Genomic DNA, 144,179 nt, shown 5'->3' on the forward strand with positions numbered 1-144,179 from the left:
CCATACTTTTTCAAGAGAATATATACAGACATGTCAAGGACCCTAGGGGTCTAAGGCCCCTGAGAAAATGGTGGGAAACACCCTTCCTGACAATTTTGTTGCTGGACAAATAGCAGCATTTATACAGTGTGTACAGAGAAGAGTTTAAAGGCTGGGGTTAAACTGTTGTGGAACAGGTTTAAATTCTAGAAACTGCCTTTCTGATCCATAACCTATCTGATCTTCCTGAAGAAAGTAAAAAGGTAGTTGCTATGATTCAAAGTCTAGATTAGAATAATAGGGAAATGCAAGTTAAATTCCTGGCTCCAGTACACATTGCCTGTGCAGACCATAACCTATAAATTCTGTCATAGTACTCCAGTTGTGACTGGTCTGGAGATAATAAGATTTTCTCTATCTGAAATATTGGTTTGTTTTGCTTTGCTTTGCTTCTGTAATACTTTTTCAATATGAAACATTTCACTGTTTATCAGTAGTGCTTAAAAAGAAGCTGTGACTCCTTCTCTAGGGTCTTCAAATGCTATTGTAATGATATTAAATAGTACTAAGTACTGCCTGATGACACAAAAATCTTCAGTTGAGACTTCTTAAAATTATAGTTTGAAAGCTGAAAGGACTCTGTTACTAAAGTGCAGTTAAGTTGTTACGCTGCAGAACATTAGGGCTATATTTACTTTTCATAGCAAGCATCTGAATAAAATTTCCTCTAATTAAAAAATGTATAAGATGCTGTAAAAATATTTTTATGAAAATTTTTTCTATATTATTATTAAAAGTTTTTATTTAGATACTCAGGTTTCTGCTCATACTGAACATAATATAGATGTGAAAAACCCCTCCAAAACATCCCAGTGTCACTGCTCTGTAAAAGCTATGTAACTTCTATGTGGATACCTTGTAACATCACTGCAAAACATACCTGGTTTACATAAGGGGACTGCAGCCTCAGTTCTGTAATGAATGGATGAGTTGCATATTAGTCATGAGGTTGAACTACCACATCTACGGGTACACACACATCTTCTGCCTCTATTCTGCAGCCTTGGGAGCTTCAAGTGCTCAGTATCACAACCAGAAAAAGCACCTCAGTGAAGGCTATTACTGTGTACCTGACCAAAATTATCACTTCTGCACAGTGACTTTGATTTTAATTATTTGTGGGATGCCAGCTTGTCATGTTTTATCGGTTGTATGTTTTAATGATTTATAGCCTCACTGTAGCTCAGGAGAGGAGAAGAAAAGCTCTGTGGACATGTATTATGAAAATAAAATTTTACTGTTACTATAACTGCTGGTTGTGATGGGTTGACCTTGGCTGGACTCCAGATGCCCACCAAACTCCCTAACACTCCCCTCCCCAGGAGGAGAGGAGAAGGGGAAAATAAGATGCAAAAAGCCAAAAAGAGGAAAGGTAAGGGCCATTTAATACAGCAAAAGCAAGACCATGTGCATTAGCAAAGGAAAACCAAAGATTTATTTTCTACTTCCCATCAGCAGGTGATGTCCAGTCCTTTTCTGGGAAGTAGGACTTCAGTACATGCAGCAGTTGCTCCAGAAGACGAACGTCATAAATAATGAATCCCTCCCGCCTCCTCCTTCCTCTTAGCTTTCATGTCTGAGGAGATATCATGTAGACTACTCCTTTGGTCTTCTGTCCTGGCTATGTCCTGTGCCAAGGTCTTTCCCATCCCTGGCCATCCCCAGGGTACTCTTGGTGCCAGCCCTGTCAGCAGCAGCCAAAGCACTGGTGTGTTATCAGCACCTTTCCAGCTACCAGTGCAGAGCACAGCACTGTGAGGGCTGCTGTGGGGAAAATGAACTCATCTCAACCAGACCAAATACCCTTGCACTTACACTGATTTGTCTGGGAGAAAAGAGCTCTTCAAAAGTGTTTTTGTTCTGTGTTTCCAGTCTTGATGGAAAAGTTGTGTGTTCAAGAAAAGAAGAGTATTCTTTGTCATTCCCAGATTGCTGTATTATTAACATCATTGAATGGAGTAATTGACAGATGTGTATAAGTGTTGCTAAAATGATTAAAAGCTGTGGAAATCATAACCTGCCAGTGTTCCCTGGGAAATAAAGACCTTTCCATCTGTTAGGGGTCTCTGTAAAGCAGTGTAATGAGTCACCTTTAAAATGACAGCTGTCACCCTTAGGATTTGAGCCTCAAAGGAAGTGCAAAAATATAATGAAATACATATAAACTGTCAATCAAAATACCCTTAATTTGTTATTATTTTGATCACCTCACTCTGGGCAGGGTGTGAGAACTTGTAATTTTTCTATGATCTCTAGTGTCTGGATTAGGTCCAAGTCAAGAGGAAGACAGTTATGTTTAGCAATGTTATAGTTTGATAAAGCACTATATCTCTGCATATGTCTTTGCACATTTTCTGTCACAGTCTTCACAATGAATAAAATTTTACAAGGATAGTAGCATGTGATAGCAGCACATTTGAAAATTACTTCTGAGTTTTGGAAACCCAATAAAATGGAAACTGAGTGATGGAACTGAAGGATGTGAGAGGATTGGTACGTTTTTAGTTCACTTACAAAGATGGCATACTCTACATGTACCACTACACCAAACCCCAATACCTTCCCTTTTTATATTTAAGTTGTTTGAGTAAATGTAAGTGGTTTGTCATTTCTTTACTTGTACCCTTTTTTCCTGTTTCTGATATGTTTTCTGAATTAAGGCAGGTGGAGTCCTAACATTTTCTGTGAAATAAAATGCAAATTCTGTTATGCTAATGGACCACTAAGAACTGAATTAGATTAAGCAGTGGTGGTAAATCAGCAATTATGCTCTTTTTTTTTTTTTTTTTTTTTTTTTTTTAATAGCAAGATTCCAGCAGAAATAAAATTCAGTGGTAGTCACCACTAGAGGAGAAAGCCTAGGGCTGTTGATGTGCATTACTGAATTTAGTATACATTTTACCACCACTCAGATTCAGTCTTTAAAACCAAGGATGCTGAGCAAAGTGCTTTGAGTCAGCTGGTAACACAGTATATTAATTACAGCTCATAATAACTTCCATTTTTACATAATTGTTGTATGGTTATACATGTTATGCCAAATAAAATCCTTAGTCTTGACTGGTGATTGTGATTAATATTTATGCTGCTGATAAAAATGAGCATGCTTTTAGCTTCACTGGTGCTGAAGATTTTCTGGATTATTTATAAAATGCAACAAAAAGAAATTCCCAAACTAAGCAAACAGGTGGTTCTTCAAATAGAGCTCTGATTTTTTATCTGTCTGCAAGAAAGCATTCTGTGCTAACAAACACAGGCATTGAACCAGGATTGGTCTTTCTCCAGACCACCCTTCAAGGCTTGGAAGTGTCAACTAGCATTTGCTAGTACGCCTTATAAACAGTCAGGATGAAGGAAATAAAGTGAATGAGGGGAGCTGGCATGCACTTACAAGAAGCTATGGGATTCAAGATTTGGCAGCTGCACCTGGTGGCTCCGTAGTTGTGTGTTGTCGTTGCCCATGGAAGTTTGAAATTTTTCCAGGCAGGAGGTGATATGAACATCACCTTAGACTACAGGAATTACTGGTTATCAGCAGAGCTGTCTCAGGTTTACATTCTTGATCCCACAGTAAGATTGGCAAATCTCCATGAAAGCTTTTTGAACAAGAGTGTTTGAATCAGACGTGCTCCAATTGTTTGTACTTCTCCTACTGTTGCCATAATATGATGGGCCCCTGACATTTCACCTCTGCTAAAGGGATAAGATGTAATAGGAGCTGGAAGTCTGCCTAAAGCATAGTATTCTTTTTCTTTCTCCGTCTTGATTTCTATTGCCAGCAACATTAACACTGCAGCTGCAATGGTTTTACAATTTAGGAATGCACAAAAGGTTATTAATAAGTGCAGAAGTAGAAATCTTTTAAAAAAGATGATTCATTTGGAAATTGAAGGACTGACTGTGCTTGCTATCATTGTACAGACTTTGCCTGGCTTTCTAAAATTTCCATTACCTTCTACTGTTTTAGTTCACTGGCACAGTGTCCCGTCTCTGAGGGTCTCTTCAGGCTTGAGACCTCCCCAGAGAGGGCATAGAGGTGGTAAAAAGTCTGGTTCTCTCGGAGGTGCCGACAAGAAAGCAGCTCGAGACGACCTTGTGTTGTTTTGGGGCTGTTTATTTATCTTATCTTAAAAAAGTTTCTGGCAGCCCGGCACAGGTCCGGTCTGCAGGTCGACCATAGCAAAAAAGTCCCCTGAGAGGGCTGAGCCAAGGTCTTTATACCCTAAACTATGTATACAATATTTACAAATTTTCCCCAATGTCATGTAACCTCTTTGCAATGTCCAGTTCTCTCCCATTCAATCTGTGGTTCCCAGGGTGCAACTTCAGCATGGATGACATGAAGAAGAAGGAGGAAGAAGTCCACCACACCCAGGGTCCTCCATCTTGGCCACATGGCCCTTAATATAAACAATCTAAAAAACTACTTATACTACATTCTAACAATCTAATTTACACTCTACTCATCATTATTTTCTGTGTCTCTTCTCTCAACGTGGGCAGATTTTCCCAAGGAGCCAAATCCAGCCCCTGCAGCTCCTGGGCAGCACTCAGGGGTCTCTGAGGGGTCTGCCAGGGGGGTTTTTGCACTCCCAAAGGAGCCAGGGAAAAACCCTGGACTCCCACAGCACAGATGTATAATGGTGGTGGATTTATACTCATTAGTAGTGTTACTCCATTATGTTGTAGAGGAAGAATTGTCTACAAGCAAGGCTCTATTTACTATTTTTCCTGTTTTTTTTTTTTTTTCTTTTTTTATGTGGGGGATGGCTCTGGAGAGTACTTTTCAAAATCTGTTACTTTTTAAAAAAGATGTATGTTGTTTTCCTGTGGAAAGATGGCTGTGTCTTTCTTTGACATATTCAAAAATATGTGCTAATAAAAATCGACCTTCTGTGCATATTGGATCCCTAAATGAGTCACCTAAACAGACTCTGCTAAGGTAACATTGAGCACTGAGTGGCAGTGTGGCAGTGAGCTGGTCTATACCAGGGAGCTTGGTTCACTTACACTGGCTGATGGAGGTGCAAAAATCTAATGGGAGCATAATTACCAGCCTCTGGAGTGTCTTCCAGAGGAAGACAGCACAAAAGCAACCTAGAGTCTAAACAGGACCCTTAATCTGGTGCTCTCCACTAGTACTACAACCCTGAAAGTGAGGCAAAGCCACGGTGCTTTTAAGAAGCTTATCTTGTGGTCAAAGATAAAGGCTTATTAACAGTTGCTAATCTCTGTTCTAAATCTCTTATAATACAATGGTACTATAATGTTGTTAAAATAGTTTCACATGCATTCTACTCTGCTGTAGTTACTATATTCACATGGTATTCTACAAATCCTTATTAAATGATATATGAGTACTTATATTACTTTTGTTCTCAATTTAAAAGGAGGCACAAGGGAATACAGAATCATTTATATAGCCAACATTTCTTCAAGCACAGAGACTCAAAGGGTAACCGGAGTAAATAGAATTTCTCATCTGGTCTAAGACAGTCCCTAAACATATATTAATATATGCATATACAATATACTAATAATACTATAATGAAATGCCACTACTTTGAACTGCATTATAGTTAGAGGATGTTAAATGTATTGTTCATCCAGAATACACATATCAGATTATTTTTTCCTCATAATTTCAGTACAAAAAGTCCAAAATAAATTGTTTTCACTAAAGATGGAATGGCTATATGGTTAGTTTTCAATAAAAGATTATTATTTAGAGCTGATTAGTTTATTGCAATACTCCTAGTAAGGTTCCCCATTGAACTCACAATAGTGAATGAAGAATTTGTTCATAAAAATATAAATATCTTAATTGGGAAATAAAAATATTGTTTTAATACAGTTCAGCAGCTTTATCAAATTTTAAACCAAACAATTTCAAAAAATAAATTGAGGTCTTATCTACATATATTATGATAAATATTTTTTATTATATGGTAAGAAGTGTGAAGACTAATAAGAAATCTACTCTAAATTCACTATATTAGATAAATTTTCAGTGTAAAGAATTTTAAGTTGACTTATAAAAAGGAGTGGTAACTAATAGGGTCACTTGTAGAAATTGTTAAAGCATGCAGCATCATAATGATGCCTGTTGTAAAAGGCTTAAAAAATATATGCACGAAACATTTTCCTATAGGCAGTAATAACAGAAATAGATGTCATCTCCTGATGGTTAGACATGTATAGTGGTTTGTTTTCAGTGCTGATTCCAGCCTAGTGATCCATTTTTTTCACTCTCAAACCAAACCATTGAAAATACTTCCGTGTGTGATTCCCTTAAAAAGATGGAAAATGTATAGGTATTACAAAATGTAGTCTCAAATTTGTTATGGAGTATTTATTGTTGTAGATGATTCTATACTTCTACAGCAATCAATTGATTACCAGACACAACTTCAGTGTTGCTTTTAATTTGGAAACATGGAGGATTACTGGCCAACTGTCCCCCTAATTCTCTAGTAGTAGTTCAGTAGGTGTACTATAACAAAATTTCCATAGAATTAGTGTTCAAAGTATTAAATAAAATGTGTTTACCGAAATGGAATTTTCATTATCCCTTTCCTCAGCAGGTCAACATCTGAATCTGCACAATGTTTCAAGCTAGTCCTATACTACTAACTCTTACCAAGAAGAATTTCAGAATATTTATAGACATTTGGAGTTTTGCCCAAATCAAAGGTATTATCTTTAATGTGAAGAACCTAAAGGGGCAAACCATGTCAGAACACCATTTTCACAAAGTAACAAAGGGCCCAACATTTGACTACTATGTATTTAGGAAAAAAAATCCTCTTAAAAAATTTAAAATTATTTGTCTCCCAGACAGAGAAAAATGTTTCCCCAAAATTCGAACTAAATATTTTTGTAAACGAGGCATTATCGGGAACCATCAACAATAAATAAACCAAGATGCTGTGCTCTTTTCCCTGAATCATAACATATGCATTATGGAATATACATCTCGGAAGATTCTTAGATGGCTCATTAATTCCCTGATCCATTTCTTCATGCACTACTGAAACTAAGGTGACCTTTCACAAATCAACCTATGCGTACAGCAGACAGTTGTCCTTTCTACTGGAGAAATTTCATTTTTAGGGAAACATTACTAACTGAAGAAATAAGATTTCAGCTGCTCTCATGTCTTAGACTCAATAAAGGATAAGGATAGGGTATTTATCCCATGAGTGAACACCCTGAAGCAGCAATACGTGGCTGGCTTAAAGGAGATCTAAGAATCTCTGTTTGATGGACTGGCCACTCTCCAAATGAGAAATCAATGACTTGTATTCTGGGTAAAGAAAAGCCAGGATGGTTTATGACTTGTTCTACATACACTGTGGGACAAGCCAAGCTCTGAAGCACACACAGTTGAAGACAGTAAAAGTAACATCCCTTATCCTGTGAAGTCATCAGCAGTATAAGGTACATTCTGTCAAGACTCTTCACAGACAGTGGCCTGCTAGATTTTGGCAATCAGCCTGTAGAAAGACAGATCATGTAGCAGGAAAAAGGGGAGATAACACTGTTGGGCTTCAGGGCTAAGATGGGTAGCTAACTAGATGCAGGCTGGTTTTGTTTCTGGCAAGGAGACTTGCAGAAAAAAATTGCAATGGGTGAAAGGTAATTCTGTCTGCAGGAATAGCACACACCTTTAAAACACTTGTAGTATTATGAAAAAACTGAATTTCGATTTAGCTGTAAAAAGCAATGCCTATATACTTAGTTACTTTAAAAAAAAAAAAAACCCAAACAAAAAAAAAAACAAAGTAAAAAATCTCCCCAGTGAAAAAAACAAAAAAAACCAAAAAAACCCAAACAAACAAACAAACAAAAACGAAAACCCCAAAGCCAAAACAACCAATCCTGAAAATCCTGGTTTGCAGGCTTTACACTATTTGGTATGTCATTGCTACAATCACAAAGGAGCAGACAGAGGGCCACACATTCTGAAAGACTGATCATAATTCTCAAATACATCAAAACCCAACCAAATAAAAGAGGCTAATGAAAGTGTTAAATTATAACAGCAAACTAAAAAAAAAAAAACAACCCAGACATAGGACTTAGTAATATTTTTCCCAGCAAATTGTTTACATGGTTTACAGCAACATGAATAAAATTACTCTTAAGAAAGACACAATAAAAAAAGTTAAAAGGCAAACCCCAATTTCTTGCAATCTTCAGGTTATCCTTCTCCAGTTGTATCCTCAAGCAATGTTTTGATCACTCCTGCTAGGCTGACAGTCTTTAAGAACTTACCACCCCACCCCATTTATAATGGCTCTGGTGAACTCACACCAGTGTCCTAAACCAAAATATCCTTTATTCAGCTCCATGTTTCTATGAGTAAATAACAGCCTGTAGGGATTCAGTGCATCAGCTGCTTAAAAGATAAACCTACCCAGCTTGATGAAAACTCTTCTTCACTTTCCTGTTGAGAGAAAACGGTTACACATTTCTAATAAATGAAGCAGGAACTGTCATTTTTTTGGCAAACTGATAACTAGCTGTAACAGCCGCATTGCCACAAGTTGCTTTTCCAAAGTAATTACCATCAGGCTCCCTGTGGTATGCAGTGTTTAACACATTTCTTCTGTGTTAATGAATGCAAAAGCAGGCAACGCCACTATTAGTAATCGCTTTTTATTCGTAGTCCTCATTTTCCAGATAGGTCACATTAAACACAGCCATTAAACAATAGCGGTTGAGAAAATCCATACAATGTATGCTGCTTTTGTTTGGTTTCTTGTGTCATTCACCAGTCATTGGTGCAACTTTGAGCCATATGGGGAGACAGGGGCTGATAAATGAGAATGCCAACCTGTATCATGCCAACCTGTATCACAATTGGGCCAGAGAAGTCAAAACCTTAATCAGATTTCATTCAATTACACTTCAAGTCAACAAATCTTGATAGCCAAAACTCCCATTTAAATTAATGCAATAATAACTGCTGCCTGATGTCAAAAGAAAGCAATTAAACAATAATGAGTGGCTGTATGTTATGCAAGGCTTCAGACTCCTCCTTGACCTCAGCAATTTCCCTTTCATTTGACAGCAAGCAACATGAAAGCTTGTTTGAATTGTGACTCTTGTTCCACTATGAACAAAGCTTGACTTCTAGGGGTAACTTAGATTGGGAAACCTCTATTCTTAAGTGGTAAATCACAGTTCAGGAGAATCTGTTTCCTCATAAATATGCCAATTAATTAAAAAAAAAAAAAAAAAAAAAGGGAAAAAGAAAGGTCTGATTTTGAGTTCTGATTTGATTGGCCAATTGTATAAGGAACTCCCAGTTGCTGGCTTTTTTAAATTAAAAAAAGATACAGAATGCCTTATTTGCTATTCACAGTGTACAGTACAAATTTATTAGTTGCTCTACTTGCCTCCCTTAATTCCAACTTTCCTTTTATAATCTTGCGACAGATATTTCCTTTCAACCTTATAAAGCATGAGTGTAAAAAATGAGAGAAATAACTCATAAACTTTATCTTTCATTGCTGCCTCTTTCTCCAGTGGTGATAGTAGAGATACCATGGAGAAAAAACACTTTAAATTCTTTTGTGTGCAGTACGTCCTTCACACACAATCACGTTAATTTTGATTGAACCAGCAAGCAAAACTCACATTGTATAAGCTCTGCTGGTTTATTAGTTCATTATGTATCCATTTTAAATTGTGAAATACATTTTTTAACCTGGGATAACCATATACTGGGAGGAGTCTGCCAGAACTCTACAAGGCAGTTGAAAGACAAATTAAATAAAAGCAAAATTTCCTAAACTCTTCTATAAAGCTGTGAGTCATGAATTCTGAATTACATCAGAGTGATAAATAAATAATCACTACTAAATACAGATAATGTGTTAAACAGCTAAAGCTAGTAAATCACTAGTGACAGAGAGCCTTAAGGTAAATTCCTCTTACATTGGCACAGCCCTTTCTCAGAATGTTGTGGTTTTATGTCTTCAGAAACATACAATGAATTGTACAATTGGTTACTCAGTGTTAAAATCATTTATAAAATACACAAATCTCCATCACTTTACATACTGGCTTAGATTTTGCTGAATAATGGATCTCACTGGCAGAGCTAAAGACTTGGTGCACAGACACTGAAGTGATGGGCACCACAGAAATACGTAGAAAAGACTGATCAAACAATAAGAATCCTCTCCACTATGGAATTTCAAGCTATCAAGCTATCAAGCAAAACCAATCTTGGGTCTCCTGGCCGAAAAAAAAAATAAAAAAAAATTATATAACACAGACAACACCACGTTTTAGATACATAAATTGTCCAAAACATGGAGAGTAGCTTGATAAGACATGTACAAGATCCTTCCTTTTGCATGAAATTGTAGATATTTTTTAATAGGTGCTAAAAGCACATTTTGAGAATTGGTGTCTCCCAGAGACAATTCATTGTAGGACTGACTAGCTAAAATAACCATTTAAATCCAATTCCAAAACCAATATAGGATGTTGGGTCAACTATTTTTCTTGAACTGATAAAAAACTATGGCTTGTGGTATTTCAAATTGCCAACCCCTTTTATAAATTTAAATTTAAGAAACCAAATATACAGTTTTTAAAAAATGTGCCATATTGGCATTTGCAGCAGAGTATCTGAAGTATATAAGGGACAAATTCTGAGCTAAACATTTTATTCTTCTGCTTCTTCTTGTACTATGGAAGTTCATTTGTTTTTTTCTAAGTTTCATCTGAAAGTAATTTCGAATTTTTCAAATGCAATAAAAACACTCTTAGGAAACAATAATAAAAAGTAGAAACTATATCAGAAGTTATTCTAAGTTATTCTGCAAATATTATTCAGATCAAGTGAAAACCTGACTAAAAGCACTCCCCAGAACAAGCAGTATTTATCTAGAACTGCAGTAAGCTATTGCACATTCTGAAGAATCAGATAAAATACTGCTCATGCCACACTGGCAGTGACATATTTTTCAGTTCTATAAATTTAATACCAAACTTTTAAAATGGTGGTTGAAGAATTCAATCAAATGTCCTACCTTGAACAGGCTGGCTGAATGTGTTGGGGGGGAAAAAAACCAAAACCCAAGGAGGTTCCAGATGTTGGTTTGAGTATAATTTTTGTTTTTAAACATGAGTTTGCAATAGAAGTTTCTACAAGGACTTGCACATAACCATGACTGATGGATGTATTTGTAGGCTGTTCAGTTAGCTCCATCAGCTCACTCAAACATATTTTGAACAGATTATGTACTGCAGTACTTCGTAGACCATACATTAAACAAGAGACTTTGCTCTGAGGCGCTGCTTCCCATATTCCATGGGGAAAAGGAAGCAGGAAAAAACAAAACTCATAGAGTTCGACAGCTACTGAGGCAACACTTGCCATTTACAATATAAGCCCAAATATTTTTGCAACACAACTATATATTAATTTAATAAAATACACAATATAGCTCTTATACACTCAACAATTTGGCTCATATGCACTGAATCTGCAATAAATCAATAAAAATATGTCATTTGATGTAAACACACTGAATCTTCTTACATTTGCACATTTAAATGACCATGTGATTTTTGTGGATGTCTGACATTTTCACTTTCCTGAGCTATTTTAGTGTCCACAAATGAATAAAAAAGTGTTAATAATGTTAATTTATTTTCTGTATTACCCTTAAGGTAACTCTTTTTTCCCCCCAAACTTTATTTAACTTCCTTTGCTTTTTTTTTTTTAACTCATCGCTAACTATTTATAGCTTTGTTGGACACTAAAATGCTAAATAGATATTAAAATCTTTTTTTTTTTTAAATTTTATCAAGTGAATTAGTTTATGTGTGTGCAGGACAAGATGGTCTATATCATTTTACATTTAACCTTAGTATGATATGTCGTGTTTCATTAATGATGAGGATATGCTTTCTTGAATAATGATCTGGAATGGTTCTTTTTTTTTTTTTTTTTTTTTTTTTTTTTTTTTTTTTTTTTTTCTTTTTTCATATTTGTGGCAGATAACTTTGTACATAAATGGTTACCACAAATGAATGTTAATGTTTGGCGTCACTTGGACTACTACAAGAACTCTTTATAGGACTTTCAGTAGAAGCCTGTGGTGGCTGCTGGAAATTCACCACAGATCAGCATTATTAAACCCTGTTTTTCTTGGGGTTTGTACGTAAACAGTAAAGTCAGCATCAGCTATTGAGGACAGTCTTAAAGTATCAGACGTATTTCCATTCCATCTTTCTCATACCTTCCTATCAGATTGTCAAAATGGCACTGTCTTTCCTTCTTTCATTTTGTTCTTGGTGTACTTGACTCTGTCCTAATGAAAGTTTGGTCAAAATGAAACCAGTGTTATCTGTCAAAAAGAAAGAGCAGTGAAAAGAACATACTTGTGGGCACTTCAGATGTTCACTAAAAGCCTTAAAGCAGCATTGGTCTTCCTTCATTCCTGTAATTCTGTTACAACCAGGAAATTTATTTATTTATTTACTTTCAATCAGCAGAAGAGGAAATGCAACTGCCAGCCTGTCCTTATTTTCCCCCTCACTTTCTGATGGCCACAGGGTCGCTTCCCCGACAGTCCTGCAAGAGCTTGTCTATTTCTCTCACGACCTCCTCGGCATCCACGGACTCCCTGCCTAGATCCCGGGCGGAGCGGTCTAACTGCTCCAGAACAGAGTCCATCTCGCTCGAGTCTCGGCTCACTCGGGAATGCACGTCTGCAAAGGCCCTAGCCATCGGATCTGATGCAATGAAGGAAGCGTCCTTTGACTGTTTACTGGGCGATAGATACTGACTGTCAGTTGACAAGTACTGGCTGCTTGGTTCAGCCAAGGCTCCTGATTTCACTTCACAACCATCCAGTGGTCCTTTTGTTGAGGTGCAAGGCTCGATGCATGTCTTGGTTGGGCTGCTCGATGCTGAGGGAACCTCCTGAAGCAGAGGACTCAGGGCACGTTTGGCTTTTAAGTAAGGTTTAACATTGGCAATGAGAATAGTGTGCTCTCTCTTGTCTTTCCCAAATGTACAAAAAGTCTTTTTCCCAGTGGGATTCACAGTTTCATATGTCTCAGTCTCAACGTTAGCTTCAACTGTGGGTACAAAGACATTTGTGCGATAATCTGCATTCTCAGCCTGACTGGCTGCAGGGAACTGTGGCATCCAACACCTGTCAGAATGACCAAGCACTCTGCATTCATCTGTGCAGTTAACACATTCTTCTTGTTCTGCAAAACAAAGGAGAAAAAGAAAAAACCTCTAATTATAAGTGGATTTATTTAGGCTAATGGATAGGCTATGATCATCACATGATGGGCTTACTTGACATCTGGTTTCTTAATTAAGGAGAAAAAGAAGAAGCTATAATTAAAATATTTCAGAAGGTTTGCATAAACCTGTTAGTTGAGACAATAGATTTATTTAACTCTGTTCTCCACATATTAAAGCATTCACACAGCCCAACGGAAGTATAAAGGGGTCATTAGAGACTCATTCTCAGTGGAATTGAGCTTCATCTGTAAACTAATCTGCTGCAGAAATCTTTTAGGCTTTGTTCTGTAAAACTCATACTAAAAAAGAGTGAACAGTACTTAGGGAACTCAAAAGGAATTATAAGGATTAATTTTTCAAATCAAATAACTGAGCAGTGACTGCCTTTCTGGAAATACAAACACTTCATAAAAATCAGCAAGCTGGTTTTTCTTTTTTTGTCACCTCTATTTCATTTGTAATTGTTATGTTGTGTGACAGTCACAAAATAAAAAGGTTTTCTTAAAAGCCTACTTTTCCTGCTGAGAACAGAGAACTAGACTCTTCCATCAGTATGCATTAAATATAAGCTTGTCAAAAAGTGCATATTGCAATTTTATTAGACATGAGTATGGATCATGTAATCAGTTTTCCCCTTTTTTGTTTTGGTGCAACTAAGTGAAAATGGATTTACTCAATGCATACAGTTTGGAAGAATGACAAATGGTGACACACTATTTGAACAGATGATGTTTTCAGATAGGATTTCTATATCCTTATTTCTTTCAAAGAATATAGTTAAATGAGATTCTTTTGCTACACTTTTAGAACGTAAGTTTTGGTACTTTCTGTTCTACGATTTGAAGAAAACTTTCTGTTTTGAAACCCTTGGCTTGTGTGTCATTTATATTAAATAGGTTACATTTGGGTCAATATTTACTATCTTATAATTGTACTTATAACTCTAACCAAAGTATCAGAAATTAGAAAAATAATAAAGAGGATAAATCCTTTTATCATCTCTAGGTTTCAGTTAACTATACATTGAACTTTAACCATTAATAATTTCTCTTTAAAAAATGGGCAGATGGGTTCAATACTCAATTTTTAAAATTAATTTAGTATTTAAAAATAAATGGAATTCCAGTCAGACGAAAAAACTTGTTAGAATACCTTTAAATATAAGGCTGAAACACACATACAGAGACATGAGAACAAGTCTCCAGAAAAGCAGAACAAACGTGTTGACCCAAAGAAAGGGAGAATTTAAGCAATCATCATCTTTCTAAATATGAAAATAAATTCCTAGTAATCTTATGTCACCACCTGATTAATGGACGATTGCACTGCAGAAACATGAGAAAAGAAACACCAAAGGTGTTCTATGGGAATCCAAGAATGTAAACAGTTTTTCACATTTCTGAAAAGATATGAATAACTAGGACTTAAATTAAACTAAAATTGTACTATGTCACAGTGATCTTAAACTGGGAAAATTTGCTCAGAACTGATACTTGCTAATGATACAATTGTGTGAAAAAGTGTCATTCTGTATATATGCTCCCTTCCTTGAAGACTATAAAATCTAAGTCTGGTGTAAACCCTGAAAAAATACCAAAAGCAAGACAGAATTAGGTACAGGGACAGCAAAACAAAGTGATTGTTGAGGAAAAGGATGTAACATAAAGGCTTTAAAAATAAAATTCATAGAGGTGAGTCAGCCTCAGCTGTGTACCTGGTAAAGTTATGGAACAAATCTTCCTGGAAGACGTATCAAAACATATGGAAAATGGGGAGGTGATTAGACACAGATAAGAAGATTTCATTGAGGACAGATTGTGTTGAATAATCCGATGGTTTTCTACAATGGAGTGAATGCATCAGTGGACAAGGCAAAGTCTTTTGTAAGGCCTTTGCTATGGTCAAATATTGATAAGGCCACAATATTCTTGGTGCTAAATTGGAGATTGATGGATTTGATGATGTACAGTCAAATCAATAAGGTAGTGACTGGATGGTCACATGCACACAGTAGTGGTTAATGGCTCAATGTCCAAGTGGAAACCATAGTGAGAGATGTCACTCCAGAATCCACACTGGGACCAACATTACTTATTATCTGCATAAATGAGACAGACAATGGAACTAACTGTGTGTACCTTAGGATCACAACAAGCTGAGTCATGCATCTGTTTTGCTAGAGGGAAGGAATGCCATCCAGGGGAACTGTGACAGGCTTGAGAGGTGGGGGCCATGTGAGCATCATGAAGTTCAGCAAGTCCAAGTGCAAGGTCCTGCACCTGGGTTGGAGAACTCAAGTATGAATACAGAATGGGGCATGGACAGATTGAGAGCAGAGAAAGATTGGGGTACTGGTGGAGGAAGGTTGGACATGATCCAGCATTGTGTGACCACACTCCAGACAGCCAATTGTGTATTGGGCTGTATAAACTGAAAGAAAGAAGATTTATATTGTACATGAGGAAGAAGCTCTTGGATATGAGAGTAGTGAGACACTGGAACAGATTTCCCAGAGAAATTGTGGATGTCCCATCACTGGAAGGTTTTGAAGTCAGGTTGGACAGGACCTTGAGCAACCTGATCTAGTGATGGACGAGAGATATTTCTAAGTCCTTTCTGACCCAAACTATTCAATGATTCTATGATCTCCAAGAAAATCCACACAGTGGTTTCAGTATTCAATAAAAACTAAAATTATCATGATGAAAAGCAGGAGTAAAATAATACCAGCCTTAGGACTGTAACAAAGTGGCAGAACTGAAAAGATTCTAAGGAAGTTTAAGTTTGTTGTGTTTGACGATACTTCACTTGAGTGAGATGGCATTGGTATGCATAACCGCAGAGACAACATGTGTGTGCCAATTGCTTAATGAAATGGGAGCTGTACAAATGAAGAACATAGCTATACACCTCATTCTACCCATTAGTTCACCTCCACTAAAGTTCTCCATATCTAGTTTTCCAGAGCTTCTACAGCATCAAACAGCTGCTGCTTTAAAACATCCAAGGGAAACTGCTACTCCCTCTCTCTTTATCTCTCTCTCTCATTCCCTCTTGAAAAAAAAAAAAAAAAATCCCCAAACAACCAAACCACCTCCTCCTCCAAAAAAAACCCCACCCAGAAACATAAAACTCCATGAAACAAACCAAATCAATACATTTTTAAAAACACCCTCTTCTTTCTGATCCTTCAGAGTAGATTTGTGGCAAGCTCAGCCTCTAACTATAGAGGTGGACTTATAGAAATAGGAGAAATAGATGCTTTCTTCAAGATTTTCCCTAAAAATATCTCAAGTTATTTTTCTCTTATATGGAATTCATGGCAGTTCTGAATAAAAGCTTTCTGGTACTTTTAAAATATTACCTAAACAAATAATCGGCTTTCCAACTAACTCTTTTATAGGCTTAACTATCTTTTGTATGGATATTTGTAAACAATTTTGTTGCTTTATAACAAAAGACAAAAATAAAACCCTGATGCATGTTAGCTACCATAAAATGCTCAGAATTGCACAATCAATGGACCAGTACTTTTCTCTGCTGCTCTCTTTTCAATTACTCTATCAAAGTAAGATCCCTCTTCCCAAACATCACAGTCTATTTCATTATACCACAAAAATGCCATCTGTAGAAGGAAAACACTTTCTGTCTTTCAGGTTTTAACTATATTATCTTAAAAAACATTATATATATAATTCCCTGCTATGTACATTGACAACACACACACACACACATACATACATACATATATATATATATATATATATATATATAAGAAATATAGAAATAGAAAATTCTATTTTGACACTGACTCCTTTTCTAAAACTTGACCGAACTATTTCTTTAAAAAAAATAAATATTCCCTGAACCAAGGTTGAAACAAACAAGGCTCAGATGAAAAGTAAAGATCAGAGAAGTTCTCAGTCACTGGAAATAAGTACTGTAAACTTTTTCAGTACTGCGCCAAAAACTATGTTTTGAGATTTTCAACACTCATTAGGTTAATTTATTACAACCAAGTTATGTTTGAAGATTTATATTTTTAGCTTTCACACATGTGCATACACATACACTGCTAAGAGGAGGGGCCTTACACAGTGTTTAGATTATTCGTTACTGCCAACAAAAATACAAAGTTTACTGGAAATCTGTAAGTAAAAGAGACATATCATATAGCACATATATGTTATGAATATATTTCATGCTCTATCTTCTTTCCTCTTCTCATTTCTTGTATTTGTTAAACCCATTTTTATACTTCCATTCCTATTCACTGTATTGACTAATTTTCCATTTCTGCTCCCTGGACACGGCAGCAGTGACTGAACTAAATATGAAGCCAAAAAACAACAAAAAACCCCACGGAATTACCTTGAATTGAAACCCACCTGCATTGCATGGGCTTTGTTGCACTAGCCCTGAGAATCACTTTCTTTTCATTTCACTCTTTTATGTCACATCATAGGGAATGGATTTTGAGTATTGATTATCATACATTATAAGATGCTTGTCTCACCATTGGCCTGTAATTTTGACTGCTACTGCTAGCACACGGTGAAGAAAATCAAACAGGGATTTTTGTACTAGTAGCAGAAAGTGAACTATCACCACCAAGGGCCAAATTAGTACATATGAAAAAGTAGAATCAATTTAAAGGTAAATATATAAATATCTATATGTAAAATAGGTTGTATGCTGTGCTGTACAGCAAGATGTGCTGGCAGAGTGATATGCACCATCGGTCTTTATCTCTGTACTTGTCTCCCTCCTGTTGAAAATAAACCCTTAACAGTGCATGTGTGTACAATAAACAGAAGCAGTCTAGAGGTTTTCCTAATTCTCTGGAGCTTTAAGGGTAAACAGTCAGAAGTGCTTTATGCACTTAGGGGAGAACATACACTAAAATAGAACTGCTAAATTATCAGTCGCAGAAAGAAAAGGAAACAAGAAATCTGTAAACAACAGTCGCCTAGATAGGAAATGTATTCTGGATGGAAATTTAAAGATGGAGTAGGATGAAAGTTAATTGGCAACATATAAAATGTAATGCAAGGTATGTATTTTGGAGCAGCAGAAGACATATCTTACATATTTTATCCTATTATCAGAGGAGTTATATTTAACATCTGCCTTCCACAGCAAGCTAAAAGAAAAAGATTTTTTTATTATTATATCTACAATTTCCTACACTTTCTTTATAAATATTGTGAACAGTATTAATTATGAGTACTGATTTTACTCTAAATATATTGCACAATGAAGTTAATTAATTAATGCTTTAGATAGCTGGCTCTTTCAATGGCTAAAATGGATATCTTATTTTTACTCGCTAATTATATGAAATTTGCATAATGATAACAAAGAAGAAGCTCAATAATTTTCTTTTTTTTTAACAGTGACTTGGAGGAAAAATCAAGTCAATAAATGCAATGTTTTCTGTAATTTTACTGGTTCCTAATTATTTAAATTATACATACATACAAAAAAGCAGAAAAACAAATGGAAGGTAAACATCAGCCTGCAAAAATTTCCAAGAAATATTTATGTACTCTACTTATAGGATACACTTATATTCTGTATTGAAGTACTCCATACAATTTAATACTAAATGTCCAGATTCCCACATATGGGAAATCAGACTATAAATACATCTACAAACACATATAAACATAAGCTTTTATATATACATATTTGTGTAAATAAATGAATTTATGCATATTTACACAGGCCTGGATATATAAATAGGCATAGACTTAGACCTACAGTTAGATCTAAGCCATCCTATTTCTCATAAAACCTGTAAATTATTTTGTCAAATTTTATCTAGATTTAAACAAAGCAGACAGAGTTCAGATCATTATAATTTATAAGATTTGAATGGATAGTCATTCAAGCACATTCTTTCTTAAGAACTTTTTACTCACAAAATATTTAAAAATGTAGCTTTTTATTACCATTTGTTCATTGATAAAGACTAAATAAGAATATGACTAGGTAAGTACATGAATAAAACTAAATATATTTAAATACCAGTAACTTTTGTTATTTTTAATTGTCCTAGGAAAGTCTATCTTTCAGTTATCCTTTTTACTCTTTCAACTGAGGAAGTCTAGTTTTTACTATTGCATGAACACCTTTAGCTAACTATTTTTCAAATTCCATTCTATAATTGTGGAAGATACAATAAGATTTAATTGTCAGGGATGCCTCGTAGGTTGATTCCATTGACTGGAATGACTATCAGCTAACAGGTCCAAATAAAAAATAAATCAGAGTATCCATTTCAAAGCATACGCTGCCTTCTTTTGGAAAGCAGGCAGTTTCACAATATCTTCACTCTTGAAATGCTCTATTCTCCATTGCATTACAGAGAATAGTAAATCACATCTTTGATGACCCTTTTTCACATTACAAAGATCTGTCTATGAATGCATACATGGAGTTCACACTGACATGAAGGAGTTTGAGTCCATTCACCCTTGATGTTGTGAATTCGTGTTCATTACTGAAAATATTTATATGAAACAAAGTGTAAAATTCTCTGCAGTTTGTATTTCTCTGGGCTAAGCACAAACTCAGTATTCTTTACTCTGAGGGTGGTGAGGCACTGGAACAGGCTGTCCCATTCCTAGAAGTGTCCAAGGCCAGGCTGGATGGGGCTTTGAGCAGCCTGTTTAATGGCAGGTGTCCCTGCCCATGACAGGATGATTGGAATTAGATGATCTTTAAGATCCCTCCCAATTCAAATCATTCTATGATTTTATTTAAAAAACCTCCGCCAACACCAGTACTTGTTTTAGACTAATGAAATAATATTATGCTTCATATTTTAATACCTTAAATAGATATGAAAGATCTGTATTTTCTGTACATATGTGTAAGCAGATGGACAATAAATGCCACATAGTATCTAACAGAAAATGTAATTAACTCTGCTTTTCAGAACTTCAGTAATTCCTAAAATATGACCATAAAACCTCACAGAACTTGCATGAAATGGTGAGTCACCTTTTTTCCTTTTTTTTTTTTTTTTTTTTTTTTTTACTTTGAGACAGGCATTTGGCTTTACTAAAGAACTGGAAAAGCTATAAGTAGATATTTATTACAGGAAACGAATAATGTGTGCTTTGGCATGTCCTAAACACCGGGTCTATATGACATTTCTATTGAGAACAATCAGCTAAAGCACTACCTCTGTGGTTGGATTTCAGTTTAATTACAATTGATTTTGACATAAATGAGCAGAGATAAACAAATACTTCTATACTTCTCTTGCTGTCTCCTATCTGAGTATTTATATTGCCTTGTCTGTTTAAAGGCTCCTTTCAGTCAGGCAAAGCAATTATATAGCTCAGATTAGCAAAATGCCTGGCAGTAAAATGAGAGTGGACTGCCACATTTTTAAACCTCTTTGATCTCATGTTTTTCTCCTGTTATTATAAATACAGGTTTTTGAGGTCTGTAATCCTTACACAGTTTCCCACAGGTGGTGTTGGGTTTTTGTTTAGTTGGTTTTGTTTGCTTGTTTTGTGGACACGGGATAAAGACAATATATATTTTCTATTGTTATGACATAAAATACTTCAAAAGCCATAAAAACATGATGGCCTGTGGATTTAATTCTAGTTCACATTTGTCCCAGACAATAAATATTGGAGGAATATTTCAGGATTACAGGCAACACTATGGAAAATTAAAACATTTCTTATAGAAGCATGCTCTAATCAAATGCTTATAATTTAATGTCAATCACATATTTTTATTTAAAAACAATATAAGAGAAAGAAAATATTTGTGTTACCTGAAAATTTTCCATCCTCACAGCGGGCTGGTCCACAGATCCCAACAATGGGTCTTTGGCCTCTGCTTTGCTGTTCTGGAGGCAAATCAGACCTGTGAGTCACAGACAGGGATAGGCTCTGCTTCCAAAATTCACAACAATGTCAAAACTTCTGCAGCAGAAAAACAGCTTCTACCTGTGGCCCAGACACAGCTCACAGACCTTGAATTTTTTCACTACTTTTTTCAGTGGTTCAAACACACAATTTTATAGTTGGCAGTGAACCGAAAATGTCTAACTAGCAAAAAGTATGTCTTGTTTCTTCCTAAAAGAGGAGGAATAAGAAAATGGATACCCAGTCTTGATTTCCAGTCTTTGCCTATAAGTTGACTGGCCCTGGCTCTAATTTGCAGTGTAAAGACCATACAACAGCCATGAAATAGAAATTTTGGTCTCTTCCCCATTCCACATAAGAAAGTCTCCTAGAAAAGGGCTGCAGGTAGCAAATATACAAGGGTTAGCTGTGCCAGCCCTGGACTTAACTGAGAGGGTACAGGGAAACTTCAGCAATATGTCAAACTGGTAGTTTTAAACTGTAAGTCTTTGTTGTAGAACCCCAAGCTGTTTCCTGAGAAAGAAGGAAAACTAAACTGCAGTGCTTAAGAGAAGAGAACAGCCTCATGAATCTTTTAGAAAGCACATTTTTAATATAGCACATTATCACTCTTGATCAAGGCAGTGACAAAGATACTACAGTGGGATTGTTTAAGCACCAGCATCTACAAAAGCAATGACTCTTAAATCTGAAACCTAACTGAATTTGTCTAATCATTTGCACAATTTGCATGATATTCACATTCTTTCTACTAACTTTATTGTGAGCTAGTCTTAATTATAGTATCAATGATTTCCATATTTAATTTGCAGCATTTAGTAAGTGCTGCATATTGTAGTGTGGCAATGCTTATAATCTAGTCATTAACAAGGACAATTGTGAGCTCGCCTATACAAATATTAACAGATTGTATAGTTAGAGACAAAAGGTAATAAGTGATTATGACAAACAAAAGCAATGAATGGGAAGAAAAGACAACATTAATGAAAATATAATCATGCTGTTAACATTTCCTAAAAATACCAATATAAAAGCTTCATAATTTAAAGGAGCTATCTCCATCTGTCAGACCATCAAGCCATCAGAGATGAGCTATATGTTACACCACTGAACCTTCCTTACCAGCTGCCAATTATCTCAGTGTACAAATCTTTAATTAGAAGGTACCAAGCTTTTCTCTTTGCAAGCTTGCCTCAAATTTGGATATGACAACTTGTTTACAAGTCAGATATTGACTGAGGAGGGTGTCACTAAAGAGAGAGACACGACAGGTTTCTGAAGAAATCTCTGTGTCCTTTGGATGTCTGTTTATATCCTAATTGTAGGTAGACTCTATTGAATGGAAGTCTGTCAGCCTCTGTGTAGGAGCCTGGCTTTGTCCAAAACTAAATCAATGCAGCAGCGCTCTTCAAATGCTACCTGCTTTCCTTTTCAGTGTCTCATAAAAATAATTACAAAGGCTGCGTGGATGCTGAACCATTCAAAACCAGGCCACTTTGGTAAAAGACAGTATTTTCCTCCATATTCCTGCCAGTATGACTGGATTCACATTCAAAATCTCCTCTAACAGCCATAATGAGACCAAGTTGGTTTTATACTGATAGATGGAAAACCCTACTGGGTATCATCTTCTGCTTCAAAGAGTTGATGTCGTAAGCAGACGGTTTCACACAAGGTTTACAATGCATCTGGCAGAATAGGAGGAAGAACACTTCTCATGATGCTGCTCTCCAGTTTGTCTAGACATCTTAAGGAGCTCTCACTTGGACATACAGATGCAGAAATACCTTCTTATAAAAGAAAGTAATTTTTAAGAATTTCACATAGTCTTCCCCATGCAAAGTAACATACTCATCATCACATGATTAGAAGATCCCTTCTACTATTATCCCTTCTACAATTATTAGGAGATTGGTGGTGTGTTGTTACCACCTTTGAAAGAGATCTGCAGAATGGGATTACCCTTGAGTCACTTTATGAAGAGACCACATTCTCTTGGCAATTTAAGTTTCATAACGCTATCCTACTTAACTTTCTGCCTGGATAGTGTCCCAATTAGATCAATCAGAAAGGCAAATTAAGGATGTCTTTTTCAAATCTGACTCTCTAAATATAACCAGTTTGGCAAAGAGAATTATACATGTAAACAGATTCAATACTGCATTTTCAGATTCTCCATGAACAGTGGATTTATTTCTAAAAGACACTTACTGAAGATGCCTTCAGAATATTCAAATTTTCCTTTTCCCAGATACTTCATCAAGAACTATAAATTACAGTTCACTTATTTATATTTCAAGGATTGGGGAGATTATAGATATTAACACCACTAATACAGAAAAATCTCTCCTACTAGTTACTTTCATGTGCAGCAGTTCAGCTAAGACTCACCTTTTTACTTGTCATATTTTCATTTGTTATAACTTTAATTTCTGAACTGATATCAGAATAAAATATAGTTTTTAAAAAAATTGGGGAACTATTCCCAGAGGTGTTGTCATTATGCATTCTTTGTTTTTAATAATATCTTCACTTTTTAAGCCTGGTATTTATTGGAAGCTGTTTTTCTGGTGTCTAGCAACCTCTAATCTAAGCCATGTTCTTATAGAAGATGTATTTTAGTCTTGGAGATAGACTTAAAAGCTAATTACAAATATCATTGCCAAGTATGATGCAGTCAGGGTAATTTCTGTTAGCTGTGCCCTCAGCTTACTTATCTGAACACCCTACAGAGGAAATCAGCAGTGAGGCATTAGATAAGTTAAACACTGTTCTGGTAAAGCAAGTAAAAGATGCAGCTGCTAAATTTAAAGCTGCAGAAGGATTCAGAATAAACCAGTTAAATCAATCTATTGACATCCTTTAAGAAAATCTTTATTCTCTAGAGATGATGGAGATATTACACCCCTAGAAATGGGGAAGAAATGTTATAAAACGCAGTAAAACCTATTCTAGATATGGATCATTGTCAATTTTCTCACAGTATTTAAAGCAATCTTTTAATTTACTGGAATTTATCACTATAATATTTACTTGATTTAGGGTTTCATGTATGCTTTACATTATGAGTTGATTTTAATGGGTTTCCGTCCTCCTAGGCTTATTGTTGAATTAGAAAAACAAAAGGCAAGAGACCTCTACAGTTATTATTAGCTTGAATTCTGAGTATCACAGATAATTGAAAGCAGAGAAATCTGAGCCCCAATATCTACTGCATGGCTCTTCAAAAACAGCCTCTGGGTTTCCTAATAAAAATGTAGCTTTGCTTTGTTTTTCTTTAAGAAGAAGAATTGCTTTAATTCCCAAGGAGACAAAAATAAAGCACCATATCTGAAAGCAAGGCTCAGCCTGACCTTGAACAAATTCTGTAAGGAATTAAGTTAAGAAAAATATGTCTTATGGGAAAAAGAATCCAACTTTTTTTTGGTGTTTTGTGTCCACCTGCTACACAGGTGCCTGTGCTCAGGCATGGTATGTGTACCATTTCTCAGGTACCTAAGAAATAGTCTAGTAGAGCTCTAAACTTATTTGTAAGCTCTCAAGTGACTCTCTGCAGTTCCAGCTGAAGATGGATACAAGGCAGCTAATTTGCTACCACCAAGGGAAAATGTTATAACATAAAAACATTCCCTCCCTTAGCTTCAAAACTGTTGAGTGCCTAGGGAGCCTGACTATTTGTAGAGCTGATACTATGCATATGCTTCCTCTGTAACTGTTACATGCATACATCTGGCATCTGTCTCCGTGTTAAACAGACTTAATTGTCCCCAGTATTACTATGTAGAAACATAGATGGGTTATGTGAAAGAAATAAATGAAAGGATTGATGTGATTTTTTTGTGGGTTTTTTTGTTTTTTGGGTTTTTTTTGGTTTTTTGGTTTTTTTTTGCATTATTAGCAAGATGCACAATGAACTCTGTACTATGGCTATAATAAAAATATTTTAGCTGTGCCTTCTGTGTAACTTTAGGTAGAGATTATGTTCTTGTCTTAGCATAACATTTGCACTTTGTACAGTCTTTTAATCAAATGGGGTTGTTTCAGATGGAAGTCTTCTTTTTCTATTTATTCTTCTTTTATTTTTTCTTTTCTTGGTTGTTTATGACCCCTCTTTTATCCACATCAGAATTCAGAGCTTTTAATCATTTGCTAGACATAGCTGGACTGATTCTGAAGATATGTAATTTGTTTTTTTTCTTTTAGGTGTTATTAGGGGGACTCTACTCCATGCTAGTACATTATTCAGATCACTGTTGCCAGCAGAGTCAAGACTCAGGCAAAGCACTTGATTTCAGATTCCAATATATTTTTAAAAGATCAAAGAGCATGGAAAATCTTGTTCTTTGGTTAGATAGACCATGCAGAACAGTAATACTCTGAAAGATGGAGGTAACTGCATAGAACTAATACTAAATTGAAGGCTTTTTGAAGTTACTTTAACCTTTGTGTCAATGTTCATCTTAAAATCCCCCAGCAAAGTAAAAAAAAAAAAAAACAAAAAAAAAACCAAAAAAAAAAAAAAGAAAACCAAAAACCACACTAAAAGGAATTCTTCCTGTAAAATAAGAGGGGAAAAAACAGAAAAAGTTTCTTGTTTGACATCTGAAATTAGTCATGATAGCAAAGATGAAATATCCTTAAGGTTCTTCTTCTTCTTTGAGCAAGATTATAAAGCATAGACTTTCCTAATGCAACTGTACCTGCCCAAGTCTGTTTAGGACTCAAAGTAAAGCTGTTCCTACAGCTGAGATCTTCTGAAAAGCCTGACTTCCTCCTACCACGTGCATTACATCCTAGGGAGTAGGAAGACAGGTCATAGATTTTTCACCCCTCCTGTTAGAGTTTTATTATCAAGCAACAGGGGAAGCAAACCTGAGAGCGCCTCCATTTAAATTCCTGTTTATAGGAGAATTGTTGTCAGTTAAGGGTCTGAATAAAATCTCACAGGATGTATATTCAGATGCTAAATATCAGTTTCATCAGTGACATAGCAGCAGCTATAAAACAGAATAATTTCATTCAACAGAGAAAGTAACATAATCTAATTTTTGACAATTCAAATTAGGCAAGAATTCTATTTTCATCTCTGGAGATAATGAAGGGGGATGGATCAGAGAGCCATTTAGAATAGTATTGAAAGGCTCCAGACCTAGAACACTTAGATAGGTCTACCTAGTCACATGCATGGAGTTGATGTCCTGAAGTTGTCTATGTCTTTGTTAGGGATATTGATCAACTGGTCAGCCTTTGCCTGAGCTAAGATTCCAGCACTCAGAAAACTGTCTTCTTTTAGTCTAAGAGCCCAATATTTCCTAAACTAACGTAGGTGGGATTGAGGTGTGGAACTCAGCAACTAGTCCCCTTTTCCACAATGTGCTCGTAATGCACATTGTCCTACCATTGGTAAAAAACATAGTCCCTTTCCAAACTAACAGCTAAATTATACCATGCATATAGAACTTCTGGGAAATCCACAGAATATTTGTCAGATCAAGTTTCATGGTATTTTTCCACTGAGCTATTTGGAGGAAAAAAGCAAACAAATTTCCTTTTTCCCAATACTGTGCTAGCATGCTTATAACATAGTACTACCTTTTTTTTTTTTTTTTTGTACAGAATTAAGACTTGTGACAAATCCTACACTTTGAATGCCTTAAGGAACACATTGGTATCTGATGTTCTTCATTGAGTAAAATTGTAGCTGACCCTCTTGCAGCTGCAGCCCTGACTCCAAGTTGATATCAGAAGCATAGCAGGGAATGACTTTGCTGATGCATAGATTCTTCCACAATTACAAAAACAACATATTTGAAATGGTGTGAAATGGCATTTTATTTTATCTTTATTCCAGAAATTTAGCAAGAGAAATCCAGATCAGATGATCAATTCTACTTTGTCTCCAGAGCCAGCCAGCACGTTGCCAGTTTAACCAGAACATCATCCTGTCCCCCAAAGGAATCTGAGGGCAAAGCCAAATCTTCTGTCCAGGCTTGCCTTGCTTTTTGCAGCCCAGGCTCTGCTGGCTCATAGATCTAGCTGAATCCTAAATGTAGCAGAGTACTGGGCACCTTGCAAACCTATTGACATAGAGCAGCATATTTGAAATTCCCACCAGTGGCTCATTCACTCTCAGAAATCCGATCTCAAAATTTTTGTTTTAAAGGCTGAATAGGATTGAGCTCTTTCATTTGCTGAATCTGTTTCTGTGTAACCATCACAGTTGCTTTCAAAATCAGCCCAAGTTTTTCTTCTTTAAATAAATTCTCAGTTAAAAATTGTCACGTGCTCTTTGATTCAATGTAAAGTTGGTATCTCTCAGAGAGTCAGACTATGATGACAAACAACTGTCAACAACTTTGTTCATAAAACACCAGTCACAGTCCTTTGAAAAGCTGATACACTTACTTAGCAGTTATTTTTTCTTTAAACATAATCAAGTGGAAAACCAATGATGGTTATCTTGTAAGTGGATCTGCATTATCAAATGGTCTCACAAAATTTTACCACAGCTAAATTTAGCCTATTGGCCTTCTTGATACACAATTAAATTCAATTCCAGCTTGATGTTACAGACTGTCTTCAACGAGTTTATTTGCAGTTCATTGCACCTGCAAGATGTTTCTCAGGGCCTTTACTGGACAGAGAAGTAAGGTTAATATTCACCAGATACATTAGGATAGAATCTGCCAGAGTAGATATTTTCAGGTTTAGGCAATTTTTTTTAGCCTAAACACTCTAAATATAAAGGTCTTACATAAGTCTCATTTTCAAGACGAAAAAACAAAAGAGAAGAAATAATATATTAAATTTAAATGTTTATGTAAACCATCTTCCCTAAAGTTTCCTATGACTAATTCATTAGAAATTAATTTGTTTGAAATCTTTCTTTGAAAAAAACATATCTAAAGTAAATATATTTATTTTGCTTACTGTGAAAATCTGTTTTATAAAACAATCAGCAAATGTTGTTCTAGAATGTAATTGCCTATTAAATTTCAAAGAGGAAATCAAAGAGGGGTAAAAATACAGGATAAAACATTTCACACAGAGAGGGATGCTTATATTTCAGTCACCTTTTATTTTCTGACTTTGGAGAGGAAAATACAACATTTTCTATAAGCTTTCAGTGTCCCAGTTAGCCTGCTGTAACTATGATGACAACATGCATCTTTGATGACATGGATGAATATATCTAAAATTTAAGGCTACCTTCTAGCAAAACTGCATTCCAGTACAGAAGGTCAATGACAACCTACCTTTTAAGGCCAAGAGTTTGAGAGCAGCAAAGCACCATTTTATTTTTAGGATTTTTCTCTCTGCTTTGCAATCTGATTTCTGCAGGGACATGCATCTATTTACCACACAAAATCCTGTTGTTCATCTTTTGCATATAACATATTCTTTATTCATTTACTAGAAGCAGAGAAACAGAAGTGGCTTTTTTGTCAGCAGTCTCCAAAGACACAGTCAATGCAGACCTAGCTAATCCCCTCCTACTTATTATTCAGTAATCAGTGTCTGCCAATAGGATTTGGGAATCCCAAAAGGGAATGTTTAAAGGGAAGGGTTAAATTCAGCTTGTGTAATGCCATTCTCTGTTCATGGGATAATTCATCATATTCAAGGAATCTGTTCCATGGAGGGACCTAAGGCTAATTTAAATAAATTAAACTAGATGGACAGCTATCTGAATGAATGAGATTTCTGCCATGATCTGAAGCAACTTTATTAATGGTGAGAAGCTATGTTGGTTGAGGCAGTTCTTTTAATCTGCTCCAAAGGACCTGATATTCCTTGCAGAAAGTTGCATTTGGGAGGTCTAGAGTTAAGCTCCCTGAGAAGCAAGGATATTAAGAGAAACCTGCTGGGGTACTTGATTTAACATTAAAGTGAATTTATCAGCTACTCCCAACTTTTTGAGAGACTAATTGAATTATCAAAGGCTGCAATGGGGAATGTAAAGCCTTCTGAGAACAGATTTGTAATATAGATAAAATCCTTAACTCATGCCATGTGATTACCTTAAAATGTAGAAACAGCCTCGGTGCTAAAACACACCTGAAATTAAGATTCCTTTTGCCTGCCTAAAGCCTCTCTCTACCCACCAAAAGTATGGGAAAAATCGAGCATTTGGAGACGGAAACAACACAAAATTATTTTAAAAAATCTATTCTGTGTCCCTGTTCAGTGTTCTCAGTTGTGCTAGATGGTCATTAGCGTAAGTTCTGTCAAATTTCTTGCTCAACTGTTTACAGCATAAATTTTAATCTTTCAGTTTTTAAAGGCCTTCAGAAAGAATGTACAACTTCCCACACTTTCAGTGAGACCACACATGACTAAAATCAAAGATGAATGCATAATCTGCATGAATTTGAGCATATAGTGACAGAAAAACTGCTATTAGCCTAGACGATAACTTCATCTGCAAGAGCTCAACTTTGCCTAAAATTTTGCAGGATAATTATCTGAAATTTTATTTTTATTTTTTTCATTATGCCACTTCTACATACATATTGGTTTGGAATTGTGGAGCAGATCCTGGCAAAATAGATTTGTGGATTGGGAGTGTGTGAGTTTGAAAAAGCTAAGGATTAAAGGCAATTTATTGTATCCCACTGACATTTTGCAAGAGATCACTTTCATGTATATAAACAGTAATGTTCATAAGGATGTTGTTGGATTTATATCATAAAGACAAAGCTTTTAATAAAGTACCTGATCATATGCTTATTGAGAAATATATGACAAGTATTTAATTACCCTAGTAACAATTATAAAAATGCCTATAAAAGTAGAAAAAAAAAAGTAATTTTAAAATTGAAAGTATGACTAAAGCTTTCAAGACTTGCATGACAGAACAAAAGATATAATACTAATTTTGCACCTGTTAACCTCCTATGCTTCAATCAAGTGCAGTTACAACAACCTGGAGGAAATCACAGCATGAAGAGGTGAAAAGAGGTGATTGTAAGAAGTGTGAATACATAATAAATTCATTTCAGAGTTCAAGGACATCTGTTAAAATGCTTTCTCTTACCAAGCAGCTTTACAGATATTTGAGAAAAAACAGGTAAAGATTCACAAATAGAGGATAATTTAATAAGATGTCATAATGCATCAGAAATAATGCTTACTGTAATCTTATTCAATGATAAAAGTGTATCCTGTCCCATAAATGCAACTGGTGATAATTGTGAGTAATTAGTAATTATACCAAGAATCAACAGCTCATCTCTTACGGACAAAGCAAAGCAGTCTCAACACATGCTTGCATCATCCCTTTTATGGTTTTTTTTATTTATCTCCCTTTTTATTTATCTCCCTTTTGTGGAGACCCTTTTATTTATGGAGACCTCCTAGAGTAGTGCAGAATCCATCATTCAGTAAAGTGGATCTGGGGGCAGATCAGGAGAAGCTGAGGTGATATTAGCATCCCTAATTTTTATTTCTGAATAGACATTTTCTGTTTTTATGAGAAGGGAAAGAGAGGGACATCAGCCCCTGAATTCAATTCATGTATATTCTTTCAATATATGCAAGTCAAATGTCTTCCCAGCCTTCCAGGAGCCTCAGAAGTAAGTTTTATTGTCCCTGATTTTTGGAGAGTCATTTAACTGACAATTACGGATTTCACAGAGCATTTTGAGTTGGAAGGGATCCACAAGGATCTTTGAGGCCAATTCTTAAGGGAATGGCCTATACAGGCATTGAACCCAAAAAGCTTTACATTATTGCTCTGACCAACCGAGCAAATCTTAGTGGCCCACATCTTTTGACTTTCCCTCTGTCACCAAAGGGAAATTAAACTTGTTCAGAATTTTTAATATTATTTGCAAGATTGGGTGGGGCTTTGAGCAACCTGGCCTATTGCAAGGTTTCTCTGTCCATGGCAGGGGGGTTGAAAGTTGATGATCTTTAAGATCCAGCACAAACTATTCTATGATCCCCTGATCCTATGATATTTGTCCCACTAATATTCCTACTCATGACAGTTCTGTCCTCCTTGAGCTGCTCCAAGGGGCTGCTAGTGTCCCTGTGCTTGGCTCTGTTCACTAGGCCAATTTCTGCTCCACTGTCTATAAAGATAACATGGTTACAATAATACATAGTGCCATGAGCAGTGGAACTAATTAAAGCTTTTTTTTCTGAAAATTTTTGTATTGACTAACATGTCAATGGAAGGCACAGTCTGCTTGAAGCTTTCTAAGTTACTGAGGCTTTGTTAATGACTGTCTTCAGTCAAGAGTCTTCAGCATCTAATAATCTGTGACATCAGTTTTCCATTGATATTGAACACTTATATAGTCCATTACAACTGTCTAAATCCACAAAATTTATGGAAACTTACTTTTGAGTTCCTGTGTCCTTGGAGAGATACTGGTTTAGAATGGGTAATCAGGGAAATGTACAGACACAGAATTTAATTTCATGGATTTATTACTAAAAAATTCTGAAAATATATCTTTTTAAAAAAATCAGGTATTCTTTCCATAACTATTGCTGAAAGACTGATTTCCCTACACAGGATTTCTGGTTTTTCTTTAATATCTGGAACATAGGAGATCATTAATGATACTATAAACTACTTATCGGCCAAGTTTTCCAAAAATGGCTTTCTAAGCAAATCAATGTAAAATGTGTTTAAATGACTGCTCATGGAGAAGCAGATTATCCTGATTATCCTGAAGAAACTCACTCATCAGATTATCCTGGAACAATTCACAAAAATGTCCAGGTTGACTCTGACACTGAACTAACTCAGACACTTCCACTCGATGTGCACTACTACTCTGTGCTGTTTACAGGTACACACATTTACACCTTGCCAAGGAATGCCAGAGGGACCTAGCACCAGATTCTGATCCTTGCATGCCTCCAAGGAAGGTGTCCATGTGAGAGATAGGTGACCAACTTCCCACTCTAGCATATGGCATCCTACTTAGGAGAATCAACATCATGTGCATGCTAATGTAGATATTTAGAGTTGATCTAAATCCCTAATTAGGTGTATGAATATGGATCAAATTGTCACTTCAAATAACTAAATATAGATGTAGGTTATCATCTTTTGGCAGAAATACTTGAAAATACTTGGTTCCCTACCCTAAATACAATCTTCTGTAACAAGTCATTTTGCAAAGAATTTTGTCGGTGATTATGAGAAGAGCTGCAGAAATGGCATCCAATTGGTTTCTTTTTGTTTCTGTTAGGGAAAGTCCTATTTTGATTAATCATTCTTGCTACAAAAATGTGCTATGTTTTTCACAGCAGTTTTCAAGAAAGCTGTCTTGAAATTTCTTGGAAGACATGCTCCAGCTTGTTGTGCCCAGCTGTGTTACATCACTTAACAACACACACATGATTAATGAAAACCATATCATCCTACACAAGTCAAGAAAAAACTTATTTAATTCACCCAAAAATTCCCACTCCTTCCATAGGAAGAAAAAAGATCTCCTAGTGCTACTTTAAAAAATCGAGGAGATTAGCTTCTGTACTCACACTTGGAGCAAAGGACAAGAAGGAGGTTTCAAGAGATAATAGGACAAAACCACAAGAGCACAGCATATTTCTATCAGAGTAAAACATAAATATTAGGGGGAAGAAAAAAAAAAGCCTGAAGAAATACTTCTGCTAAGAAGCAATTCCATCCTCCTTCATTCCATGAACTATATTATAGACTTCTAGCCAACAATAAATATCACTTATTGGATACAATTTTAATTAAGTATGATCCAAGATGAGTTCACACAAGGAAGGCAGATTTATTAAAATTAATTTTCAGGACAACAATCTTTAAATCTAGTAAGTTTAAGCATGTAATTTTCTGCAGAGTAAGAAAAAAAATCTTTTAAAATGGCGAATTTGTCAATGGGTTTATATCAAGAATTCAAAGCACTAGCAATAATTTACAAGTATGTACAAAATATGTGATGGCAAGGATGCAGTAAAAGGAATGTGGGTATATACCTTCTTTGTCTAAAGGCAATATCCATTTAAAACCAAAATAAAATCAAAAAGGAATCTGTGGTCATAAAAATCTTATAGTCTGTTTCATAACACATTTTAAACTAAACTTTCAGTTTATTTAAATGGTGCTGGTTAAGCTCAGCTGTGTTAAGTATTGCTTTGTTTGATTGTTTTGGATTTGTTTCCCCAACTGATAATAAACAAAACTAGAAAATAAAATGTTATTTGTCTAATAATCTCTACACAAGACTGCATTTCAGCACATTTTAACTTGAAGACTGTTTTACCAACATTGGTTCTGTCATAAATACATAGCAAACTTGCACGGCTGTAATCGCTTCCATAACCTCAAGTAAAGAATTAATTCTTCTTGGTGGGAAGAAAAAATGTGGTGAATTTAAAAAGATGTCCAAAAGTGGACTCTGGCTAAGGTTTAACTGAAGTTGTTCCACACATTTAAAGTTTTAGCCAAAAAGATGTGAGCTGAAATGAACATAGCATGACTTTTTATCATGTGCACGCCTAGAGGATCTCCTTTTAGGAATAAATTTGGGCATCTGTGGTGATTAACAGGAGAAATGCCCTCTGAAAAGTATGCTTGCTTTAATTAAATATAAGATATTTCCAAATATGTAAAAGAAATATGTTATTAATAACTACTTTTATTCATTTATGTTTTATTCTTCAGTCTTTTGTTTCTCATCGTAGTCTGTTTTTTCTGTCCATGTTTCTCTTATTCTGTTCCTTCTACAAAATGTGTAATGTTCTATCAATGCTATTTATAGAGCTGGCATATGGTTTTCTGAAGTCACCACAATTTTATTTTTTCATTGAAGAAAAAAAAAAAGTATTCAGAACTAAAAATAAACCATAGAAATAATCACCAAATCTGAACAAAAACATGAATGGTTACTCCCTTTGGTTATTTTAATATTTTAATATTTTAATGAATATCATGGGGGTTTCCCTTATGAAGTACAGATTTAATAAACTCCTAATTGTAGACAGACAGCAGCTACTTGACACCAAATGAGAGTCAGTCACGTTCACTCACATAAGCGAAAAGCAGTAATACTGTTTCAAGCTTTATATTTTTGGTCATATTTTCTCCAACCACAAACAGGCAGGTTGTAAATGAAAAACTTTCTCATTCTCAGATGAAATTTGTGTCTTTCAGTAAAATAGGTAATAACAAGACAAAATATTTCATGCTTTAGCAAAAACTGCCTTTTCAATAAATTTAGACTAGGTAGTAATGAGCTACATTGTTCAGGGTTTAATCTGTTCTTTAAAAAAGTGGGAAGTCATTCTTCTGCCCTGCTCTCAGGTATTAAGTCTGTACATCTTTTATGTTGACAGTTCAGCTTCAGGCTATAAAATAGAAGAACCTGTTCTACATCTACTATTTAAAACAAGAGCAGAAAAACTAAACCTCCATCAATCTGCTGTCTTTGTTTTATGGCTTATCTGTGGCAAAAAATGAATCATAAGAAAGATTTGTTCTGATTCTACAGACAGATCCATCAACCTACCTACCAGTAACCGTGAACCATGCACTCCTGCAGAGACTGGTGCTAATGGAGTAGCTGGGATTTTAAATATAAAATAACATGAAACTACTCCTATTCACTTGCAATCTGTAATAAGAATGTATTTAGAGAAGGTGCATGCACACAGCACACCCAAAGCAGTACAGGTCTTTTTCACACATTTTTACTTCTTTCAAATGGCATGCTTTCTTTTAGACCTGTGTCAGCACCGAAATAAAGACAGTGATACAATTTTGAACTGTTTTTTTTGTGTCCAAATCTCTTAAATGCAAAATTAATACAAATATGCAGTTTCTTCACCAAATTATTTGTAAGGTCCTCAAGAAGTTAGTCTATCAAGTTTCTATATGTGATTTTTTAAGCTACAACTTTTCAAAACTTTTCAACAAAGAAACCCTATACATCTTTATAATCTCACATGTAAATTTTGGATCACAAGAGAAGACTGCTAACAGATGAAGTATTTGCTCACCTGAAATAAGCAGATCAACAGACTGAAGTCTACTTGTGATGGTATGTAGGGTGAGGATAGCAAAGGAAAGCAAAGTTGGGAATACTTGAAAAATAAAATATTTTTAGTTAACAAGAAGAAAATTAAACTTTGGAGAAAGGATTCATTTCACAACTGAATCCCTCTTCCAAAATGGTCTCTGATTTTATCTTAACCCTGTGAATAGCCATGTCTGAAAAAGTGTGGCAGCAGTTGCAGTAAAGCACACGATTCTTTCAGTCAAGGGCCACTGCAGAGTGTATTCAGGAATAACTCTCAGGTAAATAATCAGAGTAAAATGTAGTCTACAGTGTCACAGTGATGCAAATGATTTAGTGTAGTGACTACATGTAGTTTCAGCCATCTTTATTAGATAGCTTAATCCAGAAATTTCTTAATGCATTCAGACCCAGTGCCAGAAATTATCAACTATATGGAGAAAAAAATTGAAACATTCTTAAAAAATTATAGTTCCGTTGGCTTCAAAACATGACACAAGTGTGAGAAACACAGAAAACATACAAATATAATTTGATGGCATTTATTCTGCAGAGATGGTGAAAAATGCATCTTGCATGGATTATTTGGATATTTGCAAAGGATGAAAAAAGTAGCTAATTACATAAGCTATCAACAACTTCCCATGAAAAGAGCTTATAGGGTTTCTGACCTGATATGATATTCATTTAATCTAATTTATGAAACTGCTTGAGGAAACATTCAGCTGCTTTCTTGAAAGACTGACTTGGGGATTATTGGAGCTGTATAATTGTTCAACTGATCAGACTTAAAAAGAAACATTTTGTTTTACATTAATCTTGCAGAAATGGGCAATGAATTTGAGAAATAGATTGCTGTCTAAAATTCTTGCCAAAAATGTCTAGCTGTGAGCAACCACAACAATTTTTTTCTAACAGTCTAATTTTCTTATTTTCAATCTTTATTCAACATCTGTTTTCTCCCCTCCTCTGTAACATAATTATGCAGAAATCCAGCTTAAAACAGGTTGAGCAGTTAATAACAGGCAGCTTGAACATTTTTTCCCATTGATGTACTGCAGATGTTTCCCTCTTTTTATTTTTTTTCTTTTTTTCCCCCCTTTGGTTTCTTATCTAATTTGTATACATTTCTACCCTGATCTTGAATATGCTTTCATAACATATGGAAGCACCTGAAAGTAAGTCTGGAAAATGCACATGTTTATTATAAGGCCTTTATTGCATATGTAGCACATTTTGTGGTAAAGCAGAGTTTGTTGAAGGAATTTCACTGAGATTGGTAGTCTGTCACAACAGGAAAGATTTCCAGACCTCTATAAATGTTTGTGGTCTTTCAGTACATCTCTATGAGTATGTATCCTATATCCAAAATAAATTCACTCTGCTTTTTATTTGACATAAGATTATCTCAAAAGTAGTTGTGACTCCATGATATATATTCCTCATTTTACAGATTTAATTTCAGTAATTAGAACTTGACATCTAGCCTAGAAGAGATTGCAGAATCTTATACTACCAGCTATTCAGAATGTCCACTAAAATATAACGTTCCTTCATACAGAGGAACAGGTACAAGATGCTGTTTCCCGATTAATTTCCAAAGGATATATTCATTACAATAAATAAAATATTCTATTTAATCTGGAATTAAAAAAAAAAAAAAAAAAAGAAAAATAAAAAAGTTGAGGCTAACTTTGGAAAAAATACTAAAATTCTAGGAAAATTTCAGTTCCCACACTGAAAAAAAAAGAAGATGCAAATTGCAAAACACAAAGTCTATTCTATTTCTACAGAGTATTATTTTATATGGTACATATAGACAAAACACAGTGAGTGTAATTGAATGTACAACCTATTGTAATCAGAGGATTCTATCTTCAGGTTCACAATTGGAATTACTCATTCAGTGTTCAATGGTTTATATGAGATGAATCCTAGCAAGCCTTGTAAGGGTAATTTTTTTCCCTATGGGTTTAATAATGTGTAATTGCTCCTGTTTTAAAACTGAGGACTGGACAACTTGGGGTTTTTATTCATACTGTCACTGATTTAGTTCTCTATTCTTGGTATGGCAAAAAAACTGTTGCATATTTTCCATATATTCTGGATGCTTGTGCAAAAATGTTGATTTTAACATTTTTCAGCCTAACTGCTGCATGAATTTTTTACATTTATTTGCACTCCATATTTAATGTATTATATGCAATATGGATGAGATACTACCCTTTGTTACTGAGACACCACATAATCTGATGGCTGCTGCTGAAGGAAAAATATTATTTGCTTTCATTTTTCTCACAAGACATGATGAATAGTTTAAAATTAGCACAGAAGACACATGTAAATTCCTAGTTTATCTATGAAACATTTATTCTTTAACAGGCACAAACTTACAGCTTCTAAACTGTTGTTTTAAAATAAAAGAGAAATTCTGCCATTGAATAATGGCATACCTAGTAAAGTAAGTTTGACAAAGATGAATAAAAGGATGTTTTTTAACTAAATATAAGTTTTAGAGAAATCTGAAACATTAGTATCTTTTTGAGGGGCAAAATTACATTTAGAAAAGTTACAGGTTATAAAATTATTTAATTTTCCTTTGTTTCTCTAAAAGATGTCTCCAAGGAAGAAAGTTAACAATCATTTTCAACTTAAAAAGAAGCTCTAAAGAACAGAAGACCAAATCCAGAAAAAAAAAATACCCAACCAAATCCAAACTCCAACTTCAAATGCCCTTTTTCAAAAGGTAAGAAAAAGCATTTGATATTTTTTACCAGCTACCTAATGCTAGAAGCTGCTTTAATAATGGAAGATTACATGGATAGCTTTTGTAATGTGCCCAGTCAAGTTAGCCATAAATATGTGCATACAAAACAGACAAATTCTTTTGTAATGCAAAATATTACTTTGCGAAAAAAATATTATTTTCATGAAGGAGTTCTTCAGTATACTTGAAAGGCCTTTCTTGATAGTTGCACTTTTAAATTATCGAAGTTGCAGAAAACTTTTGTTGTTCCACATCGTCCTCACCTGCCCCCAGCAAAGGGATGAAAGAAGAAGAGGAAGACTGGAAGCAGAAGTATGAGAAGAAACTGAAAGACACCCTGCATCTGGTATATCCTGAAATTACCCTGGAAATTTGCTACCTGCCATGGGGTGTGTTAAAACTTACAGTGCCCTCATGTATGCCTGGGAAATTGGGGTTCTTGGAATTAGTCCATCCAGACTGCAATTTAATTAAGTTTATTAGATAATTAGGTGGTGGGGAGGGAAGAAAAGTTAGAAATAGTTAAAAAAGCAACATGAAGCAGCATCTTCAATACAAACATAAGAAGCTCTTTCATATAGGATTGATAAGACCTTACTATGGTTTATGGCAGAGTTTTTCTGCACACCACCATCATGAAGGGAGTTTACAAGAAAGATGGAGAGACACTACTTTCAGAAGCATGTAATGACAGGACAAGGAGGAATTTCTTCAAACTGAGAGTAGCTGTAGATTAGACATTAGGAAGAAAATCTTCACTGTGAGGGTGGTGAGGCATGGGCACAGGTTACCCAGAGAAGCTGTGGATGCCCCAACACTGGAAGTGCTCAAGGACAGGTTGGATGGGACTCTGAGCAACTTAGTTTAGTATTGATGTCCCTGCCCATGGCAGGAGAGTTGGACGTTTTATGATTTTTAAAAGCCATCCTAAACCATTCTATGACAGTGAAAAGTATATTTTACATGGGTTAAATTTGTCTCTTCTTTTATTTCCCTTCTCTTCCCATACATGAAATTCAAGATTTTTTCCTACTATTCACCAACTACAGAGATTTTTCAATTGCTTTATGTAATGATTCATGTATGACAGTAAAAATATAATTATGACATATAGACAAGATCACTGCAGTGTTCTACCAAGATGTGATTGCTCTCCAAATAATGTCTTTCTGTCTTTGTGGAGGGAATTTTTCTTGACTTCAAAATATTCTTTCTACAAAGTTGATAAGCTTCAGTTAGAGTTTGATGATATTTAATTTATTTTCAATTTTCAGTGTTTGTGCTGTGTTATGTATTCTGATAATTGTCTTCCTCCTCATAAGACCCAATTTGTTTTCTTACCTCCAGATTTCGCCCCTTTAGAGATTTTTGGCATTGTTGTCAAAGTTCCCAGGAAAAACGTTTCATCTGGTATCTGCTGCTTGAATCTCTAGTCTCGTAAATATAACATTCTGCACAATGCTGCTTTTACAATGTTAGTATTACAAAATATGTATTTATATACAGAGCAAGTTGTTCTGGTATGGTAATTTAAAATAATAGTGTCTATTCAGTAAATAATAGAAAAATAATTTAATTGATACATTGTTTATAATTTAATTATGTATGGTATATGTCCACCAAAAGTCTCAAACTTCAATATAGCTATTAATAAAAAAAATATTAAATTCATCCCTAAGAAAATGTTAATCAAAAAAAAATCTGAATCATGCCCTTTGCAGCTCAGGAAGGCAAACAATTGACTGGAGGGTGACTGGTTCCAATCTTAACTGGAGTAGACATTCCAATAAGTCATCTCTCTTTTCTTTGCAAAATGAGTATTCTAAAAAATGCTGAGGTTCACCAACTGTAATAAAATTGACATCCTATATCCATTCATCTGAATCCTGAAGAAGCTCAGGAAGATATTAATTAATTAAAAAAAAAAAATCTACATAAGTTTAATATTCTTGAAAACTCAGTCTGGACTTGGGTCATTGACTAGATGTGGCAGTACACTGGATGTTGATCTAAAGAAAAATATAAGACATTAATTATACTTCTGTACTTCTGTGTTGCTAAAAATTGTCAACCATGAGATCTCTCTACTTCTTTGATCTAGGGGGAATGTGCTATACCTTTATGTCAGAAATGAGCAATAGCAGTACCTAACTAAGACCCACAATTGCAGTGAACAGCACAATCAGTGTACCTTCAGATCTTACCTAAATGTCATCATTAGATCATATATCATGTATATTACCTGATGTCTTTCACAAAATATGGACTGAAAAGTGAACAGCTTGCATTAGCTGACAGCTTTTTCTCTCTTTATCTCAGGAAAATGATGCTACCTTCACCAGGGATATACTTGGAAAACATCAACTTATGAAGGCACATTTACTAGTTTGCTCAGCACAACAAATGGTCCTAAAAAACTCACAAAGGTACTATGAAACTCTCACAATTATATTGTAATCTCCTGGGCTGAAATTCTACCAGTACAAAGAATGAAATAATCTGTGTTCTGGAAGGGCTACATTGCTTAGATATGTAAATTGAGAAGTTGACCTATTTGTGCTCCCTACCCAGCCTGTGGAAAAAGAGAGGACAGAATCCTGGAGAAAACAAGGCTCTGGTGACACCTTACAGCAACCTATCAGGATTCATGTGGGGGTTTATAAGAGAGAAGGAGAAAGACTTTTACCAGGGCCTGCGGTGACAGAACCATGGTCCAATGGTTTTACACTGAAAGAAAATATGTTTAGATTAGATGCAAGGAAGAATTTTTCCACAATGAGGGTGTTTTGTTAGAGAGGTTAGACAAGATGATCTATAAATATCCCTTCCCACCCACACCATTCTATGATTCTCTGCCTACATATGTAGTATATGTAGTATAACTTATATGCTCTTTATTAGTATGAAGTTGTCACAAACAACAGCCTATACAGCCTTGGCTACAAAACTGTCTCAGCTAAAGTGGAAGGCTCTTGCTCCAGTCTTCAGTTTTCTGCACCATAGTTCAGCCAGAACTATTTTAACTAGAACTGGAGTCTTTTGGGACATAGGCTACCAAAAATGCATTAATTTCATGGTGCACTCAGCTGTTTTCTCCTTCTAGAGAGAAAATGAGAGAACTTAAGTCAAGAGCTTAATATACTGCTGGGAGATACTCAGAGACTGCTGTGATGAGTATCAACAGAATGAACAGAAATATCTAACACATAATAAAAGCAGTGTAGGAAAAGGTTGACTTTCAGAGAACTACCTGCTCTTTTCATAACTTGGCAATATACATGCAAAGCCTGCATATATATATATGTGTATATATATATATATATATATATAAAATTTTATTTTATTTATTTATTTATTTATTTATTTATAATACTTTTTTCCCTACTACACAGGGATTATAGCAATCTCCTCTTTTGCTCTGTGCCCATTTGACAAGCATGATAGATACATGCCTTTCACTTCCAAATTGAAAATATGGCTGATAGGCCTGGATGCTTTTAAGTTACTACATTTTGCAAGAACAAACAAGAATACTAATGATGAGCATGAAATAGCTAACATGAACAAAATTAGCAACAAATCATCCCGCTGGATGGCAGCACACTGGAATGAACACAGCATGAAGAGAATTTAATATAAAGAGTGAGGTGGATCACAGAGTACAGTTACTGTTAAATTTTATCTTGTTGGACTCTTGTTTTGAAGAGTAAATTTAAGAAGTAATCTGCAAAAAATCAAATAAACAACAAAAAAAAAATCAAAACAAAAAAACCCCAAACACTAAAAGATGGTTAGAGCAGGAACTATTTGGGGCCAATAACCTTGACAGAATTGTCTTTGCCCTAAGCAGTCTTAGTGCTTTCATAACATGAGCCACCAATGTTCCTTTGGAGACTGAGGTGAAAATACAACTACACTTCACTCACGGACTAGTACTCATGTTTTGTTAGCCACTGACATAGACCTGCTTTCCTGATGAACCTTAAGAGAGAGTGCAATTATTCAAATGTCAAAACAGTATAGAATTTTTTTTTTTTTAACTTGTGTATATAAGCAATTTAGGCAGTGTCCAGTGTGATCATGTAATCACTTTGAAGTATATTGCCTTAATCAATACAGAGCTGCCAAGAGGTTGCAAACTTAGACTTCTAAAAAAAAGAAAGTCACATTGCTGTAAACAAGGACAATACAGTATGCAAAATACTTACTGGAAATAATAATTTAAAAAATTAGAAGTAATGTTTCTGATCAGAGATGAGTATCATTGTTTAACCCCACATGGCGGCTAAGAACCACTCAGCTTTACTCAGTCACTCCCCACTGCAGCAGGATGATGGAGAGAATTAGAAAAAAAAAAAGAAAAAAAGTGAGAAAACTTGTGGGTTGAGATAAAAGCAGTTTAATGGGTCAGAAAATAAAAATAAATTGATGTGTAATGCAACTTCTCACCACCCAATGACCGGTACCCAGCCATCTCCCAAGCCATGGCCCCTGGCCAGCTTCCCCCACAGTCTATATGCTGAGCATTCTGCCATACAGTATGGAATATCCCCATGGCCAGTTTGGGTCACCTGTCCTGGCTATGCCCTGCCCAGCTTCTTATATCCCTCCAGCCTTCTCCTTCATGAGATGCTGAAAAGTCCTTGATTTTGGGTGAGCATGACTTCACAAAAACTAAAAACATCAATATGTTATCAACATTATTCTCATACTAAAACAGAACACAGCATTGCACCACTAGGAAGATAATGAACTCTTTCCAAGCCAAATCCAGGATAGGGAGTCAAACTAATGGAATTAGGCTAGCCAGCAAAAAAAAAAAAATAAAAATAAAAAAAAAAAAAAAGGAGAAAAATACATACCTTATGCAAAATGAGACAAAAGAAAAAAGTAATCAAAAGGAAAAATGCTAATTATAAGATCAGAGGTAGAAACAACATACCCTAATTAAAAGGTAATTAGAGGAAAAGTCAAACAACAAGGTAAAAAACAGTATGTGACAATCAGGATGATATAAAATACCAAATAAGAAAGATAGAAAAGACGACACTGTAAGAAAAAGTTATGCAGCACCAAACCACATGAAACAGAAGGAATGTTAAAATGCTGGGGGTGAAATGTAATGTCATTGGATCAAAGGATTGTGGTAATATTCATTTCAGTGTAAATAAGAAAAATTATGAAGATAACTGTACACATTTTTTTTAAATGGAAGTCAGAAACTAAGGACTGTTATGATGCAAACAAAACAAAAATCACAGAAAGAACAATTTGATCCACTTGAAAATACCAGTAATATCTGTGCAAGCTGACTAAATGCATACTTCCTAATACATATTTTAGTGCCCATCAATAGCAGATAAAGTATTATGCAGAAATGCATGCATAATAATAACACAAGCCTAAACCATTCAGCTGTATCACAAATAATAATTATCTGGGACACTAAAAGATCATGGCAAAAGCTAATCTAATAAGTCTTCCATTATCCTTTAATACTTTAAAACTGTGCCGTGAGCTAAACAGTTGTCAAAATTGAGTTCTGTTTACACCGAGCTGAGTATCAGTGAAACAGAGATCACTGCTGAGCTCTAATTACAAAAACAAATTGTTCTCTCTGTAATCGAGCTGCAAAGGTTAGTCTGCTTCTCCTTCTGCCATTCCCCCTCTCCCCCAACAGATTTTATGCTTATTGGAGACACAAAGATGGATGAAAGATCATATGCCATTTGTTGATCAGATAGGAATTGCATGAGAGGGGACACAGTACCACCCCACCAGATAACACTGATTAGCTGCTGCCTTGCAGGGATGAGGTCACAGAGAGCCCGGTGACTACTTTAAACTGGATATTGTATTTCATTTTAACTCAGCTAATGGCATACTCCCTTTTCTCCAAAGTGCAGTGGCTACCAGATAAGTGCAATCCTTGGCTGTCCTCCTTCTGAAGGGAAGTACAGACTGCAGAATTTATGTAGAGAGGCACAGGGAGAGTCCTCTGCTCAAGTTCACATGGACTTCCATCCTCCATGGATGGAGCTAACTGGTGTGCAAGTCTGCATTAGGACTGAGTTCAGATTTTGTATTGTGAAGTTCTGCCTGCATGAATGTCCAACACGAATTGAAGTAGGAGAGATCACTAATTATCATGTCTTCTAAGTTTATACTCATTCCTGCTGGGGAGAGTTAGGGTTCTATTGGTTTTGCTGCAACAAAATCTTACATTCATAGGAAGTTTGATATCCAGCTCCCCACTTCCCAGCCCTCTTGCCAATAATTCCCCCTCTCACAATCACAGGTTAGATAGTATCTGGCACCAATACAGATTCTCATGTCTGAATATAAAATGCTGATTGTGTTCTAATAGCCATGGTTGCCTGTGCCACATCTCCGAGATATGTAATTCACTTGTTGAAAGAAATGCTATTAGAATGCAACTAAATATAACACTGCTCCACAGCAGGTATCACTGTGGTGAGAATAGCCCATTGCAGTCAGATGGCAAAAATTTGTTTTACACAAGCCAGTCTCTGCTTGTTCACTGTCAGAGAAAATACATTTTGCATCATCACTTACGTTGTTTTCCTTATCTGGCAAGATAGCTACAATCTATATTTCTCAGCTCTGTGCCCCAAGGACTGAAAGTATCAAAGTAGAAGGAAAGAAAATATGCTAATAAAAATGCAGTACCAACCCATCTCATGAACAGAACCAGAGTCATCTTTGATTTCTAACATGCTCACAGCTCTTTCCAAGACAGCTGTTAAATTACTACTTTAAAATACTGAAAGCCAGCATGAGTAAAGTTCCTATATTATGAGTAGCTGCTACCTAATACACACAGCCTAGCTCAGGGAAGAATAGTTTCATTATGGCTAGTGCTCAGTTTTGCATCTAGAACTCAAATAAAAGGAAAGATAACAGGGAAACTTTATTATGATGGCAAAGCGTACTATTTCTTTGAATGATGAATTACTAAAATGAAAACAAAAACTGAAAAAAAGGCAATTAAATCTACTTAATTCAATATTCTACAAAACTAACCAGATCTAACAATTTAAGGCTCATTTAAAACAAATGGAGTGGGTCATTAACAACTTATTGAAGATGTCAATCAACTGGAGATATGGTAAGAATTTAAACACATTTAAGTACTGGCAGTCCTCATGCCTGATTTTTTTTGTTTTGTTCTACTAAGGAGAAAATTTCCATCTTGCACCCTATTAGAACTAGAAATTCCTCCTAATGTAGATTTGCATTTGTAATTCTTTCATAATGCATCTCCTCTAATAGCAGAGATGTTTAGAAACTTCATGCCTTAGGAATGGAATGCCTACTTACTTTATCTATGGTAATTAAATAAAAATAATTTTGCTATTTTGAACTTGGGATTTTTAGGACATATGACTAGGTGCATTGCAATAGCATATGCACTTCAATTTTAAAATATTACTTTTATAGATTTAGGAACCTTTAAAATTCTTTTTTATTTGTTTGTGTGTAGTACAAAGTTGAATTTTCTGCTGGGAGATTAACTATTTCACAGTAGCTATTTACAGTTTTCAAGAAAAACACGTTATTGTTTGATATCTCTCTAATAATTTTGAATGGTAACATAGAAAATCATTGCTCTAAAAAAAGTAAAAACTGAGCAGAAATCTGCACTACTTTCTCAGCCCAGAATGATGAAGTATTGGGTATTTCCTAGAAAAACGGAATTTGCAATCTGGTTAGGTCTGTAAGACAAACATAAATCACTATATAATGAATGAGTGGGAATTTTAAGATCTTATCTGTAAATATATTTTATAAATAAAACATGTACTTTTAAATGCAAAGTAATACATGCTCATTCATATTAAGAGTTTCTCATCCTCTACACAATGATAGTTTCCATTTGCTGTACATTTGGATTAGTAACTTGAAAATCTAACTGCTTAAACTTCAGGGCTTTTTGCATATGCAGAATGAACATTCATTCATTCTGTATGCCAAACAAGTAGCTTATATGAAAAAAAAATGAAAGCAAAATAGAAGATAATGTAATTAGTTGTAAATTATCTTGCAACATCTTGCCTATATGTATCACAAATTATTATTCAAGGGTATTATTAATTTAGAAGACACAGGAAGACATTTATCTTTTTTACCTGCAATAGGCTAAAGTGACTGCCCACCTCTTCATTTGCTCAAAAGTAATAATTTTACTCAGGTGTGGAAAAAAACCCATGGTATTTGCCACCTTTTTGTTTTGCTTTAAGCAGTTTTGCAGTGTGGATTCACAAATTTTTGGGCAAGGCAACATCTCTACCTTCTGACTGAAGCAAGTTTCTCCTTTCTTTAGGCTGTGGTTCCACAATATGTAAAACTAGAACAGATCATTCCTGCCTAGCATCTACTCTCTGTTTCTACTTTGTTTCAATTTTACAGTGAGTGGTTCAAGTGCCTAAAAGAATGTATTAAAAAAAAATCAATTCACCTTCCTGAACCAACTTGCTGAAGGATCACAATTCCTTTTTCTCTAAAATTCTCATATAGAGAATGGAGAAGGTACCGTATGGAACCAGGATGGTTTAACTGATTTAAACCAGATAAAATTGTGAAAGTAACTTTCTAATGCTGAAGAGACTATGAGAGATCCCATCCTTGCTAATCAGGATCTAATTCTTCTGGACAGTTACTTGTATTTTTATTGCTCCTTTTATTGTTAGAAGTTTCCTTCTTTTTTTGAACACATAAACACCTTCCTAAGAATGATCCTTCCTGATACCACAGGTTGCAAGCTTGCCACATGTATTACAAAGACTGTGTAAGTGAAGCTGCTGTGGGCCACATACTCATGGACCCCAGCCTTACATCTTCTGAAGCAGCTTTGTCACAAAACTGCCACAAAATCTAAATGGTAAAGAACAGCTGATTCAAGTTCAGCCAGCTGAAGAAGGATGTGATGCTGGAGGAAAAAAGAACATTCAGAATATCTGTATGTAAGGAATATTTTTTGTTTCCTTAGATTATATATCCTATGCTTACTCAAGTAGTACAGAATTTCAAGATCTCATAAGATATACAGAGAAAGGAACTGATATTTTTTTTTTACCTCAATGAGCATTGTCTTGTTTTTTTGGTTTTTTTATGTTGGACTGAATGACAATCATCAATGTGATAATCTTGCTCATACTTATACTTAGCATTAGGCAGAAAACAGGCAGGGACACAAGAATAATATGCACAGAACAAAAAGACTTAATTGCTTAAAAGAACAAGCCACCTCAACCTGTAATATTAATACATATTTTCCATTGGTTCTCCATTTACTTTCAATGCCAGTTCAAGAACCTGGCCATGATATTTAAGGCTTTGCTGAGCAGGATGCATCCAAGGATAAATCTCTGTTCACTGCACAATGAGACAGCTGTGTCCCTCTAGGCCACTCTCATGAGTGTGAAGCTCTCAGGACTAGAAATAAAATGTTCTCAGTTGATGTCTGTCATTTGATAGAAAAGACACATCACAAGAAATAAACAGGGGCTCCAGTCAGATTCTCCTATACTGAGGAAGCAATCAAAGAATAACTAAATAAGAACCCCTAGAAGTTTAAATGCAGTAAATAAAAGCAGCCACATCTATTAGTTCCAGGTTGGAAGGTCAAACCTCTCATTAACACCTCCATGGCTACATGAAACTTGCATGGTGTGGATCTGCTGGGATACACCTTGCCTCCTGCTCCTCATTCACATACCTAATTCCCACTCTTCTAACACTAATCAGGGTGCAATGAGATAAAAATTATTCCAACAGAGTTGTGGGGTCCCATCCAGCACACTGTCTGAGTAAACAGTTGAACACAAGCAAGTCTCACATTGATAGCTAAATCATTGAGGTAGTTGGCTCCCACAGGCTACAAGAAGCACCTGGAATTGTGATTAAGAGTTAAATAAGAGCTGAATCCTATGGATTTCAGCATACTGTACTTAGTAAAATTAATGCCCTGTACCTTTCTTTGTCTTTTTACAAGAAATATTACTTAATTTTTTTTCCATCCTAACATTATTTTTTTTATTATTATTTATTTTATATTTATTTTTCACATGGAAACAGTATGGATTTCATATCCCTATATGTAACACTACTGTTTTGTTGTTGTTTTTTCGTTTGTTTGTTTTTATTTGCTCGAACTCACCCTCCTTGCACACTATTCCTTGAATTATTTGGGAGAGCTCCTTTGGAATGAAACCCATTTCTGCTGGATAGAACAAATGGCAGGATTTGCTTGCAGAGTTACATGGCTGGCAGTCACCACTGAGAGTAAAGCACATAATACTAATTCTCAGCATGCATCAGGGTGGAATTTAAGCTCAGCTGAACAGAGTTGCAGGCATCCTTGTCTACCTTTGAGCTGTTCAACCTGACAGAGCAGTGTACCTTAACTTTACATTCAGACCTGTTTTGTTCTTTTCAGTAAGAAAATCCTGAATAAAGCATTGATGGCATCGCTCGTCTGAATCAGCAAGCAAGCTATTAACGGGACACGTCTGGGTCAAATATTCCACAAGTTTCAGCTGCTACTGTAACCTCTTTGTAAAACTGAAATGGAAAGAAGTTATCTTTTCCTAAAGTTCCAGATGAAGGAATATTAAATAAATATGTATTGTAATTGAATGAGAATCTGAGAAAAAAATGTTAAGCCCCTTAGATAAACTGCAAGACTCCTATTCTTGTCTGAGAACGAGTGACAATCTGTGGAGCTCAGAATGTTGATTCCTTTTCTACGGATTCTTTGGCTGAATCTGGCTTAATAAGTGTAAAACTGCCATGGCAGAAACCTGTCTATTTAGTGTAACAGCCCTGCCTGTAATTTTCATGCTGCTGGAGTTGTGCTGAGCACACCTTTGGCCCGATCCAGCTCTCATGTTGCAGACATGATTCGGAGGTCAGCATAGGCAGGATTAACAGCTGTGTGATCCTTCTTCTTAGCATAATGTTCTTTTGGGATTTTACCTTGAACCTTTATGGAAATTCTGTGAAATGGACCCTTGGTGACACAAAGAGGTGACTTTTCTGTACTGCAGGGTAAAAAAGAATGCAGGTCTCTGTGGCCAGGCTATTGAGCTCGGTTTCAGGGTCAGGGAACCCCTGACATCAGAGTGCCTTGATTTGCACAAAGCAAGAGTATGAGGGTGTTACCTGATAGGACCTGAACAATGGGTGAATGAGGATGCATTAACAAGATGCTTCTTTCATGTATAACGACCTTGTGCTTACCAGACTCAACAAGAAGCTGCAGCAATCCCCACAAAGCTATGGCAGCCTAGTCAGGAGCTACAGCAACACAAACAGATCCCACTGCAGTCCATAAAAGAGGTTTGGACATCAGGTGGAAAAGAATCTTAAGGCATTGCTTTGACAAAAAACCATAGTGAACATAGGAGTATGTAAAACCACATCTACTTCTGTCTGAGGCTACACTGAAAGAGTCTGAAAAATTAATCCTTATCAGTTAAACAGACAAAGAAGATTTGCTCAGTTGCATCAAACCATTAGTAGATATTTTTATACTCTTCTTGTTTTACTCTTCTCATAACTTTTCTTTCTAATTCTAAAATGTCCAGATTCTCTTTACTCTTATTCACTTTGGCACTTTGGATTCATTCTGGATTTAAGTTCAGGCAAAGTGACTGAATGTACTTTAAGCCTAAACAAAGATAAAAACAACTCTAAAATGGTCTGACTAATCTGCCTGTAATGTTAATTTGGAAAAGTTTTCACAGCTGCCTCACTGTAGAAAAATAAAAAAAAAAAAATTAGATTTGTGCTAGATTGAGGGAAAATGGTAATAATAATGGATGCTTGCATTCCTAAGTGGAATTTTGCAACAATAGGTTAAAGATCTCTAAAAGTATTTTTCCAAGGGTGAGGAAAGTCAAAATTACAAAAGGGTAAGGTACAAACGTAATTTAGGCATTTGGCATCCTTGTGTAACAAGGAAACAAGGGAAAAATGAAAATATCATTGTTGCCTTTGATATGTGATATTACTAGTGTACCAAGGAAAAATGGACATTGTCTGTACATGTACTTAAAAAGGTTATTCTTAGTTGCCAAAACACCCAGGAAGAGTGAGAATAAAAACCAGAAAGAGCTGAAAATAGGAAATTGGTGGCAGTCATCTGAGACAGCCAATATAAGGTGTGGGTGTTTTTTCCAGTAAAAAGGAAGCGCAACATTGAATTTTACTTGAACATTAGTTACAGGTATAACTATCAAGTCTATGTCTCATAAAAATTCATTATGAAGAGGCAGACTTGAGTCAATTGAATTACAAGCAAAAGATAAAATTCAAGATGAAAAAGAGACAGCTAAGGATCTCTCTATAATTGGTTTGGAATAAAAGTGTCTTCTTTTTTTTCTTTTCTGCCTTACTGTAGTGGTCTGAGAAAGAACTGAAAATGACACCACATTTCTGCAGCATTTCTGCATGCCTGTAGAGATGCTGTTTCTACTTTCTGAATTTTAGATGCTAAGGCTCATATACTCTTTGAGGTTGAAAATTGGTAAGACGAGGGTATATTTTAAATAGCAACCAAGGAAACGTTTGCTATGAATGGTACATATTCAAGAAGACTAGGCATTATGCAAACCAGCAGAAGAAAAAGGCTGGCAACATTTGAATTGTCTATGATAATGTTTTTTTAGATTCAAGACAAGTGACAGGTATAGAAAAGCATGTAATCTCAGATAACTTGTCAAATAGAGTGAAGTCAAAAACTGTAAAGTGAAAAAGGAAAAAAAAAGGGTAGAGTAAAACTTGATTCAGTGGGGGAATAGCAAAGAGAAACTTCAGCAAATAAAATCCTAATTGAATATGGAACATAAAAATTGGTAGCCAGACTAAAATCAAGTATTTACTTGATTCTACACCTTTTTTAAAGTCTAAAATATAAGAACTCCAGCAGCTGGTTCTGAGAGAGGAATGTGATGCAAAAGATACTTCACAAAAGTAGTAGGAAGAAAATAGCCAGTGTAACCCAGTGCAATTATAATTCCAAGACACAAATTATATAGGAATGATGAAGCACAATACAATTATAACAAATAGTCAAAGAGCTCAGGAGAGGATAAACAGTGCTTACATTGATTTTTTTTTTTTTTAACATTCAACCAGCCAGGTGGAAAATGTAACTATAAGTTACACTGTAATGCTGGCGTCTAAGCTCTCAAATGTAATGTCTACAGAAAAAGGAAAGGAAAGAAAAGGCTACAGTATCATTTAACTAAAAAAAAAAAAAAAAAAAAAAAAAAAGAAAAGAAAAAATAAAGAAAAAAAAAAGGGAACTACCTGAATATGACAAAGCTTTTTGAAAGGAAATTGAAGAGGACAACGAAAAGACTAAATCCTTACAGATAGCATGACAGGCTGCCTCAAGATACTATATTAGCACTTCAGGGAAACTGTATATCACTTATCAAAAACACTTTTAAAGGACGAAAAAATAGCCAGCATGGCAAAACAGCAGTCTAAAGAAAGCCATTAAGAGTAAAAAGATACTCTGAAAACAAAAGTCTAAATTGTGATCAAATTAGGATGAGAAAAATGCATTAAGTCCAACACATAAAATGTCATGATATTGTAGGGAAGCATGAAAAAGTTTTGAAGAATTATTTATTCATGACACAGAAATTAATGAGAATTTTTATCAGAAAAAATCAGAAAAAAATCAAAGTCTGCCAGAGGATCAGTGAGGCTAACAGAGAATCTGCATATACAGAGTGCTGAAAGAAGATAAGGTCACATACATTCACTCCTAAAAAAAATTACATTTTTATATATACATATACATATATATATATATATATAAAGTTTTGAAAAGAAGGAAGTCAGGGTGATTCCTACAATGCAGATATTTTGAGGATAGAAATGAGTCATTAAAACTGCCTGGAACTAAAAGATTAATAGGGTAAGATGAATATTAACAAATCAGCAGACCATATGGAATCCAAATATGAAATTAGAGAATTGTAACACTATCACTTAAATTAGCTTTGATACTAAACAAATGTGAGTAGTAAAATCTGAGACTGTGAAGAGCTGAAGATAGATGTCATACAATTGAATGACTACAGTAAAATGGCACATGAGATTCAGTGTCAACAAATGCAGGTAATATACATGATGGAAAACAGTAACAGCTCTCAATACACAAGCAAGGGATTCTAAAGCTGATCTCTGTATTAGTCTGGACAGTTAAATGAGGATGTCAGCTCATAATTCAAAAGAGCAGTTAGCACAAGAAGGTATCTTGGAAAAGAACAGAGATTAAACCACAAAACATTACTCTTTTAATCCACAGCTGCTGTGTTTAGACTTCTGTATTCAGATCTGCTCATGCCATGTTCAAAAAGAATATAATAGAACTGAAAAGACAAAAAAGAGCAGCAAAGATGATCAAAGTTATGAAAAGGCTTTCATAAGAGAAGAGATTAAATAGACAAAGATTTTTCAGCTCGAAGAAGACACAACAAAGGGAAATATGAAAAGATTTTTGAATCGTGATTGTCACTGAGAAGACTAATAGGAAACAATTATTTACTGTTTCTCCTAAAGCAAGAACTAGGCACTGTCAGTGAAATTATCAGGTGGCAGGTTTCAACCAAAAGCAGAATTCTTGCACAAACACCAAATCTGTAGAAATTGTTGTGCAGGAATACCCTTAATTGCTCAGGGCTATAATTGTCCTAAAGTCTTTGTGCAAAGGCTGGAGTAACAGGAAATTCCACAAGGTGACCGAGATGTGGCATTTGGGTGGATGATTGAATTACCTACAGCTGCTGTGAGTGAAGGGCATACATACAGTACTGCAGCCCTAGACTGCACCACGAGTTGGAGTCTGTTACTCCTTGTCTAACTTCCATGTCTCAACCCTTTCTAGACAGGGTTGCTTCCATATGCTTTTAAACCCCTACAGATTAATATCTTATGTACCAAAGAAAATGTTTAAATCAGTGTGGTAGTTGCTGAATCAGTGCTTGCACTGCACCTTCCCAGCAATTTTTATTACTCTTGCTTTCATATCCATTATTCTGAATGTCAGGAGCTATTTTTAAGTACAAGCTTAGTTCAGTTTAATAAAAGATATTAAATTATACGTACCAAAAAATTAAAAGAATTCCTTATGAAGAATTTAGTTTCATAAAATCAAATGCATATGTACCTACCAGAATGACTGCTTCAGACAAGCTACATTTTACAATCTACATTGGAATGGTAAGATAGAAAAAGAAAGATGAGACCTGAATTATGAGAATTCACTGAAAGTATACATATAAAAATTTAATATGGCCAATAGAAAATTTGCCTACCTTTTCAATATTTTTTCTATATGTTCAATATTATTACTAAGTTACTGTTTTAAGCTTTAAGTCCTTCCTTTTTAAAATCTTTCTATTCTTTCCAGGAACAGAATAATCAAAATATTGAATTCTTATTTTTCTCAGAGAGAAATTTTCTAATGGTGGAAAATAAAGAGCTTAGTTACCTTTCAAAAAGCTGAGGGATCTAAAGCCCAAATCAGAAAGAATATTAAGGGATTAAATCGGCCTTTATTAGCCCTATTGTCTTACCAGGCAAGGTATAGAGACAATAAAAGCTGTGTAAGGATGTAAATTGAAGAAATTTTCACCCTTTTTTCAGTAAAAAACACTTTTGCTTTCCTCTTCTGCAAAACAGGTAAGATTTAAATATTTTATGAACTATACATTTGGCTGTAAATAGTAAAATATAAATTATTGTTTTGGACCTTAAACTAAATTACATTTCCCGTAATTTCTGAAAAAGCAATCTGTAATTATGTAAAATTGTCTAATTAATATTTTCACAAGATTACATTATTTTTTAATCTTAAAATGGGAGAATTTGTTTGTTTGTTTCATACACTACTTCTCTATTTTCTCATTCTTTGTTAAAGAAGTTAAATATTGAAGAAACCAATTAAACAAATATTTTGTTGCGGGTAAAAAAACAGTAAACGGAACCATCAGAAGAAAGTACACAAATTTCCCAAAGTAAAGGGACTAATTTTATAGATAGAGAAAAATAATCCAGATAGGATGGTTACTTGGCTACTTCTTTTTATGTTAACAAAGCTGAAAGAGCAAACACTAAAGCAGAAGACAGTCATAAGTATTTGATCGGTGTACAATATAGAAGATTTACTTTCTGAGATAGTTCTGAGAGGCACTTAGGGAGTAGTTGTTATTAAGGTTAATCTGTACATGAGAAGGTGTGTAACATATTCCTGACAACAGTGTTCAATTTGCCAAAAATGCAGTTCAATCTTTGTCTGTGTGAGCCTTGCAAGAGAGCAGGCTATGTTCCCTATCAATAACACGGATGCTGAATAGCAACTTGTGAGACCAGATCTATATTGTGAAGCATTGCTGGCAAAGATATGTCATCTAGAAGTGTGAAAAAATATGACAACCCCATTTCTCACAGTTATTTGGCAGAAAACTCTGACATTCCCGTATTATATGAATATATATTTAGTTTAGTTTATCTCCTTCAGGGACACAGTGCAGAAAGGTTAGAAGGAGACCTCTTTGTGCCAGCATGTGCAACACCTCCAGCAGCTGGCTCTGGTGATGGAGTTGATAGGAGAGTGGCAGGTGTACTCATGCAGATAAACCTCACCTTGCCATCATAGTGGCACACCCTGCATTGGGTGTGATACCACGAGATAGAAATGAAGTATCTTAAAAAAATATTTGCTTAGATTTAACAGGATTGCTACTGTATGTTTATGAAATGCCAGTTGATTCTTAAATGTATTTGCTGGGGATTAACAGCTATTCCAGAATCCATTGCTATTTAATGAACATACAAGAACTGTCTTAGATGTTATAAGGAGCTAGGCTTAACAAGTTCATGAATTACTTCCACTCATCAAATGATAAAAATTTACTGAAGATTAAAATTATGTAAGGTACAGATATTTTACACTGAGATTAATCCTTAAATTAATATATGTATTCATCCCTTGGTATTTAATTAATTTAAATTAAAATAGTTCCAGCATTTTTATTTTCCAGCATAATTTATTTTGATTTTAAGAAGTCCATATAATCCAAGACCCTGCCTTTTTTTCTTGTGAGTCATTTCAGTAAAGAATTTCAGCACATATGGGTTTTTAGAAGATCTCAGATTCTAATTTTAAACCTCAATTGATTCTGGCACTACCAATTTGGCCATAGGAATCCAAACCAAAAACCAAGTAGACAAATATTTAAGCAAAGCATAAAAATAATGCACCTTACACAGTTGCCCAGTTTTGTGAGGGAAAAAAAAATCAGTTCTAATCTGCAAATACATGGAAGAGGGAACAGTAGCCATGCAAACAGAAATCAATTTCTGCCATGGAAGAGAGATTCAACACCTCTACAGCATGACTGGTGAGATGGGATGATTTGCTAAATAAATTCTCAAAACCTGAGAAGAAATTCTTCTTTCATAGGTTTAGGTGTATACAGTTATTTATATCAGTTAGTCATCTTCTACTGACAGTAAAGAGGGTGTGATTCATCTTAAACAGATCAAAAGAATCATACTCTAGAAGTACCTCACTCTCAGTAATTCTAGAGAGTTCATCAACTAATTATCTGTAAAGAATTAGGACAACTATCTCAGAGGTTGCTGAGATAGCAGGTGAAATGATAAGGACAAGGTTCCTGAGAACATGTGGCTGTTCTTTCCTTCAAGAGGGTTGAATATGTAAAGGTTTGTGAAGCTTTCTTTTCTTTTTTTTTTTTTTTTTTTTTTTTGACTAACAAAATCTTCAGGTCTTTCCAGCTTTTTGTATTTATAGAGGACTAAATATCTAGAAGAAAACCTGTGCCTTAGTTTTAAATCTACATTGGAAAACTAAAATTCAGTCTAAATGAAGATGCCATTAACTAGAATATCCTGGATTTCATTAAGATTTCAAAGAGCACTTTCAGCTGTCTTAACCTTACTATTTTCTTAATTTTTATTCTATTTTCCAGAGTATTATGTTCACACATCTAAAAGGAATATATCATCTAAGTTTTGTGATTATGCAGAAGAATTATATTACCTGACATTGGATTAAAAATACAAATTTATATTTTATAGATTTATAACAAAGCAAAACAAAAAATAGCACACTGTGTTGATACAATATGGGCAAGATGGTACAGATCTGCTGACCATAATGAACTTCTGCAAAAAAAGCAAACACCTGTCTGATATGAAATATTTCCAGTTTAGAAATATTTAAATGCAGCTAGTCTCTAGGAAGATTACATATTTTTATCACTTTTGGCAGAGAATTAAATTTAACAAAAGAATACTACCTCTAACAGTTTCTTACTTCTTAGGAAATCTGAATGTGTTTTGATTGCTTGTTTGGTTTTCTTTTCTTCTCTGTGTTACATGTAATGTTCCCTCATTCTTAACTTCTAAGTTAATATTTTTTCTTTTTCTTCCTCTAACTCTCACTCTGTCTTTCCACCCTTCTGCATAGCAGAAAAAGACACTTAATAAGTTTACAATAAATCTGAGTTTCTACAGACATCTGAATCTACGTCCTTAAAGAATTTAAAGTAATCTCTAGGTTCTAAGTAGCTATGGAGTTCTTAGGCTTTAAACACTGGCTTACTTTGAGGCTTTTAATACTGGCTTATTTTGCCATACTTATGAAGGTTACACGTCTCCTGAACTCACTGTAAAGTACTGGTGAATTAGTGTTTGGGGTAAGATTTCTCAATAACAAAAGAAAGGTAAATTCACACTAATCAGTACCTGTCCAGTCTGTGTTTGGGAGGCTCTTTTCAAGTGCCAAAATTTTAGCAGTGAATTTCTGCTATTCTCCATATAATAAGAAAAAAATGTGAGTGCTCAGAAAATAAAACATATACATTAAAAATAAAGGAATGAAAATATGCATTAATAATAAAGAATGAATAAACTGACCTAAATGTAACAGAAAAAAATATAAATATTATTGATGCTTTTGTATAAACAAAAGGTATCCATAAGAAAAATTCACAATTTTATATGTCATAGGCTTAAACACATTGTGGGATTTTATTTTCATAATCAGTATAATGAAGAAAGAAGATTTTGAGAGAAGTTTTATTTTGGAAGTCCAAACTACTTGACTTATTTGTTTATAGCCTACATGAATGTCAAAAGAATCCTTGTTTTGTTTGTTGTTGTTGAGTTTTTTTGGTTGGTTGTTTGGATTTTTTTTTGGGTGGGTTGTTTGGGTTTTTGTTTGTTTGGTTGGTTTTTTTGTTTGTTTGTTTGCTTTAAAATAATATTTATGTTCCAGTTCAGCAATGTGCCCTGGTTATCCATGTACTCTGGTACTCCTGAGAAGCAAAAGAGCAGCCACAGAACACTGGCAAGTTAAGCTGAGTTTAAAGCTTTCCTCACACCAATAGGTTCAGTGTTCAGTGTAGCTTTTCTTCTCCCTCCTGCTCTTCTCCATGTACTTCCCCTCAAAACCAAGTAATTTATATGAACTTCTCTTGCAACAACAAAATACCATAAGGATAAGGAACAGAATCTTTGCTTCAAGTCAAAATATCAATGTTGAAAAGAAATATGACCTGTTAAAACTAATCAGAGACATGAAATGCAGGAATATTACATAAAGTGTGGGAATATTCATATTCAGCAGCACACACAGATCCAATATACAATTCCCAGGGCCATGAAGATTACAGATGTGCTGCAAGAGTCTCTCCACAGGGTCAGAACAGACACAGTTCTCTTTCTGTTTTCTTTTTATGTTTGATTTGGACCTTGAAAGGTTGTTTGGGCTCTGTAGCTGCCTAGAGATCTTGTCAATGTGCAACCTAAACTGCACTTTTTATGTAAGAACTACATTCATTTGTTCAAATAAAAATTGGGTCAGATAGTACTATACATTATTAAATAGATATTTTAAAACTATATTGATAAAGTACTGCTTTTCAATTATATACTCTATTTTAATCTGACAGCTTTTGCCTCTGAATTATTATTCTTTTCAAAACAACTTTTATGGTGAAAATCGAGTGTTTTGTGTAAACAGATTTGTGAATTGTTCTCATAATTGCAGCTTTAATACAAGCAAGCAAAAATGTTGTAAAATGTGTAAAATATTGCAAAGCATTAGTTTTTCTATAATGTTAGGGTATAGATTTATATAGATTACAAAATTAAGTTTTCAGGTTAGTCTTATTTTTGTACTTATTGGTATGTATGTGGACATATATAGACATGCACACTACATATACATACACAATATTAATAATATTGCAATAATAAGAATAAGAATATATAATAAAACTATGATTTTTATATGTAATTACATTAATTCCCACTATTTTATATTTTTTAAAATGTATTAAAAAACTGGAAGAATAGGGTTCCAAATCTTAAAAATATCTATACTTGTCTTAAATAAAAGAGTATTATCTGTGCCACAGTGTGACTTGGTTATACTGGGCATATGCTCTTCTCCATTTCCCACTGCAGAGGGGAGCAGATGGAATTAAATATAGCTTGGCACGAAGCACAGGGGCAGCCATGGAGCACTGTTTTTTAGTACCATGCAGGCATTACCAGGTTTATATACATCAGAGATGAAACACAAAAAAGGGCATGTCACCTTCAGGAAAGGGTAGTAGTCAGGGAACATCTGTTATACATGCAGTGTTCCCTGTAGAAAGAACTGAAACATGATGAAATATGCATCAAAAGTTCCCTATGCACTGAGGTACATTAAGTCCCTTTCAAACCATATGAAGCCCACTTGGGGAAGGGAGGTTATCTGAGTGCAGCAGCTGGAATAGGAGAAAGCAGCAGCAGGGAATGGAAACCAGCTGTTCTGCCATTCTGGAGATCAGATTGGGCAGTAGGTGCACCGAGGCTGATGCATGGCATCTTGTATCACTGAAGTAAAGAGACTAGACAAAGTTTCACTAAATCCCATTAGTTAATCGTTCTGCAGCTCTGTCTCTGAGCCAAGACCATGTTAAATGCTGCATATTATTGTTGGGAAGCACTACATAATCCCCATTCCTTGCAATTCTCTAACATGGTGAATTCTTCTTCAAGATGAAGAAGGTGTTCACAAGGAGAGGCTGAGGAATGGATAAGAACAAATATTCTCTTCCAGTATGTTTTACTCAGGATTAAACAGTGCGATAAATCCCCATAATTAATTTTGGCACCATAGAAAGCAGGACTAGAGTGGATCCTCTGGTCCTAGGTAGTTTAAAATAAATCTAGATTATCACTGACAAATGTGTATTTAACCTGCTTTAAAAATCTCCAGTAAAGGGTATTCTTTAATTTATGGGGGTAGCCTGCTTCAGTGCCTACACATCTTTATAGTAAAGTTCTTTCTCAAATATAAGTTAAATACTTCTCCCAGATAATTAAACAAACAAGCAAAAAAACAAACTAAGAAAACAAACAAACAAAACAAACAAAACAAACAAAAAAAAAAAAAAAAAAAAAAAAAAAAGAAAGCAAGCACCATCCTATTTATAACAACTTTCTCTACAGAAAAACCTTTATTATACTTCACCCCAGTCCTTGTTTGTTGAAACCCACACAGATTCTAAACAAACACTTTTTTCAAACTTCACCTATAGGCGATGTTTCACAAACCTCAATTTTATGCTGTTATTACACCTCTTTTTTGATTTTGAATTCTTCCAGACCTATCTCTAAAATAAGCCCACAGACTGTGTGCTGTGGATGTATCACTAATTAGACCATACTGCATCTCTGGCCCAAATTAAATTAAACCATGTTTTCTCCACGGCATAGGAGAAAAGTAGTATGTAAATAGAAAAAGGGCCATGAAAAGGACAGTCTCTATTAATGTTCACAGACTTTAGGAGATGCTATTTGTTCCACAAGAACAAAATACAATTAGTAGTATTCCAGCAAAACCATTGCTGAATGGAATAATTAACTCCTGTCTCTTATTTAAGACACTTCTCTTTTGTCTTCTCCAGCTGGACATAGAACTATTGATAAATACAGTACAAAAATACAATAATTAGATTTTCAACTAATATGTATCAGCTTCATGGTAACTCCATCTCTACAACATTGCTTCTTTTTGGTAAAAAGAATGTGTTTGCACTATGCAATGGGATTTTGTTAAATCTTGTCCACTATTGCTGTTTATCATATCAGTATTTTCTGCTGACTTAATAAGAGGAGATACATAAATCATAAAATTATGATTTAAAATGAGGAAGAGAGAAGATGTATTTATTTTAATTGTCTTCTCTATATAACTGAATAAACACACATACACTCATATATATGTTTGATTTTTTTAAAACTCTAATTCTGTGTAAGTTTAGTTAAAATGAACCTTTTGAGGATGTAAAGGTAAATATGCCATTTAAGGATGTTTCCAGACACAGGAAGAGTCAGGGGTAGTCCTGTTACAATCATTTCCTTGATATTAAGTATTCATCCAGTATATGAATATATGCCTTAAAATATTCATTAAGAAAAGTAAGCACAAGTAGAGAACATCCATTTATCACCCAGGAAAATGCATAAAGCCTGATACTATGAAAACTCTCCATTTTCTGATTTCCTTGTTTCAAAAGTTGTTGATCTTTCTATGCCCCCACTTTTCTTTCAATTTATAAAAAGAATTTGAAAAGAAGAAATGTTAGCTGAAGATAATGATTTTGACATAGAAGGACCTCATCTTACTGAGAACTGCAAATCCTTCTCTTGCTCTTCTGGTGGGAATAAAGTAAAAAGATAACTTATGGATTCTAAGCCTTCCAAGAACAAACTGCAGTACAATAACTGTGCTCAGCCCCAGGAAAGGCAGTGTCAAAACAGAAAGCACAGAAAGGATGTAATGAGATTTCCACTAGTGACGGGAGGGATATTCTGCTTTGTTGCCTCTGAAGTAAAGCAGAAAGAGATGAGCACCAACAGCTACAGCACCCAAATATTAGAATCTCAGATATGAGACTTATGCTAATAGACTTGTGATCTTGAAGTGCATGGTATGAATTAATTTGCAAATAAGCTCATCAAAGAAAACTCTTCTGAAATTTGTAAATACTTTTATCAGTGCAGTCATGAACTTTTTCCAATGTTAGTAAGGGCATATCTAAATTGATTCAACAGCAAAGCATCCAATGAAAACAAAACAGGTCAAAAATACATATATTGTTCAGCCACTGAAGTAATTTTAAATTATAAAATAAGTAGAAATACTGTGGAGGAGAAATTAAATTACCTAAAAATGCAGCATGACACACCAAATGGTGCATGGATTAAGTTGTGATGAATGGCTGCAATCCCTCTGAGTCACAGTGACATGTTTGTGTTTACTGATGGAGAAAGTTCCTTCTATATGTTTTGAAAGTCACTTATAGAAATTTGCCCCCCCAGTCTTTGGCTAAATACATTAATTTTGGGGTATGCTTTTCACAAAATTTTACAGCTACTAGATATATGATGGCAATAATCTGCCAGGTGCTGAAACGTGCACCTGATTAAAAACCCAGTTTGGCAGAACATGCCAGCTGAAATGCAGGATAATGGGCAATAACAGGCAGCAATAATAGGCTGAGGCAATCTGATGCAAACTGTATTCACTGTCACTTCAGCTGCTAGAATGTTTGCACCACTTTTCTATTCTGTATCAACAGAGGCAGAGAAGTCCTGAGGCATTAAGTAAGTCTATTCCTTTTCCATTAGGATGCCACTTCACTTCCTTTTCTGAATTTTCTGTTCTTTTAGAACAAACATCTGCTTCCTCAAACTTCTCCTTCTTTATCTGGATAGCATTTCTTGAAAAACAATGCTGCTTGTGTACTTGTGAGAAGAGCACACTATGGTGAAGCTGTGCCTGGGAGCCCTCCCATCTGTATCAAGGAAGCACCAAACAGACTGGACTCTGCTTTGAAGCCATCACACAGCTTCAATTACAAATCTGGATTTGGTATAAAAATAGCTGAAATCTAAAAGATGAACTTAAATGGACTGGTATACTAGAAGACTGTCTAAAATCAGAACCTAAACCATGAAAGATATTCAGAATAATCCTCTCAGTGAACAAAAGTTGGCAGATACGAGATTTTTCTCTTCATTTTGTCTAAATTCATTGTATCATTTTCTGTAGACATTATATAGAAAAGGATATGTCATATATTACTAGGTATTAACATGAGAAAAGCTGACAGTCATCTGTACAGCAAAGACAATTGACCTGTATTTTTCTCTCTCATTCATTCACTTTGGTTAGAAGGCAGAATATAATTTTGATTGTCAAAAAAAGGGAACTATTGAACATGTGCACAGTCTAGCTCAGACCAGGTAAAAAAATCTTGCAAAAGTGTTACCTAGATAATCTTTAAAAGTTTGAGATCAAGACATCAGAACATTTGAAAGTTTTATGTTTCCTCCAACTAAAAGTGAAATATATAAATTTAAAAGTTTAATCCCAGTCGAAGTTTCAATATCACCATTCACAAGGACTTATAAGGAGCATGAGACAAATAATAATGCTGCTAATTCTCATACATTTAGAAGTACTGTTTCACTGAGCAAAGTACCCACAGCACACACACAAAAAAAAGGAAAGAAGTAATGTCAGTGGCTCCAATGTCATATTGAACTTGCTCAACACACCAGAGAAAGTAACAAAGAATGATATTATTCTTCTTCATAAAACTCTGCACTTCTACCTGCATTTTTACTTTTAACGTCTCATTATTAGAATAAGGCCAAAATCAAATATCTCCAGCTTGTTGATAACAAATCTGATCAATCAGAAATAGTTACAGAATAGATACTGTGGGAGTCCAGGGTTTTTCCCTGGCTCCTTTGGGAGTGCAAAAACCCCCCTGGCAGACCCCTCAGAGACCCCTGAGTGCTGCCCAGGAGCTGCAGGGGCTGGATTTGGCTCCTTGGGAGAACCTGCCCACATTGAGAGAAGAGACACAGAAAATAATGATGAGTAGAGTGTAAATTAGATTATTAGAATGTAGTATAAGTAGTTTTTTAGATTGTTTATATTAAAGGCCATGTGGCCAAGATGGAGGACCCTGGGTGTGGTAGGCTTCTTCCTCCTTCTTCTTCATGTCATCCATGCTGAAGTTGCACCCTGGGAACCACAGATTGGATGGGAAAGAACTGGACATTGCAAAGAGGTTACATGGCATTGGGGAAAATTTGTAAATATTGTATACGTAGTTTAGGGTATAAAGACCTTGGCTCAGCCCTCTCAGGAGACTTTTTGCTATGGTCGACCTGCAGAGCGGACCTGTGCCGGGCTGCCAGAAACTTTTTTAAGATAAGACAAATAAACAGCCCCAAAACAACTCAAGGTCGTCTCGAGCTGCTTTCTTGTCGGCACCTCCGAGAGAACCAGACTTTTTACCACCTCCATGCCCTCTCTGGGGAGGTCTCAAGCCTGAAGAGACCCTCAGAGATGGGACAGATACATTTTCTTTTATCTATGATAGTCCTCATCTAGGATCATACATGTGCTTGCAAAGAACACAAACCTAAAAAAAAAAATAAAAAGAAAAAGAGAAAAATCTAGAAAAGAACAAACAGAAGCAGAAATCCTGATACTCAAAACCTCATTTTGTGAGGGCTTCACCTAAAAATTTCCAGAATTTACAGTTCTAGAAACAGATTCTACTACTGAGACATACCAAGAAAAGAGAACCTCAATACAATTAATTTGCTCTTATAGCTTTCCTCGAAAACAATCCATCAGATGGAATTGTAAAATGGTAAAATGGATACTGTGTGCAAGTAAACAGCAAGTTAGCATCTTACCTGACCATGTTAGAAATGAGTTAGAAAGGATTATAGTGCTGGACATAAAGATTCTTAAGTGGTGTCAGAGCAAGAAGTGCAGTCTGACAGTTATTCTGAGCACAGATAGAATGCAATAGATGTTCTGTCCTGGGGGAGAAAACCTATGGGAAGAAGCATTTTTGAACAAAAGATTTCACAGGTTCTGTCAGTTCCTGGAAACTCCCTGCCTCCACCCGTTTCTCAGAAGAGGCCATCACCAGTTTTGCAAACTTTGAAAAGAAATATTTCTCCACAATCTTCTTTTTTTTATAATCTCATTAAGCTGGTGTATTCATAAAAGAACTCATCATCCCCAATGGCATGGAAAGCATTGGTGATGATGTCAGACAGCAGAAATGTGCTTGATGAACTTTCTGCACTTATCAGTCTAGACTGATTCTAACTCAGTTAAACAGAATGGATTTTAATTATCCAACAGACTCTAGCAAGATTATGGCAAGAAAATTAATGGATGGTCCAAAAAAATCTTGGTAAAAAATTTTTGTAATTTCTGCTCTGCTGCAGATGGATAATTCAGGATACTTTATGTCTAGGATCAGTCTTGTTTAGAAATGGAGACTACAAATGAACAAGTTACTACAGACTTGTTATGTGAACATGTTCAGTGGGCAAACAGAAGGGGTAACAAACAGTGTTCACACAGAGTGTCTAGAACTGATACAATTTTTATTCCTAAGACTTACATGCAGAAATGCATCAATTGTGATGCAAACACATTTTTGTTGTAATGAAAAAAGAGCTATTATATTTTCAAATTGCACTTAGTATCACTTTTTTGGTGCAGATACATTAAATTCCTTCTATACTTGTAAAAATACAAGCTAGACTAAAATGATACTGTTTTATAGAGAAGCCAAATGGTTTCTTGGTCCTTCAAGGGTCCATGCTGAATAGTTTCATTTTACCCTTCCTCCAAGCAGTTGCCTCTGTTTTTCCTTGATTCTCAGGATCCACACTATTGTTAATGAGCCAACAGCATATACAGAAATGGGTCTTCTATGGGATGCAGGTGTGAATGGCAAGAAACTGTGTTGAAAGAAAGGTGCAACACACAGTGAAAAAGCAAAAGCTCAACAAAGCTAGTGAATTTGGAGACATTTAATCCCTTGAAGTTTTATGACAAAGACATGAAAGTGTAGATTTACACTAAAACAAGAAAATATAGACAGAAAAAAAATTAGAACAAAAGAAAAAAAAAAAACATCAAAACTAAAAATTCCTGGGAAAATCTAACCATGACAATAATTTATGAGTACCTACAGAAAAGTCTAGAACTTGGCATTTTTTACTGATTATAAGGTAAGCATATGCAGAATTCTCTGAGAAAAGTATTAAATTAAATTCTTGCTGTTTTACTGCTCCCTTGTAGATATTATTGTTTATGTTTTATGGGTTATGATATAATTTTCAGCTTTAGATACCTTTTAAAGAAATACTGATTACTGCTGTTATTCTTAAACCATGCCAAAAAAACAATTACTCTGTTATTTAAATGCAAAAATGTGAATATTACATGCTGCAGCTTCAATTGAAATAAACAGGCAATTTGACAGATGTGTTCAAAACTATTAATTCTTATAAGACTTCTAAACAGGGTGATCTCAGACCATCCAAACTAGTGATAGGGTTTAAAATATCAGCAACAGAAGTGAAAAAAAAAAAAGACAGATAAACAAAACAAACTTATCCAAAACCATTCTATTAAAGGAGCAGCAGGCATATGGAACAAGCTGTTTAGTAAGACAGCTGATTAAGACAGCATAAGTAAGCTTAAGAGACAGCTAGATATTCTTGTGCAGAAAGTGGCTTGGATATCACAGCAAGAGAGTATAAGGCTGAGATAACTAAAGTGGCTCGTGCTTACTGAAACACAAGACTTACTGTCATGAAATTTTTACAGTTGGGATTTTTTTTCTGTTTTCCTTTCATTAAGGCCATTCTATAAGCATTTCATTAATTATGAAATTAATTATATCTAATTTGCACTGTCTTTCTCATTTGTGAAAATGTTTAAAATCACTACCAGACAAAATTTGGATATAGTTTCCTTTAAATTAGCTATTTCAATAGCAAACTGACAGGCTCTATCATTCACTGTTGTCATTAATTTAATGAGAATCATGAAGTAAGCTTGATTACTTCCCATTTCATACTGAAATCAGAAAACAACTTGTCTACAAATTTTTTTTTTCTTAAAATTTCCTACTTCTTTGTTACTGAGAATTGCTGTAGTGTTACCAACACATTTTTTATCTCAGCATGGTCTTCTTATTTTTAACTATCTGGGCTAGAGTTGCTCAAAACTGTAGTCAAACTACTGATGCAACTAGAGTTCTTATTACTGCCATGGGCAGAATTGGACATATGACAATAGTGTTTGGGATTATGAGAAGAATATGTCAAACTTAAACTTAACTCATTTTTAAATTGGGATTCTCATATCAAGAGTCTGACTTCAAAGTTAATCCAGATAATTTTCCAATTATTTCGTAAGATTTAATTATTATTGTTTATCTAATAGAAGAAGCTAAAATATTTTAAATATTTTTAAAAATGAATAATCAAGCCTAGAACTTGGCTATGAAATAGTGAATTCCCTTCCCTGCATACAACCCAGAATGATGACAGAACCACAACTTCTGATATTGCTCCAGGCATTGCTGGAGACAATTGTTTCTAGCAAGGTTTCCAACTCCTTTTCCCAGAAAACAATTTTTCTCTAAAGAAAAATTCAATTCTTTTTCTATCCTAATCACATGTATCGTATTTCTTACCCTCCTTCAACTTGGCTTATGACTTGAGAAAGCAATTTTATTTATCTTCCTTCAAAGGAGAAATATTACATTGGGCTAAGAACCCTAATCATACTAAGCTCAATGACAAGTAATCATTGATTTCATTGGGAACACCATATAGCACCACATTTGTTACTGCAATGACCTGAAATCCCATAAGATGATCAATGCAGTTTCAGTTCTCATAATATGACAATTATTTTATTATACCACACTAGAGATGGAAGAGTTCATTCAAGCAAACAAATTTATATCATTACTATTTGTAATTATATTTGGGGGAGCAAAAAACATTAAAAAAAAAAAAGGAAAAAATAGTTTATCTCTCTATCCCCATTATTTTATTTTCCTCAGTAAAGAAATTCACATAAAGAGCTGCTGCTAGTAGTTCAGTGGCTGACAATACTTAACGTTGACAATTCAATATATGTTTGATGAGAACATGAGGAATTCATCTGAGCAATTAGAATACATTTTCTTGATGAATAGGGCAGTTCACCTAGGCATAATAACAAACATAAATCTGCATATCACTCTATGCATTATGATGAAAATAAACAATGGGAATAGTTGGTTTAATTTACTTACTAGATTGCATATATTTTGACCAGAATTTGGTTTGATGATGCTGGACAAACTGCAGTATTATGAACACTCACCAGATAGTTCTTTCCTAAAAAAGTACTTTTTTAGACATACATTTTTCATCTGAGATAGTTTCCTAGTGTAGCATTAAAAATTTTAAAGCTCTTTCATTTCTATACCTAATGGACAGAAATCCAGAATTTTTGTCTTTGTGTCACACAAAACTGAGAGAATAAGACACATGCTCAAATAGCTTTAGAAAAAAAATCCTGCACTGCATCTTTATACAGATCAATGTCCAATTAAAAGCAGAGAGTTGCTGTGGCAAAAGGTCAGGAAAAAATAATCTTTCCAGCATTTATTACTTGGAAAATAAGGTTTCATATGAGGTCAACCTCCAAATGTATACAGAATAAATTATACTGCAGCATTCTAAATATTCTGCTCTGTAAAAATTATACTGCATTCTCAACATAATCACAAAAATGAAGTTGAACGTGCATTTCCTGATGACTGTACTAGAGATCACACTAAGCTAAGAGGCGAAAAACCCAGGTCAAATTAATCAACAATTAATAAAAACCTTATAATATATTTCTGCTTAATTAGAAATATAACTTCTTATTAAGGCTGACTGATTTAATAATTTCCTAACTATCTTTAAGACTGAAACACCCTCCCCACAACAAAGTAAAATAATGGAAAACATACAAAGCATTTAAAAATCATTCAGTGATGCACTTCTTTATTGCTTAGAGCATAGAAGCAAAACATAAAGGCAGAGATTGCTGGAGTGCTTTGTCTGTCTTATTCTCTAAAAAAAAAGAAATTTATCTTTTGAAATAAAAGACCTCCTAATTAGATAAAACTCATCTGGAAAAAAATGAATTGGAACACAGTCTGAGGAAATAAATATGCTTGTTTGTTAGAATAAATGTTGGCAGAATATGTTGTTATTGTCCTGAATAAGTAATTTTTGCTGTTTCACAGACAGTCTTAATCTTTGCTACCTTTCACGGGACGTAGATGAAAGTACACTGAAAATAAGATTGTATTAGTATTTGACACTTCTCACAGTAATCTTAATTGTGAAATCAACATTACAAACAGGAAAATGTATCTGTGAAATGAAAACATCTGATGCATTTTTCCTCTTGTCTTTTATGCGAAGCATTTTCTTTTCCTCTTCTCCAAACTACATGAGGAATGTAAATGACTGGTGTTCTTTTATCTGTTGCAGTCACGTCTAGTTTGAATTTCCAAATCATGCTTTGACAGAAGGATTGTATATAATATATCACTTGCAATGTCAGTGGAGAGAGAGCATATTCTAATCATTTTCAAAAGTACTAATGTCTCTCTTTTTTCCTTTTTTTTTTTTTATCTGCTTTGGATACTTGTGGTTTCATATCATGTTTATTCTGCAAGATACTGTGTTCTTTGCTCTGGGCTAGTGACAAAAATTACTGTTTTCTCTGATAATATTATCAGTGGGCTATTTCTTCCTGATAACCCACAGCTGCAATACTAATAAGTTGATAATAACATTTTAAACTTTACAGTTTTGTAGGCATTGTAGGCTTCACTCACCTTGTTCAAGTGGCTGGCTTTTAGTTGAAGTAGTTTTCATCTTGAGTGCCTCCCTAACAGACATGTCACAGCAGGAGCCTTTGTTAGTGTCTTGGTCACTGTCAGCCTGATCACTGTCCCCATGCCCGCTGTCCCTCAAGCTGGCTCTTTCTGGATCCTTGAACGTGGAGCTACTGAAATACATATTGAAAAAAAAAAAAAAAGGAGAGAGAGAGAGAGTGTTGTATTTACTTGTTCTAAGTTGAATTGTACTCTCTGGCAAAGCAATTTTGACAAGAATGCAAATGGGGAAGCCAAGAAAGTTATTTAATAGGCCTTACCTTTGAACAAACTGCTGCCTGCTGCCCATGTAATTGGGCTCTGCGGGAAAATTGTCTGTCTGTGAAAGAGAAGGAAAAAAATACGTATAGTTGTACACTGGACAAATCTCCTGCAGAGCAACAAGATTTCCTAGAGGAGAAATGATTAATAATTCAAAAATTCCCTTAATCTTCAGATTTGTACATTTTAATTAAATTGGAAAATGCTGGCATGTAATTATGTGCTCAGAACAATTAAATGATTCCGGTCCACAAATTACCTGCTAAAGTAAACAATGAGGCTCCAATAAGTGGCATTCTCTGTTAGTAACCTGACAGATGACACTGTTTATGTTTTTTCATTAGATAGATATTAAGACTGATGGTTATTGAAAATGAGAGAAAAAATTACTCTTGCATATTAAAAAAGTGAATTATTCAATAATACTAATTTTTAATCATAATTACATCATCTACTGGGATTCTGAAGCACTTACGGCTGCATTACAGTTTTGTATACTGCTATATTACACTTGAATTGAAAAAATAAACAAAAAATCAAGAAAATTTATGGCTGATTAACTGTGAGGTTTCTCAGATGCTACTGGAAAAATGCAAGTATGAAAATATTTGGATTTTCTCTCTTTGATTTTCATCAGTATTAATAGCTATGGCAGAATAATGAGAACCACACATGCAAACAAGAACATTAAATGATCTGTTGGCAAGTAGTTTTCGAAAGAAGATACTTTCATTAAGTCTGTCATGTATATTTTTAGCAGCGTGAGCCGAGTTACTGTAGAAGCAGAAGTATTAAAAGGATCCAGACCAACATGGAGTCCTGCCAAAGGGAACTGAACTCCCCTTGTATCATTAGCTCAAGTTCTTTGGGAGAAAGAGAGACTGCATCATTCAGAAAACTCCGCATACTGTACATTCACGCACGTCACTTCTTCTTGCAGCTGACCTAGCGACAGAGCTTCTACTGTTTTCTGCATCACTTCACATCGCACCGCTCCGCTCTCGCGGCATCCAGCAGACCAGCGTCCGCAACACGGAGCTGAGGGCCCCAGCTTTAATGCCACTCAGAAACTGCCTACACCAGGGCCTGGGATCTCAGACATCTGAGTTTCCTTGCCACTCTTCCCCACACTGTTTTTTCATCTTTGTTCTGTTTTTATCAGTTGGAGGAGAAATATTTGCTACTTCTTGTGTGTTTGGGATATTCGAGCTTGGAGAAGAGGCAAAAAGTTTTATCCAAAATTTAAGTCACTGCTGTTTGCACCAGAAATTGGGCAGACACCTGTTGCTCCCAAGGGACTTGTGAAATGGATGTGCCTGTATACCACGGGTGTCTTTTGTGCTTTAGAGAAGGGATGGAAAATACAGAACCATCTTCTATTCAGCATGTATGTCAATGTACACTGTACTTTCTTCTAGCTTCTAAATCCTTTAGTTCAAAAAACAAGATTATAACACATATTATCTTCACATCATCCTAGATTTAGTACATGCCATTAGAATTAAAGTTCATCTTCACATTTAGTATGTAGCAAGATAGAAAAACAAATACTGAAAACAGGAAAAAAAAAAAAAAAAGGTGTATTTCAGCATTCTTATGTGTATCTCTCAAATGCAGGACATCATATTTTGGAACATGATATAATTCTGCTGTTTCTTTTCTTCTCACAAGTTTTAAGCTAGTATCTCTCTTTTGTGCAGCAAACCTACCTGATATATATACACTCATATACAATCATTATGGCACTTACAGAACCCAGAACTTATCAGCCTCAATAAACCTTCACAGCTGCAGAACTCATGTCTCTTTTCTGTGTCTAATATCTCAAATACAGATATCCAGGAAAACTGACCTTATGCTTTTACTTACATAAGACATCTGTCTCCTCCTAAACACAGCTGCTACCATAATCAACATTTCAATTTTTCATGACATTGGCAGTCAAAATGCCTGCTATAAACTGCCTTTTCATCAATTCTCTGCCATTAAAAGAGTCAGACTTTTGCCCTGAAAATAATTATAACACCTTTTTGACGATGCTAAGAACTTAACTGTAAACTGGACAACTGCAAGAACCAGTCATACTTTTTGTCTCAGCTTTTTCATAGCAAAAAAAGAATTTCACATATCCTGGATGAGCCAATATGCAGATTTTAAAACAGAAGATATGACCACATCTTCGCTGCTGATAAATTCTGTATTTATTGTAATCATTAAAGACCTTAAACTAGATAATAATTTACCAATTGCCTTCCTACTGTATTTTGCTGCAATACAATGAATTAGGTGCCATGTTACAGCAAGTTCATTATTGCAAAAGAATAAATATAAGTACTTGATGGTCATATATAGACACAGAGCTCAGAGTTGAATACTGTTGTTTCTGCACTAAAAGCATTAGCCTTCTATGAATTATGAAGGTGTGATGCTTGTGTTGAACTCTGAGATACAGGCAGCAAAGGGAGAACTGTTTAATGGATGAAAATATCTATTAGAAATTGTGATAATTAAATAAGAATTCAATTTTAAGGCTTGGCAGTTTGGAGGAATCTTAGAAATGCAAACATCTGCTTCACAATGGATGAAAGAGACAAATGTCTAACACATCTAATTCCCTTTTTTTTAATTTTTTTTTTTTTTAATCCCAGTTGAAGTGAGAGGTCATATACTTAAAAGTTTTACACTTTAACACTTATGGAAGTGATATTACATATTCCAGCTTATGCATTAATCATACTTCTTTACATTGCATAGCTGTAACTCTAAGGAATTAATACTACTTTAAAAATCTAAAAAAACCTCTTGTTCTTCTTTGGATATACAGCCCTTTCTAGGACAACAAAATCACCAAAACTCCGGACTACCAGTTTTAACTTAGGTTACATTTCAACTGCAGAAATCCACCTAAAATCTAGTCAGCTACTCTAGCTAACCAGCCAAGACCCCTCAATGTGCCTTCAAGAAATACAAAATATCCCATTCAGTCATCTAGAGTTAGGTACATGATACTCCTGGGGACTATTATTGGCATAGGGGAATCTTGACAACCAGCAAGACATCCAGTGCAGTAGCTAAAGCTAAGTCAGATGCATCATGTAAGAAGTGAATTGCCTGGAATTGAAGTCTCTCAATAAAAAACAAAAATTTTTCAAATGCCAGCATCATAAAATTCCTGAAAAATAAAAACAAAAACAAAAACACACTCCACCCTCATTTTCGTTCTCCCTCCAAAAAAATCCCCAGGAACAATCTGTCTCTAAAAGTCACCAGAGTTAAGCAGTAAAGAAATGTTTTCTATCTCTGTGATTCAAGACTGAGGGCTGGAGTATCAATTAGGTCACCAGCAGCTACTACAGCACAGGCTCTCCAGCAGCAGGACAAATGTTATCTATAAGTAAAACAAAAACAGAAATGTCCACTGCTACCAGAAAATTAACGTCTACAATGTCAACCTAACTGTCCAAAGCCACCTTCGAGAAGTGGCCCTGTTTCTATGGCTCACTTTCACAGATTAGTGGAGCCAGCATATTTCCAATGTGAGTATACTGTTAAACCATTAAAGAGATATTCTTTTTTGACTGTTGTTACAACAGACCTTCAAAAATACTTTCTTCTGCCTATCTGTTCTAATATGTGAGTCTAGATCAAATACGGAAATTTAGGAACACTGTCATTAGTGTAATGTTGCAGAAAAATGTCTGATGATTTCTGTACACGCATTTGATACAGCTTTCTCAGAAGTTGAAGCTCATTAAAAAAAGCCATTTTAAAAGAGGTCAGAATGCATAGGAACCTTTCAAAGACTGCAAAAAAAAAAAAAAAAAAAAAAAAAAGCTACTTCCTTTCAGAAAATATCATTTAGTTTGATTTTATTACCTTTTACTTCAGTGAATTGAGAAGAAAAATAAAAGAAGCAAATTAAACCTGTGCAAAATATACTTTTCATAGAATCATAGAATGGTTTGGGTTGTAAGAGACATTAAATATCATCCATTTCCACACATTCTCTCCACATCATGGGTAGAGAAACTTCCACCAGCTCAGGCTGCTCAAAGACCCATCCAGATTGGCGTTGAACATCTTCAGGAATGGGGTACTCACACTTTCTCTGGGCAACCTGAGCTGAGTGGATTTACTGGTATGGAATTTCAAATGTGTCAAGATAATTTCTTAAGTCCAATAATGGGACTTCAAAAATAATTAATTGGCCAGTGTTTACATGAACAACACATGGAACACCTTTCCAAGTGGTATCAACTGTCTACAAAACTATCCAGTTTATTGCACCTGTCAGGGCTTGTACATTATGACCACACGAGGACCTAGATAAACTAAAATTGTTGCCAAGTACAGCTCCCACATGGTGTATTGGGAATATTAAATTTTATGTACTCAGAAATAAAACTATTCAAAAGTTTGAAAGCCAACTGCTAAGTTTCTACTAATTAATTCTGGAATAGCTATGGTTTCCAAAAGTTTAATTTAGAGAAAGGAAAATGAAAAATTATAGCCAAGAACAGAATATGAGAAACAAATTCTTCATAGGATGCATTAACCTTAAATAAACTCATAAGAAAAAAAAGTAAAACCCTCATCACTGGAAACAGTTTAAACCAGCCTCGTCCAAGCATTACACAATAAATTATGGGGAATATTTTTAGCAATGTGCTGTATTCATCTCTTATCCTTTTTTTATCTTTTCATAAATTCATGTTCACAAGGTATATGTGTTTACTTCTGCTGAAACATTATGTTATTTTTATAAATACAAAGGAGTTCTACTGTGGCTCTGCTCACACTGTTTTGATATTTTTTAACTCAGAATTGCAGCACCATATTAACCAATCAGATTTCAAATTTGTCCTATTGCTCAGTAAGAGAACAGTAGATGACTTTACAAGATATCTGCTTTTATGAATTCCCTCAAAAAGCAGATTGTTTCTTGAAAATTAGAGGTCCCTTGCTATTTTTCTCTTTCTCTTTACTTTTTATTAAAAACATTTATTTGTGTCATAATTTTGATGACTTCAATCTATAATGTTTTAATAAAATTAGAGATTTTTTTTTTTAAAGTGTGAAATTCAACAGGTCTGTCTAATAAAAAAAATAAAATTAATGCCTACAAAAAAAAAAGAGAGTGAGAAAAAAGAGACAGGGTCAGAGAGAAAAATTCAATATTTAAGTATTCTTGACAAATTATGCCTAGAAATAATTATCATATAAGGGAAAGATGTACTATAAAATATGAAAAAAAAGACTTAGACGTTAATCAGATTTATGAATATTAGACGACTAGAATATTCATAATTTTTTCTCAGAATTACAAGAAGAAGTATCACATTTTCTGAAATGATTTAATGCAGCTCCATTTTATGTAGGTGTTCATACTTGGAACTATTATAAAGCAAAATGTCTTTGCTGACTCTAACTTCTTTTTAATTAAACATTAAATGCAAAAATGAAATGAAACATCTCTCACCTTTATCAGACTGCCACTTAATATCTAATTCAAGCATCTTCTGTGCCTTTTCTTGAAAAGCTGAATTCTAAGTATTCACCCTTCCCCCATGAAACAAAGATCTTATATAATGGCAATCTCTTCTGGAGGCAAAAGAATTGTATTCTGCCAAATTGAGTTTTGAAAGAGAAGACAATTGTCTTCATTTTGTTAGGAACAGTGTGGGTTCAACATAGTACAATTTTTCACAAAGATTTCTCAATATAAGACTGCCAGTGAGTGTGTATACTTAGCCTGAAATAGTAGTTTTTGGTTCCACAAGATTTACTTCATTAGGAAAACTCATTATTCCAACAGCTAAACCAAATGACAACAAAACCAAAAACTGGCCAAAAACCTCTCATAAGTTATTCTACCTTTTTCAAGGACAAAATTAGGCTGTTTTGAAAATATTATCTTACTAGGTACTCTCCACTCTCATTCCTTTGAAAATGTTTTTGAGATATAATTTATATGACATGTACATATTTGGGAAATTTCACACTTGCTGCAAAATGTGTATTTTGGTGTTAAAAGTCCTACAGTGTGTTTATGTGAATTTCTGACATATATAGCATTCTTCAAAAGCACATTGAAAACACAGGGCAGTAAAAACAGTCAAATGCACAAGGAAATATCATTCACAAAACTGCTGTACTCTTTAATAAAGTGTTGGTTGGTGGCTAGTGTTTTCTCTTCCTCTTGAATGAGAAAAGCAAAACTGTGAGAGGAACAGGTCCTGAGCTCTTCAGTCAATTGCACAGTGACTTCTGAAAAGTGAAGGTCTGAGGACAGACAGCACCATCCTTTCCCATAAGCAGAGAAATGCAGATCTCCCTGTATAAATGCTTAATCCATGCACTCTTTTCTCTTAGCAAGTACCATATTTGTTACCAAAATAAATTGTTGGTTTATTGGTTAAGGTGTCATACTGAGGCATTGTAGATTACTTCAGTTGTATGTACCACTGGTCTAATGAAATCAACTATTTGCTAAATTTTTACAAGAGTTTATTCTGCAATGCACAAGAAACTAAAGATGGCAGAAACCTGGACTGTGGGAATGTAACATAGTTCAAGGACTAGAAATCACAAGGCCCAGACAAGGCTCTTCTCATCTCACTGATGACTGAACCAAGCCAGAAGACTGAAGAAGCCAAAAAGGTCACTAAAGAATGACATAATTTTAAGTGATCCTGGTAAAAAAAGTAGACCTGCGTGACATTCAAAAGATGAGGTGAGGCAAAATCCTTATCAGATTTTTTGATATGAAATAAGAGATTTAAGCATTTCAGGAACAAGCTTGACTTTTTGTCAGCAGGGAAGTAAGCTTGACAGAAGCCTTCAGCTCCTCTAACAGTGCAGGATGTGTGTTTAAGGTCAGACTTTCTAAGAAGTGACAAAGAAAAACTGTGGAAGCTGAACCCAAAACTTTCTAGTACTGAAAAGGGAATTGAGGTTTTCCGGACCAAACTCAAATTGCCAGGTTTTTTGCAATGATTTCAGGCTTCCGAGCCTTATTTTATTTCGCACTGGAGAAAACTGAAATGTAATGAAATTAGCATGATCTCAGAAGAGAATGCAGAAAGTTGTCAAATGTTACTAGGAAAAAGGAATTGTAATATGAGCTCTGAAGCTGAACTACTTTTTGGAGAAGATGCAAGATGAGAATGTAGGAAGAAGTGCCAAACATCACACCACATAAAGAGCTCAAGCTCAAAGTACAATAACACTATCACAGCGTCAATAAATAAACATAATGAAATTCGTGACACATTATTGCATTGCTCTGCACTGCCGCTATTCATTTAAAAATTATGAACACATTTAAAATAATTCACAACTTGTCAAATGCCTGTGAGTGGTGCAGTTAGACTTGTGCCATAAGAGGCATTTGTAAAGGTCTTACAAGAGAGCTTCATACAACTTACAGCAAAGGGAAGATGGAAGTATGGAAAGACAAAACAATAACTACACCTCAATCTGCTAGTACAGTTGCATCCAATGTATTTACACTGCTCACCAATGATATGTACTTACTAAAGCTACTCTGTCAATAAAAACCACATTAAGAACCTTCTGAAAGAGCTTCCCTGTCAATTAGGCTGTAGATACATTCTATCGCTCCAGTTTTCCTGTCAATTTAATATACTGGATCATATTAACAGTACTGGCTTGTCAATAAGGCAAATCCGAATCCTATTAATAGAGTTACAGTGCCAATATAATCGGCTTCCCATTTATCGAGCTCCCCAGTATTTGGGAAAGCTGTGAAATGGGATTATAAGGGTAGGTTACATACATCTGTCTCTATATTACATAATTTTTTCAGGAATTATATCCCGTTGTGGAAAGAAATACATGTAATCACTTTTTTCCATTACAAAAAACTTCTGATGACAGAATAGTACAATAGTTTGCCATTGCTGAGAAAACTTTAAATTATCCTCATTTATCACATTGTTTCCTGCTTTCACTAAGTAAAACTGCTATTTTATGAGACAGTCTGCTTGTGTGCCACACATATAGAACTGCTAAGAGATGAGTGCACCTCACCCTGCCCTCCCCTCCTCTCCCCCCAGCAAAAGACAATATCTGCTTCAAAACATAAATGGGAAGAGATAAAACATATTTTGGAAACAAAATACAAAGCACTCCAGAGTTTCAATCTGGTTTTAACCCTTGTGCTGTGCTGTATAATCTTGGTGAAAATGAAACATGTAAGTACAATTCTAGTGTAACAGCAACCCTCAGAAATAATTAATAAAAGGTATTAGCTCATGCATTAAAAAATAGCAGAAATTCAGGAAACCTATTTAATAGAAGTCTTACTGAATTTGAACATTAGTTGTTTTTAACCATGTTCAATATGAAATAACTACTTTCACTGGATTAGCAGAATATACAATAGAATATACAATTAAACCTAATTATATAAAAAAAAAAATTAAAAAAGTAATTGCATCAAAATATACAGGGTATTCTCTTATTAGATTACCTCTTTGGGTCTGATTTGAAAATATGGATTTAAAAGTAATGGATTTAAATATGGACTTAAAACATGGTTCAAAAATGACAGTAAAAGGTCAGTGAATCAAGCTGCCCATTATATTTTCTGGTAGCAGATGGGTGCAATGAAACCTAATGATTGAATTTGAAACGCTTTAATGATCCTTTTATCTATGGCTCTCACCATGTTGAGTCTACCTTAGTATTCCTGACAGATACTATGTTTACTGCATAACAGACTCAATTACAATTAGCTAACTAGAATGATATCTGCACTTACTGCAATATCCAGCTTATTCTACGAATATCACCATGAACTCAAAATAACAATACATGTAGGAGTGTGTCTTTGATAGCATTTTTGGTTGGGTTTTTGTTGTTGGTTTTTTTTTTTGCTTTTTTTTTAATTTTTCATGTTAAGCATTAATTCTAGAATTTAAGGAAAACTTAAATCAAAATTAAAGGAAAAAACTTTTAAAATAATGCCTTGAAATGTAAGGATATGATCAAAGTATTTGTTTAGAACTCTTTTTTTCCTGCATGAGAGCAACCACACCTTTTCTTTTCTTTTCTTTTTTTTCTTTTCTTTTCTTTTCTTTTCTTTTCTTTTCTTTTCTTTTCTTTTCTTTTCTTTTCTTTTCTTTTCTCTTTTCTTTTTTCTTCCTTCCTTCCTTCCTTCCTTCCTTCCTTCCTTCCTTCCTTCCTTCCTTCCTTCCTTCCTTCCTTCCTTCCTTCCTTCCTTCCTTCCTTCCTTCCTTCCTCCTTCCTTCCTTCCTTCCTCCTTCCTTCCTTCCTTCCTTCCTTCCTTCCTTCCTTCCTTCCTTCCTTCCTTCCTTCCTTCTTCCTTCCTTCCTTCCTCCTTCCTTCCTTTCCTTCCTTCCTTCCTCCTTCCTTCCTTCCTTCCTTCCTTCCTTCCTTCCTTCCTTCTTCCTTCCTTCCTCCTTCCTTCCTTCCTTCCTTCCTTCCTTCCTTCCTTCCTTCCTTCCTTCCTTCCTTCCTTCCTTCCTTCCCCTTCCTTCCTTCCTTCCTTCCTTCCTTCCTTCCTTCCTTCCTTCCTTCCTTCCTTCCTTCCTTCCTTCCCTCCTTCCCTCCTTCCCTCCTTCCCTCCTTCCCTCCTTCCCTCCTTCCCTCCTTCCCTCCTTCCCTCCTTTCTTCCTTTCTCTCCTTCTCTCTTTCTTTCTCTCTCTCTTTCTTTCTTTCTCTCTTTCTCTCTTTCCTTCCTTTTACATTCTGCAGTGCAATTTTGATGTCCTGGAATTTTTTTTTTTAATTTTGAGAAATATCTGAAAACTCTTGCTCAGCAGGAATTCCCAGTGAAGCCAGTAAGCAAAGTGAAATTTGTCCTATTCTTACCACTGCTTATTTCCTGTTTCTAAGAGCAACATAACCAAAATGTTTTCTGAATAGATAAAAGCTTATAAACACTACAGTACTGGACAGTGGAGGAGGACAAATTCTGGCCTTTTAACACTGTTAATCTGTTTTGTACTCATCATATTTAGTAAGAAGAAAACAGAGGCACTGGATATTTAAAATCTGTTAACTTTGTGTTAACATCTCTCCAGTATGTTTACCTTTTTCTGTCCAACCCATACTCTCACTAAAGGCAACAATAAAACTCCCACAAGCCATGACCTGAGGTCCAGTGAAATCAATGGGTGTTTTCAAACTGGTCTCAATAGCCCTTGGATCAGTCTGCTTATTTCAAATTCCAGCTAAGCGAGCCTTTACATAGCGTGCTACATTCCCACAGATACATATGTTGTATGCTGAAGAAAGTTGCATTTAAACAGATTTGTAATGCCAGTGACAGGGAAAGGTGATTAGCTAGGCAGCAAATGCTGCATGTGGCACAAAATTTCAGTTCTGTGTTTCTTCCCTACAGAGTGAAAGAAATTAGCAAGAAAGATGGAGTAGGATTTGGTTCTGAAGCCACACTGCCTGCACAGAAAACACACACAAAGAGGAACACTGAAGCTTTCTTCCTAGGTGGTGATCAGAAAAAAGGGGTAAATCTAGATCAACTCCTTTTCTTTAAAGCTGCCGCCGTATCCTCTTTCTCTTTCAAAAATCCTGCACCAGAAAAGCAATGATTCCCTTAAATTCCATACAAATCCAGAAGAAAATAACTAATGTTAAAACAGATTAAAAGTTTCTGCCTAATTTCTTATTTAGGTCATGCAACTCTTTATTTCAACTTTTTGTTAAAAATTCTCAACAAGGTATTCTCTAAATATTTTGTGACAAGGTACAAAGCCCTACTTTCACACAAATACCTTTGCATAATTATTTCCTCTAAGTACTAGGAAAGCACTAAATATGCTGCCAAAATAATGGCTGAATTTATGACAGAATAGTAGATCATCAGGCTTTACAGACTCACACGAGCCATGCAAGGAGATTTTCAACTGTAAAATGGTGATGAGTTGATTTATTATTTGTGACATAAGATAAATAATTTAGGCTTGCACAAATTTAGCAAGAGGTTCTGTCCCTAAATATATTTTTAAAGTCATAACAGTCATGTGTCTATGATGAGGTACCTCATAAAATGGAAAGTTTGATTGAATACACCATTACACCACGAGTAGAGCAGCAGTGGTCAAGTAGACTTGGACAAAAAAAAATAAGGCTATTCTGATACAGGGTTGTCACTTCAATGTTGACCTATGCAATGTCTTCTGACAGGATTCTATATTAAATTGACTCAAAACAAGAAAAAGAAAAAATTTCTACCCATCCTTATAGGATCATGTCATCTAGGACACAAAACCCACTTAACTAAGGATTGCCACAGGTAATCTCTAACTTCACAGATATTTAGAAGCTGACTTTGACTTGTACATTCTTAAAAGACTGGGAAAAAAGTTCTGGATTGCCCTTCTCACTATGACTTGCCGTATCAAGACTCTGAAACCAGATCTTTCTGTAAAATTAGGAAGATCCACATAAAATATGGTCCCTGCACAGATTATAGGATTAGATAAAGTCATCTTTCTGTTCCAAAGCAGTGTTGTTTTGTCAGTATCTAGGACACTGCTGCAGGTTTCACCACGGATAGAGTGACTGAACATGAATACTAATATTTGACTGAAAGGTTTGTTAGAATACAGATTTAATTATGGACTTCCTCTCTATCTAATTAGCAGGATGTTAACCCAGTATGCGAGCACTTTTGTCCAAAGTGGAATGCATTGAACATCAACTAAAGGATATGTATATATTTTATTTTTCAAAATTGTATTTATGACGTCTCAAAGGAAATATTTAATGAAACATTCTCTAAATAATGTTGACATCACAAAAGTCCCCAAGCTGGCAATCAGAAGCCTGTGTATGTGGAAACCTCTTTCAAAGTGGGAAAGAAAACAGTACAGGTGCAGGGAAAGAAATTTCAAACAAAAGTTCATGCAAAATGAAAAACAATAACATGAGATTGTTCATACTGGTCTTCCTGGATAGTTAAACCAGATCAAGTGCAACAAAGACTAATGCTGCTCCCTGCAGGTGGATCATGAGCCCACATGAAGCCACGCCAACTTCCAACTTCCTTGGAATTCAACATGGAGTTACGTATTTAGCTGAAGAGAGTGATCTTCAGGAGAACAGCTTTTGCATGCAATTCAATTACTCATATGACCACAAAACTTGTTTTCAGGTAGAAAAACCCACTAGAAGATTAATTGTTTCCATGGGATTTGTTCATTTACATAATTTCAGGTCCATCTTGGTTTACTGGTGTTTCATCGCATTGTTCTGTTTGGAATGCAACAAAAGCTATAAAATATTAAGGAACTACCACATTTTTCAGTTCACATGCAGCTTTATTAATGTCTTGATAAACTCCAAAGAATAACTAAACTTGAGTTTTGTTTGGTGTTTCTGTTTAACCCTTTTGAGGCACAAACCAATTAGATACAAAATACCCTTCCCAACTATGCCAATATCAACAACAAAATCGTTCACTTTCCATGAAAACAGAATTAGTATCATGCTCCTAGGATGCTGTGGATCACATTTCAACACAGAGACTCTGAAAGGCAGTGGTATAACATCCTAGTCCTGAAGGTTTATAGTAGCATTCCTTATTTAACCTTAGCCATGGGATAATAAACAGCACCAATATAATGATAGTCCAAGCTACCAGTAACCTTAAGAATGTGCAAGGAATAGACTGGCAGGAATTAATCTGCCATTTTCATATATCTGCCCAAGGGGAGTATTGTAATTGCAAAAATTTACACTTAGACTGCTGAGACTCATAGTAATTATGTTCCTTTTTTAATAGAAATAGCCACAGGTAGTAACAAATTGGGTTTTGAGATGGGGAACTGGGCATGCATTCTAACCCAAATTACTATGTAATTGTCTTTATTATAAAACACTACAGAAAACCCAAAACTTAAATCAGAACAAAAACTTTCCCTTAAAAAAGTTTTCTCCCATGGCTATTCAGCATGTGTGCCTATTTCTTCATTCACAGGTTGATACCTGCAAGACCAGTATGACTGCAAGTAATTTATCTAAATATTTTTGCCACTGCTAACTGAAATTCCTGAAGCGTGTATTTGTTTAATAGACACAGCTTCCTCTTGCTTTACAAGTAGGTCAAAATCTGGAAATCTAGATATTCATTCCTAAGTCCTTTGCCAATATCAGGGGATGAAGGAAAGTCATGTGGTCTACACATATACTAAATGAACTAAAAATTAAAGTTCTCTTCAAAATTCTAGAAGGTTGTTTGAAACAAATGAGCCCAGGAAAGCACTTTCATGCTTGAAGATATTATTATTTTGTAACAAGACATCATTGCAATAAAGAGAGGTATACTTTTGGGAAAGATCATGTATGTGGTGGCCAATGAATAAATATCAAAACAAATTCATGAAGTTGCTTTTGCCCCTTGCAATATTATCACCTGTTACACCTAAAAAGAAGCTACATGTAGTTTTAAATAGACAAAATACATGCAGAGATTTAGACAAAATGAAGACTGTATATTGAAAGAAATAAAAAACATCTCATTTTCACCACCTTTCCACCCAACAGATACAATGCTGACTGATACATTTCCTGCCTTGGAGCCATGAGATGCAAATTATCATGTACTTTTTAATAACTAACGCAGTCCATGGAAACAGTTAAGTGCTGCTTTTTTTCACATGTTGCATGCATTGTACTTCCCTTTAATAATCACTCAGTCCTGAAGTTTGATAGCAGGATTCCATCATGAAGTGGAAAATAAGGTCCTTCCTTACCTACTCTTGCCTCAGGAAAAAAATGACAACATCATTTGTCTCTAAACTTGAATGCTTTCTAGTTTGCAGCAAAAGGAGCAGGTTGACAGCATCTTCCAAAACACTGCTACACAGCTCTGTACAGATCATACACAATTAAAAAAACCCAAAAAAATTAGACAAACATTGCTCATTAAAAATGCCTTTTATCCATCTAGATGGTTCTTTTGATTCCATTCTGCTCTCTTTTCTGTGTATATCCACATATGCATGTGTACACACAGTTACATTATCTGGCCCATAGCCTAGAAATATAATGGTTTCTAAGACTTCGTGGTTGTCATTTTAAAGAGGCTTTTAATTTCATTATTTCACAAGCACTCTAAATTCCACTATATTCTTATTGTCATTTGATCCACTGAAACAATGAAGAGATCACAAAAGAACACACTTGGTACTTTACAGCTGTGGCTAGATAATCTGGCTCATGATCATCAAAGCAGGATTGTTTTTATGATCTTCAAATCTGCATATCAAATTACTCAAGTCTCTGCAAGAAAGCAACACATCAGGACTATCTCAACAGAATACGAGAAATGCAGTTGGAGGCTAAGTGAAACTACCAGCTTTTGCAGCTTTGTGGTGTTCTTAAAGCAAAGGAGAGAAGCAACAGGGAGAAGTTCAGGTAACACAAACTAACAGATTCAATTCTGTGCACATCAGCAACTCCACATCTGTAAATGATCTATTTAATTTTATGGTTCTATTGACCTGAATTAAAATACAACTGGATAAGTGCTTTAAGGATCCTGCCCTGAAAGGAATAATATTAATTGAATTACACATATGTATGCATATTTCCACAGGTCTCACAACTACTTATGCACTGACTGAGGACATGCTTTTTTCTAGATTAGCACAAAAAGAGCATTTTTTACTCTGCTGGTAGTCACTCAAGTGCTGAATCTGAGGTACATTGTTAAAACAATGTTATTTTCTTTGTTACTTTTAAAATTTTATAGAATTTAAATATTTTCATTAAGAATTAATGAACATTTGTTTAGCCCACTTCAGCTCACCGTTTTTTTAAACTGATTCCTAGCTAAACAATCATAAGTGGTTGCTTAGCAATCAGCAAAGAGCGAGACAGAAATATAGTGAGTAAAGAAACTGACTGACATGTTCTGCGTTTGAATCATGGTATTCAGTAAAAACAACAGAATAACACCAAAGAGAAGTTTAAAACAACATTCTCTTAATGAAAGAACGCGAACAACTGTCTTTAGGAAGAAATTATGCATTTAAAAGCTGCAAATTGTTATTCACATATCTGTCACTATAAAAAATTCCTGCAGCTATTATTAAAAATACATTAAAATCCTTCAAATGTTCATGAAACCATTATTTACCTTTTGTTTTAATTCAATTGTCAACTGTGCTTCCAATGGTTTTAAAAACAGTATATATCTACAAAGCAAGCAATAGTTTACAGCTTTGAAGACTTGAAATTGATTTTTAATGCACCAGCTTTCAAACACTACAAAGGCTGCTCTCTGCTGATAAAGACAGTAAACAAGAAATTGTCCTTTAAATGTTCCCTTTAATGTTTTTCTTTAATTAAAAATCAATCAAAAAACATTGCCACATAAAAAAAAATTAAAATTAAGACATTAAAAATGCTTTATGTTTTTGACATACAACGCATTCAAACCAGAATGAAAACTTATGATGCTATTTTGTTTACTTGTATTAGTTTAGACTTTTTTGCACTGTTAACATTGTTAATCAAAAAATAAAAGCGTGTAAAAGTACATTATCACTTAGCTCTTTTTATAAAGTGGAAATGGTTAAAAATATGATGAAATTAAACTAGAAATGATAAAAGTACTAAAGTAACATACTTTTAAAATACTTTGAGATTATTTTAATATATTCCTATCCTCTAATCAGACCGAAGCTTATTTATGTAGATTAGTTACATGTAGAGTCTAATTTATCTAACCTGTATTTGTTCTTTGATCACAAAGCTTGTTAACTTAAATGGTCTTTTATTGTTATGATTCATTTTCCCATAATTATGCAGTTTAACTGCCCGATTTTTTTTGTTTTAATAAATACATGCACATGCACCGATCATATTCAATAGTATTATGCTGGATGTTCAATGAACTGTAAGAGCCATTTCAATATAATAAAACTGCCTGGAAGTGTTCCAGGGGAAGGACTGGAAATAGGAGTAATCACAGTGTCACTAGAAGCAGCACAGGCAATGCACACATGTTGAACACAAATCAGTGGATGGTCTGAACCACCCTGTGAAAATAACTCTGCATGACTATCACTGCAAGAACCTACAGTGCATCAATTGGAGGTCTCACCCACACAGCTGAAATTATGCATTTGCATCTCATGACAACACTTTTCCTTTCCCCTTTGGAGTTCTCTCTTGGCAGGCCACAGACACTGCTACACAAAGCCACCCAGCAGGGAACAGGATAAGATTAGGAACTTTTCTGTTACGGGTTAAAGTATTTTATGAATGTGAGAAACTATCATATGCCACAAAGCCAGCAAAAAGGTCCATGGCTAAAGTCAAATATCTTAATTTGAAGGACTTCACATGCATAGATTGCTTATACCTTATTATATTGGGACTTGAGGACAGTATCCAGCCTTGAGGGCTGGAAAAGGAGATATCCCCTCAGTGAACCAAAGCAAGATGCAAATTTATCTTTATGCTGCTCCTCTGTAAAAATAACACTAATAATTGGCTGAAACTATGCAGTTTTCTCTTTATATGCAGCGGGATTCCTCAGCTTTGGGGACCAAAAAATAACAGATCTCATGTGAAGCAAGTGGATGAATTGGTCTAACCTTTCTGTACAGGTAATACCACTTACCTAGTGGAAGCAAAACAGTAGGAGAAAGAAATGGTTCTTGTATGACCTTATTAAGAAGAAACTGTATTAGTGACCTTTGGGATTTAGCTAGAAAATATATGACTGCTCAAGAAGGTAATTTAAAGCACTGTCTAATATTCTAATTAACAGGGACATTCATAAGAATTTGCTTGTTCTTGAATGTAGTACTCAATACTGAATATTTTATCTAAAATTCTTAATAATTTATTTTTTTCTTTCTCATAGGATTTACAGTAATTAATCCAGAATTTTCATCTGTTAAAAAAAAAAAAAAAAAAGTCTACAGCAGACTGAAAAACAAAGGTTACACTATGTCAAATAGATCAGGAGGGTTTAGAATGCACTCTGGCTAAGAAATATGTAGCTGCGCATTACTTTGTTTCACCTCATCAAAAAAAGCAGTGACTAGTTAATATCCTTGGTGTCTCCTTTAAAAACTTAACAAATAAAACACTTAAACTCAAGGAACTTTTTTCCTCAGCCATTTTGCCATACCTTTGTAGTACCTTTTTCCTATTTCTTTTCTTTTTCCTCTTTTTTTTATTAAGGCAAGAGCCTGCAGTCCCCTGAGAGTTTTAGTTGTTTCCTGTATTTTTGAACCCTTTAGCATTAATTTTACCACCTCTCTTACAGCTGAAGTAGCCATACAATTGAAAGCATAAAGCTTTCAGGCTATCTGCTGCAAAAATTTGTCCCAACTGCTCTGCACTGACCTTTTGGCATCAGAAGATTACTTCTATATTTTAAAGATAAAAACAGAGCTGTGTTTCTGCTCTGGTCCACAAATCCTTCTTTAAGTTCTCATCACATATTGGAAAAACCTTAATACCAGTGTCGTTTCTTCATACATGCAGGTACTCCTCAGGCTTGAAGATGTATCTGAAGAATTCTGCCATGCAACATAGATGTTTTCTTCAGAAAAAAAAACCCAACCCAACCCAAATCCAAAAAAACAACCCACATACATGCACTTTTTGTATGAAGAATGAGTGCCTTGCTTGGCAAACCTTTAGTTAAGCTAAAACTTAACTAAATTTAACTTGATATTTTTAACTTTTGTAGAAACAATTAAAGAAAGAAAAATTAAGCACGATATTTAGACACATACACATAAATATTAGCTGGTATGTTAATGCTTCCTGGGAAGGAAGGTACTGAAGAGAAAGAAAAAAATGCCAGGGAAAAAAAGACAAAAATACTATTTTTTAAAAAATAAAATCCCAGCTGGTTCACATCCAGATGTTGTGACTTGTGAGGAATTTTTTTAATGACACTTTTGTCTTATCAGAGAAACCAGGCTGTATCTATTTTTTCTTAATACCAAGTAATATTTGCGAATATTTCAAGCATACCTATTGCTAATTTTTCATGTAAAAATATTTGCTGAGTTTTAACAATGACACTGTATTATTCACAGCTTCAAAAGTACAGGAAAACATGTGGTAACATATGTTTAGCAATATATTCAATGGAGTATTTGATTTCTTTTCCACTGTACACGTGATTATGCTGGGTCAACCATCAGACTTGATCGTCCTAAAAGTATTGCCCAACCTAAACCATTCTGTGTTTCTGTGTTGCAATTTACATCATAGTTACAAAAACATCAAAATTCCAGTCTCCTCAATCATCCTTGTAAAGATGCTGTAATAAAAAAACCCACAAAAATCTCAAACCTCAGAATGAAGGTCCAATCATACTATTCTTAGCAGCATTCCACAGAGGTCTTACTCAAAATTCACACTTGAACCACTAAAATAATTTATTAAGTCAAAATTATGCTATTGACTGAATTATGAGTAAGAACAGGCCTTTTCATCAACGTGGGTAAGGATAACAGAAACTTGAGAAAATATGTCGTTAAAGATAACTCTTCAAAGGATTGATCAGTCATTGAAATTGCACTGTAATCACAAATTTGTAGGGATTTTTCCATCTCAGGTTAGGTATGACAGTGAATACAAAGATTCAGAAAGCTCAGATAACTTTAAGAGGAGTTGAGAGCTGTGACAATCAATCTCGTATAACTTGTTTCACATCTTTTTATAAAACAGCAAATTCTACAGAGATATTATTATTCTTAGTTTTTTGTTAACAAGAATTTCTGTTCTGGAAAGACTGTTTTCTTTTTCATAATATGTATAATCCACTTTAGACTCCTCTATTATTTTTATTGTTCTTTATTACAGCTCTTCATCTTGGAAAATTCTTTCAATTTCAAATGGACTTGTACATCAAGAATGATTCTTTTAAAATAATAGTGCTGTAAATATCACCAGCAACGAATTCAAGATCAAGACCAGAACAGATGTAACACAAAAAAGGAGTTCAATTCTGCTTCCTTTTTCTATTTCTGCAGCCAGTGCGGATGCCACAGTGAGTGGTGTGTTGCCAGATCTGGTCCTAAAATGTATGTGTTATGTGTTTTGTGTAACCATACTGTGCAGTCCATCTTCACAAAAAAAAAAAAAAAAAAAAAAAAAAAGGCTTCATGGAAGCATAGAAAAGGTTTTTGTCCTGAAATTCTTGCATAGCCAATTGTAGGATGGATTTCATCCACCGAATGAAACTAAAGATGCAGAACACAAAACCAGGCTGTACACAAAACTGCAGATTGGATTTACACAATGCAAGCATTCAGAGGAATTATTTCACAAGACATCTAGCCTTGCAAAACACTGTTAAAGCTACAATAATGATACCTAGGCAGGTAGTTCAAGAGCTGCATCTCAGAACTTAGTGTCTTTAGATACAGCCCTAGAATATGCAGCTGTGAATCTTTGGAATCAAATCTGCAAACTTACAAATGTTTAGAACTGCTCTAGTATCCCCTTAATGCAAAATGTTCACTTGTACAAGTTCTAGTGAGAACAGGAAATAGTACTCCTCTGTTGAAGAGGGAGACATAAAAAATAAAGAAAATTATACCTATGTTTTCAGATAGGAATTCAAATCACCAAGGATGAGTGCAACTTCTGTGATGAAAGCTGCTTCTCCTTATATGTTGCAGCTCCAGATTTCTTTTTGTAATCTTATAATTTCTGAGCAGAAGCTTCTCAAAGTATGAAATAGCATACTTAAAGAAAGAGCAACAGCAATACGGTTCATGGTTTTTTATTTCCCATGAAGACTATTTTCTTAGGTACTACTAGACACCTGATGATGAAGTTGCACTGGGACATGACATTAATCTATTGACACATCATAAACATCAGGTGCCTGAAGTATTAAGAATGATCTGCACTGTATCTGAAATGCTGTGGGAGTGCCTGGTAGAGCAGATACAGTGATTCCCAGCTTGAGAGCTTCTTTCAGCACAGTCATTCATTTTCAGCTGTTGTTTAACAAAAGCTGTGACCACATCTTTTTTTTATTTACACCCACCTTATTCCTGATACATTTACAAAATTCCCCAATTGTACCACAAGTACAGCAATAAATAATCTCTAGGATGATCAACACTACCTGCAAATTGCAAATAGTTTTCTACACTATTGATATGTCACTTTGAGGAACCTATTTCTAGAACCTACTTGTGTAAAGAAACTATTTGTTTTCCTTTATCCATCCACTTCTACCCATTGGAAATCTGCAAGAATAAGGTGTGACTTGTTCACACGGGAAAGGCAAACTGACTAATCCAGAATTTTGGTAGGATAGATACACATATGTAGATGCTAGTACATTTTTTCCCTGATGTCTGAACTTCAAAATAAAGCAAAGTTCTGTTTCTTTTAGTCAGGTGAGTAGGTCACCAGAATAAGATCAGTCAAATTTTCTCAGTAGTCTTTAAGGTCTAGAGTGAACAGAAATCATCTTTCAGCCATGTTGAGTTTCCATTTTCTCCTGCTTTCCTTCCCCCCAGTAAAAATTTATAGTTTAGATCTGAAGTGATTTAAAAGTCACATGGAATTTTGACCCTGAGAACAAGAATTGTACAGCACTGCTCTATATTTAAATATTTTTAACTGACTTTTGTTTAAAAGCATGTTTCTAAAGTATCTTTAGAAAACAGTTGCTGAAGTTCAGGACAATGAAACATGCTAAAGTGTAGATGTGTAACTTCCCAGTATGTTAATAATACATACACTGTTCCCAATACACATCAATCTCAGGTGGATATGGAATCACAAATGGTCAATCCTCAGAGAGCGTAAGAACTTGCAATACTCTTGGCACCAATGTATGCAGCATCCTTTTCTGTCCATCCACCATTTTATAAATATATGTATGTATGCATGCTTAAAGTATTTAATTTTTGTGGTACTGAAGAAGTCAATTGACTCATACAGAAGTAACACATGCAACTGTGGTACATTGGTGGATGCTGCAAAGTAGTGAGGAAACACACAAGCTGTCAAATCTGTGATTAGTGTGCAACAGAAGTCACTTAAAGAGAGGCAAGATTACAGCACTCTTACCCATATCAGGAAGTTTTTCATTTAACTGCTGGTCCTTTTGGGTCAGTCTGAAATCCCTAGTCACTAAGTAGCACTTTGCTCCACAGGTATTTGTTGATGTAAATTGGACTATCTGTAGAGTGAAATACTATTCATGAGAAATAAGGGAACCATAAGGCCCACTGGCTTCACTAGGTCTTACTAGTAAGTGAAAGGAAAAAAATATTATGCACTCCTAATAAGAGTGAGAAAATTTGGATCTTACTGAGAAAGAAATTATTTATTTGCTATTAAATATTTATAAAGTCAATTGGATGTACTAAGTAATAATATAATATTTAGCATGTATATAGAGGATTGTGCCATTAAACAGTGGCTGAGAAAATGAGAAAGAAAAAAATACAGTTCAATCATATGAATTACATAGTATGGGATTATCATGTTTCAAACTGTATCTGTAAAAACTAATGGGAACATTTGTTAGAGGACCCTTACACAATTGTTTACATTCCCCTTACCAAGGTACTGAAGAAAATTTCTTAACTGCGTTATTAAATAAGAGATGATAAAGCAGCTGGATATTGTGTCTTTTTTTTTTTTTTTCCACTGCCTACACTTTTTATGCCTAACTGTGTAATTTACATATGCAGACACAAGGTTACTTGGAGTGATTAAAGATATAGTAGATCCAGAGAGAGGGCTGATCCCTTGTTTTTTCTCCTTAAGTCTGCAGTTTAAATTTTACATGAAGCAGAAGTACAGGACCAGACACAAAGTAGTGCCTACATTCTAAATGCAAATTTTATATAAAATTTACTCCAGGGATGTGGAGATGGAGAATACAAAATGTATTTTAGTAATGCAAAAGTAGTGAAGAGGATCAATTTTCCCCTCTAGCTACTTTAAATCAGAGTATTTTCTAAATAGAAACCAACTACACAGTTTCTAACTGTGTCTGTTTTGCCAATACAGCTACAAAATATAGTATCAATAAATATGTTTGAACAGGTTGTACATGAGGTAAAACTGGGTGTTTTCTAATTCACTGACTGGACCATGCAAACTTCCAAAACATTTTGTGTAGATAATGAGGAAAAACAAGACCAGTATCAGATATACCAGTATATGTTATGAGGAGCTTCAGTTATATTTTCCATAGCTGTCATAATCAAACCTCTTATAGAAACCACAACACACTTTTTAAGGGAGGAAATTCCTCTTTTAGCTTTATATAGATCTCAGGAAAAAAAAAAAAATATTGATCTTATACAGTGAACACTGTAAAAAAGAAGGAATCATATTTTCCATAGGGATTTTACACTACAATTGAAACTTTACTATTCAGTAGCATCAATACATTAATTAATTGCTTTATATAGACATTACATGGTTGTAGGAAAGTATAATTTTCTGACTTTTAGTAACTATTACACTTGTCAGTAAGAAAAATGTGGAGTGTTTCTTTTTTTAGCTCTCTGACAACTCCATTTTACAATAAAAAAAAAAAAAAAGTTGACATTACTTAAACAAGTGCCATGGAAAGTTATTTGTTTTTTAAAGCATGAATAATAAATCAAATTATCTCTGGTTGTGCCCTAACCTAAACTCTTTCTTAAAGTGTCACTTTTTGTTAAAATCAATTTCAGATTTGAAGTATTGCTTTTCTCACCTAATTGATAAAAACACAAATTCATGATAGGCATAAAATGAAATTGTTTCTGTGACACAACTCAATAGTCGCTTGAGAATTAGTTTACAGTGACCTTGTACAGGCAGACTTTTTTTTATTTTATTTTTTTTTCACCAGTTATAAATGTTCCATTTCCAGATCATTGGTTATTTGAATTTTGGTTCTTTAAACTGTCAATTACCATTGGCCATTTCTATTTAGTTTAAAATATTAGATACAGCTGGCAAGTAGAACATTTGGAGTTCACAGATCACAGGGCATGGTAACTCCAAGGTATTATGAATCTTCTTCAGGTACATCAAATGACTACAGTGCAACTTCTTCCCCACTAGCTGCATACACAAAATGAGTCTCTGTCACTTCTGATACACTCAGCTATTCCCCTATGACTCAGAACAGCATATCAGGAGAACCACAGGATAAAACAGATATGACATTTCAAATATATTTAATAGTCATTATCCAGAGCCTGCTTTCAATCTGAACGTTAAAAATCACTTTGGAACATACCTGTAGTGTTTGAACATTAAGCTGCATTAATCATGAAGTAATACTTTAAATTAAATCAACTGGAGCCAATTTCTGCCCTCACCTTCACTCTGCAAGTTCACTGCTCTGAAATAAATCTTCTGAGTTTGGACTTTAAACTACCTGCTAAAAATTAAGTCATTCTTTGATTAGTATCCTATATCCAATGGTCCAAATTCTGCCATTTCTCACATTCAGAAAAGTCAGTAGAGGACAGTGTGGATATAATTGGCAGCAGAATGCAGCCCAGCTACAATTTCTAAATGAGCTTTGGTAGAAGACAGAGTGTGTAAGTCTTTCACTATAAAGCAATCATCAATGTTGACTCAGGCTACTGGAAATCTGACTAGTTGTTTTGCTGATTAATGACAGGATGTGAGTTTTGTTAACATTTGGAGGTAGAAGGGACCCACCACATACATTTTCTTTCTATTTGACTAAGCAGAATTTTCAGCACTGAAATTTTAGTTGTTTATGGGGAGAGGAGGAGGCAATGGGGCCCCAATGATGCTGTCAAAAATATATATTTCTGGATATATATTCTGAAGAAGAAAATTTAAAAAAAATAAAACATATGTCTTGGAACGATTGCTCATATTTATATACAAGATTGGGGGGCTATAATACACTGCTGCAATAGATGTCCTCAGTGTGCAATTTCTTCCCTGTCCTGTTAGTTACTGCAGGTGGTATGACCACTTTAGAAATGCCCTCCCTCTTCTCCACCCCAAACCAAAGAGAAATGAAACTTGTGGAAGTGCCCACGTCTGTCTCAGTCTCCTGGGAAAACACCCCATCGTGCCTCAAATGAACTAAATGCCTGCCCACACTCTCACATGCACCTCTTTGGCACTGCCATAACTCTGTCTGTGTTTCAGTGGGCATTTTCTTTAGAATTACATGGGAACCATCAGTGTGACAGCAGAACCAGACCCACCAGATGTGGTCTGGTTCCACTTTCATTAAGTCCACCTCTCTTTAGTGACTTATGTTGGTCCCTTCAGTGGTGCCTTACAGCAGATTGCACTGCAGACAAAAGGGAAAGTTAAACCAGTGTCTAAAGTGAGGTCCAGGGTATTCTAAAAGTCTCCTACCTGAATTATGGACATCCGGCTCGGGGGAGCCTCGCTGGCGTTAGTCCCTTGCCCTGTGAAGCTGGTGTGGCAGCCCACATGTCCCTGGGGTACAGTCAGGTTGTTGGAGGCGGGCTTCAGGTACATCACCTCAGACCTGGGGGAGCTGAGGGGCAGGCGGGTCTGGTAGTCAAAGTACATGGGTGAGGTGGCCAGGGATGGGCTGCTCACCACGTTCATGACATTGAGGGGACCCCGGCTGTCCTCGCCCTCACTGGGCACCAGCATAATATCATTCTTGCTGATCTTCTTCTTCTTGCCCTTGCCCCCTCCACTGCCACTGCCTCCTCCTCCCCCGCCACTGCCTCCCCCTCCTCCCAGCTGAGGGTGGCTATACTCGGCAATGCGACAATTATAGGTCCGGATCTCCTTGTTCTCTCTCTTGCACTTCACAGCAATAGTGATCATGGCAGCCAGCAAGATGATGGAGACAGTGCTCAGTGTCACAATCAGCGGCAGCGACAAGTCCCAGTGTGGCCGCCGATGCTGCTCACCATTCACCTGCGGCTCGCCAGCCTCGGGCAGGGGCCCCGCCAAGGCCCTGACTATGAGCTTGGCCACTGCAGAGAGACTGGGCTTGCCATGGTCACTGACTTTTACCACCAGTTCAGCCACAGGGCTGAGCTCCTCCCAGTAGGGGTGCAAGGTGCGTATCTCACCACTAGTGGGGTCCATCTCAAAGAGGTGCTCCTCATTGCCTTCCACAATCTCATACGTGAGGCGCCCGCTCTCCCCAAAGTCACTGTCCAGGGCGCGGACGGTGCCCACGGGGTAGCCCACGCCAGCATTGCGCGGCACCTGCAGCTCAGCAGTGTCGTTGATGAGGGCAGGCAGCACGATGAGGGGCGCGTTATCGTTGACGTCGAGCACGGTGACGCGCACTGTGGCATTGCTTTCACGGTGGGGTGAACCAGAGTCTTTGGCCAGCACGCGAAACTCAAGTGCTTTGTCTGCTCGTAGTTGAAGCTCCTCAGGGCATAAATAGCACCATTTGTGGGGTTGACAGAGACATAGGTATAGATGAGACATCTCCCACATGCCCAGGCAGAATGGAGTAAGATACCGTCCCATTTTGGCCCAAGTCAGGATCCTGGGCCAAGACTGAGCCCAGGTACTCTCCAGGGATGTTGTTCTCAGGCACCTGCAACACATACAGATTCTTGCTGAAGCGGGGTGGGTTGTCGTTCTCATCAAGGATCCGGACAGAAAACGACTTGGTGGAGTTAAGTGGGGGATTGCCCCCATCACGAGCCACGATGGTCACATTGTACTCATCCTGTGCCTCACGGTCCAAGGGTCGGCAGTGACCACAGTGTAGAAGTTGTCTAGTTTCTCCTCCAGGGTGAAAGGAACGGCACCGGGCCCGCCGCCGCCGCCCAGCACCGCCACTGGAGCTGCCCGTTCTTGCCTGAGTCCGGTCGGTGACCCGCACCAGGGCAATGAACAGTTCCCGGTGGGGCAGCCTCACTCAGAGCTCCCCTGGCGCACGGAGACAAAGCCAATGGTTGGGAGCGTTGTCATTGCGGTCGATGAGGCGCACAGTGACCTTGCAGTGAGCAGGGATGGGATTGGGCCCCAGGTCTCGAGCTTGGACATCAATCTCAATGAGGCCACTCTCCTCATAGTCCAGGTTGCCCTTGACACGGATTGAGGCCACTCTGTGGGTCATGCTAAACAGGTCACGGACGCGCTCAGGTGCGTAGCCACTGAAGGAGTAGAGCACCTCTCCATTGGTGCCCTCATCAGCTCATTGGCATTGAGGTCGATGACTGCCGTGCTAGTGGTGCGTTCTCGGGCAGCTCGACCACATAGGAGGCTGCCTCAAAGACGGGGGCTGGTTGTCATTGGAGTCAATGAGGCGCACATTGATCTGCACTGTCCCTGAGCGTGGGGGGGTCACCACCGTCCAATGCCGTCAGCACCAGGGTGTGGTGACTCTGCTCCTCACGGTCCAATGGCTTCTGGATGACCAGCTCTGGAAACTTTGTGCCATCACCACGGGACTTCACATCGAGGGAGAAGAGGCCATAGTCATCACGAGTGAGCAGGTAGGTGCGCAGACCATTGTCCCCAGCGTCTGGGTCATGGGCGCTGGTGAGGGGGAAGCGGGTGCCTGGTGCAGCGTTTTCGGAGATGTCCATGTCTACTTGGTCAGAGGGGAATGATGGTGCATTGTCGTTTCAGTTCCTTGAATCTCCACTTTGATCATGCAGATCTCCTGGTCATTGGCGAACACCTCGAGGGACAGCTGGCACTTGGCACTGCGCCGGCACAGCGCCTCACGGTCAATGCGCTGCTTGGTGTAGAGGAGCCCGCTCTCCCCGTCCACGTCCAGGAGGTGCGGGGCTGAGTTCTCCAGCACCCGGAAGGTGGACTTGGGGCCGCGGCTGCCGCCGGGGCCGCCGCCGGGAACGCCACGCTCGGCGGGCAGCATCCCGCCTCCCGCCGCGCCTGCCGCCAGCCGCGCATCGCGCCCGATGTTCCCGATGACCGTGCCCGCTCCCTGCTCCTCCGGCACCGAGTAATTCAGGTTCTTCAGCGACAGGGCGGGAGCCCAGCAGAAGAAGAAGCAACAAATGGAAAGGTACATCCCCGAGCAGGGGTGGGGGCGGCAGGAGCAGCAGTAATGACCAGGGCTGTCCCCGTCCTCCTTGCCTCCTGCGCTGGGATTGTTGTTCCTCCTCTGACGGCTCTTTTTTTCCTTCCTTTTTGGTTTTGATTTTTTTTTCCCCTTGTCTTTCCCCACCCCTATATTTCAAGTTCCTGAACCTGTTGCTCTAAAACATCTGCAGAGACACAGGATGAGAGGCAGCAAATAGACCATGTAGCTCAGAGGGAGGGAGCAGTCGGGGGGGTCGGGGGGAGGGGAGGGAGCAGCTTCGGCAGCGTTTCAGCAAGAGCTTGCCGTGCTTGCAGTCCCCTCGCAGTTACTTCGTCTGTCCAACTTCGGCAGTGGGAGGGTTTCAAAAATGAGAAAATTTGCAAAAGATCTTCTCCTCCGGGCAGGTGATGTGTTCCTGGTCCTTGAATCCCCGCAGATGTACAAAGAATAATAAAAATAATAATAATAATAAAACTGGCGGCAGTGGTAGTTTTTTCTAAAGACTATCAGAAATATCCTTTAAATCTGTGTATTTATATATACATAGGAAAAGGGGGTGGTCATAGGTCTGTAGCAGAGGTAAAAAAGCTTATTTGCTACTCATCGCTTGTGATACGACTGGGGAGTGGAGGGTTAGGAGAAAGACAGAAGGGGAAAAAAAAGTCTTGTTGTTGAAGCCCTCTTCGTGTGCAGTGAGCGGCAGTGAAATGTCTGATCGCACCGCGGGGTTGTTGGTTTTCAGGGAGTGTTTTGCTGCATTTAGAGATCTAATCTTGCATTGCTTGCGGCGGAGAGCTGCATCTCGCTGCCGTCGGTATTTCCCCCCCTCTCTGTCTCGTACACCCTGGGTCACTGTTTCCTTCCCGAATCAGAGGGACGGGGAATGAGGATAGCAGGGCAAGAGGGGAAAACAAAACACATTTAAAAAAAAAAAAAAAACAAAACCAAAAAAAAAACCAACCCAAAACCCAAACCACCCCCCCCCCAAAAAAATAGTGCTCGGATTTATAGCTTCCTTTCTCTCCCTCTACTACCAGCCTCCCACCCGTCCTTTCGGGATGAAAAAAATTAAGAAACCCACCAGCTGACCTTCATCACTAGCAGTAAATATATATTTTGAGAGAAAGCTCAGACCATGCCCAATCAGCAGCACACTTGGGTTTCTTAAAGACAGGCCAGTAGCCGCCGCCACCACCACATCCTTTCTCTCCGTGTATCTATGCGTGTGTGCATATGCGTGTCTGAGGAGCTGCACTTTTCTCGATGCAGTTTAAATCCAGTTTGCTTTTCTCTCCAGCCGAGAGGAAAGCAACAGGCAACCCATGGCTGGACGCATGGATTTAAAGAAAGGAAAAAAAAAAAAAAAAAAAAAAAGGAAGAGGGGGTGGGAGGGCGGGGGGAGAAAGAAAAGCCACCACACACACACACACACACACACTCTCTCCTTAGTCTCTCGCTAAAAGGGAAACAGTCTCTGTATTCACAGGGCTGCGCTATCAAGTGCTTCTCTTTTCTTTCTATTCAGCGTCTCCTTCCAATGACACTGCCGCCTAGTCCTCTTCATTTAGGGGAGGGGAGAAGAAGAGGGAAAACAATCCCGGCAATGAATAAAGTGGGAGATCTTTTAATCGATTAATTCGCTTGTATTAAAACCTATGCAGTTCCGCGATCAGTGTGATGCATTTTTTGCAGTCCTTTCAAAGCTTTAACAGTCTCTGAGCATCTTGGTACAGGGAAGAAGAGCGGTAGCAACGCCAGATGCGTTCCCCCCTCCGATATACACCTTTCCTAGCGATACGGTGTATAGGCAAATACTGGGGAAGGGTAACAAAATTTTATTTCAGGTTCTTTTAACAACCTGAAATAAATGAATGGTAAATCCAGAAATGCAGGTGTTTCAATCTGCTTGGATGAGTCAGATCCAGCGGAACAAATCACATTCACTATCGCCTCATGTTCCTTCCTTCACAGACATTAGTTGTAGCTTCTTCCTAACGCTTCTCTGACTCACTCTATCGACAGGAAAAAAATTAATCAGATTTATATTTTGGAAAGGGAAGAGGGAAGAAAGAAGGAAAGAAAAAAAAAAAAAAAAAAAAAAAAAAAAAAAAAAAAAAAAGGGAGAAGGTGGGGGGTGTCGGATCCAGCTACACTTTTACTATACCTCTTTCTCCAGGAGACTGAGGATCAGGAAAACAAGGCTGTTATCCACTCACTGGCACAGAGGCGCGTCTGTCTCCTGTTTTGCTGAGTGTTTTTAACCACCTTTCCTCAGTGTTATGTGTGAAATAAATCAGAGATCTTTCACATTGAAAGGAAAAAAAAGCAATAAAAACATAGGTTTCCAATACATAGCTCACAGATCTAGTTCCGAGTCTCAGTTCTGCACTGTTTTTTTCTCCTTTATTTGAGTCCGGACCCAAAGTACACTGTTAATTCTGCAACGTGTGGCAGGGAGGCTTTCAAATGCAAAAGAAGAAAAAGCAAATATTCTTCTCTGCCTCATTGATGGGTGGCCCCTTGCAAACAGACGGTCGCCAGTCCTAGCCAGGCAGCACGCGGAGCGAACGCCGATCCCCGATAAACCAGATCCATTTCACCAGCCGCCCGCAGGTAAGTGGAGAATTCAGTGGAAATTCAACAGTTGGAGCCGCGCTCTGCCTCGCTCGCTCTCGCTCGCTCTCTCTCCCCCTCTTCCCCCCTCCTCGCCTCCCTCACTGCAGCACTCGCGGGGCCGCCGCGCCGCGCCGCGCTCGCCCAGCGCCGCTCTCCGACTGCCTCTATTCACCTCACGCCGCGGCTTAAACATTGATATGGATTCCCCGCCAGCCAATCGGCGGCGGCGGCGCCGGCCGGCCCCGGCGCGGCTCGGCCAATGGGCGGCGGCGGGGGGCGGGGCCGCGGCGGGCGCTGGGTGTCATTGATGAGATGGGCTCGGCGGGGGACGCGGGGCGCGCGAGCGGCTCGCGCGGGTTGCGGTGTCTGGCCGCTCGCGCACCGCACCGCACCGCAGCGCCGCGCCCCCGGCCTCCCCCGGCCCCGCCGCTGCCTCACCCGCCTCCCCGCCCCCTCGTTTATTTATCTGCTCGGCGTGCTAACAAGTCCTCCGCGCTGGCGGGTGGGGAAGCAGGGGATACGCGGCGCCCCCGAACTCGCCCAAAGCGCTGCGAGGGCGAGCACTTGACTCCGCCGCACGGCCCCGAGTGGCCGCCGGCCCGGGGATGCGCGGCGAGAGAAGGGCGGTGCGCACGGGGGACACCCCAGCCACCTCCGCCCCGGCCCTGCGGGAGCCGCCCCGAGCGGGTCCCCCTCCCCGAGGGGCAGCTCCCGGGGGCGGGAGCGCATCCCTGCCCGCGGGGAGCGGGGCGGGGGCGGCCGCGCCGTGAGGGGCCGGGGGCCGCGGCAGCGCCAGCCCCCGCCCCGGCGGCAAGGGAGGCTCCCGGCCGGGGGCGGCGGCGGGGGGAGGACTGAGGCTGGAAAGGTGCGTGCTCGGATTGCCGGAGGGCCGCTCCCGACCCGTGCGTACGGAAATGAAGCTGCCGTTTGTGACGAGCGTGTAAGTAGCAAGAATCGTTCAGAGGGAAAGGAAAAAAAAAAAAAAAAAAAAAAAAAAAAAAAGAGAAGGAAATATATATATAAAGAAAAAAATAAGGAAGAAAATAAACTCTAGAGCACTTATGAGACTCTCCTGAATTATTTTTGGAGCGTCTCTTAAGAGTCAGTTAAGGCAGCTGCTCGTTTGCTTTCCTCAATAGGATAACCTTCAGCCCTGAGTGATGATGTCCATAAATATAATTTGACTTGGAAAAAGTCTTGCAGATTTATAAATTCAAATGAGTGTTCTTTCCAGACCCATCTTCCCGTCCTGAGGACCTCTTTGTAGCTGTGAAACGGATAGTTTGCCATCCAGAGCGAGTCTGCTGGTAGCCGTTATAGAACTAACGCCGTGTTAAAATTCAGTGTATAAATAAACTATACATACATTAGTGGCAGCGGAAAACCACTGCTCTCAGCCGAGCCAACTTTCTGTGTGAGAGCGACGGACGGATGAAATAAAGGATATGTTTACAAAATGGGCTTTGCTTTCTGCATGAGGGCTTCAGATTGGCTGAGGGAATTTGGCGTATTCGGCTAAGTCACGTATTTGGAGAAGTTCCCTATGAAAGCAGCACAGTATTAAAAGTGGAACAAACACCAGCGTAAGCCCCTGAGCTATCAGGAGACCTCGTTTGACTGCAACTTGAATCTTCTGCTTTCCTCTCCTTATTCTGAAGTTTATGCCAAACCTTCAGGATGTTTCAGGACATCCAGAGTTTTTTCCACGCCAGTAGTGCTAATTGAGGGGGGGAAAGGGTCATTGCAATTATGTAATGGCTCCCTCTAGCGTGTCAGAGATACTGCTGCATTTGGGGTATATCCCGTGTGTGTGTGTGTTTACATATGCGTACATACTCCAGGCTATACACTCCCTAAGTGTGTACACATGTGGTAACTCTAGTTTCCTTTCATAGCATAAAAGCACCAGCAGGAATGAAAAAAAAAAAAAAAAAAAAAAGGTTTGTAATGTATATATGTAATATATACATGTAATATATATGTAATATATTTCTGACAGTGTTTCTCATGTCTAGTTTAAAAAACAGCCTCAAAACTCAGGATGAATTGTACTTTCTTTTTCTTTTTCTTCTTTTTTTTTTTTTTGAGGAGGAGGAGGCTAGTGTCTTCACTTTTTTTTTCTTCCAGACTAGTGACTACTTTTTTTTATATGACTCAGCATTGCACAATAAATACTCTGATTCCACAATGAATTCAATACATTTGAGGGCACTGTGCAGTTTGTAAAACAAGTATTCAGGACTCTGAATTAAGAGAGAAACTATATAACCCTTTATACAAGTAACTGGAGTCTTTGCTTGTAAAATCTGTCTTTTTTTTATCAAACATCTTGCAGTTTACAAGAATTCATTGATACCAACGACATGCATGGAATACTTAGAGGAAAAACTAAATCTGAAACACTAGCTTTGGATCTTCAAACCTCTGACTGAGTGCCAGGTGATAATGATAAATAAAACTTCTTGCTCTGCAAGTCACTTTAGTTTTGTGGTATTAATTTCAGCAGAGCTGCATTTTAATACTCATTCTCAGGTATGGCTGATTATTAATTATTTCTAATGATTTCTTGGAAATCATGCCATCTTGGCATTTTTACAAATTGCGGCTCTTAAACCCAATAGACACTTAGATGCCTAACTGGAAAAATTAAAAAATGACATTAGAAAATCGTGCCTATATTAAAAACTATAAGCCTTTGACAGGCTGATGTTTGTAGCATGAGACAGTTTATAACAATAAAATGGCATTTATTGATTTTGATCCACCTGTGCAAATAATGAATCTTTTATTAGTTTGATGATTTTATGGTGTATCTATAATACTTTTTTTCCTCAATTTTGTAGCCCACATTACATATTTGATAGCTTATACTGGCATCATAATTTCATATTCATTCATCAGAAATTGTTGTATTTTTCACAAATAAGAGCAGCAAATTAAATGTATGATGGTAATACAAATGAATGCAAATAATACCTTTATCTTTTGCCATGCCACTATATATTGAATATATAGTTTGCATTTATTGCTGAAAAAAACAAACAAAAAGAAAACAAAATAAAAGTGCTTATTGACAGCTTGGAGAGAAAGCTGGATTGTGGAGAGGCTAATACATAAAACCCCACAAATCCTTAATAATAGAAATACACATATAGAAGACTTGCACTGTCTGCCAAATCAAAAAAAGCACATCGAATACTCTATCGGACAAGCTTAACAGAGGAGCAATTTACCATTAACTATGTATGGAGTTTGGAATGCTTACTTTTCCATAATATAAGTATTTGTTTATTGGAAGCTATGGTTTGATGTTAACCAAAATAACAAGTAGTAACAGGACACATCTCCAAACATTTTAAAATTGATTTGTTGAAAACATAACACAACATGATTCAGTCTTTTTTGTGAAGTGTTCATGATGAAATCTAGTACTTTACTATTCTATCTTCAGCAAAGATAGGTAAACCTTTCTTCTTTCAAAAAATAAAAAAGGAAATAAATAAGAAATACCCTTAGTCAGAAGTGTTGAAATTAAAATCTGTTGTCTGGGTGTGGAGGGTGCTTAAGCATAGCACAGAAGTCTCAGAACAAATAATCCCTAAAAAAGTAAAAGAAAATAGGGAGGCAAGGAAAAAAATCAATGTAGTTAAATGTCAAGGTTCAGTATTTAAGTTATTTGAGCCTAAAATGTATCATTGGGAAAGCCCAAATCCAATCAACTCGAGAACAATAGAAAGAAGTACAATTAGAACGGCCTAGGAGCAAATTTGAGGAACAAAGAATATATATATATATATATATATATATATATATATATATATATGTAGGACAATTAATTACCTGCTAATAAACAAATGTGCTTTTCCTGTGTGAGGAAGCTATGACAAAACCATCCAGCCTATTAAAACAAAAAGTACTGAAGAGAAATTATATTTCTGCACTCTAATACTCATAGCAAATGAAGGCATTTCCTCAGGTCAACTTTTCTTTTAGTAACAAAGATGAAATGTGGGTGTGTATAAGGTGTCAGTAGTGATATTTTTAAAGAGTAGAAATCATCTAATAACTAAATGGTATTCATCAGGCAGAATCTGAAAATGAGGTAAATGAACTTAAAAAAAAGCAGGCATTAAGATCAGTTACTATGTCTGAGGATTAAAACGTACAAAATCTCTTTCTCTTTTAAAAAAACTAAAACAATGATCAACAAATTGTGGTGTGGCAAGATTTTTTTTTTTCATAGCAGTATTATAAAATGAGTAAAATAACAATTGAAAATAGTAATTGTATGGCATCTAGAGAAATGTAGGAGAAGTAATGTCCAGAAACTCAATGAACTCGATAAAAACTGTTCCACTGAGTTGATTCATCTCATAGTAGCAAAGTAGTACAACTTGCATCACAGACTAAATGGACATTCTTTCTGTTTGCTAGTATTGTTTCAAAGTTGCAACAGAACAACAGATGAAACCCCTTTTGTTGCTCTGTATGTAGGCAGTTCTATGTCAATTTAATTGTGAGGTCACACCAGCAAGGCATGTGGAAGAGAGAATTGCTGAGAAAGGGAATACAAAATGACAGGGCAGTAGGTAAAAACAAGAGACGGTAAGTGTCTGCAAATGATGTTAGTGGGCTAACGGGAGGATAGGACCCAAGAATAAAGAGGAGTAGGAAAAGACTGCTGGAGCAGGGCACAGGGCTATTTAAAAAGCTTCAGGCAAATGGAATTAGTGAGTAGACTAAGTCTGAAATTCTCACTGAAGGATTTGATACCTATGGCTACTATGTAGCTGGGAATATTATGGTTACAGTTGTACTTGTGTCATTTTGGAAACACAAATGGACAGGCACTCACAAACATTCATTGGGTTTACAGAAAGGGTGAGTTTTAGGCCAGATGCCAGGTCTTACAATCTGTATTCTTATCTCTCTTTCCAGCCACATTATATAATGATTATTTAGTACAATATACAGATGTATTTTTTGCTTTTTTATTACACTGAAAAGAGGACACACAGAGATAAAACCCAGCATGTTTCAAACAGACAAAGAAGTTTTCTTAATGAGGTTTTTTTTTTTAAAGCAATTTCTTTAAGAGCAATTGAAATACTGAAAACTGCTTTCCTAAAGGTGTGTCTTTTAATTTTCCCTCTGCCACTACTACCAGATTCCTCCTGTGTCTGATGGTTGCCCTGCAGCTATGAGTGGCTGGCTGAGAGGAACATGCTGCTGGGCCAGGCAGCAGCTGCCTGCAAAGGTACAACAGCTACCTTTACTTCTCTCAGGGTATCGATTTATGTTGGATACATATCCACTTACTGGAATGAAATTTAAACTAAAACCACCTTTAAATCACTTGCAAATTTGATTGAAATTGTCCAGTAGCTCACAGAGTTACAGGGCAGAATGATGGAGAGACAGAGACACTCAGATAATATTCAAGGAGACTGGTGTTTTTACTTGCATAGCCTCCTTTAAAAAACGAAAACATTTTAAAATAAAACACTTTAGTCATTTAGTTGTAACACGATGCCAGTGCTGGAGTTACAATATGGTGTATTAAAATATGACGTGCCATGTTAACATAATGCATGCACTGCCAGTACCAGTGAGATAGGAATATACTGTAAATATAGACACTGGATCTTGTAGAAAAGAAAAGGAAATATCTGCATTTTCAAATAAGGGATATTCTCTGAAGCAGTTTGAAACTTCTCTGAAACAAATATTTTATGGATTTTTCTTAAATCTTGACAATTTTTGTTTGCACAGTAAATTACATCAAACCATATAGAGATCAACAATATGCTTTGCTTCACTGAATAATAAAGTACTTTACTGATGAAAATCTGTTTTGTGAATTATTTGTGACAAGTTTGTTAGAGATTAGAGCACAAAGACCTGTCATTAATACAATGATTTGAATATTTGTTTAGAAATTTTAAAGCATAATTAAATTTTATTAAATACTTGGTTTAGTAGATGGAATTAAATTTTTTTGCAGTTATTGTTAATCGTTAATGTTTCCTATGTTTTTTTAAGGTTATGTGGCAGGATAGGACAGGTTTTCGTTGCATTGTTCCCCTTTGGCTTAGGCTGCACTCTGGAAATACTGTGCCTTCTGTGGGAATGGTCAAATAAAGAAATTTATGGAAATGCAGAATGGAGAAGGAGGAAGGGAGAAAGAAAACAAAATCAAGAGTGAGCAGAAACTCCAATAAATGAGAAAATCAGGGAACAGAACTGCTATAAAAGTCTCAGAGGGGAAGGAAAGAAAATATTCTCTTGGGTTTGGGGAGTGGACTGTGCATAATCTGCAGACCTGCAGAGCTGCCATACTGGGATCATGTACAGACAAGAAGACCTGGCGTCTTACATCAGCATGAGTCAGTGGATGTTCACCTGCACCTTTTCTAGTCTGTCTAACTTTGCATGTTTTATCAAACTCTGTTTTGGGTAGAATCTTATCTTTGTGATTTAGACTTGCTTGGGAGTGCTGATAGTGCTAGCTTTAAGGAAAAGGTAGAAGCAGATCAAGCTCAAAGATCTGGCTAAATGATTTATGTTTTGCAGATAGAAGTACTGATAGAGGACAAGTTGGAGAAGCCAAGATCATAGAATCACAGAAGGATTTGGGCTAGAATGGACTTTAAAATTATCCAGTTCCAACACCCCTGTTGTGGGCACAGACACCTCTCACTAGATCAGGTTGCTCAAAATCCCATTCAGCCTGGCCTTGACTGCTTCCAGGAATGGGGACCAGCAAATTCTCTGGGCCACTTGTACCAGTGTCCCATAATCCTCACTGCAAAGATTTTTTTTTTCCTAATACCTAATCTGAACCTACTTTGTTTAGTTTTGAAGCCCTTCCCCCTTGTCCTGTCACTATAGGCCTTTGTAGTTAAAATAACATTTCTAGCTGATTCTAGCTGATTATATGAAATATCAGGAAAATCAAAGCAAATGGAGATCGTAACACAAGTCCTGATAAATGTACTTAATGAGAGCTGTTCAAGTGTAAAATTCCATGCTGGAAGAATCTAAGAAAAATACCCTACCTAGTAGACTTTAAGGTTATTCTCAGTGAGATTTGGTATGAAACAAATATTTTCCTTCTCTTCATTAAAACAAACAATATATCAAACAAAATTACTGACTCAACAGCATCTAAGAAAGCTACTGGATATTTCTTATGCTTCTTATGTAGGAAGGTCCCTAAGAATATCATAATATTATACTAATATAATTAACAGTAATTAATGCATTGGGATTCACTGAAATCTCAATACAGCGTGTCACTGAATCTCTTCTGTCGCTTAGCATTTCCATATTACAATTGCTTCAGAGCTAATATTTGCTGGCTGTAGCCAAGGAAGTGTCTTAAAGTTCAGTGCATCACTTTCTCCTCGCAAAGCACTATTTAGAGTTTGAAAACTGTAGCATCAGTCAGACATGTCAGCCAGTTTCATGTGAAGGAAGACCAGTGTCTTCAGAGCTCATGCTGCCACCTTCCAGTATTGGTCAAAAGCAGAAGATTGAGGAAGACTCCAAAATAATTTGCAATGTAAGGTACCAGGTAATTCTGATCCACAGAAATTCACCTCTGCCAATATTGTTAAAATTACTCCCCAGGTGGGCTGAAGATACCATCTTTGAAACTTTTGAATTCCAAGTACAGCTAGAAATCAAATTCTAGTTTCCTGAAGAGAGTAAGCCTGAACTGTGCCAAGTAATCTGTGTGTATAAATTTGCAGGAGATAAAGTTCATACTGGAAACAAAACCAATAAATAACAACAACAAAGGAATTAAGCCAGATTTCTGGTAATTAGTTATGTCCCTTTTTTTTTTTCCATTTTAGTTCTTCAAGCTAGTATTTTGCTCCCCTTGACAAAATTTCCAAGTCGCCTAAGGGTGTATGAAATTTCTTATACATTGGACACTAAAGATTCTATAAACTAAATTTACCTGTTATGCAACACTTTTGTTTCCAAAGTATTCCCTTATTTAGTTATGCTGTTAGTAGCTCTACTTTAAACATGACTGATTGCAACTCTGTAAACAATTCTGTTGCTGAATCTCTCAGAGAGATGGAATCCCATTTATTTTCTCTGAGCTGCAATTTCAGAAGATTAGAAGGGAAAAAAAAAACCCAACAAAATAAAGTAAAAACAGCCAACTTGAAACAGATAATGAAACTGTCTCTACTCTCCATCCCAAAGTTCAGAGACACAACTAGGAATAAATTATGATAATAAATAAAAAAATCTGCTGAGTCAAGTGTTACATTTGTATGCCTTTTAAAAGGGAGCAACATCTTTAGACTTTTGTAGCTGAAAACCTTTGTTTGGCAGTGCACACATCTATTCGAAACCAACCATCCAGTTTTGTTCCTTCTAACCCTTTTCATTTGTATACTCCTGTGTGAGCTCCAACATAAACAAGACTTGTAAACAGCAGGCTATAGATAAGCTTTCAAAATGTTGTGTGGCATTTTGCCCACATATCTGTCAAGTAAAAGGTTAGAATCTTCACTTTTTAAAGAAAAACATACCAATTAGCAGCAAGGCAAGGCTGTCTAGAGCATGAGGTTTTCAAAGTTTGACACGTCTGTAGGTGCAACACAAGTCATTTATTTGTACGAAGCTCCCTTTCATCTTCTAATGGCAAGAAAGAATCCAGGGAGGGGCACTCCTATGAGGAATTTTCTCTCAGGAATTACAAAATGAGGTTCTTACCCAATATGTCCAGTATATCTACAACCAGGTAACAGGGTAGGAAGATGATTGCTTTGCCTTGTTTGACTACCAAATAGAGCTCTCTATACTGGTTTCAGGGGCATAGTCACCAAATAGGATTGTCAAATACTCTTATCCCCACTGTGCAGGAAAATAAGAGAGACTTGAGGGCTTGCTTCCTGGCATGGGCTAGTGTGACTTGAGGTCACAGCAAAAACTGGAGAGTGATGACAGCAGCCTGCGAGGGGCCACTGGTCCCTGTCCTGATGGGGCACTGGCAGCTGGTGCTCAAGGCCATGCAGGACTTTGGCTTCATCCCCTCAACACATTGGCCATCTGAGATAAGCTGAACTGACAGTTGGCTGCCAGCACAGAGCAGTAGGGGTCTGTGCCCCCCTTAGAGCCAGGGGTAAGCGAGAGAGGAAATAATGTTTCTAAAAGTCCTAATTCCCTTCTCTGTTTGCTCCTGGGATGGTGCTGCTATGCATCCCCCTTTCTGCAGGCAAACTGTTGTCTTACAGTCTTGTCATAAGTGATTAGTCAGAAGCCAGTGCTATAAAAAAGCCAGAACAGAATGTAATAACCAAGGTGCAAAATTAACATTTAAAAAATCCTATAACCTGCTGCAAAAACAAAAACAGATCCTAAAATTAAAATATGAAATACTGTATCCTTGAGACAACTAAAAATGCTTAGTGAATTTTTCTAGATTTATGAAAGAGATATTAAACAGGCTTGATTTTTTAAAATTGTGAAGTGTCCATGTCCTGGAAATTAGGTCCTTTAAGTCGTCTTAATGTTGAATATATAGAAAATTTTTTTACTCTTTAAAAAATGCATATATTGGATAAACTATGCAAAAAAAAAAAAAAAAGTAAGACAAATAAACAAAGAAATCTATGCAAATATAAATCTTATGTAGCATTTCTGTCATTAATGTTGATGTGTATGGTACTAAAACAGGTTTTGTTTTATGTAAGAAAGTGTATCCATGGCTGCTGCCCTGAGGAATTTAGTGTTAGTAAATTAATGAAAATGAATTGCTACAATTTTCTCTTTTATTATAATTTCTAAAATTGTTAGCAGACTTAACAGTTCTACACACATCTAGAGATAACATCTGAATTGCAAACAAATCACTACAAAATATATGTTGCAGACAGTTTTATTTAATGTGCAGAGGCATTAAATATTTAAAGGGCTAACTTCTTCCATTTGCCTATTCTGCTAAGTGTGCCCACTGTGGTGCATAAAGAAGGGTCTGCTATTGGGAGGGGTAATATTTTAAGGCAAGATTTATTTTACCCTACAGGTATTTAATTTAGAGCTAATGAGTCGGTTATGTTACTAAAATAGCATAGTTATTTTAAATACATTTATTTAGATGTAGGGACTGTATAACTAGTTTTTATATCATTTCTTTAACTCCATAATTCTTAATAGCTAGTTCCTGTTTAACAGGCAGTAACTTGTATCAAACCTAAATGAAATGTTTTTTGGAGGATTGTTCCTTAAAGCTTTACCAAAGAAGTACAATTTTCTTTTTTAATTAAAAACCTATTTGAAAAGACAAACTAAGGGTATGAAAGCATCTCTGAGGCACAAGAACACACCATTTGCTAATGGTGAACGATGATCCAGGATCACTTATATCCTCGTTTATGTAATGCTGTGAACACACCCTCACTGCCTGGGAAGCTGTCTGCCAGGGTGCTGCAGTGCAGCCCCTCCATAGTGCTCGCTGACGCCTGATAAGTGATGGCACAAAGCCTGTCTCAGAGCACACCAGTCAAGTCCAACATCTCACCTTTATTTGAAAGAGCTTAATGACTCAGGGTATCAAAAAGACCAAGTCCTTTGTAAGACTAGTTGACAATGTGGGGGTTTTGTCTCATTAGAACAAACTGACAGAAATAAAGTTTATCTGGAGAGGGGCTGATATCTTTGGTGGACAGACCAGCTTAATACAGTGGAATGAAATCCCACAAGAAACAATGACCATTTTACACCTCAGGAAGTGTCTGCTTCAGTTGCAAGGCTTTTCTCTTTACATAGCTTGCTTTAATGAAAATGTATGCAAAATGTGAATGTAGGTAATTTTAATTTATAAAGATGAAGCAGGTCACACACTTCTCTTTCAAGCAAGGGTGCCAGAACAAAATTAAAGTAGATTAATTTGTAGTGCTTGGTGCACTAGGTTTTGATGTTCTCATCCTACAGTGCTGAATGTCTATCAAAAAACCTGTGTGTTGGAGAAGACCACATATGACCACAAGAAAGATAAAATAATGGCTAAGTTAAACTGTAGGAAATATATTAAGTTACAAAAAAGTCTGAATTCATTAATTCAGAGATTATTGAGCTCTTATTACAATACATAATTGTATAGGAAACAAGTGAAGAAATGCATTTTCAATTGCTTTGCTCTTTTCTAATCATTTTCTCTCATTTTAAAAGGCTGTAGTCATGTTAGTGTAGCATTCACTTCTTCAGCAGACATTACATGTCTCTATGGTATTATGGCTATAGTCCTGATCCTGCTGCCTTGCAGACCAAGTAGCTGCTTGTTGCATTTTCCTACTAAAGGCTCACCAAAGCATAACCAGTTTTTGCCTTCACCTACATGATCATCCTGATATTATTTGGCCCATGTGACACAAAAATCACAGAAGTCTCCATTCAATTGAATTTCTAAAGAAAAACAAATAATTAATGAACTTCTATTCACAACTTCTTTCAAGGGGTTTTGGTTAGTTTTTTTGTTTTTTTTTTTTTTTTTAGCAAATTAATGAGAATATTAAAGTTGTGCTTGTGACTTTCCAAAAGCATTTCATGTACCAAGCTCTTTGGTTTACAGACTTTATGGGAAAGCATTCACAAACAGAGGCCACTGTTTATTGTCTTGTAGTAAATAGCAACTCTCTCAAACAACTGGCTACAGTCCCCTGGGAATTGGACTCAAACATCTGAAAAGCCACTTATCATAGACTAAATGCATGGAAGGAAAATGTTAAAAATTCACAGGAGGATTTTGAAAGACCTCAAAGAGATCAAATTATTGCCTATGCTGTCTATCTAAAAGAGTTTAAAATTACACCTGACAAACTTAAACAATACATCACTAAATGCCACATACACAAAGTGTAGGGCCTCTACTAAAAAACTAAATATTTGAACATTAATATTTAATCTCTTTATTCTGTTTGGAGATACTATTTTTTTTCAGTATGTTCATTTACAGTTGAAGCTATGGTTGCTCTCTGGTAGATTCTAACGCATACCATCCTTCCAGTCAGTGGACCAAAAAAGAAAAATGACAATAATTAGTCTTCACATCTTATCACATAGAGGGAACATAGATAGTTACTATAGAGATTTAGGCAAATAGCAATATATTGGGGGACTTACTGTTGTGGATAAAGGGCATGAGTTTAAAATTATTAAATCACTTCATAGTTGGCTCTAGTGTAACCAAGGCCTAGCACTTACCTTTCTGCAGAGAACGAACTCTCATTGGGTTTAACAGGTCTTTTCTAGTATTAAGCATATTTATGCAATTAATTAGGAAGAAAGAGAAGATAAAAACATGACCTTTTTTCCTTCTGTGCAGTAAATATCAGGTGTCAATATTAACTAATGCAGCTAACATTTCTAATGTATCAAGACAACTATTTGGAATATTGACCTATGGAATAAACAAGTATTGAGATTTTGTCATCCCTTCTAAATGTCACAGCACTGAAAATCACACGGGGAGAAAATTGGAATGTTAAACTTCCTTAAGCTGCTGTGGGTGTTCCATTCAGCCACAGCAAGTCAACATTAACCAGGGCTTACCTGTCCTAACTCTTCCTTCCTTCCTTCCTTCCTTCCTTCCTTCCTTCCTTCCTTCCTTCCTTCCTTCCTTCCGTTCCTTCCTTCCTTCCTTCCTTCCTTCCTTCCTTCCTTCCTTCCTCTTCCTTCCTGCCTTCCTTCCTTCCTTCCTTCCTTCCTTCCTTCCTTCCTTCCTTCCTTCCTTCCTTCCTTCCTCTTCCTTCCTTCCTTCCTTCCTTCCTTCCTTCCTTCCTTCCTTCCTTCCTTCCTTCCTTCCTTCCTTCCTTCCTTCCTTCCTTCCTTCCTTCCTTCCTTCCTTCCTTCCTTCCTTCCTTCCTTCCTTCCTTCCTTCCTTCCTTCCTTCCTTCCTTCCTTCCTTCCTTCCTTCCTTTCCTTCCTTCCTCTTCCTTCCTTCCTTCTTCCTTCCTTCCTTCCTTCCTTCCTTCCTTCCTTCCTTCCTCCTTCCTTCCTTCCTTCCTTCCTTCCTTCCTTCCTTCCTTCCTTCCTTCCTTCCTTCCTTCCTTCCTTCCTTCCTTCCTTCCTTCCTTCCTTCCTTCCTTCCTTCCTTCCTTCCTTCCTTCCTTCCTTCCTTCCTTCCTCCTTCCTTCCTTCCTTCCTTCCTTCCTTCCTTCCTTCCTTCCTTCCTTCCTTCCTTCCTTCCTTCCTTCCTTCCTCCTTCCTTCCTTCCTTCCTTCCTTCCTTCCTTCCTTCCTCCTTCCTTCCTTCCTTCCTTCCTTCCCTTCCTTCCTTCCTTCCTTCCTTCCTCTTCCTTCCTTCCTTCCTTCCTTCCTTCCTTCCTTCCTTCCTTCCTTCCTTCCTTCCTTCCTTCCTTCCTTCCTTCCTTCTCTTCCTTCTTCCTTCCTTCCTTCCTCTTCCTTCCTTCCTTCCTTCCTTCCTTCCTTCCTTCTCCTTCCTCCTTCCTTCCTTCCTTCCTTCCTTCCTTCCTTCTCCTTCCTTCCTTCCTTCCTTCCTTCCTTCCTTCCTCTCTTCCTTCCTTCCTTCCTTCCTTCCTTCCTTCCTTCCTTCCTTCCTTCCTTCCTTCCTTCCTTCCTTCCTCCTTCCTTCCTTCCTTCCTTCCTTCCTTCCTTCCTTCCTTCCTTCCTTCCTTCCTTCCTTCCTTCCTTCCTTCCTTCCTTCCTTCCTTCCTTCCTTCCTTCCTTCCTTCCTTCCTTCCTTCCTTCCTTCCTTCCTTCCTTCCTTCTTCCTTCCTTTCCTTCCTTCCTTCCTTCCTTCCTTCCTTCCTTCCTTCCTTCCTTCCTTCCTTCCTTCCTTCCTTCCTTCCTTCCTTCCTTCCTTCCTTCCTTCCTTCCTTCCTTCCTTCCTTCCTTCCTTCCTTCCTTCCTTCCTTCCTTCCTTCCTTCCTTCCTTCCTTCCTTCCTTCCTTCCTTCCTTCCTTCCTTCCTTCCTTCCTTCCTTCCTTCCTTCCTTCCTTCCTTCCTTCCTTCCTTCCTTCCTTCCTTCCTTCCTTCCTTCCCTCCCTCCTCCTTCCCTCCTCCCTTCCCTTCCCTTCCCTCCTTCCTTCCTTCCCTCCCTCCCTCCCTCCTTCCCTCCTTCCCTCCTTTCTTCCCTTCTTCCTTCCTTCCCTCCTTCCTTCCTTCCTTCCTTCCTCCCCTCCTTCCCTCCTTCCTTCCTTCCTTCCTTCCTTCCTTCCTTCCTTCCTATCTTCCCTCCTTCCCTCCTTCCTTCCTGTCTTACTATAGAATTTTGCCATTCACTACAGGCAGCAAAAGTGCACACTGTGGTACTCAAAATAGGGATGATTTTTTAAAATCTTCCATAGGTTAGTACAACAATGATTTTAGTTTGGGGTTAATAATTTGGAAGATTTCTACCATACCAGCCAGTAAAAAATTATCCTATTAAAAGGTAATGTAAATTATTTAAAATTAAGTATGTAAATATACTTGGTTACCACACTGAAATTCTGCTTTAATTTGGTTCAGAGATATACTGAAAAAGAAAAGATAATGTGTTTCAGTGAAATTTGAATTTTTAATTTCTTTTTTCAAATACAGTACTTGCAATCAAAATATTTAGATTTGGTCATTATTAACACTAACACACTAGCACCACAAAGTGGGAGTAGAGTCTCTGGTACATTTTTACTAAAACAGTGCAATCACGCCTGACATTAACAGGTGTGTTTGAATTTAACAACATGTTTTCATTATAGGTGTCAATATTTCTAGCATGGTTGCTGTACTTCAAAGAAAGAATAATAAAAAAACTTCTACCAACACTTAGGGCAGATAGATGAACAGCTGGCATGTGTCTCCAGATGTGTGGAGCATGTGTCACTAATGTAAAAGCATGTCTGAGTTTAAGCAGCTAGTGACCAGTGTTGTATGCTGAGTTCTCAATCAAATTAATTTCTAAATCACTTTTTAATGACACATTTTTATCTCTTTTACTGTTCAAATTACTTTGATAAATTGGAGAGGGGGATTGGTAGCATCAGATACTGATTTTTTTTTTCTCATTTGTGTACATATTGTAGTTTAAGAAGCATATCTCTAATTAATCAAGTTAGTTACATATCAAAATGCAAATCTTGTGTGGCCAGATTTTTGGTTATTTCTTTTGTTAGCTCATTTCATAGCTAAACTAAAAGAAATATATCACATACTCTACATTTGCTTGAAAAAGAGTTACTGATTTGCTGCTGCAAGTTTTTCTTTACAATTTCCCATTGCTTCTATCAATAAAACAGACTAACAATAGATTATAGAATCTTGTTGCTTAATAGGTTCACTGAGGAAACTCCTATGAATAAAAGATTCTGTTGTGTTTGTGGCTTTTTGTTTTTGTTTTTGTTTTTTTTTTTTTAAGGAAAGAAATCTAAATTCTGCCACAAAATTTTGCCCAATATTTTCAGTCGATATATGTCTATAAGTTCTTTCCATGATCCACTTAATTGTTTTTTTTACCTCCTTTTTACAGATTTAGGTGTACCTGTCTTTTTTTAGTAGGAGCTGTTTTGTTGAAAGGAAGTATATTTATTTCAAAATTAACTGTGGCTCCAGGCTCTTGTGAGAAAGTCACGGAGCTCATATAATTCATATAATTTCTTAGGGGTCACATCATTATGAGAATCAAAAGTATACTTTACTCCACTGTAAAGTCTAGGCTGTGGTTTAAATGCGTATCAGCTTGTTGTGGTCAGCCTTTTAAGGAAAAGCAATCTATTGAAGGAATCAAATTTGTCAATTATATCCGACTCACGCATAGTAACCACTAATCCTTTCCTTTGCTGCACTATAAATCTGGAGAAGGGGAGAACTGGAGACGTTTTTGTTGTTTGCTTAGTATGAATATATTTAAATGCTACTTTGTATATTTATTTACAGTGTGATGCAAGATGATGAAGTAAATTTCATAATTATTTCATCAATTTCATTGTTACACCTTCAATTTCACAAACACCTCATATTTTTTAAAACCAAGCCTCTTGCTCCAAAGCGCTCATAAACAAATTTATACAGAATGCACAAAGAAACATGAAACAGGGGTGTTAAGCTGGTTGGCAGGTTAGAGCAGAGAGAGTATTTTAGGCACTGTAAACAGTTTTGGGAATAGAAAAATGAAGTCATGCATGAGATATGGATACACATGGTAAGCAGGACTTCATCAGAACCAGGAAAGAGTAAGGACTCAGTCTTGTAGACTAAGGCAGACTCTTGCAAAACCTCAAAATTGTGAAGGAGAAATTTGATCTTGTACATAATGCGACAGAAAACCACCCGAGGGACTGAGAGAGGACTTGACATGATCAGAGTCATGAACAAGAAAGATAACCTTGGCTGCAGTGTCTGGAGTGGACTGGAGGACGGAGATTAGAGGGAAGAAGGTTACAGTGGCTAAGAGGTCACAGCAGGTGAGAGATAATGAAGGTATGAAGCAGGCAGGAACAGAAGATGAATTACTGAAGATACTGTAGGTAAGACAGAACAGATGATTTGGCCAAGAAGCCCAAATTCACCTGTTTGACCTATTGACATGCAGGAGACAACTTACTGTAGAAAAAGTTACAAAGCTTTCTAGATCATCTATACTGTTATCTGTCTCTATACATTTCTGTGTATTGATAGACATCTATTTTTATATTTTGACTGTAGAGAAGGAATATGAAAATCAGGTGACTCAAGTTTATTTTTTCGACTCTCTTACTGATTAGGCCTATGATCTTGGGTGTTTTCTGTTTCTTGTGCTACAGTTTCTCTGTACAGCAGTGAAAGCAGTTCTTTCCTTTCTTTTTAAATTTATAGATGAAAAGTGATAGATACTGTTCCAAAGACTTAGAATTCTCTGTAGAACTCTACTCAGAAGATGCCATCAGGCCACTCCACATGGACACCTGCACAACCACTACTTGGGTAGCAATGGTCCTTTTGTAGTGGCTGATGCTGGGGTGGGCCCAGATTGTTTGGAGTTGCAAGAAAGTTGAACATGACTGTGCCCAAGTAGAAAGTTTTGACTGGAGATGACACAGCTCCAAAAGCAAAATATCTTTGTAGGCACACTTCAGCTACCAGTTGGTTCTGTAGATTACATGTGGCTTTGAAATGTGTTCAGAATACCATGGTGATATTCTTCCCTGAGAATGCTTCATTCAACATGCCAAGGAGCTTTTTAACATTTTGGTAAAATAAGACATAATCAGACAAAATACTTATTGGGAATTTCACTCCAATATATTTGGAGTGTCACAATTCTAGTTCAGAAAAACTGCAGACAACAAATGATCATGCTATAGAAGACAGAAAGAAAAAAATATAGGCAGCAGATTAACTATAATCCTAGAAAGGAGTACCTCAGCAGTAAACACAGACATAATAGTGACTATAATTTTTCCTAAATCACAGTTAGACTCTGCAGTGATGAGTAAAATCAAAAAAGAGTACAAGCTGGTGAAGAATATTGTTTTCTCTGAGGCAGTGTTTTTTGTTCTTCTGGTACTGAACCTAAGATCCCAAGAGGGTGAGGAAAAGGGGCAAGGTCCTTCACTATAGTGCTGAATGTGGCTATAGCTGCCAGCTTTTCACCAGCTGAAATTCTGAATGTCAGAATTCCTGTGAAGATAATTTTTGTGGCTTACTTCTCCTGGTTTTCTCCCTGTAAGCTATGAGTACAGAAACTTGTTTGCAACGTCCACTATTCAGATAAGCCAATATTTAGGGGAAAAAAAAAAAAGAGATTAATAGTTTTTAAAACATTAACTGCACATTGAAAGAATGGTCGGTTAAATAATATCTTTTGAATTCAGTATAGGAAATCATGTTGTTAGAGAGCAGAAAATTCTTAGAGGGATAAAGATCACTTAGGAAGAGATCTTTCTAATGTGGCAAAGGAATTTAACAGAAAAAAATCCATTGAACATGTGACATAACTTTTTTTACTTCCTAAATTGTTGCCATTTGCTGCTGAGACAATTAGCAGGTATCAGTTAGAAGGCACAATAGATTATATACCCAATTAATTTCTCTTTTTAGACAACAGTTTGCAGTCACAAGAATGTGTGAGGAGTTTTAATCAAAGATTAGAACTTTTTAATTAAATATGACCGTATGTGACTAGTCATTTGACATTAATTACTGTTTTAGTTGGATTCCTTTTGATTTGTAAAAGGCCCTGAGCACTGCAAAAATTATGTCACATCATAGAAACTGCTGATTATTAAAACAAAAAGTTTTCTTCATCAGCCCATCACTCTCCTGAAAAAGAAATGTAATTTCCAAAGTGAAACGGCTGGCTTAGAGAAGACCAATGAGTTTTGAAAGCAAAATAGCAGATGGTACTTCAGCTGACTTCCCTTAGAAGGGACAGTCTGAAGGCACTTAATTGTAATGATTGATAAGGTCTTCTGTCAATGCTCAGCAAAACTTCCAAGAGGCTAAACAGCTGGCATGAGGTTCATGTGGAGTTTTAACTAGCTGACTACCCTTTGGGGTGTCTTAAAGCTAACTAGCATCACTGGTATTAATAGAGGATATCAATCAAAATGAAATGCTCTTGCTGAAACTGATCTGAGACTTCAAGTAATATTTTAATTTGTTGGCCTACAGAGAGGAGGATAAATGTTAACAGTGTCCTTGTGAGATAACTTTAAATTCTAGTCCAATGGTGGTATCAGTATTTGTGAGTCCTTTTGTGATTTTGGCTTTTTCATACACTCCACTTATTCAGAGTGGGAACAATGACAATGAAAATCCTTATCTGAACAGCCTGCAGAAAGGAAAAAAAAAAAAGAGAGAAAGATTTAAAAGGAGTAGGAATAATTCTTAGCTCATGTAAAGATTAGGGGTGAACTTCACACAAACACATTCTCAGAGTCACTGTGCCTTTATTGGTGAACTTTTAGAGAGATTTGTCTGTCTGAAGGTGAATTAAGAAAGCCCCTAACCTGCAGTGGCAGTTTCTAAACATGTGGCTTGTATGCATGTATCTGTAGCTCTTTCCTTAGCCTATCACAATGGTGCTCAGTGCCAAGCTACAGGGTCTGTCACAGAGCTTGTTCCTGGAGATGACAGCTTGCCTGAAACTCAGAGTGGACAATTAATATCTCATGGAGAAAGTTCACAAATGCTTGAAACAGTGATAGCCTGATTGCCAGCAATGCCAAATATAAATCTGGACTCGTGTGTCCCTGTTTTGCCACGGTCTAATCATACTCATAAGTTTTAAATGGGCAAAGCAATTAAAAGCCTGTTTCAGACCCCAAATTTAAAAAGCACTTTGCACTGGGACTGTTTTGTGGGAAAAGTATTGACATGATAGAAAGAAATAATATTACTTGGAACTAGTTATTCTCCACAAATTGATACCAGATTTACATGCAAATCTGCTCCTTCTGGCCATCAGCACAGGAGGTTAAGCTGCAGTTTGAGTAACAGTTAAATGGGGTAAATTTACTCAATGGAAAATCTAAGTCTAGTTTATAACCTGGTCTGAAACTCAACAGATCAGAGTTCATTTCTGTGGCAGTCTTCCTATATGACTGTGAAAGAAATGTCTTTCAATTTCTTTCTAACTCAATTTTCTAACTATAGAAAGATGGCAGTACCTTGCTGCTTCTCTCGGTAGATGGTAGGACTCTGAAAAGTTATCTGTTACTGGCATTGGTGCAGTGCCTGGGACAAACAGATGCTCCTAAATACTGTCGTTATTTCTAGCATAAATTGTATTTATTCCTATTTTTCTAGTTTAGCCTCCAGCTTGCTACAGTCTGAAAATCACTATGGAAACTGTGGTAGTAAATGTGGTATTTAGCAAACAATCTTCATACCATGTCTAGTTTAAATATTTTCCTAAAATTATCTGAATCACTGTCTATTTCCTATAGGAGTGCAATCTCTCCTTTCCTGGACAGAAAAGTTTCCTCCATTCAGATAAAAAGGTTCCATTTAAAGTGAAAAAACCTATCAAATGTGCACGAAGACAAGCACTGTAGGAAATTCGAAGTCTGGAATGAATGAAAAAAATGTGTGCTTTATTATTGAAGAGATATTGTTTTTCAAGGAAAAAAAAAACTGAGGACAAACACAAAATTATCATAGTATTTTGTATTCACTGCATCAGTTATTTCCCAAAGAAAGCCTATCAGTTAAAATGATGAATTTTAACCTTTACCAATTTTTCTAGAGAACATTCAATTTATATTCTTCAGGCACTTTGCTACTTGTTCACCATACTGATGCAAAATTATTGTTTTTTGTAATATTTATAAAGATCTAGCTACAAGTTTTCAAGGACATATTTCCCTTCCCCCCCCCCCCCCCATCTAAAGCCTTTAGTATAAGTTAATAAACAAACAGAACAAAAATTAACATATGGTATACTTACATGCCTTAATACATTAATATTTAAATAAAGTAGTATATTGAATACAAGTCTGGTGGTCAATAGAAAATACAGAGGTCATATTATCACAGAGTACAGAAAGCTTTAAGAGATGAATACCAATGAATAAATATTTCTGTATAGAATCTTTTTTCCTCATTGTTCCTAGGAGATCATATAATGCCTATATGAAATCAATGGTTTCAAACTCTCTTTATGAAACTAATCCTGTAACTGCTGTTGGCAGAACCAAACTTGAAAAAAACAAACAAGCTAGAAAACAAAGAAACAAAAAGCCCCTGGTTTGAATATGGGTTCAAATATTGAGCCTTGTTCAATTTTTGTCTCAAAAAAATTCTGTAGACATAGAGTCAATTTTTCTTTAGCCCCTTTGGACTCTGGGCACCTTTTTTAAGAGAGCAGTAGTTTTGCAAATGAATATTGCAGCCCTTGCTTACTGCTGCAGTATTGCAGCATTAGATGCTATCCTTGCTCTGCAGTCTAAGGGTGTGTTGGGTGATAGCCCTGGGATGCAAAACTGCCAGCACACTGAACTAGGAGATGGTGTGTAAGAGGGCCATGGAGAAATGCGATGACGTAGATGTTTACTTGACTTCTGTTCAGATGATTTTTGTAGATTTGTGTTAACAATTGTAAATTCTTCACAGAATTATCTTTTACTATTTTCTCCTAATTTTCTATTAATTCACTTTTCAAAATTATGTTTCTGTTCCTTCAAAATGAATTGACCATGTGGATCTCTGTAGGGGATTTTGGAATTTTTCTGGAAAGCGTTCTGAGGAAGCACAGAGATAGGAAGTGCAGGGGTTTGCCAAGGGTGAGAGAGAAGTAGGAGGCTTCAAGAAGGTACATAAAATGAATTGTTATCTTGCAGGTCAGGAAAACTCAAAGCATTTTTAGAGGTTTCAGGGATGACAGAAGCAGTTTTCCTATTACTTACAGAGGACTGTGCCCTTTGCTCCAGCTGGGGAGCTTCCAGAATGACTGAAAGAAAGTGTAGCAAGATCCTACCTTTGAAGATCATTTGGAGGAACTTGATCATTTAAAGTGGGAGAAAAATGGTTTGGTTTATAAGTTAATTGTTAATTGAACAATTTTTTATCATCCTAGTAATTTTCAGTCTTTTTGTCCCAAAATATAGCTATCCCAATTGAAAGAACTGATAAAGCTTGTATTTTCAGTTTCTTTCAGAGAGCTCACTCTAGCAGAAAGATCTAGACTGGTCCTTCTCAAAGATTTGGCTGATTTGGGGTCCTGACTAAGTCCTTGTAGTTATTCCAGTATATCTGAAATACTCAGAATGTGTTTTAGGCTATGCTGTGAAGCACACTGAGTAGTCTCTGTCTTATGAAATTTTAATCTAATTATCAAGACACCTACCAGTTTAATGCTGTGAGAAGTTTGGTGTTAATATGCATGGCCTCCGGCAAGAGCTTAGTTATAAGGGGGATATTACCAGTGGAAATGTTAGTCACCTCCTAAGTGATATCAGAGACTTGCAAATGTCACTGGTACAAAACCTTCCCACATAGATACCTAAAGCAGTAGTTGTAGCTTAAGAATAAGCTCCAAAAGAAAGCTTGTGTGCTAGTATATTTTATTTTCTGTATCTCAGGAATTGAATTTTGCTGAATTAGACACCTAAGAAAAGAATATATAGATATTAGAGTATTAAACACAGAGATTTAAAGATCAGTCAACTTGAAATTATAAAAATGGATATCTGAACATCCTTTCCCTTCCAATTTCAAAAGGTAACTCTGAGACACACTTAGCTGCCTGCCTGGGGCTGGACCTCACGTAGAAGTCTGCCTTTCTTATGAGCAGCTCAGTGTTTAGAGCAATTGCCACAACAGCTGGGGATTTGGAATAAAACCTAATTCTTCTATTCTGTAAGGCACTGCACTGAGTAGAGAAGAGCCAGATTTGCATTCTGGTCCCTACTCTTGCTGTCACCATAACTTTTTTATGTAACAGCACTTTAATGTAAATTGGGTAGGGAAGTCAGTGCCCAGTTCCCCCTGCTATTGAGTACTTCAAGCACTGTGCTGTATTCTTCCACAGCTGTTGTATGTGAGTGTAGAATTCATGGTTGGCACCCACCTTTTGAATTCACTCCAAGCTCTTTTGAAGAAAAAGTCTGATTTAAGTATGTGCTCAGTTCTTTCCTAAAGTTAGTTTGTATTAAGTTTGAGAACCTGCCTTAGAATGAACAGCAGTTGATTTGACTATCAATCATTTAAATAAATTTTTGAAAAAAGTTAATGTGTATTTTTTCTACATTTCATTATTGTGCAGTGGGGAAAAAAACCTTTATGTGACAATGACAAAAGTGCACAGATCCATTTTAAGCTTGGCTAACTGACATAGGAAATATTCCATATCTGTAAGTAGATAGCCAGCAATTTATTCATCCATATTAGGAATGAACAAGAAAATGCAATAAAAATTCCCCTGCAGAATTAACAGAAGTTCTCAGTTTGACAGAGGGGATGAAAACTGTAAGACAATAACGTTGAACATAGTGATTTTCTACTGCATTTACCTCAGGCAATAGCACAGTGATATTTAAACAAGTTGGTAATTATATGAAAGATGTCAAATAAAAAACATTCAAAATTCAAATGTATATAAAACTCTGTGAGATATGTTAGGACTTCTGACTTGTATAAGTAGGTAACACAAATCCAAAGACAATTCTTTTTCAGGATGTCGTAAGCGTTGTGGGTGTTACTGGTATATCTTTGGCAAAAAAATGAATAGTTCTTAGACATAGATTTACTATGATGCCTCTCATTACGTGTCAAAGTCAGTACATAGCACATCACTCTAGGGAGATTTTTCACCCTTTATTTTTCCTGTCTTTGTAATTATTAAAGGGATGGATAAATAATACATTTTAATGCTTTATATGGGGTACATAGAAGACAGGTGAAGAATTGTGCCATAGTAGCACACCCCTGCACTTCAGGGGTGCAAGTAAGAAATGTCTGCAGTTTTTTTTTTAAAGTACCCCATCTAAAATATTTTTACTGCAGATGGCTTGAATTAATGGTTTCTTTCCCTCCACAGATTGATCCCCATTGCACTATACTGCTTTCTAACAGACATACCTTCTAATCCCTAAGTCTTCCATCAAACTACAATAAAGTCAATAAATTTACAAATATTGTTCATGGGCTGCTACTGGGTTTGTAACTTCTGTTTTATAATAATATTATTTTAAGCTATATTTTTTTTTCCTTTAATAATCTGCTACATTTGTGTCAGGAACAACTAAATTAACAGGGTATCTCAGTGACATCCAGGCAGTGGTATATCAGAGCTGCCACCTGTTTGTACATCTGAAGAGGGTTTTTTCCTCAAGACAATCAATACTTTCATGAATCAAAACAACAGGGATTCATGCTTTAGGAAAAAGGGTTTATGTTAGAAAGCAAGTATTAAGATCCAGGAACATAATTGGTGGGAAATGTGTTGGTATTCCATTGAGGACCTTGATCTAAACATAATAAACAGCATTGTGAGGGATCACCAGTTCAATGGAAGATCGTGATCTGAGAAAAATGCAATATTGTGGATAACTACAGTGTTGAAGGAGAATTAAAAATAGTTGTATCAAGTGCAGTGTTATTATCTTAGAGGACAATATAGTGGGAGCTAAATCAGATGCAAGAGGAAAAAAAGAAGCAGCTAGTTCTCTAGCTGTAATAGTTTATCAGGGAACAAGACTCCCTCATGAAGCCATTACAACCCTACTATGTATCAGGTAAAATTACTTCAGTAGAAACAGTAGAAACAGATAAATAGCAATGTCTCCATACAAGAACCCCTAAGTTTGAAATTTTAATTTGTATTTAAATCCTACAAACTGCTAAAGTATTCTTATATTCTAAGAAATTTTGCAGGATTCTTTTTTTTTTTTCTGAGAAGCAGATGACTTGGAGTCTTGAGATTCTTCTTTTCTTGAAGAAGTAGAATTGCCCATGGAAATACCAATTTAATTCCTCTATTTCTCTTAATTCCTCTATCTAGAAACATAAATATTTGATGTGTAGATTGCTGAAGACAAAAATAAAAACCACAGATCATGTGCTGGAGGCAAAGAAAAGAACCACTGATAGAAGATATCACTATCCTACTTTGCTTTCCATCTGCTGGCCCAAATAATTTAAAACTGTAATAAAAAGCAAACACATATGTTCTGATTTCATGTAGGAGAAAACCACCAAAAATGAACATAAATAGTGGTTAGGTCATTGTTTGTGTATCCTTCTCCCTTGGCCCTTAGACCAGAAAACCCCTGTATGCTAACTACAAGTAAACAAAAGACACAGTCAAAAAATACCTGGAGTAAGAATTAATTATCAAATTAGAGCTCTCATTATTCATTTGTAAACAAAAGACTTGGAGTCAAAAAGAGCTAATGTTTGAATTTCAGTAATGAAGACACAGCCAGTAGGAGTGACATCTTCCACCTACACAGCCCTGGCAGCCTGGGTGCATCTAGCATATGCATAATTCAGGGCTCTGCAATAACATTTCTCTCCAATAGTTCTCTAGTCTGGATAACATCAAGCCACTATCAAGAGGTTAGGAACTACTGTCATGCGTGAGGTGAGTCATTTGCTGCTGAGATCTTGAAAGTAATACTAGTCATTAACACATATATTTTTGGCAGCCTTAACTGTTCCTGTGGCACAACCCAGAATTTTGGGAGATAGAATCTCTCAGTTTAGCTAGCACAAACTTCACTGCTCCCTGCATACTCACTGCAGCATTCCTCATAAGACAGAATGAATTGTGTTTGTTCAACAGAGCAAAGCCTTCAGGCCAGCCCAAATTGTCAGTGTCTCAGAGAAATTCTTTGGGGTCATCTTGCCATGAACATTTTATCTTTTTTAGAGGTAGGGGACTTTTTCTCTTGTGAACAAATCTTATTGTTCCCTGATTTGGAACAACAAGGTTCAAAAAGTAAATATGTTTCAAAGAGCTGCAGCCTGTAGGCAAGTGGACAAGCAATAAAACCCTGCTTATTCCCACCTCAACAACTGTTAACACTAGTTGAAGTCAGGCAGACACCCTACCCTAAGTGATTTTTAAACTGCATATTATGTTGCATGGAAATGACAGAGCATTGCTACAAAACTTAGAAACAGTTTTCACTGCTAACTTGTGAATAGATGATACAGAATCATATAATAATTTGGTCTAAAAGGGACCTTAATCTGGTTCTAACTCCCCTGCCATGGGCAGGGACACCTTCCCCTACACCAGTTGCTCGAAGCCTCATCCAACCTGTGTGTTGCTCTTAATTAATTTGTAAAACCTTTTATATCTCTGTTTATATTTCTTTCTCTTTCATGTCTTCATCATAATTTTTGTGGTACTTATTTTCTCCTTTCCAGAATTAAAACATCACTAAGTAGTCAGAGGTGGCCAGGTTAAGTGAGTATACTAGAAATACTGTAAATAAATATTTTCAACCCAAGCAAATAAATATCTTCCAGCTTTGAAATTATAGGTACATAAATCTACTGAAAATACTTTGTCAAACATGGCATGTATTAGAAAATATTGAATAAAATAAACATTTTGTTTGGACTCAAATGTTGTGATATTTAAGACATTCCACATTTTAGTTTATTTTATTTTGTTCTAAAATTGTCTAATACATTATTTCACAAGCATTAACATAAAACTTTTATTAGAAGCTACTAATTACTCTTTTCGGATAACCACATGGGGCCTTAATTAAAAATTGTAATCCATTTCAAAATGTACATGCCTATAATGAAAACACAATTCAAATGTGTTTTCAGATAACTGGATTTTATTACTTAAGCTTAAGAAAATAGATATATTTTCTTTTAAAAAAATGCTCAGAAAGCATGATATTTCTCAATGTTGCAATTGTTCTCTGATATCCAGCAGTGAAAACAATAATTATTATCAGTTCTTCATGTTCTTAGGGTTGGCATTGGTATTTGTTTGCATGAAGAATGCAGCCATGCAAAAGCACAGTAGCACTTTAGAGGAAGAGAGGCTGCCAAAGTCTCTGGTGAGGCTTGCCAAAAAAACACTCACAGTAGGGTGTCTCTACTAGCTCTCTCTGTGTATATAGGTCCTGCTCTTAAGGATAATCACCTGCTACTGAATAGAACTATTCATTGAGGCTGAGGGAGTGTCTGAAACTGTCTCAAACCTTTCAAAATTGCAAAGTTGCCAACACTCTTTTTCTCAGGAGTCTCCTGATTTCTGGTTGACTTAGTCTTGGTGCCATGTTAATACCACCCAGACTTGGAACTGGAGTCAGCTTATAGCCAGACAGGTAACATTTAGGATAGGTTGCCCATCTATCTACATCTATCTATGGAGGTATGTCCTTAATCTTTCAATGTATCTTTAATAAACCCCAAAAAAGAGTCTTCACAGAAAATTCTATTCTGCTCATGCTGACATCTTTTTTTTTTTTTTTTATTTCACATGAGACAAGTTTAATTGAGCCCAGAATAAAAAAGGTATGGTGAACTCAGATATATGTCACTCAGCTGAGAGTAAGTAGCTAGTTCCTATGAATAAATTCTTGTTCTGGTGTTAAAGAATTCAGATGAAAAGAGCGAGATGCTGATTTTGAGAGCCTACACACCTTGGGGGAATAGGCACCAAAGGGAATGATTTTGAAAAGTGATAAATTTCATTTCCTGTCTTTTGAACTGTAGGCTGGCAGTTAAACCATTGGTATACTATGGAGATTTTTAAATCTTGAAGCAATTGATACTTCCTCTATACAATAGTGGCCTAAATTGCTAAGCTCTGTGACCACCTGAGACTCCATCAACAATTTGGTAAGGACAGTCGCTGAAAAGTGTTTGCTTTGGCTCTTGAAATTAAGCCATTGTAACCAGAAACAACATAAAAAGTTTTCTCTGACTGTCCTTTGAGTGGGACAGAAATTATATTACTTCTGTATGTCAGAATAGAAATGCATTATCTATGTCATTTGGTTGTGAGGACAATAGTTCTAGGAATAAAGACCTGAGAAAACATAATATTTAACTCTTCCAGCTGAAAACTAGGAGGGAGTTACTAATAAACTTTCTCTCTGTTCTAATACCTTGCCTCTTGCTTCTTGCCTATATCTGTAGGCAGGTGGAACATCCTCTTTCCTGTGGCTGCTGTAACATTTATGGCTAATGGTGGCTCAGGGACAGTAGCAAGCCTTCAGCTTCTGTGAAGAAAAATTCTGAGCATTAAGTAGGTGAAAAAAAAAAGACAAAATCCCAACAGCATAGCAGTATTTTCAGACTTTTCTGGTGAACTAAAAGCCAGTTTTCACTGACTTACTATCCCCTGATTAAGCCTGGACTTTACCTGGGCAATGGGCATCTATCTTCAGCCAGGGCTGAAACAAGTATGGCCACTTTTAGCAGTAGTAAACTTTAAGCCTCACAGGAAGGCGTTTTATAGATTTAGGTATTGTAAGGATTAACAAGTGCTGAAAAGAGATGACCTAGATAGTGATCTGGGCAGTAGTCAAGTTTGGCCTTATAAATCCTAATTTAGACTAACCTTAAGTGATCCCTAAAGGGATCCCTAAATTCTCTTAGTTTCATTTTAGGCCTAATTCTTATATTGAATCTGGCCCCTAAGTTCTAGCTCTTTCTTGGATCTGGCTTGTGATGTTAGGCACTTAAAAAGACTTATCCTTTGAGTTTTGAACTTTTTTTTTAAATGTTTCTGCATGGAAAACATCTGTGATGATTTATATATTTTTGTAGTAATCCCCTAATTCATTAGGAGCTGTTTCTCCATTCAGAAGATTACTATGTAAATATATGTGCATAAATCTAGGAAAGTTTGCTTTTAAAAGGGACAGACACTTGGATTTTAGAACAACTTTTATTTGTAGTGTTGTTTCCAGCTATGATAAATAAAGGTCTGAATTGCAGCAGAAAGCGTGGAAATCAAGACCCTTATCCTGCTCTGAATTCCAAGTGGGCAGGAGGTTTGCTGGCAGTTCAGTGCAGGATCAGGGCCCTAAAACCTGAACTTACAAGGGCTGACTTTTTTTATTCTGCAGTGTTCAAATGGACTGCTTAAAAACCCTATAAATGCTTCATCTAGACAGCAGGGCACCATTTCAGGAACTGATTGCCCATTATAGTACTGACAATAAAACAGGAAAATACCCCAAGGGAGAAGGAGCAGGGCCTTATGACTTTCCCATTGAACTCAATGTGAAACTTATAATTTCCTGGCCCCACTTTGCAGAATGTGTCAGTTTTCAGTGGCCATTGCATTATGCTCCTAAGTCTCTTTCAGGGAAATCTGAAATGAGGGGACTTAACACAGTGGAAAATGAGAGAAAATCATGGCATAAATCTGAGTTCATATATACTAAAGATTATATATTTTTTCTTTATATTGTCTTCTCTCTCCCCCAGAATTAATCAGCTAGAAGTAATACTTCTTTGATTTACATTTTCTGTGCTAGATTGTGAATGTGTGCTTGCCATACAGAGAAGTGAACGTCTGTTTAAATGATCTTTTAAGTTTTTTTGGTTTTATTTTGTCTTTTAAGAGATATTTTTAAAGAATCTCTGAAACAATATATTCAGGGAAAATAAATCAGATTCATATACAGACTCATACATTCTCCTTTCATGCATCACAGCCAAGAAACCAATATATATACTGTGCCTCCCCACGCGGAATCTTCTCTGTGAAACTTGCAACACTTTGGTAGCAGAGAGCACCTGTCTGGATAATGTGAAGGGATAAGGGAGTATGTTAAACAAGGGCAGAGGGAATTGGGGAGGGATGCAGGAGACACAGATCTAATTGAAGCAAAGCATTTTATTAATCTAGAGTGCAGTCTCCAGGCATGCCTAAAATATAAATAATGATACTGAACTTCAAAGGCCCTTTTCTCCACTACTTGTGCATGCACTACTCCTGTTTAAGTCAATGGAACTTCTAAGTGTACAAAAATGCAGAATCATACTGTGAATAAACTGTTAAGATTCAATTAGCAATAAAATACTGCTCACAAGGAAAGCAAAAGACAAAATCCCCATGTCTGTTTGGTCAATTCTTTCCTATCTATTAGTAACATGAGTAGCTTGAACATCAAGGTGTGTGACTTTGACCATCTGGAGAACCATCTAAAAGCCTGGATTGAATTTGAGATTGTATTTTTTTCCCAAATGATTTAGTCTGCTCTGTTGCTGTTGGACAGTCAGATTACATAGCACATTAAGGATGGTACAAAGTTGTGCAACTTCTCAGGTGGGCTCAGGGATTTAGCTTGTGTGTTTTAAAACTCCTCTGTTGTTTCAGCATCTTTGCATATTGAATTATGTTAATTTCACTTAGTAAACATTAATTACTTGATGGTTTCATAGTACTTTGAAGCTGTAAGGTATTCTGAAAGTGATCATTATTAATTATAATATGTACTATTATTATTTTATCTTTATGTTTTAAAAGTCAAAGAGCCATTTATCCTCTCTTCCTTAAAGGCAAGCACTGAGCCACAGGGCTCAGTTCTCCATGTGCCTTTTCAAGGCTGTGAATGAGGATGTCATTTACTGAGACAGGGGACACAGTGGGAAATACTGTGCACACAAAGCCCAGCTATTATTATTTTCAGAACCCCAAATCCAAGGTATTTCTCTTTTTTGTCATTCTCTAGCAATATTACCAAAATGGACAATCTAGCACTCAGCTCTCTGAACTGTGGGAAAAAAAGTTATTGTCTACTTTCATAAATAATTGCATATATTAGGTAGGATGTAATCACTGAATATACTATGGACCACCATACTGAGCATGATGCCATATGGTCTGGAATGTCCCCTTGGTCATTTGGGGTCACCTGTCTTGGGTTGCCTCCCAACCTTCCCTACACACCCAGCCAGTGTGGCAGTATGAACAGCAGAAAAGGTTTTATCTCTGTGTAATCCCTGCTCAGCAATAACAAAAACAGCTCTGCATTATCAACCCCGTGCTCAGCACAAATGCAAACATAACTCCATACCAGCCACTGTGAAGAAAGTTAACTACTCCAGCTAAAACCAACATAGTGTCTTTCTCAATTGCATTTAAATATTAAAATTAGCATGAAAATTTTGGTATTGATTTCGATTTTAAAATTGTTGTGTCATATTGTTTCATAACCCTTTTCTGTCATTAAAGAAGCTTAGTTAGCCTGCAGAGGTTGGCATAATACATTACTAATAATTGGCTGGTTTTTATAAGAATAGCATTTCATGGAGAAATGGGAGTTTATCCAAATCAATAGAATTTCTGAGAAAATGTCTTAATTAACTGGATTAGGTTTTGCAATTACAACATACAGGAGGAGAAAGTATTGAGATTTTTTTTGCTTTGTTTTATAACTAAATCAAATTAAACCAAAATTTCTTTCTATATGTATCTGGTGTCCAGGCACAGGTAGCAGGGGCTCCAGGGCACTCTGTGAGGAGTGCCCAGGGCTGCCCCAGGCTGGACACAGCAGGATCCAGGTGGCTCCAACCCATCCATACAGGTCACGGATAGGCCCTGCAGCCAGCAAAAGTGTCTGTGGCACCCTGGGAAAGACAAGTTTAAGAAAGGGTAGAGTGTTGCACAGGAGCTGAGTGAGAGAGGAGTGAGAACATGTGAGAGGAACAGCCCTGCAGACACCAGGTCAGTGCAGAAGAAGAAGCAGGTGCTACTGACTCTCCCCTGCAGCCCCTGGTGAAGACCATGCAGGCACAGCTCAGCCCCTGCAGCCATGGAGGACCACAGGGAAGAGAAGATCCACATTACAGTCAATGGAGGACTCCATGCCAGGCCAGGTGGATGTGTCCTGGAGAATGCAGAAACTGCTGGAGAGCCACACTGGAGCAGGAAAAAAGCAGGAGAAGAAAGGAGAAAGGAGAAAGGAGCTGCTATGGGCTGATGCACCCATCCATTCCCCACCCTCAGCACTGCTCAGCTTGAGGAGGAGGTGCAATAGTCAGGAAATAGGAAGTTTGAACCTGGGGAAAAAAAAGGGGGGAGTGGAAGGGAGGAGGGTTTGTTTGCTTTTGCTTCTGAGTAAGTGTCTGTTTTTAATTGGCAATAAATAAACTTCCTCAAGTAAAATCAATGTTGGCTGTGATGATAATTGGTGAATAATCTTGTCTTCATCTCAACCTATGGGATTTTTCATCTTATTTCTCTCCAGTCCTGCTGAGGAGAGGAAGTCAGAAAGTTGTTGTGTGGGCACCTGGCAGCCAACCAAGGTAAACCCACAATAAAATGTAATAATTTTTGTCTTAAAAACATTTGGGTATTGTACTGATTTCTATGATTCTATGATTTTTTTTCGTTAAATGTTGTCATAAAAAATAAAATCTAAATTGTTGCTTTATTTTTTTTTCTATTTTCCATTTGGTTTTTTTTTTCCCCCTTAAATGTCTCTTCTTCAGTATTCTCTAAACAGCTTGGTTTTCAATTATTCATGTGCCTACACTTGAGAATTTCATTCTGGTTTCAGACCTCTGTTGCCTTCTTCACATTAGAGGGCAGAGAATCACATCTCCAATCTTCAAATTTCAATGGTCTTCTATATACCATTGAAAGAATGAAAAAAAAAATTCCTTTTGCTCTCAGTGACAAAAGAGCAGCTATTGTTTCACCAACCTTTCTCTTCTTACTGTAAAACACACTGGAAAGATATTGCAGAGTTCTTCTCTACCAAATGCTCTTCTCTGCAAACTTTTTCTCACAAGAGACAAGAGAAATAAAGAAGTTGTTAATGCTAAATTTTTGAAATATTTCTGTAAGCAAACCATCTGAGAACAGTACAACAGTATTTGTTAGCAAAAAAGGCAATGTGGAACTAAAACAGTCCTCTGAACTCAGTATAGCATTTTACTATCACAGGTGACATTTCTATGGTTGATGCTTTTTAGGTACAACCTGACCAAAAGTTTTTGTGCAGTAATTAATATAATTTGCACGTTTAAACAATCCTGTGAAGCTAATGAGTCTATTTCAATGGATGAACACATACTTTGGTCTGTGCTGCATCTGAAGCTTACTTAATAAAAAGACACTTCTTAATCCAAAGGTAACTTCAGCACCAGTAATAAAAGCTTACTAAAATCATGTGGTAGAAAACTGGGGAGGAGGAAGTGAAGAAATTATCATTGTATTTTAAACTGCAAAGAATGTACAAGGAATGCCAGCAGGGATGGGATAAAGCTAATGCCACACATGGAACCAACCAATGCATCTAAAACATTTTATCAACATTGATGTATTCCCTGGCTACATGGAGATTATTGTCCAGAGAGAAGTTCGCATGAGGGTAAATTGGAGAAGAGTAAGCTGAGAAAGAAGCTCCACAGAGAAAAGTTGCCTTGGTAGGTGAAATGCATAAGCACAAACTGGTGTACTCAAAAGCTGTAGCTAAGATCAGCAGTGAGATTTTTTTTTTTTTTTTTTAAAGGTTGTTTTTCTCATACAGCAATAGGTCACCAAAATTGAGAGCAAGGCTGCTGGGGTCTGCTGCTGAGAGATAAAGTGGTAAGAGATTTTCATTGGAGAATTCTTGTGACATTTTTCGGGACCAGTAAGAATTTTGAACTTAGTCATTGCTGTTATTAGGCTAAAAGATTCACTGCAGATTAAAAAAGCCCCCAAAAATAATTAAAAAAAAAAAAAAATCAGCCTATAACACAGTTCCATTCCAATGACATATCTCTGTTTTTGCTAATGTTTGCTTAATGTCTAGTAGCACAGTAGATGTATTCTAAAGCAATAACTGCTTCAATTATAAGACATAATAGAATGTCACTAATAGATTTTTTTAAATGATTTTTCATGTCATTATTTAGATATATAAAGAAGTAATTTAAATACTTCCACAGTTACTTTTTGGACATCAGATTACACTACAACAAGAAGATAACTAATTAAAGCTGATGGTCTGTTGCTTTTGCTTTGCATTTTGCTATTAGTTTTCCTCTTTTAAGTTCTGGCCCAGATATTTTTTTGTTTTTTTCACAGATTGCCAGTCTGAAACAAGCACTGGCTTGGAGAAACCAAGAAAAAGCTAGATATCAGAAAAGGGGAAGAGTTTAAATACACCCAGTGATACAAGGCACTAAGTGCCTTAGTCCATATTCACAATTGTTTGAATTCATGCAAATCTCCTTCACAGGTTTTTTGAGTAGTTGAAGGTATGCATATTCTGGCTGTCTAGCACTCAGCACATTGACACTAAGTTCAGGGCTGAACTTCCTTGTGATTGTTGTTTTTCATCCAGAAGTTTCTCATGCAAAACACTTTAAGATAGTCAAGAAGAGACAGTATACCCTAGTACCATCCTGGATAAACTGACACATTATACAGGTGTGTACAAATAGTGCTGAATATTAGATGGAGACATTGGGTCTGGAATTGTCTGGGATTTCTCACCCCACAGCAGAACATTCTAGACTTTTGGATACAGAAACATACTCTGATCCAAAGTACTTTCTACTCTGCATTGTTGGGAAAAAGGAAGAATACATCTTTTCAGAAAGTGTATTAAAGAATCCTCTTAGAGAATGATGTTCTATTTTTCTCCCTTCTACCTTATGACATCATGAAATATTTAATCTAATGTTCAGCTTTTTTGACATATGTTTTCAATTGCTTATGAGTTGCACAAAATTCCTGAGATGAGAAGTGCTCTAAAGAACATTTATTTATTCCTTATACAAACTTGGGCCCTGAGAGAGAGGAGCTCTGCATTTCTCTGTAACATATTGAGACTATGTACAACCAAAGGAAAATTTCAAACCCTGGTGTCTCAGCCATTTCAATGGTTCACTCTGTCAGCTGTTTGAGCAGTTTGCCCAGATTTGTTAGATTTCTTTGCTGTAGAATCTAAATACTGCTACAGATGGAATAAAAAGTTCCTTAATCTTTTCACTGCAAAGAAGTAGCTCTTTTTAAGAAAGATAGAATTTTAATAGCTTGATGTTTTCAAAGGCAAACTAGCAGCAAAAACTTGAGTTTAAATTATTGGCATTTCTACAACTGGAGGTAATGGTAAGATCAATCATGATAGTTGAACATGAGAATTTGTATAATATTTTTGAAGTTCTCCACATAAGCATTGTGCACTGACAAATACTGTTACTAAATAGAAACTACACACATGACATAAAGTACTCTTTAAAGAAGAGGATTTCAATTTTTTTCTTTTGTGATACAAAATGTAAAAAATTGCCATTAATTTATTATGTTGAAGTTTCTTTCCCATTTATTATTAGACCTGCTAGGAAAAAGAATTCTAGATGATAAAAACATTTGTTCTGTTTTTATTAAGAATTCTTAATTTAAAACAGGTTTTAATTCTAACTAATATTGAACTAATGCAAGTTTAAAAAAATTGTTTGTCAAATAAATAAATGATAAATATTGTGATAAATATTTGACGTTTTTCTTGTACCTTTTATTATTTTATTGCTTTAAAAGCCCCAGATTTTGCCTGTACTTTAAGCCATGAAACTTGCAGCTGTTGTTATTTAAATGCAAATCCTTCAATATGAAAACATAGAAATGAGAAGACATAACTGCACAGACTTAACGGAATTCTAACTGAACACTGCTTTCTCTAAGAACCTTTTTCTTCAAGAGACTTCCAGATTTCCAAGTCAAAAAAAGAATAAGCCTTAGGTGTTTGTTTCACATCAGTGAAATTTACTATGGGTAATTAATCAGAGAAACCACACTGTTGTCAAGAAAGATTCTGATAATCATGGTGTTTGCATAGAAAAATTAAGATATGTGTTTTAATATATTTTGGTTGTCTTTCCTAGTTATTAATCAAGAGTCAGAAAATATCTGGTAAATCAGTACTTAAAGTAGATTAAATAAGACATGAAATACACATATTAATGAGGGAGTAGGATTTTTAACTTTCCTTGTTAAGAGAATTTCCTTGCAGTTTTGTTTTTTACTAATCTGCTTTTTTCTTCAAGTTGATAAAAACAAGCAAGGTTAAGGAAGGAGCAAAGGCCTTGATATGAAACAGTAATTTCAATTGCAGTTATAAACCAATTTAAATATTTTCTATTATTTTGTCTATAAAGCCGTGTTTTCTTGTTACAGTTTCAAAATGATTAATCAGGGAAGAATTTATCAAAATTATCAGACCATATCTACTCTCAGTTAGTTTAAGAATAAATGAGGCATTAGTTTTATTGTAGCTCAGTTCTGGCCAAAACCAATATAACCAAAAGTTACATTAAATTAAAATAGAGGATTAAATGTATTAGATTATAATGACATATACTCCAAAATTATGAAAAAGTTATGGAAATTTATTTAAAGCATATTTGTATTTTAATTTTACTCTTTCCTTTACATTTGAGTTTTTTGTTATTTTCACATTTACCTAGTCTATGATTTTCAAAAAGTCAGACTCTAGAAGTCTAATTGGGTTGTAATTCTATATGATTGCACACTAAAAATATTTCTATTAACATTACTATTCAAATTCAGAAAAATGTTTTTTAAGCACTTTGAAGAGTTTTTTAATTGTTGCCCTTTACCAATCAGTTTTTCTGATGGGTTCATAAATTAAACTAGTTTTCTAATGGAGATCCAAAATTCAATCTGAGATTTTGAAAAAAAAAAAAAAGAAAATTGATCAGTGGCACATCCCTTTGGGGAAAAAAAAATCCTGTGTTATTTTTTTATTGTCTTCCTCTCAGTGTACGTATGTATGTCAGCAGCCTAAATGAATTAAAAGGATGTTTTGTGTAGACATACAGCAGTGTTTGACCTTGAAATGGAATCCTAGATCACAACACTGCTGATGACTTTCAGACAGAAAAACAGGCATGGCATGTTGAGGAGGAAAGAGGAAGAGTGAGAAGAAGTGTAGTGAAAGAAGAGAGAATGTCCTTCATAGTTGTTTGAACTTTGAAGAAACACTCAAGTATTTCCTTAAATGTGTAATTATACTTAAATTTTAAATCGTATTTCATGTATTTTCTTCCCCTTTTTTTGCCTATACATTCTTTATTGTGTATTATCTGATACTCTTTGCGAATGGAGCAACAGGACTACACTTAAAGAGATGTAATTTCACTTAAGTCAGAAGATAACCTCCAAATTAATTCTATTTTCCAAAATGTTCATTGATGGCAGTTGATCAGAAGCATGGAAAACCCCCAGATTTCTCCTATTTTAATGGAACTACTCTTCCCCTTCCCCCCCTCCTCCCCCAGCACCTCATTTATATTTCTTACTTGTACCCTGAAGAGCACTTTTACTTTTCAGAATCTGGCCTTTCCACTATCATTTGCGCATCATATTTAGCTGAGAGTGCAAATATTATCATCCCCTAAGGTTACCTGCATTTGCATGCCCAAGATGTATTGTAAAATGACATTTAGCAGCATTTACTCTTTTGGCTGCCATTTCTTCATCTTGCATAATACATTTTCCTTCCATCACAAGATGAGGCCCAGGAAGATTGCAAAGCTGGAGTACACCTGTGGGATGACAGTGTGATAGACAGCTGTGAAATAAATGCAGGCTTATGGTGAGCAGGTTGGCTGCAACTCCAAAAATGGCATTTTATAATATGGCAGGTTTAAATGGTAGTCTGTTGAACAACTACAGAAAAACATTACATCGTGCAAAACTGTAGCACAAGGGGAAAAATTACAACAGTGTGCAAGAGATGATCCTTCTTGCCATATGGTATGTCACTCACTATAATAACCCTTACATTCCCTCCATAAGTGCCCTTAAATATCAAAGAGTGAACAAGGCATTATGCAAACTGCAAAAGGAGTTTGTAATCATGTATGTTATGAACTTTGTACTTCCAGGAATTATTTTAATCTTACACTAACAGAATACTCTTTAAAAATGTGTATATTATCAAAAATTTCCCACAACTAAATACTTTAAAGTTTGTCTGTGCAAATAGTTAGAAGCAAGCCTTCCTTAGCAAATAAGAAACAAAAAAATGTCCCAAACCATGAGCCCATGAACTGCTATCATTTCTCTCCCTCTCTCCTTTCAAGATACTGTGATTTTCACACCAATATATTTTACGTGCGTTTATGTACATTTTTGATAGTATTCTGTTCTTAGACATCCTGATGAGAAAACAGATAATTCAAATTGTTTGAAGAATGATAATATAGGCTTTTTCTCACATGCATGGTAAACTGTTCAGCTATTCATTATTTCTCACAATGCAAAATCTAGAGAGCCCTCAATGCAAGTTTCTTACAGCAGTTTTGGAATAAACAAAGGAAGTACTTTGTCATATCACGCCTGTAATTAAATTGTGGAACTCATTGCTGCAAGATGTTTCAGGAGCCAACAGTGTAATTAGAATCTTAAAAGGACTGTGGTCAGTCCCATTTTCTCTATTGAACACAGAAGTCTGGAGCCTTCATCTCAGGTAGTCCCTCGGGCTCTTCCTGCTGCAGCTGCTTGCCAGGAGAAAGGACACTCTAGGCATGCCAGTCCCTCATACTCATGACTGCTGAAGGAAGGATGTTGGACCTGGTGAGTCCTTGTCCTGATATGATCTGCTGTTCTATGGTAGCTACACTGGACTGAATTCTGGTCCAGCGTTGTGCTAATTATTCCTTCTGTTTTTCACTGGATACCAGAATAATGGAAAATGAGAAGGAAGAAAAGGAAAAATAAACCTGATTTAGGGCTTTTTTTCATTTTTTTTTTTTTTTTTTTTTTTTTTTTTTTTTTTTTTTTTTTTTCACTCTATTTTTTTTTTTTTTTTTTTTTTTTTTTTTTTAATTTCTGTCCCTGAAAAAATGCAAAACCAAGTTGGGTGTGAGGCAAATATAAATCATGTGGTTTCTAATTCTTTTAAGAATGGGTGAGTTTTTAGACATAAGTCACGTTCTATTCTAGCAGTTTGTAAGGGATAAATTTATTTCTTTATTCATTATGTAAACAAAGGATTATTTTGATGGTTTTTTCTCATTTTATTATCTTCTTCATATACCCCACACTTCCTTTGTGTGCTGGAACTGACCTTGTCCTGTGGAATCATGAACAGAGATAGGAAGTTAAGAATGTTTTTTTACTGTTTGCATTTCCTAAGGTCTTCCCAGATAGAAAAGAATTTTTCATCAGTAATTTTGTGAGAAATCAACTTTTCTCCTAATTTTATGGGTAGTTTTCCTGTCTGTACGCTGTCTCTTAAGGAGAAATCTGACTTGTTTATCTGTAAAATTCTTTAGACCTTTGTGACATAGCTAGTGTGGCAAATCAGTTGAGATGCAGCACTAAGAAAAATCCTGCAGTGACAGAGACAAAAGCAGCTTGACTATACAAGTTTCTTTTACTTCTGGATTATACAGAATGATCATTCTGTTGGTGTCATTTAGGAAAGCGAAAGTGGTTTGAGGTTAAGATCTGAGGTCTTATGAGGTCATACAGGGTGAAAAATGTTCAGCACACGTCATCACTTCCTATAATATGATAAAACAGAATTTTCATTTCAGCTCTGTGGCAGATTTTACTTTTTTTTTTTTTTTTTTTTTTTAACTTTGCAAGCTAGTATATACCAATCTCAATATGGGAAATGTGGAAATGTCAATCCTATGCACATGAGTTGGGACATTGGGCTTTTTCTTCATGACTGAAAGATGAAATTCCTTATGAGACTTCTCTTAGTCAGTAAATATCCTAATTATTCTCTTCACACTTTTCATGTCCTTACTGACCATGTGGTTTATGGGAACTTCACTCATTTCAACTTCTTCCCACAGCATTTATGACCCTGAGAATTTTCTCTGATCAGGTTGTAGGATTATATTTTTCTACAAGCTATTTCCTCTGAAATGACAGGTTTCTCCTGCCAACATTTCTGTCATCACTAATAAAGGATAGCATTGGAGAATGCCCTTTTCCACAGTTTAGTACAGTATCATTTCTTGCCTCTCTCTGTTCTTCCTCAGTAATGCACTGACTGAGCCAGAGCAACCAACCTGATGGTTTCATCATCTGGGATTTCAGACCTGTCTTTTCAGTCACAGTACTTGTAGTGTCTGGGGATCAAGGTCAATATCAGTCCTTGGCAGAGTTTTTACATTTCAGGGTACTATCTTGTCTGCCTGATTTACTGATAGTTTCTCAGGAGCTGACAAGAGTGAGCTTCAAGTACATCTTCTTCAGCTGTAACATTGGAAGAAAATGTTAGTTGGAGCAAGCAGATTATCTAAACAGAGCCTGATGAGTCTGTGTCCCTGCTCATTGATCTTTCTTAATCCACGTTTGCTTAATTCATTCTAATCCATGACCTTTGCTCCCACTTTAGCTTTGCAGTGTCCCACATTCAGCAGCACGTCAGGCCTCAGCAGAGTGTCAGTGCATTCTCCAGAAAATTGTCATCCTTGGCCATTGTCAAAGACAGGCGACCTGGGCAGCAGCCAGGTTAACTGGTGTTTCTTTGCAGAAGATTAAAATAATAACAGCTGTAAAAAGGATTATACCTTGTTAAGATTAGGTTCTCTCCCTATGTAGGGGTGCCAGTGCTTTTTTGTGTTTTAAAAATTGTCTTTGAAATGATAAAATAACTGGCAGTTGAATGGTAGAACTTAGCCAATGCAGCAGGTATTATATATATCAGTATCAGACTGGTTTTGTGATAACAATATCATCAGAAGTGAAAAATTCAGCTCATAGGTTGCAATGGAAAAGTTTGTGAAACATACAAAAAGCTAGAATCTTCGGTGGCACAAAGTATTATTTTTACTGAAAAAGTAAGACAGGGATTTTATATATTTTTTTTCTGGATTCCACCAGTAAACATAAAGTAGTTTTTTCATTGCAAATTTTATCCCATATTAGGACATAACAGAAAAATATTATATTATATTATATTAATTATATTAATTATATTATATTATATTATATTATATTATATTATATTATATTATATTATATTATATTATATTATATTATATTATATTATATTATATTATATTATATTATATTATATTATATTATATTATATTATATTATATTATATTATATAAAAGCTTTTCAGCTGACCTTCAACCTTGGAAATGCAGGTAAGCTTCACTCCAGAGTAGAGCTGAGAGTCACTGTATACAGACAACCTAAAGCAAGGAAAGTTTGTTGGGGCTTTTTTGTTTGTTTGTTTATTTATTTGTGGGTTGTCATAGACATGCTTTGTATTCTTTAACATCCATACACTCGTGGGATACACTCATTGGAATCTCATTTATAAATTATATACTCTTCTGCCTGCCTTCATTTGCACAGTGTATCATATACAAAATGATTGTGGAGCTTTGAGTATCTGCAGTGTACTTTAAAAAGGTATTAACTTATGCATCTTTAAGCACATTGAACTTACTTGGAATGATATTGGGCCACATAAATTGAAATGGATAATTGGAAGAAATACAGGTAGAACCAGAAAAAAGGAACAGTAAATGTAGTTCAAAATGTTAGATAAAATGGTTTTGAAGAGTTACAACAACTCTGCAAACCCTGGTAGTTGCACAGTGACTTGAACACAAAATACTTAATGTAGCAAATAGAAAATGACACTTGCCAGAATCTGACCTTGACAGAAACATTTGAGTAATATTTGTAGTTTGATCAAACAACTTCCTTGTTATTTTAGGCAGCAAGAAGTTTTCTAGAAAGCTCTGTCTGCTAGTTTTTATTATGCTCTGTGTTTTCACAAAGAGAAGGAGAGGCATGTTGGAAATATATAACATTTCATTTTTTACCTTTTTTATCTAGATTCTTGTTTGGTCTGCACACATGGGTGTCTGAGAAGTTTACAAATATTAATTACTTTATTTTTGCAGGGAAACATAGTTATTGTAAGAGAGAAAACAGAAAACTGAGGCACAAAGAAACGGAAATTAAGATCTTTAAAGGTGTTTTAGAATCTAGAAAACAAACTGGGCAGAACTGAGATGTTTCAGTCTAAAAAAAGGGCAGAATGGCAGGCTTCGAAGTTTTCTCCATTCAAATTATTTTTTTTTTTTAATTTAGTGTCCTGTTACTACACATGCCAAGTAGATTCACCAGATTGCTTGTGCTGGGCAGAAAGGATATGCAAGATTTAGGAATAATATTTAGGCTGACAGAGATCACAGATGTAAATTATTCTGCACTGTGTCCTGTTGTTTAAATCACTTTTCCAATAAACAATTCCTCTGCCATGTTAGTGGACCTGCAACCTTTCTCTTGGAAAAGGAGGAGTTAGGGGATGAATTTGGGGGTCCCTTACCACTAAGTTTCTTTTGTATTTTGTGCTCAAGAATAGAAACGTCATGAGACCAAAAGAAATGTTAGATGTTAGAGAGAAGAAACTTGGGCATGCATTCTTATTTCTATTACCCACTGCTATTACCTTATTTCTCTTGCTTGGGCACTGTGAGGACAAGCCTGTCTTTTAGCTTCTTTTCCCTGGACTGCTTCAGCATTCAAATCTTTGAGATCTAATGTAAAATTAACAAAAACAAGATCAAGTTTTATAATTACTCAGGCCTATGCCCTGACCTTTAAACTGCCATATCAGATTTCCCCTTGACCCATTTACTGCCCCCCATGATTCTCATAATCTTGGCTAAATATTGGCTGTATCTCAGCAGCTGATGTGGTGGGGTTCCTTTATTGTTTTGTATTCCCACATGGTCTGTAGTCTGAAGGGTGTATGCCTAACAGGTGGGATCTCTATTTCTTGGATAAAAGTCATAGGACCCTTTTCTTCAATTTCCTTCTTGGCTCCTGCCTCACCTGCTGACTCTGGTTTGGGGTTCTTTTGGTTAGTTGGGTGGGTTTGTTAATTTTGTTCCCCCTGAATCTTGTCATTGCAATGAATTGCAATTGGCATGGTTACCCCTGAGATATAAAGAGAAACAGGAGTGAGGGTTGTAGCACATAATCACCTCACTTAGATACCCAACCATCTATAGATGTTTAAAATCAGGGACTTAATTATTAGGACTGGAGTTGCCTTAGGTTTTTCCATAGTTAGTACAGCAAAACAGGCTTCTCCAGAGATAGTGTCTCTCACAGGGAGTGAGTCTCCAGAGAGATTCTATATTCAGCCTCTTAACTCAGGTCCTAAAAAGAAAAAGATAATTTTAAAGTTTATTAGACATTTGAATCTAGGTGTGCTGAATACTACTCATATTAAAAAAGGACATGGCCTTTTTATACCTATTATATGTTAATTATACTACTATGGATCCTTATAGAAATGTCTGATTCCAGTGGCTTTCTTGTAGTTCATTAGTTTTATTTGAGTGTGAGGTAATTTGTTTCTCCTGCTCAGTTTTGGTCTTAGTGTACTGAATGCCCATTGTTTAAAAATGTTTGTCCCCAAGTTCTCTTCTGACCCAAGCACTTCCTAAATTATGTCAAAATGTGTTTCACTGGATTGCACACCTTAACAACTGTTTCTGTAGATTTTACAGATTAGAGGGATTTTGCTCCTCCTGCCCTGCCCAGTCCATTATTGTCTACCAGTTTAGGGAACTTCCTACGCTCCTGTGTCCTTCATCACTGTCTCAAAATATGGGATACATGGCCACATCTTCATGCGATAGAAAAACATTCAGGTGAGCCTAAACGCAATTCTCTTATTATTTTTGGCACGTTATTTAAACTTCTTTCCTCTACCCTCAAATTAAAAATTACACACACACACACACACACACACATACACACTGACACAAATCAACAAAAATATAAATATGTATTTATATACACACCCCCTCTTTCTCTATCTGTATTTAAAAATGGACCCTTATATAAACTATGCTAGGCCCAGAAAGGATCTAAAGCCAAGAACTACTCATGCAAATACAACTAATCTGCCCTAAAGGAGACTATTTCGGAGGCTTGCTGCCAAGCTTCCCTCCCTGGGGTGGATGCAGTTAGAAGAGCAGACCTAGTCTGATTTACTACAAATTGTACCCACAACTTTTCTATACTACAATATAGTATAGCATGTCACATTTTGTTCTTCATTTTGTGTTTTTTATTTCATGTTCCTTTCTCATCATTTTACTGTAAACTCTTTAGGGTAGGGCTTTTTTTACAGTAGGCTTGTAGAGCCCTCTTCTATTAAATGAGACTATCAAAGCAGTGCATTGGTCCCAACTAAATAATCTGGAAAGTGTTTTAGTTAGCCAAAAGAAATATATGTAGAGTGCATTAGGCATAATTTATTTGAGGAAAAAAGTGCTGTAAAAGATACAAAGGCTAGAAGGTTTTTTGGGGAGAGGTTTGTGTTGTTGAGTGGGTTTTGTAAATAATCCCAGAAGAAAATTCATTTAATACTTCGTTATACACAATCTAATTAATAAGTGTTTCCTTTAAAAGATCATTATGGAGATGTACATACATTGAACATGAATGCCTGTGGGGCTGGGGAAATCCAATTTCTTTATAATATTTTTTTTTTGAGCAAAGTGGAACCATAACTTAAACATTCACATTCTTAGAGTAAGAACAAATTAAGGCAAACAATGAAATTTGCAACAAAGTTAAAAATATGAGCCACCTCTTCTGAATGCAAACCCTTTGGAAAGTATTAGCTAATTATATTTAAAATAGAATGAGAAAATAATTCCTGCTGTTTTGACAAGTAACAAATTGCATATTATCACCTTGTAAATAATATTATTAAAAACAGTTGTCCTTGTCTGTAATCTCTTCTTTGTAAGAAAAAATTAATTTGAGGCCTGTCATTCACAAGATGTGAATTAGAATATCAAAGCAGCAATGTGCAGATATTGAAAACTGAAAATCCTGTACACCCTGTGCACAGAGGGAAAAATTGGGTGTTGCAATAAGAAGATAAAAGTAAAGGTTTGTGAAGTCTTTGGTAGCAGCATGATCCCTTGTGATAATAGATTTTCAGTCACAATTAATTTGACTCAGTTATTCTACTAATAATATTATCTTGACTATAATCTAAGCATAATATTGGTTTCCATTGAGAAATATAAATTGTACATTATTAAGCAATTTTAATTTTTTTTAGTTTACTAATTAAACTGTATTACTCATCTTTTTCATTCTTAAAAAATTCCATGGAGAGATTAATTTTAATTCTTCATGTTTAAACACATCATCTTTCATCCAAAGATTCAAAGGTACTTCACAGTACAAATACTAATTTGTACTCTATGAATGATCTCACAGCAGTCCAATGAGATATATTACTAGCTGTTATTTTTTAAGGCTGTTTTTCAAAGTAAAATGTTCACATCCTTCAGCAGGATATAATAACATGAGCATCTACATGTTTGCACAGCTCTTTTCAAGTCAAGGGACAGCACTTGCTGGTAGCACAAAGATTCAATCCATGCAGTAACCTTACTGAAAGATAATAACTCACATTAAAAGTAGGAAGGCTTTTTTCCATTAACTTCAAAGGGGTCAGGTTTTCATTTAATAATAGATAATGGTAGGAGTGTCAGAGTCAGATATAGAAAGGGAAACAGTCAAAATCAGGTATTCTATCTACCAGTGACATGCAGAATGCACTCACACAGAAGTTTGATATGTAGGTTTAGTTGTTTCCCAACTGCATTCTTAATGTTTGGTTTTTGTTAAAAAAAAAAAAAAATAGTGTGTGTGTAAGACCATTGCTTCCTTCAAATGTGAAGCCAAACCAAATTCTGGATAAGTTTGGGACCTTAAAGCTAAGAAGTAACACAGCAATAAGAATCTACTTTCATGAGGATGATGCAGTGGAGACCTCTGTTGATTACATGTCATTGTTGTAACCACACTTCAGAATTGAAGAGCAGTCAAATGAGTCATGACAGCAAGTGCGACTACAAGAATTTAATAGACTGCTACTGTGTATGGCATTTACCTTTTTATATTCAGGTCCATAAAAAAAGCAGAGTTATGTTTTACTTTTCCTTGAGTAA

The 144,179-nt window shown here is 36.2% G+C and overlaps 1 protein-coding gene across 1 annotated transcript; it reads right to left on the reverse strand.

Moving 5' to 3' along the window:
• Window positions 1-12,022: 12,022 nt before the first annotated feature.
• Window positions 12,023-98,969, reverse strand: PCDH17 (protocadherin 17). Its single transcript, XM_079310373.1, is given in 19 exon segments — window positions 12,023-13,284; window positions 21,129-21,203; window positions 68,859-69,031; window positions 69,179-69,237; window positions 93,555-94,534; window positions 94,537-94,617; window positions 94,620-94,895; window positions 94,898-94,981; window positions 94,984-95,010; window positions 95,013-95,034; window positions 95,036-95,071; window positions 95,073-95,102; window positions 95,104-95,342; window positions 95,345-95,371; window positions 95,374-95,428; window positions 95,431-95,487; window positions 95,489-95,773; window positions 95,776-98,207; window positions 98,360-98,969. Coding segments are annotated over 18 exon segments (3,597 nt in total). The 5' UTR covers window positions 96,184-98,207; window positions 98,360-98,969; the 3' UTR covers window positions 12,023-12,601.
• Window positions 98,970-144,179: the final 45,210 nt, after the last annotated feature.

The sequence above is a fragment of the Erithacus rubecula genome, assembly GCF_903797595.1.
Source record: "Erithacus rubecula genome assembly, chromosome: 1".
NCBI lineage: Eukaryota > Metazoa > Chordata > Aves > Passeriformes > Muscicapidae > Erithacus > Erithacus rubecula.